The following is a 119,914-nucleotide window of genomic DNA, read 5'->3' as shown; positions in this document are numbered from 1 at the left end:
TTTCAGCTTCCATCATTGGAATATCATTGGTGTATTTATCATGAGATGAAGGTAGCTCAGTAGACAGGATGCAACACGATCACTGGATTCGGACGTGCCAGAGGCAGCACTTTCCAGTTTTCGGACGTAGGCGAAGTGTGCTATTTGGGACAGAGCCAATGAATGGAGAAGTCTGTACGCATACTGTATGTCTTCAGAGTCTGTCGGTTTCAGTCCATCCAGCATATGTTGTGATATGGAAGCTGGTATGCTAGCGTCCCTATTGGCTTCATAACTTAACTAACAAGCCTCCATTCATCGACTAATTCCATCAGAATGATGGAACTAGTTGATAACCAGAATTTTTTTTCCATCATGGCTATGCTGGTCCCAGTGTGATGGTACCTAAAAAGATATTCAGCTGTTTTTTTTTGAGCAGGTATTTTTAGGCAGAGCACCATGGGAATTAGTTTGCTGGATCATTAGGTGAGAGAATAAGCTAAGTTAGCACTTTCAGTGTGAGATTGGTGTCACGTTTGGGATTGTTTGGAGATTGAAAACAGGCGCTCCCGGTTCTGCAGCTTCACCCATGCAGTGTTTGTCAAATGTGGTTGCCAAGACTGATCCTGCTAATTTAGACGGCTTACCTTAAACCATAGATTTTAGTCTACACTACCTAGGGTACCTTGAATTAATGGAGCCCAATTATTCTTCTAACAGCTCACTATTGTACCAGTGAAGCTGATAGTCAACTACGATCATCCACTTCCTCATCCTTGACGAGTGAAAGCTTACTGTAGACTCGAGCTATCCAGACATCACTCACAATGTATAAATCCTAGTAATTTTACTGCAGGTAGTGCTCAGAAAAAAATAAAATAAAATAAAATAAATAAATATATATATATATATATGTGTGTGTGTGTGTGTGTGTAATTTACTGAAAGCTTTAGCCATTATATTTCTACTAAAGATGTTATTCTGGATTCTCTTATTAAAAAGTTGGTCAAGACAAATTTTAGGTTGGCTTGAGAAAGCCTAGCCTGAGAGTTTAAAGCAGTTGTAAAAGCCTGAAGTTTGAACATTTAGATAGATTAAATAGATGTTGATAACATGTTTCTAACATGATTAGCCTGTTACTAGCATATTGCTGGCATGATTAGCATTTTACTAGCATGTTGCAAAGCATGATTAACAAGTAACTTGTTAACCTCTGCAGAGAAGCTTTCAGCAAACACCAAAATGGTTACACTGATTTTACATTTACATTTAGTTATTTAGCAGACGCTTTTATCCAAAGCGACTTACAAATGAGGAATGATTGATTACAATAAATGAATGTTGCGGCTGGAGAAAACTAGGGCCCGATGTAATGTGTTAAAGGAATTTTCTGTACTTATTTTTCAGTTGTTATACCCAAATTTTGAATTATGTATTGCATTGTGAGGAATTGTCCATAAACAGAAGTCCTGGCAGAAATTTACTAGGACTTCTTCCGTTTTTCCACTGATTTATTATTTATTTATTTATTTTTTGTGCAGTCATCCATTAGACCAGATGTTTTCAAAATGTTTGATGCCAATTAGACCCCCAAATATTTAATAGTCTCATTTATACAGTGTAAAAATAAAGACGTCATATAAGACAGCATGTTTGCAAAATTAAATAATTGCCGTTTATATTGTTACTGAAGCCAAAGCAAAAATATAAAAATTAATAAAAAAATTAAAATAAATAAAAATTAAAATACTGACTTTGTATCAAGTGTGTATTTATTAGTTAACTAAATTATTAGTTCATTAGTTAAAACCATTAAAAACATTGTTACCTGAATTAAATATCTTTTTAACTGATTTATTTATTTTTTATGCACCGTTAACTCTGACAGCTCTAAAAATAATGTAAAAAAAAAAACCCTCAAAATTTCCACTGATTCCCTAAAACCCTTTCACACCCCGTGCCACACACGATCTGGAGTTATTTAATTTGCAACCACCTGCCTGCTCCTCGGGCCTGTCCCAAATGGCATCAGGATAATTGGTTATTGTCCCACCACACCCAGATGCCCTCTAGTCTTGCAATTAACCCGTCAGAGTGGCATCACAATTGTGTGTTCAATGGATTTTTATCTTGTTTAATAAAATGTAGACAAAAACTCATAAAACAGTTTTGAAATACGTGATGTGATGTGATTACATGCATCTGAAATCACCTATTTTCTGAGTAGGTACTTATTTTGAATAAGTAACTATTTTAGCGACCATAAAAAAACTATGTTCTAATCTATGAATGTGTGCATTATAAATGTAATCTGGATGTACTACATTTATCATGTTGTTATTGTCATATGACCGACGGCATTACGGTGTAAATCTGTGGTGAAAACGGTATTGCAGCGCTCCATAATTAAGAGTCGAGTAAAGCAGCGTAGCAAATTAGATGAAGTATAAATTATTTTGCTCATGCTTATTACAAGTTCTGGCTTTAGAGATCCTCATTTATTTAGTTATCCATCATTTATTTAAACACCATTTGTTTTCTTATTTGTATACATTTATTAAACTTTTTCAATTCTTTGCAAAGCACGTTAAGCTATTGTTTATATGCCAAGTATTCTTTAAATAAAGTTTATTTGTATTATTACAGACTTGAGGGGGACTGTGCAAGTTTTAAAACACTTCGGCAAGGCAAACATCAATTAAAAGTACAACCTACGCCATCAATGTCACAAAAGCTATTAATCAAAACAGTGCTTTAAAGAGTTGCGCTGATGTTTTACATACGTTTGTACAATATTACATGAAACACAACAATAAAATACACTGATAAGTAAATGCAGTTACATCCTTGAGACCAAATAGCGCTCATATACAATACTGCTGCAAAGGGATATTTTGCCAGGTGGTTCCATTCATTTGAAGAAAAAGCTGTGTTTAGATATACTAGACTTGCAGATTCCATCTAAAGAAAAGAGATCAACAAGCATACCCGTAAAAAACCATACTACTGCCATACTTGTGGCAAATGACTGATTTAAACTGAAAATACACTACTAATATCTAACAGGTAAGAATTTCATTGGCCCATAAGATAAAAATGTAGAAGATTCTGAGTTTTAGAAATAGAAAAGCTCTTGCTGATGATTGTCTGATAAATGGTTTGATAGTGTTACACAAAGTACAAAAAATATTTTAAATTTACAAAAGTTTTCCAACACAACATTTCAATGACTGCTTAAAATTACAACTGTAAATATACAGTTACTGTAAGTATCGAATCTTAATACCAGCTGCAAATCTGAACTGAACCTGTTTTTCTATCAACATATAAAGCAAATAACAAACTACAAATACCATTATTGAAAGATTTACGGTTTACAGTTGTGAATATCGTAATATCCGAGTCATTGCCGACACCATGTTAGAACACTATGGAAAACCTAGAAAAACCATTTTCTGCACTAAAACAAATTGAGCAATGAAAGTGAATTCAAGTAGTGTATAATATTTAAATCAAGCAGGAAACATAGTATGAAGATGATTCATTATTCTTCCTATCCGAGTTAAAAAAATAATGCCAAGGTGAAGTCACCCACTGATATCTCTTCCATGTGTTGACCCTGAAATCAACAGCAGGCTATATACATTGTTATCTATATCTATTGTGCAATAAACTGTAGTTTCTTTACTCACTGATTAAAAACAAATGCATCACACTCACAACAATACAAAAGGATAAATGGGTTTTGATTGTGACAAGCTCCGCCCCTTCTCTTCGAGACATTGAGCTACTCAAACGTCTCTACTGGCTTAACAGGCGAGCTGAGAAACGTTCACGCTCCACGGCGAATAAACCAGATCTCATTTCTGCGTTGGGGCACGCCGGGATTCTCATACGCGGCTACCATGTAGCGGTCTTGGAGAACATCCTCAGAGCTGCCCAGAAGCTCCCAAAGGATGCTGATCTGACGAGAGATGGTCTCCTCTGTTGTGGTGCCATAAAACACCCTAGAACGGAAGAAAAGTTCAACTTTAGTCATTCTAGAACATGCATACAGGTCTAAAGGTTGAGCTCCAAGGGTCTAGTTTGGAAGGGTGGTCGTGTACCTGGTTATGACCGGGATGGCGTCCCTGTGAACGATTCTGATATCAGGATCGGATGGTTCAGGTGGTCTGGCCTGGAACTCAGCGGGCAGATAATATGCAGTCAACACATCCTTCATGAAGTTAGTGCCGTTGTCTGCCATCCTAATCTCATTCACAACAGGTACTGACATGCCAAGGTACCGTCCTGGAGACACAGAGCCTAAACTGAGCACACTGGGAAACATTTTACCTGAATTTGATTCAACTAACTGTACAGCTTAAGGTGTGGTGACGTTAGCAAAATTACTGTGTGAATCCTGCTGTGTGAATGAGTTCAGACTGAAAAATACATCAGCGATGACCTACAGCCAATGAGAGATCAAGATACAGGGCAGCGGGAAGTTAGGGGAGGACTTCTTTTTTTTTTTTACAAAGCGATTAACGTTAGCCATTTACAAACAACGTGCCTAGAATATACAGAACAGGCTACATGAAGGTGAAGAAGGGGCTAGGGTTTTTCCTGTAAATAATATTCTTCTATAATGGACGAAAGATTTATTGCATTTTTTCTTTTTCATCACTTTGAGGGCTTTTATAGGCTATAAGAAATAAACTCATTATAAAATGCACATCACGTCGGTTTCACTTTCAAGTAGGCTACTTAGATTTGTGTATATAAAAATTTCCCAGCAGAAGTATGTTTGTGAACAAGTCATCTTTGTTAATTATTGTGTGTTCGGGGGGAGGACTTATAGACCATAATGATTCAACTAACTGTACAGCATAAGGTGTGATATTAGCAAAATGTATGCGAATCTGGACTCAAAGTGGTTTCAAATCTGTTTTTTGGTCCACTTTAGCACATTCATTTTAATTTACATTTTTTGTGTTCAGTTCACCTGATTTTGATTCAACTAACTGTACAGCGTAAGGTGTGGTGATATTAGCAAAATTTCTGCGAATCTGGACTCAAAGTGGTTTCAAATCTGTTTTTTGGTCCACTTTAGTCAGTTTTTTTAGCCCGTTCATTTAAATGTACATTTTTGTGTTCAGTTCACCTGATTTAGATTCAACTAACTGTACAGCGTGGTGTGGTGATATTAGTAAAATTTCTGCGAATCTGGACTCAAAGTGGTTTCAAATCTGTTTTTGGTCCACTTTAGTCAGTTTTTTTAGCCCGTTCATTTAAATGTACATTTTTTGTGTTCAGTTCACCTGATTTAGATTCAACTAACTGTACAGCGTAAGGTGTGGTGATATTAGTAAAATTTCTGCGAATCTGGACTCAAAGTGGTTTCAAATCTGTTTTTTGGTCCACTTTAGTCAGTTTTTAGCCCGTTCATTTAAATGTACATTTTTGTGTTCAGTTCACCTGATTTTGATTCAACTAACTGTACAGCGTAAGGTGTGGTGATATTAGTAAAATTTCTGCGAATCTGGACTCAAAGTGGTTTCAAATCTGTTTTTGGTCCACTTTAGTCAGTTTTTAGCCCGTTCATTTAAATGTACATTTTTGTGTTCAGTTCACCTGATTTAGATTCAACTAACTGTACAGCGTGGTGTGGTGATATTAGTAAAATTTCTGCGAATCTGGACTCAAAGTGGTTTCAAATCTGTTTTTGGTCCACTTTAGTCATAGTTTTTAGCCCGTTCATTTAAATGTACATTTTTGTGTTCAGTTCACCTGATTTAGATTCAACTAACTGTACAGCGTAAGGTGTGGTGATATTAGCAAAATTTCTGCGAATCTGGACTCAAAGTGGTTTCAAATCTGTTTTTGGTCCACTTTAGTCATAATTTTTAGCCCGTTCATTTAAATGTACATTTTTGTGTTCAGTTCACCTGATTTAGATTCAACTAACTGTACAGCGTAAGGTGTGGTGATATTAGCAAAATGTCTGCGAATCTGGACTCAAAGTGGTTTCAAATCTGTTTTTGGTCCACTTTAGTCAGTTTTTTAGCCCGTTCATTTAAATGTACATTTTTGTGTTCAGTTCACCTGATTTAGATTCAACTAACTGTACAGCGTAAGGTGTGGTGATATTAGTAAAATTTCTGAATCTGGACTCAAAGTGGTTTCAAATCTGTTTTTGGTCCACTTTAGTCAGTTTTTTAGCCCGTTCATTTAAATGTACATTTTTGTGTTCAGTTCACCTGATTTTGATTCAACTAACTGTACAGCGTAAGGTGTGGTGATATTAGTAAAATTTCTGCGAATCTGGACTCAAAGTGGTTTCAAATCTGTTTTTTGGTCCACTTTAGTCAGTTTTTTAGCCCGTTCATTTAAATGTACATTTTTGTGTTCAGTTCACCTGATTTTGATTCAACTAACTGTACAGCGTAAGGTGTGGTGATATTAGTAAAATTTCTGCGAATCTGGACTCAAAGTGGTTTCAAATCTGTTTTTTGGTCCACTTTAGTCAGTTTTTTTAGCCCGTTCATTTAAATGTACATTTTTTGTGTTCAGTTCACCTGATTTAGATTCAACTAACTGTACAGCGTAAGGTGTGGTGATATTAGTAAAATTTCTGCGAATCTGGACTCAAAGTGGTTTCAAATCTGTTTTTTGGTCCACTTTAGTCATAGTTTTTAGCCCGTTCATTTAAATGTACATTTTTTGTGTTCAGTTCACCTGATTTAGATTCAACTAACTGTACAGCGTAAGGTGTGGTGATATTAGTAAAATTTCTGAATCTGGACTCAAAGTGGTTTCAAATCTGTTTTTGGTCCACTTTAGTCATAATTTTTAGCCCGTTCATTTAAATGTACATTTTTTGTGTTCAGTTCACCTGATTTAGATTCAACTAACTGTACAGCGTAAGGTGTGGTGATATTAGCAAAATGTCTGCGAATCTGGACTCAAAGTGGTTTCAAATCTGTTTTTTGGTCCACTTTAGCACATTCATTTTAATGTACATTTTTTGTGTTCAGTTCACCTGATTTTGATTCAACTAACTGTACAGCGCAAGGTGTGATATTAGCAAAATTTCTGTGAATCTGGACTCAAAGTGGTTTCAAATCTGTTTTTTGGTCCACTTTAGCATGTTCAGTTCACCTGATTTTGATTCAACGAATTGTACAGCGTAAGAAACGTCTGTTCCATGACTGCGTAAGCTTGTTGGGTGGGTATGAAATTCCACAGAAAAAGCTAATTGTTTTATGGCTGCAACAAATGCACGTGTAGGCTATAGCTATCACTGTAATTATTATATATTTACAAGAGTGAACTGTAAGATACACTTTAAAGTTAAGACCAGTTTTCAACAAAAAAAACCCAGAAAACTAAATTGTAACAAACAATAAAAGGCAAGGGTTTCAAAGCACCGACTTGAAATAGTTTGGTGGTTAAAGATTACCTGTTGAATTCTCCTTGCAGATGAAGCGCATGAGTTTCATAAAAGCATTGGAGATGCTTTGCTCATAAAGCATGTCTGCTTTATTGACACATGCCCATTTTCCTGGAGGATACACTCTCTCCTCGTACAAGACCTCGCCAAGCTGCACAAACACAAACAGACGCTCATCAACACAATTACATTTAAACAAATCTTTTTTGTAAAAATCATTCAATAACAACTAAATATGTCAATGCTTCTTAAGTACTAGTCAAAATGCTAGAAGTACAAAAATAATGTGCACTGTTAGGTCAAATTCTGATTATACTTATTCAAAAAATCCGGCTTTTGTTTTAAAAAAAAAAAGAATTAATTAAGAAACTAGGATGGTTTGAAAATGATTTCAGCTCAACCAATTAAAAATCTGTCAGGGTTGACAACTGATGGTGTTGATAAAGTAACCATATTTTGCATATCACACATGTAAAAACTCTTTTTTTCAGAACAGAGTAATCTTTCCTTTTTAATGATATTTATATTTCTGTTTTCAAGTTGTGGCCTGATGGTTTAAGAGGTACAGTAGTAGCTGATAATGTCATAATTATGATAAAATACAGAAAAAATAAAATGAAATCGGAGTGCATATAGCCTGCCATGTTGGCAGAGGCATTTACACTAACTCTGGCCACCGACGTGTGATTAGGATAGTCAACATTACAAAATATGCTAGCTATATGCTTACAATATGCTTAAAACAGCACCAGTGGCGTAGCGGTTAAAGCGCGCGCAGCAGTCTTTTTAACGCAATCGATCCAAGTTGGAATCTGCCTTTTGCCCAACTTTTTTCTCCCTTTTAAAATTTCACATCACATTGGAAAAAGCATTTATTTTCCATAAAAATAAAGGAAATAATCAAAAAGTTCAAAATAAAGTATCGGGTAGGGTTAGGATAGGTGTAGGGAGGGCTTTAATGTCCCAATACGTTGGCATCCATTTAATAATTTGAATTAAAATGATCATTTACAATCAATATGTTATTATATCCTACTGTTTTATGATGTACTACAATAATGAGGTGCAGATCATTCCCAATATTTACAATAAGCAGTATAAATATAGAAAATCCTGCTATTTTAACAGTATAAATTGCATCTATCGTTATTTTCACTTAATAGCATCTATTGCTAAGAAAATACTGCTATTTTCACTTAGTGTAGCCTACATAGCATCTACTTGCTATTTACAATTAGTGCAAATAGCCAAATGAAAACTGTAAAGTTGTTCTAGTGAAATGATCAACTATGATTCATTTCAAAGTGGAAGTGTTGCCGTTTTCCTAATTGTAGACAAGTTTTGCCCCATGTTTCAAGATCCAGTGATTACAAATTAACAAAGCATCACAAATGGGCTGATTTTACCTTCTCGTGTCTGGAGATGGTGACAAAAGGCACTTGCTCTTGTTCTGAGGTCTGGTTCCTCCTCGTCATCTCCTCAATGGGTCCTCTCATCTCTACACAAAAACCAGAGTCACTTCACTGCTGATCTGAAAGCAGCTTGATCGATAAGGTTTACACTGAACTAGATCAGCCAGGGTCATTTCTTCTCCCACTCAGTTTCCATGGAGATGTCTCTCAGTCTTACCTCTGGGAACAGACACCTGGTGTGTCCTTCCCACCGCCTGCCAGTGGGCGTACATTCGGTCCTGCTCCTCCTCATCCATTGGCTCGGAGCTGTCGGTAATGTCATCGTCCACCTGCTCATCATCCAGTCCGTCCAGGTCCTCGATGGAGATCAGAGCCATTCTGACAAATGTCACAGCGAGGGACTGTGGAGCTGCAAGTCAATCAGGAAGCTCTTAAAACAGAACGCAAATGAGAAAATTAGCTCAATTATTTACTAGAGCAATGGTTTTTATTGTCTACTAACAGGGTATCGGCATTCACTATTAAATCATCAATCTGCTAGTCTTGATTTGCTCTCAGTGTCCAATTTATTGATGAAAGAGTCTGTCTGAATTACAAAATGCATTTTGTGAAAGTAATATGATTTTGTGCATTTAAATAAATATATACAATATTTCTTAAAAAAAAAAAAAAAAAAATATATATATATATATATATATTAGTCGTCCATGTAATTAGGTGGCTCCTAAAATAGATATAAAAAAAGTTTATATCTTTAAAAAAAAAAAATTCATACTTTCATACAATTTCAGAATTGTGATAAAATTATGATAGTGAAAAAAAAAAAAAAAAGCAATTACTTTTTTTTTAAAATTATTATTCTGTTGTGAAAACAGTATAATAAAAAAGCATTTCCAGGCTGTTGGTGTGGTCAAAATACAAAAACAAAAAAAATGTTTTTAAAAAATATCTTAAGTAAATATTATTTATATGAATTAAACAGTCTAACAAAACAACCTGCTTATTAATAATAACATATTAATATTTCCCCCCCCCTTTCCATCATCACTGGGGGAAACTAGCAGTCATAAAAGCTGGCATTGTAAAAGCACCAGCAGGGCACGAAGCTTGTGCATGATCAGTCTTAATTACTGATAGCACCACTAGGAAGTGCCAACAAGGTTTCTATCGTTTTGACCCATAACACATGCATATATACATACATACAGCTCCCTAAAACTTAAAATCCATTTCACAGGACCCACGCAGGTGTATTAGTGCATAAGCACAGCATGTTTTAATAATAAAAACGAGCAATCTCAAAGTTGAAACGATCAGCAATCATAGAAACAGGAAGCATAAATAAGAAATAGACAGAAGGCCTCATGGAAAGCTTCTCGATGTGACTGTGTTATTGCGCAAAGCCATCTCATCGTTACAAACTGCAGTGAGATTGTTGCATGTTCATAACATAAAACACGACTGATGTGAACGCATGAACTGAGACTGATGCTAATGCAAAAGCGCTTGACTGCAGATGGACGAAAGACTGAGAGATGCAGCAGTGGATTTGCAGACGAACCTCACTATATGATTTTTCAATGCACTTTATTATAAACATTTAGCGCCCAGTAAACGGAAATGCGGAAAACATGACTTTAATAACGCCCAGCGCAAATTTTACACACGCCAAACAATTCAGTTATGTAATATCGATGGTTTGGGCTGTGACTTAATATTTAAAACAACGTATTATTATGATAATTAATAATGACCTACTTACCAGCAGACACAACAAACGCACCACACAGCTTAAAGCGCTGGGGATCGCACAGTGTCGCACTGCGCATGCGCGGAGGAGTGCTCTAGCATGCGCTGCTCCGCATGTTTACAAACACCATTTTAGTATATGTTTTGCGGCGTCCATAAGATATATCTTCTGTTTTTGAGGAAACGCGCATACAATGTTACAACTCACTTGAAAACACTTTTAAATAGTTGTCGAGTCAAATCAAACTTATATGTGTGTCAACCATAGACTGTAAAAAAAAAGGTGTCAACACAAATGCCAAAAATGTTAAGAGCGGCCCACACCTGTTAGCCAATCGGAAGCATTCTCTGCTTGTCAAACACGCGCGTCCGTGAATACTGACATCGGATTGGCTGATATGTAGGCGGGATTTTAGAGAAAGGGGTGTGGCTAAAGTTAGCAATATGGTAGAAATAATTTAAAGCAACTTAAATGCTGATGTTGGTATTTTCTGCATTTAGTTTCTTCCTCAAAATAGGTTTAGATATAAATAAATTGACAGTATATATATATATATATATATATATATATATATATATTTAAATTAGGTAAATCATGTACAGGCTGTATTCCTATTATATAAAAGCTGTTTGATTCTGCATAGTGGGTTGATTAATGAGGCAGATATTAAGATCACAAGACCACCTGAATGAGGTAACCTGTATCGAATTATTGAATCACTTGAAATCTGATTACATTCGTAATATTTATAGTTTTTTTTTTTTATAAATGTATTTAATTGGTCCATTATAGTTTTAGTAAAGACTTTTTTTTACATTTCCGGGTTCCTCAGCAGGAAGTCGTCATGGTTGGGTAAAGGTTGAAAGCAGTGAATGGGAGAGTATCACAAATATATTTTTTGCATTCCCATTTGCTCAAATAGCAAAAGAAAAACTCCACGGTAGTGCTTTCACAACTTTAAAAAAATAAAATAAAATAAAATAAAGGAAAACAACTGAGAGAGACTTATAACGGCAGTCAGAAGAGAGAACGCCCTCCCAGCATTAGAAACATCCTCACATTAGCGCTAACTAGTTTTTTTGTAATTTGATGCAAAGGTGATATAATGCAAAGTATAGTATTATAAATGTGCATACATTTTCTAAATTAAACGTAAAATATAAAAACTTTCAAGGATTTACGATGCTGATGACCATTGAGATGCGTCATCACAGTCTTGTGGAAAGGGTCCATTCTGTCTCTGTCTCTAATGAGAGGGAAGATGCTTAAAACACAACACGACAAAGTGCTATCTCTTGTGTTCTTTTACACAACACCGTTTTTAACTGAAAACAGAAAACTTTTTTATGCGTTTTGGCTGTTTATTTACGTGTCAGCTGTGTTTTGCGGGTCTCAAAATGGCAACCTTTGAGAACGGGGTTTTCGAAATGCAAGTTTTTTTTGGTTTTTTTTTTAAACGATAGCATTGTTTTCTATGTGTAAACTACGAAAACATGAATTCATGAAAATTGTGACGTCACGCACATACATATTACGTGTTCAGACTATAGGTATGTGCACAGATGCATAGCGTTTCTTTACAAAATGAACTACTGGCCTGGCATTAATATTACAGCATTTTAAAGGCTGGAATACACTACACGACTTTTAAAATGTTTACAGATTTTTAAAACACTAGGCATCACACTTACCGACTTTGTAAATAGTCACAAAGTAAAACTGGGCATCATACACTATACACAATTGAGGATCTCACACTAGCAGACTTTAAATTCCTTCCGATCACAACAAACTCACGCAGAAATGTGCACCTTATTGCTAGGAGACGTGACAAATGAAAACAATATGTGTTCTAAAATCAGCTGTTAATATCAAACATGTCTGATCTCCTCCGACTGGATGGAATCAAAGTCTGAAGCTAAAAAATCAGAGTATTTGATCATCATACACTATGTGATTTTCTATGGAATCAGTCAACTCAAATCTTCTCCAGACTGTAAATCAGCTGAAAATTGGTGCAAAAATCACGTAGTGTATTCCAGGCTTTAGTCGTTTTCAGGGATTCAGGTAAGCGGGCTGATTGTTTTGACAGCGTTGTCATTTGTACACAAAAACATTCAAAAATCCAAAGGAAAAACCTTTCCGTATTTAGTATATTGTGGTCGTGTAAACGTACCCTTTGTCAAGCTCACATTTTAATGTTCATTCGTCTCTAGTCAGTATGTTGTTGTTCTGTGTTTTATTGGACCCGATCTCATGCACCGCGTGCCCGAATACGCTCACTTCCATAGTAGGGTGAAAAACAGTATGTAAGCAGTAATGTAAGTAGAATTTGAGTAGTATGACCGAATTCACAGTATTCATAAAACAGTAGACGAAAAGTTCCCAGATCACTTACTACTTCCAGCGAGATTCTGAAGTGCACATCTAATGGACACTTTACAATCCCATAAAGCCACAACTGATGCCGGTTGGTCACATGTCAGCGGAGATCAGGACAACTAGATGAGCCCCAGAGACAGATCCCCTCCGAAGACCACGTCACCTAAGACGGCCATCGGGACAAGACCACGGGAACCAGATGAGTCCTCTGCACAATCTGACTTTGCTGCAGCGTAGAATTAAACTGCTGTGTTTTATTGGACCCGATCTCATGCCTTGCATGCCCAAATATGCCCACTTCCATAGTAGGGTGAAAAACAGTATGTAAGCAGTAATGTAAGTAGAATGTAAGTAGTATGACTGAATTCACTGTATTCATAAAACAGTAGACGAAAAGTTCGGGACAAGACCACGGGAACCAGATGAGTCCTCTGCACAATCTGACTTTGCTGCAGCGTAGAATTAAACTGCTGTTTCATCTGGCCACAGGAGAGCGACACACTTTTTCGACACACTAATTCCCCGTTTAATACTGTAAACCTGCTTTGACACAATCTGCACTGTAAAAAGCGCTTTAAAAATAATGATGACTTGACATGACAGTGAAAACATGGTGGATGTAGTATGTCCGAATTTCATTCATACTATATAGAGCGTACTTTTTCGTAAAGCAAGTTTCAAACCAAATATAGCACCTATTAGTATGCAAATTTGGTAAGCGACTGCTCTCTCACCCTGTTTCCAATATCCCACCTTTTAAATCTGAAGCATTAAATATGAGGTTACACTTATTATTTACTTATAACTTATTATTGCCTTAGATAAAGTCATATGTAATAAAGGATACTTTCAAGGCTCTACCCTTGCCCTGACCAGAACATGAGCAAAATTAAGTATTGACATAAAAAAAAAAAAAAAAATTTAAATGGACATTGCATGATTTCACTAAAAGTTTTTATTTCAATCAAGCCAAATCAGACAGTGAAAGTTCATTCAAGCATCTAGTTTTTGCCCAGCAAATGACTCTCAAAAAAGTGCTTTCAAAACATACTTGGATACTTAGACAAACAAGTCTAACCAGCAGGAGCCTGAGAAGTCCATGGACACTGGAGCATGAAATGATTAGAAACCACAGACCTTAGGAGAACTAGATTTTTCTATATAAATCAACTCCTCTTTACTAATGAAACAGGCTGCTCAATAACACATGTGGACTGTAAAGCTTGGTTCGTGTTGTACAAATATCAAACTGATAAACGTAATTTCCATATATTCAAATTCCATATTTACAGATTACATATATATTCCAAATTTTAATTAGCAATGAAAAAAATGACAATATGGTTGCTTTAAAACTTGAACAGAGTAAATAAATACATCACACAAAGTTACAGAAACACATGGGGGCAGAACCTATAAATTAGGACATATTCATCACATAATGAAGGAGCGACTGGAATAAAACGACTGCCGTGCATGGCTGATGAATCAGGTCATGAGCAACACAACACCTCTCTTGAGCTCTGAGTGAACAATGCTCGTGCACCGGGTTTCTTGTGGGTTTTTGTCACCGGAGGTCAAATTTCACTGCTAAATATGTGTCAAAAGGATATTTAATACCTGAGAGAATGAGCCAGGTGGATTTCTGGTCTTTCCCACTGGGGTTAAAATCACTCATTACATAATTCAGATCTGTACTACACACAAAGCCTCCCACAGCAGCCATCACATTCCAGTGTTTTCAGCATATAAAATATTGTAGTTGTGCCATATTAGGTTTCAAAAAGTAATGTTAAGGCAGTTGCTATCGGTTTTAAGAAAGGTTAAAATAGTTTTAAATGATTAGTTCACCCAAAAATTCAAATTGTCATCATTTACATCATTTATTGTACCTGAATGCTACCTGAAAGACTTAAATGTTCATTTCATGCATGTTTGTTTTATTATATTTATATGCACTTCTTGGTTCTTATTTTTAATAACAAACATAAAATAAGCAACAAAAAGAACTGCACTGTGATATATAGAGTTATTGTTAAATAAAAAGATTTTGGTCATATAACCCACCCCTATCCGTTTTTCTAAACTTGTGTGACTTTATTTGCAAATGCAGATGTTTAGCAAAATGTCCAAGCTGCTCTTTTACATACAATGAAAGCATATGGTGAACAGGGCTGTCAAAAAGGCACCATAAAAGTCTTCTTCCACACAGCAATTCATTTCTTCACCCTTAGTAAAAACATACATTTTGGTATGTAAGCTTGTGTCTGTCACGAAAATCTTAAAATTTTGTATTAATATTTTAGGTTTATATCTCATAATTCTGACTTTTTCTCAAAATTGCAAACTATATATAATTCACAACAACTTTTTGTCTTGTAATAGAGTGTATATCTCTCATTCTTTCTCGGAATTCTGAATTTACATCTCACAATTCTGTTTAGTTTTTTTTTGCCAAGGTTAATTGCAACTTTTTATCTCGAAATTCTGGCTTTTTTCTTGGAATTTTAAATTTTCTTTTAATGGCGAATTTTATCTCTCAACTCTGACTTTTCTCACAATTCTGAATTTACAAAAGTTGCAAAACCTGCACGTTTAGGCTACATCTTAAATTTCAGAGGGGTTTTTCCCGCCATGCATAATTTTTTTTCTCAAAATTCTGAATTTTTTTTCTTGGAATTCTGAATTTACATCTTGCAATTCTGACTTTTTTTCTCATCATTGTGAGATATAACCTAAGATTTGTGAGAAAAAAAGTCGCAAAAGCTGCATATTTACATCTTGCAGTTCAGAGTTTTTTTGTTTGTTTTTTTCCCGCCATGGGTAATTATGAATTTTTTTATCTTACATTTCTGACTTTTTATTCTCAGAATTGTGAGATATAAACTCTGATTTGCAAGAAGACAGTTGCAAGTAGCCCTTTTTTTTTATCTACTGGTGGAAACAAGCTTCCATATTTTGGTCTGTACAGTATGACAGGAAGAATTTAGTGCACAAGTAGGTTAGTTTTATGGAGCTTTTTGTTGTTTTTGGAGTTTGACGGCACCCATTTCCATTCACTTTTTATTTAACGGAAAAAGAGCTGTTAGTTAAATTTGTCTTTTGTGGTCTACATGAGAATGATTAAAAGACGAGTTTTCATTTCTGGATGAACTATTCCTTGACGAAAAATAACCATGCATGATTTATATGTGTAAACTCAGACGAAAAGCCAAAAGTGTTCATGATTAAAAGCACATTAACCACAGCCTCCTACAAATCTAGTGAGAAATGAGTCAGAACATGGATGCATTTTCATTGGTCTGTGCTTTTGTACAGCTCCACTGTGCTTGAGCTCAGAGGCCTGCTGTTTCTCAACGTCCTCGCTGCTCCCGAACCCTGTGACGAGACGACCGACACATCAGCATTACTCCATTAATCTCCTTTAAAACAAATCAAATTAAACCCTGAGCTCACACAACAGTGTCCCTATATCATCTCACCTGAAAAGAGTAGTCCTCATCTCCATTACTGTTCAGATAACCGAGGGACGCGGCTCTCTTCATGCTGTGTGGGATAAAAAACAACTCATTTACAAGAAAGAACAACACTCTACTGTACCAGGCGGTAAACCTGCTAAAGCTGGGTTCAAAGTTCATGAATCGCTGTGCTTGTGTGTCTCACTTTGTGTTGCGAGGTTCTGGTGGCATGGTTCCCTGGATTTTCTTCACCAGCATCTCGCTGCTTCTGCGCAGGACTTCCCTGAGTTTCCCGAAAGAGCCGCTTCTCCTGAGAGATCCGTCCTGAACACAAACATAGTGAATTATTAAAACTGTTGCTGTATGTTTTTCAACTCATGCCATTGGTTATAGGGTTAGTTCACCCAACAATGAAAATTCTGTCATTAATTACTCATCTTCATGTCGTTCCAAACCCGTAAGACCTTCGTTCATCTTCTGAACACATATTAAGATATTTTTGATGAAAGCTTTCTGACCCTCCATAGACAGCAAGGATCCTTACACGATCAAGCTACAGAAACGCAGTAAGGACATCGTTTACGTTCAGATCAAAGCGTAAACAACGTAAACAACGAATCCGCATACATACGTTGCATACGTTGTTTACGTATGCGACACTCTCCAAAATGGCGCTATAGGGTGATGCGGAGGAGACGAATTGTTGAATAAAGCCATTATTTTTGTTTTCTTTGCGCACAAAAAGTATTCTCAAAGCTTTGTAAAATTACGGTTGAACCGCTGATGTCACGTGGACTATTAACGATGTCCTTACTGCGTTTGACCCTTGCTGTCTATGGAGGGTCAGAAAGCTCTCGGATTTCATCAAAAATATCTTAATTTGTGTTCTGAAGATGAACGAAGGTCTTACGGGTTTGGAACGACATGAAGATGAGTAATTAATGACAGAATTTTCATTTTGGGGTGAACTATCCCTTTAAGCCAACGTTGCTGTGTTTGGGCTGGTTAGGATTCTCAAACAAACATTATAGTGTCTACTTCTCAGGGTCAACCTATAAAGAACTTGCGTATAGTTGTCTCTTTAAATTACAAGAGTATTTGATCGTTTAAAAATTAATATATATTTGGTGCCTTGCAGTGAGTTAGCACTGGAGATTTCAGTTTTAGAGCAATCAATAAAAATTCCTTTGAAACAATAAACTTTGAATACATATGCTGAATAGAGCGCTGAAGGAATTAGCAAGAGTTAGCATTTTAGCACTTCCTGACGTCAGTGGGTTTTTAAAATGGGTTTTTTGGTTAAATGCCTGAAACAAGTTTTGTGGACAACAGAAGCTCAAGAAAATTGTATGTTTTATTCTACAACATAAAACACAATAGTAATACCCAATCTTAATTTTTTTACAAATTTTATGTGTCTTGAAACTAGCAATTGCTAACAGGTGACAATAAGCGTCATCCCGCCAGACAGGTAAACTCGAGCTGTGTCTCATTTAGAAGGCTGCGCCCTCCGGAGGTCGAATGCTCTGTAGGATGTGTACACGGAGTGTCCTCAACCTAGAATTAAACGAGACGGCCTTCGTAGGACGGGCGGAAAAGGAAACAGGAAGTATCACGTTGCTATGCCAACACATTTAGAGCATCGTTGCGTTCTCACACTACGTAAACAAAGGAAAATTATTTCTAAATTTGGAAAGTTATTTGAAAAAAAAAGTTTTTACTTGTTTTATTTTGCTCAGTGTTCGAGGAGCTACAGCGTACGTACAACAGACATCAGTTAGAGAAGAAAAGGAGGAGGATATTGAGAACATAGTTTATCCGGTTTATCTGCGCTTGTGTGTACATCTGCCGTCGCAGGCATTTTTCAAATTAACGACGGTTGTTTACGGCGACGCAAAGAATTGTGGGTTATCTGTAGCAGCGAAGGACACACCTCATGCATCCTCCGAATTCCTGTGAAACAAGGTCACATTCGGAGCGTCCTACTTGCTTTTCTGAAATGAGACAGTTTCGATGACGTGTGCAGCCTTCGAATGCGACCTCCGGAGGGCGCAGCCTTCTAAATGAGACACAGCTTCACTCTTCACACACACTCTCACACCGTTTCAACTCAAACTTTTCAAATTGTAAATTTTTAAATATAGAAATTAAAGATTTGTCAGAAATGTAGTGATGGTGATGTTGAATTAACGTGACTGTGGTGTAGTTTTCTTATAGTTTGCTTATTATTATTGCTTTTTACTTAATTTAGTCTAAAATTGTGTTCATTTGTGGTTATTTTGATGAACAAAAAAATGTATGAATCATAAACTTTTGCTGGCCACAGAGTATCTGCAACAATACATGCAGTGTTGTGGGTAACACATCACAAGTAACACGAGTTGCTTTTTACTTCAAGTAACTAGTAAAGTAATGAATTACTTTTAAATTGACAAGAAAATATCTCAATTATTATTTCAAATAAGTAACGCAAGTTTTCCCATTCTTTCGCTGACAGATATCTTGTTGAGAGAAACCGGGAGAGAAGTGCAGAGACAGAGGCACTTCCTTCAGCCGGAGGCTTATTAATTTCACTTTTGGTGTGAAAGGGTCTTTAGAGGCGCCAAAAATATAACTTTTTTGTTTATTGTTATTAAAAAATAAATAAGCAAGCCCAGCTCAAGTGACAAAAAAGTAATGCAAAAAGTAACGTAATAAATTACCAAAGAGTAGTGCTGTCAAACGATTAATCGCATCCAAAATAACAGTTTTTGTTTACATAATATATGTGTATACTGTGTATATTTATTATGCATATATAAATGCACACACATGCATGTATATATTTAAGAAAAAAATGTTGTGTTTATATATTAAATATATTTACATATAAATATATACACATAAGTACATGTAAATATTTTCAAAATATATACATGCATGTGTGTGTGTATTTATATATACATAATAAATGTACACAGCACACACACATATATTATGTAAACAAAAACTTATATTTTGGATGCAGTTAATCGCGATTAATCGTTTGACAGCACTAATAAAAAGTAACGTAATTAGTTACTTTTTTTAAGGAATAACAGAATATTGTAATGCATTACACTTAAAAGTACACTGAATACAAAAGTCAGTGAAAAACCACGGTGATGCTAACTTATGGGTCAGCCTACTCAAGTACAGGATCACCGCAGCACTGCTGTCGGTAGATCTTGGAACTGACACAAAGGAGAATTCATACATCTGTTAATCTGCCAATTTAGCATGATTATTGGCCAGCAGGGTAACTGAGCAGCTAATAATATCCAAATCCAGCCAGGCCAATATATTAGCTCTCATATCCAATGTACGGTGGTAAACGTTAAAATACCTCATACTGGAAAAGATCTGGAGCATTGCAGTGTATCTCTGAGCCCAGCAGATGGCAGGACGTGTTTGTATTTGCAGAAACACCACGTCATGCTCTCAGGTTATGCAACTAAGGTTTACTAGGGTAACTATAGCATTACTGCTTTATTGCCAATGTGGAAATCCAATCCATATGACTGAGTTGGCATTAAATCCAATCTGAGCTACACGCTGCCGTTTTGGAGCTGTTCAGCTATGCAAACAGTCTATGCTAAATCCAGCATCATGATAAAATCCAAAGGTTTAGATGTATAACAGCACATATGCTCTTGAGACCTGAAATAACCCTTCAGTTTTACTTTAATCCATGCTCTGTGCTGTCATGGTGAAGAAAACCGAAGCAAATACAAGCTGTGTGACCACTGCCAGTGACAGAAACTAGGTCACCGTGTGGCGGAGAGAGTGCCTCCAATAAAACATTCACTCATAATTCACATTCAAGCACACAGACAGAGGCCAGGCCACTAATTCCAAGCCTTTATTGGGTTAGATGTCATATGAGCTTAATGAAGACATACATCAGCGTGCAGAAAGAGCCACATATATATATTTACACACGCAGTACAAACATCCCATGAATCTGCAGTGTGGCCCTCAGTCAAACTACAGTGAAGAATTTGCTACAGCCGCACTAATTCACCAATCCTGAATCCTGAATAGTGAACAGTAATACATTGAAAGATGAAGTGTGTCATTTCTAAGCCATTAGCAAAACCACACGGAATTGCAAAAATAGCTTTAGTTTCTGAAGAAACTCACCGCCTCTACTATTGGCATAATGAGCAGATTTTGGCCTTTCTTATGTATTTGGCAACAAAAGCCAGTGAAGAATGGGTTTAGCCTATTTGACACATACCCAACAAAACACTTTTTTACCAAGCTAAACATGATTATGAGTAGAAAAAAATGCGAGTAGCAAATAATACACTTATTTCAAGTATTTTTTTAAATTTTAAGATGGGTATAAACATACATAAACTGTGCTGTAACATGAGTTATGTAACAAGGTCCGAAAGTTTGAGACCATAAAATCTGAAAATGAAGCTATAAATGTAAAACAAAGAAAATCTAGTAAATAAAATGAAGAAGAAATCTTTAAAATTCCGCACTACTTTTAAGTCACTAGCATGAATTTATGAGTAAAAAAAGAAAAGAAAAGATAATTCATTCTAAAATGAAAATTCAGCCATTATTTACTCAAAACTTTCTTTGTTGTGTAAATTTATGTTAATTTTCCAATTTATGCTTTCAATTGTTATGACGATTATATAATTGGGAAATGCAAGAAATGTATTAATTTGGTAAAGAATGCAAAATTATCAGCAGACTATTTCCATATACACTTTCCCTTTTGCTAGATTAAACGTTCATTTATCTGAGAGTTGGCCAGTACAATACCTGCTAAATAACAGGAATTAAATATAACGTAAGTTAATGTAACAGTATATTGAAGTATTTATATTATTTGTTCTGTAGTTATACTACCAGTCAAACGTTTAGGGTCAGTACAATTCTTTTATTTATTTATTTAATATAATTAGTATTTTTATTGAGCAAGAATACATTAATCAAAGCAACAGTAATTTATTTCTTTTGAACTTTGTATTCTTTAAGGGATCCTGAAAAAATATATATCATGATTCCCACAAAAATATTCAGCAACGCAACTGTTTTCAACATTGATGATAATCAGAAATGTTTCTTGAGCAGCAAATCAGCATATTATTATGATTTCTGAAGATCATGTGACACTGAAGACTGGCGTAATGATGCTGAAAATTCAGCTTTGATCACAGAAATAAATTACAGTTTAACAGATATTCACATAGAAAACAGTTAAATTAAATTGTAATAATATTTTTTACTGTATTTTTGATCAAATACATGCAGCCTTGGTGAGAATAAGAGACTTAAAAAAACATAAAAAAAATTGTACTGACCCAAACATTTGAACAGAATTTACCATTTAAACAACATATCATTTGTATTACATTACTGTAAAGATATCGGGAATTTTCATTACGGGGAGAAATGTGCCTAACTATCATGAAAATCTAATTTCTTATTTCTTTTGATTTGGCCTGTTCATAAGATTCACTCTGCTAGTCCGACACGTGTGTCTCACTGAGGTTGTATATTACAGATTATAAATCAGTGTAACACAGTTAACAATGCAGACACAAAAACAGACATCGCAGAGAACAAGGAGAAATGAGCAAACGAGCGAAATCAGTCAGTGTGGAAGAATCAGAGAAAGAGAGAGAGCAAGAACACACAGGAAATGTAAGATGATATCCCATCAGCCTTAGCAAGAGTTAAAGCTGTGCTGGGCTTCTCTCCACACACACTCCGCCCAATCCATTTACATCAGGCAGATCAGATCTGATTTGTTGTTAGAGCAGACAGAGGAAGATGAGGAGAGCTTAGGCCTAATGCAGAGAGAGAGAGAGAGAGAGAGAGAGACACAGAGACACAGAGAGAGAACAAAAGCACACATGAGACGAACACATCAAGAGCAGATCAATGAAAAACAAGTACAGGCAGTGAGTTTGTTCATAGTATCTCAAGATTTAATCTGATTTAACCTGTAAAGATTTGTTTTGTTAGAATAAATGAATGAATTTAGGTTGATTTAGTGATGACCAATATAATTACCCAATTAAACACACTTTAGATACGAAATTCAAGTCCCACTGGTTTCTCACTGAAAACAATGTTTATCATCATAGTTTCTACATTATACGTTAAAAACGGAGAAAATGAATAGACTTTTTACTTCTGGAATACGACTCTATTGCACTCTTGTTTTGGAGATTCTGTTTTATAATCACAGATGCTTAATTATATGGTTCAGAAAATAGCTGTGCAGTCATTGTTAATCATAGCAGTAGTAATGTAATGATAGTGTCAGTGATGAGGGTTTGTGGGTAAGGAGAGAATGAGTCACAGATCACTGATGTCACACAGGATATGACATCAGCAGGGGACTATGGGCACTTTGGCACACTGAAGCGGCTGCAATGCAGCACTGACCGCCGCAGGCTGTCCCGATCTCATTTTTTAAAGTGATATCAATCCCGCTGCCAGATAACACAGCATTATTACTGTATAACTGCAGTCTAAGTGTTAATCATTTTGTTTTGCAATTCAAGCTTCAGGATGGGCGTTTGATTAAGATCATTTAAAGTGATTAATATTTAATGTTAATACTTAATGTTTAATCAAATAATTTATACAGAACATAGCCTACATATAAGAAAAACATGCACTGAATGTATGGAGCTCCGCATATGACAAAAACAAGATATTGTGACCAAATATCGCCCCCTAAAGCGAGGGATCAAATAATGTGGCCATAATTTCATTCTTAACTTCTTGAATTCTTGACTTGGATCCCATAACGGGACTCTGTACTTTTGAATATTTTACAAAAGAACTAGGAACATGAATTAAGAAAGAAAATTAATTTCATGAAGCTTGATAATGTATTTTTAATGCAAGTATTGTGTAATGATGTTAGCAATTTAGCCATTTTGCTACTACTTACACTACTTTGCTAACTTTTGACATATGCCACTCTTCAAAACAAAGATATGTTAGCCAACCAGATGTTTGTATGCAAAACTGACAGGTTGACAAGGAGAGAGTATTTCTGATTGTCTAATAAGTGATATCTGTCAGTATTATTCCAAAAATCCCCTAAATGAGGAGGTGGAATGTAAAATTATATTTCAATGCTTTTGCGTTCTCTCGCAAAATGTTTGTGTTCACCACAAGCTCACAAAATATTCCCTCAAGAAAAATGTTTGATGTAATTTTGCAAAAGAACACAAATGTTTTGTGAGAAAACGCAAAGTTTCTCGTGGAAATGCAATAATTTGGAAAAGAACGCAAATGTTTTCTGAGAAAACGCAAAGTTTCTCGTGGAAATGCAATAATTTGGAAAAGAACGCAAGTGTTTTCTGAGAAAACGCAAAGTTTCTCGTGGAAATGCAATAATTTGGAAAAGAACACGAATGTTTTGTGAGAAAACGCAAAGTTTCTTGTGAAAATGCAATAATTTGAGAAAACGCAGTTTCTCGTGAAAATGCAATAATTTGGAAAAGAACGCAAATGTTTTCTGAGAAAACGCAAAGTTTCTCGTGGAAATGCAATAATTTGGAAAAGAACGCAAATGTTTTCTGAGAAAACGCAAAGTTTCTCGTGGAAATGCAATAATTTGGAAAAGAACGCGAATGTTTTGTGAGAAAACGCAAAGTTTCTTGTGAAAATGCAATCATTTGAGAAAACGCAAAGTTTCTCGTGGAAATGCAATAATTTGGAAAAGAATGCAAATGTTTTGCGAGAGAAAGCAAAGTTTCCCTCAGTAATGCAATACTTTTGCGAGGGAATATAAATGTTTTGCGAGAGAATGCAAATTTTCTCACAGGAATGCAATACTTTTGCAAGAGAATGCAATATTTTTGTTTTGCGAGAGAGAATGTTTTTCGAGAGATTACAAAGTTTCTTGGGGGAACGCAATACATTTTACGAGACAACACGATACTTTTATAAGAGAATATGAATATGAATATAAGAAAATGTGTTGCATGAGAATGTAAAGTTTCTTGGGGGAACACAATACATCTGCAAGAGCATGCAAAAGCACTGAAATATAATCATTTTTTTCCCCCCGTCTCATATTTTTTTCATAACCACATCCCCTTTGGGGCTCCATACACTTAAAGCAGCTTAACGTGACAAAGATATTACTAACTCACCCCATTCCACTCCACACTGCCCTCTTCCCCGGTATCATTGCTGCAGTCGTACTTCACGCTGGAGATGGATGCAGTGCTCCTCCGCCTCTCTCCATCTCTCTGAGGATCCACTGCCGCTCCCTGACACACACACACACACACACACACACGTTACAAAGACATCATGCTTCCCAGCATTCATCACTATGACTCTCTCAGATATTGCACCTGTCTGCGGGACCTCATGGCACACTCCTCCAGGGTCTCGGCCGCCTCTGTTTTCCCCTGCTTACGGTACAGAGCGCCCAGGTTCCTCAGTGTGGTGTTTACGGTGGGGCTGTGTATGAAAAAACACACAGATTCACTCTCAAATTTGTCTCTTTTAATTCCCAACACGTTTAATATTCAGACTAGGTTTGCATTTTCCGATGAAAATAGCAGCACTTGCAAAAAAGAAACTATTTAATCTTTTTTTTTTCCAAGCGAACACAGTATTTCTTGGGGAACGGAATACTTTTGTGAGAGAGAGTGCACGAGTTTTAGAGCGAAAGCAAAAGAATTATAATATAACTTTTTCTCCCATTTCATAACAAGGCTTATATTTTTCCATCATTATTTCCAGTAGTTTTTGCCTGACTGAGACGAGTAAATAGCGTCCAGTGTCTTATATAGTCTAACCAAAAATTATTCAGACACCAGATATAATATTTGATTTTTTTTTTTTTAACTCGTGGGTGCAGGAAACTATAGTTCATTTATGTAAGTGAGGATAGCAAAATAAAGTGAACTGTGACATATTATACCCAAAAATTCTTCATACAGTGGACCACCAGTAAAATTTCTAAATAATTTAGGACACTTTGACCTGATCATGTTTTGTGACATACCTTTCTATCAAAGTTATCTGACATTATCAAGATGAATTTGTTCTTGCCATATGTTATGAGTTTATGATATGTCATATTTAATGAGTTCTTGTCATATTTTATTTCCATTTTCTAAACTATAGCAAATAAACTATGATAATATGTTGGAAGGTGTCTGAATAAATTTTGGTTTGACTGTACGTATATGAACTGTATGTTTGTTTTACTTTAGTACATTATAGTCTAAACAAATAGTTGAGAACACTTTTTTTGTTTTGTCCCTATCTTAAGACCTATGTATACATCAAGTATATATTCTTACGGCTTTAAAACGGAACTGGAGGTGTAAACCACAGTATAATAACCATAAATCATGATTAAGATAAGAGCCTTTTCACATGTAAAATGCCTTTTATCCTTTTACTGGATTTACTGGATTTCCATGGTCATGACAGGAGTAGAAACATTTCTGCACAGGCGAGGTTAGTAAATGAATCTTTAGCCCCGTGTTAACATATCTCGTGGCCTTACATTTAAAACAGTGCATTTTAACACTTATTTTTAGCACCCTTATCTCATATTCAACTTTCCAGAACATTCCTTTAAGCTGAAGTTTCAGCTGAAGTAACTGCAGACAGCGGTTTTAGCTGTGGGGCAGGTTAGTTTGGGTAATTGTAGCTGCTTTTTCTCACCTGTTCACCTTGCAGGCTTTGTACCAGCCGCCGTATTCCCCATAATGATTCCCATCTGCCAACTTTCCCTGAGAGAAAGGAGGAGGAAAACACACAGAGACAGACAGTGAAGCTATTAAAATCTTCTCAGCTGTCAATCATCCAGACAGGTTTGCAGTCAGGGAAACTGTGTTTGCTGTAAATACATATATAGACTGGGTACAGACAGCCACAACCTCCCTTCAAAACATTCACAGTACAGGTTGTGGAAAAGCATGGGGAATTAATTTGTCCTTTACGGAGTCTATAGACAATGTGTCTGATAAAACACAGCCAAAGAACAAGAAACAGAGGCAGAAATATGTTGTTGAGGTGTTTCTCTTTAGCCAGGACTGAAAAATACAAAATACTGACAGACTGAGGAGAATCTGCAACCCTCTGCTGTTTCAATACGATAGTAACCCTAATCAGAGCAGCTAAACCGCCATAAAGAACAAGAAAGAGAAGGATCTCCAGTGGCCTGCTCAGGGCTCAACCTAAATCCCGTTGAGAATCTGTGGAATGACTGCAGTGCAATCCTTATTCAGAGTATTGTTACTGTGTTTGTAAAGCCAGAAAATGCTAGAATAGTGTTTTCAGTTTAGGCTCTGTGCAACAAAAGGTGAATATCTTGAAAAGCGGGTGTGGTGACTTTCTGTACCCACTATATCAGCTTCCCACATGAGCATCTCAGCATTTCACACACACACACACACACACACGTGCTGGCAGAAACCTACTTTGCTCTCTTGTCTTTCCTCAGCATGCATCCAGATGGGTTTATTTTCAGCTGCAGACACAGAGAAACAGTTCTGCTACTGTAGTCAGCCATTACAAAAACACAACATGGTAAAAACTGCCAAATACCGTAGTTACTAAAATCACATTTATTCATTTGTTTTTGATAAATCTTGCCATGGAATTGCTAAGCTGTTTCTAAGGCACTCTGAATGTTGGTTCTGTGATAGTCTAGTTTCTAGGTATGACTGAGTTCCTCCTTCAATTTTAGATTAAGGTTACAAAGGTTATAGGAGTTTCATAGTTAAGTTTAATACTTGATAAAATCACTATGTATGCTTGTTTCCACCACTGAATAAAAATAAAAAGGTAATTGCTACTTTTTTATCTTACAATTCTGACTTTTTTTTTCAAAATTGTGTGATACAAACTTGAAATTTTGACTTTTTTTTTTTTGTTGAAAATTGCAAGACATAAATTCGTAATTGCAAGTTATAAAGTCAGAATAGAACGATATAAACTCTAAATTGTACGAAAATAGCCTGCATTTTTTTTTCATTAGATTTGGACTTTACTACTCACAATTGCAACTTTTTTTCCTCACACTTTTTTTTTCCGCAATTGTGTGACATAAACTCGCAATTCAGATTTTTTTTTTTTTTTTTTGTGAAAATTGCAAGACATAAATTCGTAATTGCAAGTTATTAAATCAGAATAGCAAGATATTAACTCATAATTGTAAGAAAATGGCCAGTCTTTTTTTATTATTATTAGAATTGGACTTTATTACTCACAATTGTGACTTTTTATCTCACACTTCTGACTTTTTTTGCAATTGCGTGCAATTCTGACTTTTTTCACTATTTGTGTGACATAAACTCGAATTCTGACTCTTTTTCTGAAAATTGCAAGATATAAACTCAAGATAGTCAGATCAAGATATAAACTCAGAATAGCCAGTCCTTTTCTCCTCAAAATTGGATTTTATGACTCACAATTCTGAGAAAATTAGTCATAATTGCAAGAAAAAGGTCAGAATCGTGAGATATAAACTCACAATTGTAAGAAAAAAGTCTGAATTGCAAGTTTTGTGATAACTACGTGTATAATTCTGACTTTAGAACTTGTAATTGTGTGTTTATATCATGCAATTCTAAGAAAAAAAGTCAGTATTGTAAGATAAAAAGTCGCAATTACCCTTTTTTTTCAGTGGCGGAAACAGGCTTCCATACGTATGGGATCTAACAATAACTGTAGTAACTACATTCTTGAAGTTTTGTCATTTACCAACAGTCCACCAGGTGAACATGTATTAAAACTGTCAAGAGCACAAAATAAATTTGGCATGAACATACGAAACAGAAAATATAGAAAAATGAAGAAATCAATCAAGTTGATTTATTGAAATCAAGTGTGAAATCAACATTAAAATGATTAACAAAATCATATAAACAACACACAAATTGGCCTATTCTGAAGGGATAATCAATTTTCTGATATTAAAGAACACAAAATTAAATGACAAAAAAGGATGAGATTTTGAAAATAAAAGAAAGTCACAAATGACGTAACACAGAATTTCACCTGAAAGTTGTAAAACGTCCAAGAAGTAAAAGAGGAAAATCACAGATACAAACCATCTGTTCAGTTGTTCGTACACTAAAGCGCTTTGCACTTCTGCTTTCACATTTATTTTTGAGACATTCACATTGAGTATTTTGCCTGGCACAGGCAAGCAGTTCACTAATATAGCGTCCATATTTGAAAGTCAATTCATCTTCACGGCAAAACATATATACACATATATGGCAAGAACATGTAACATTTAGTCCCAAACCCTTCTGAATGTGAACTAATCCTATATTTTATGGTATTAAAAAGATGTTTTATCAGTTGTGTTTGCTCCTGGATTTCTGTGAAATCCACGGCTCACAGTGAAAGGTAGTAAACCAGAGGTCAGGTGTGCAGAAAGGTCACGATATCAAGAGTCGAGGGTCGGCTGGTGAAGTCATCAAAATGTATCATTCAGCAATGACAACAGTTCAGTTTTATAGCATTGCCAAAAAAAGAAGGAAAAATCCCTTTTGTGTGAAAGCATGCAGGCTGTCAGCTAATGAACAATGAAGAGCCATAATCAAGCAATGATCGTACCATCTACAGATCCAAACTCTTTCTCGTGGGCGCGCGTCAGGATCTCTTTGTAGAGGATCTCAGCTTCCTTGTACTTGCCCTGTTTCAGATAGCATGAAGCCTGCAGGAAAAATAATAAAGAAGCTATTTTAAAATGATGGCATACCCTTAAAAAAAGGGACGTGTACAATTATTTCTATTACAGCTTATAGATGAAGTACAATGAGTAAATAAGCGGAGTAAATTGGCTGTCCATTGATGTATGGTTTGTTAGGATCGGACAATATTTTGCTGAGATACAACTATTTGAAAATCTGGAATCTGAGGGTGCAAAAAAAATCTAAACACTGAGAAAATCACCTTTAAAGTTGTCCAAATGAATTCTTAGCAATGCATATTACTAATCAAAAATGAAGTTTTGATATATTTACAGCAGGAAATGTACAAAATATCTTCATGGAACATGATCTTTGCTTAATATCCTAATGATTTCTGGCATAAAAGAAAAATTGATAATTTTGACCCATACAATGTATTTTTGGTTATTTCTACAAATATATTCCCCAGCAAATTAAGACTGGTTTTGTGCTCCAGGGTCACATATAGTTTTAAAATAGATGTCTTAACAATGAAAGAGTCTGATTCGTTGTGCAAACATGAGTGCGGATTATATTCACCAGGTTGTTTTTGGTCTTGGCAACATTCGGGTCGTCAGGTCCCAGTTTTTTCTCGTAGATATCCAGAGCCCTGCAGTAATAATACTCCACCTCCTCATACTTCCCCTGATTCTGGCAGAGCAGAGCCAGATTATTCAGCTGCTTGGCCACGTCTGGGTGATCCCGCCCCAACACCTGAGCAATGAAAGAGAGAGATAATTACAATATGGCTGACTAGTCACAGAAGGTTATTCAAATATCATTTTAAGCAGTTGACACAACACAAACAGGCCAGTTTTTTTTTGTGAGAGTACCTTCTCTCTGATCTCCAAGGCTCTCTTGCACAGCGGTTCTGCTTCCTTGTATTTTCCTCTCTTTCCGTACAGGACCGCCAGGTTGTTGAGGGTGGCCGCCACCTGGATTAGTCATGAAATATGGACACTGATTACAGGGTACAGTGTGGATCCAGACAGAACGCCTTTGAACTGTTCATGGACCATTTGGCATAAATATAGCAAAATCATTTTCAGGAATCACAGACGCCAATCTTCTTTCCTGGCTTTACACAATTATGTGAAAAGTCCAGAGGTTTTAAAAGTCACCATCATTTCTATAGGTCTATACAACTATTTACTTGATTTGAAGTTTGCAAGGCATTCAAGCCACTGAATCTTGGAAGACGTTTAAGACATTTAGTAGCAAATATAATAGAAATCCCATGCACAACCTTACATTCTCCTTTTTTTAGAGTAATTTGTGTTTTTGTTGTACTTACAGCTGGGTGGTCATTGCCCAGGGTCTTTTCTCTGATTGACAGGGCATCATTAAGGAGATGAGCAGCTTCCTTGTATTTATTCTGGTCCCTGAGTGAAAAGAATTGCAATAAAGTCTTATTTTGAGATGCTTATTTCAGTAGGTCTAGTGGGCAATCTTTCTATGGAAGACAATTTCTGCCACTGAATTAAAAATTAAAAAAAGTAAGTGCGAGATATAAATTCGCAATTCTGACTTTTTTCTTAGAATTGCATGATATAAGCTCACAATTGTAAAAAATAGTCAATTTTTTCCTCAGACATTATAACTGGCAATTGCGAGGTTATATCTTACAATTCTGAGAAAAAAAGTCAGAATTGCGAGAAAAAAGTCAGAATTGTGAGATATCGACTTTTTTCCTCAGAATTGAATTTTTCAGAAATTACTTTTTTATTCAGTGGCGGAAACAGGCTTCCATATCTTTCACTTAAATATTATTCTAAATTCAATAAAGGAGAATTAGTTTTCCATGACAACATGACAAATTAGGCAAATCTGCAAACAGAATCGCCAGTTCTGACAGAGGATGCTGAAAACAATGAGGAATTAAATATATATATATACAAAATATGACATAATTTGATGAAATGTAAAGAATGATTAAGTACATCCCAACACCTAAACAGGCCCAGACAGAATCTGCGGACTTACTTTGTACTTTATTCAATCTTTTCTGGTAAAGCTGGTTGAAGGAAGTCTTGCTGGTTAAAGAAAGTAAGTTCTGTCCTCATTTACTCACAATCACATCACTCTAAACCCAACAAATTACTTTATTTCTTCAGTGGGACACAAAAGAAGAAATTTTGAAAAATGTACCGGTTGTTTTGTCAGTGCATTTACAAATAATGTAAACTGGAGCATCGAAGATGAAGCTAATGCACTATAAAAGTGACACAATAGAAGCCCAAATGACTTGTGCACTAAATTACATGCTTTCTGAAGTAATAAGCCATTATTTGTTCAATGAAAATCTGTCCTATATTTAAATATAGCCACATTGACCATTTTCATTATGCTTTTGTGTCTTTTATAATGCTTGAAAGCTACAAGGCCCATTTACTGTGATTTTTTAAAATGCCTTTTTTTTTTGTGTGTTTCATGTAACTAAGAACATACAGGTTTGTAATCAAGTCAGGTCAAGTCAGCATTATTTATATAGCGCTTTTTACAATGCAGATTGTGTCAAAGCAGCTTTACAGTATATTAAACAGGGAAATAGTGTGTCGAAATAGTGTGTAATGAGATGCGAGTGAGTAAATAATGACTCCACATGCATCTACACATAAGCAAACACACACCTGTAGACCAGAGCCAGGATGTTGAGCATGGTGGCTACATCGGGATGGTCGTGTCCAGAGGTTTTCTCCAGGTCCTCCAGAGCCTGTTTGCAGAGAGGCACGGCCACCTCGTAGCGGCCCTGAGCGGCGTACTGGATCACCAGGTTATGGAGGGTCCTGAGGCGGGCTGGGATCTCATACCCACCCTGTTGAGCGGCAGCGAGCGCACTGTTGTGCCGGTGTGGGACTGAAGGGGGCGACAGACAGTAACACTGTTACTATCAAAAATATGACTTGTATGGTTTCTCTAGCTCCGTTCCAAATGCCATTCTTGCCTCAAATCCACACTTTAGTAACGTCACAGTGACTAATGGGTAGTACACCAAAATGGCATCCACACAGCAATGCAGACTTTGCAAAAGGACTGAAAGGACATGCAAAAGTAATGAGACGGCCAAATTCACATCTAATGTGCCATACAGTGTCAGTAGTGCTAAATACTAACAAGCATTATGACCTGTTCACACCAAGAACAACTATAACGTTAACTATATTAAAGACAATAACGTTCTTTTGATTATAAGCAGACACTACCTTTATGCCATCTGGTGCTTTTAATGCTTGAGCTCTTTAAAATCTGTTAACTGTCGCCCTCCATAGATGTGAAAATGCACTGAACTTAAATGGTTGTAATTCTTAAATGTTTTGGTACCCAGACCAAAGCTTGGTCGCTTTTTACAGAAAATACTCAGCGGCTTAATGCCGAAGTGAAAATGTAAAAAGGTTTAAGAAGTGTAAGTCTGTTGTAAAGCAAATGCACTGCACCAAACATGTTTTTACATTTTATACAAAATATATATTTTACAAATGAAATCGAGCTCCAAAATTACTAGAGAATCAAAGCCATATGTGTGTTCCAAATTTGAAGTTGATATCAAAAAAATTTATTTTGTTTAGGGCTTTGATCTCCTGTCACAAATTATTACATACTGTATCTGTCACATTTCACTTTTATTACAAAATTGTTGTCAAATATGGAACCTTGAGTCTCAGACCTTTCCATGTTTTGTTAATATTAGAAAAATATGGTAAAGCAGCATCCAATTTGAACACAGTTTTCACAGGATGACTTTTGAGTGCATTGAAGCTTTTGAATTATACCTAATTTAAGATGCTAAAAATAAAATATATGTTAAGGAAAAAGGCAATAGATGTAGAGATGCCAAGTGTCCCACTAACAGTAAAGAAAAAACAGCTGGAAAAAAATCATTCTGAAATTGAATAGCAAAGTTCAGGCTACAAGTTGTAATGTGGATTTTGCTATTCTTATAGAGTAAGGGTGATTATTGTGTCATTTTTGTACTTCCTTACTCTGGTCATCTTCATCATTGGGAAACAAATCATCCAGGGCATCTCTGGGAGTCTCACCATTTTTCTCTTCCTAAAACAAAATCAAAGAAGATGAAAAAAAGATTGAAATATTCTTGTTTATATATAGTCTGTGCTGCTCTGTTACTATTAGTCTTATATATTAGATCATTTCTAGAGTCAGCTGCATCTCTGTCCATGCATGACTGTCTTTAGAGATTTTAATGGCTCCATTAATTCAGGATGTAACTGCATGAAACAGCCTTTCATGAAATATAAATGACAAGCTGCAGGCAACTGTCATTTTAACAGAGAGTGTCTTCAAATGCTTCCAATGCAGGAAGAGAAAAATGAAAAACATTGGACTGAAGTAAAGGAGAGGACCTTCTGTTTGCCAAGGAATACAATTTACTAATTCATCACACAGTAACAATGAAGATCTTCTTTGTAACATCTCCATCCAGCAAAACAGAGTCATTTGTTCAAACTGACAATAAATCAATGCTGGCTACACTTACAGGAAGAAGGACACGGCTCATTTCCCAAGAAAAGCCAGGCTATTGCTGCAGAGGAGATTTAAGCCTCTGAAAAAGTTCCCCTTTTATTCATTAATAAGTCCGCTTAGAATGCTGGACATGGATTCAACATGGATTATTGCACCAAAAATATTGTAATTTAGTTTTCTAGTTTGGGTAAATGACTTATAAATGTATTAAAATGAACTCAATATCAAAACAATTCAAGGGATAAACCAAATTTATTTTAGTTATCTAAAACTAAAACCATAAACTTTAAATAAAATAAAGTATTTTAAAACAATAACTAAACTGAAATGATAGTTATTAAAAACTATATAGATATATTGTAAAAGAAAACAAAAATACTAAAAACACAACAAAATGACTAAAAAAAACTAAACTAAATAAAAACAGAAAATGATAGATAGATAGATAGTCAATCAATCAAAATTTAATTGGGATACATATCTCAGCATATTTTCCAAATATATTCTAGAATATAAACAAAACATATTGTATACTTGGTATAATAGTAATACAATAATATTGGGGGAAAAAACAACAATAGTTAACCTTGTTTAAAAGGACAGACAAAATATGAATAATGAATAATGGCACCAGTGTTATTTATATATATATATACTGCTATAGTATTTATTAATATTTGATTTAGCTTTAATTTTATTATTTTTATTTTCTAATTGTAGTTTAAGTTTTAGAAATGTTGTTGTGATTTGTTATTTATACATACTTGTCATTTGTCATATATATATATGGATTTAATTTATTTTTGTTCCAGTTTTAGATCATTTTAGTACTTCAAATTAAACTTGGTTAATATCACTTAGTTGCCAGGGGAACATTTCTTATTTTGGCTTTTCATCTAATATTTATATTTTATTATATGTTTACTTTATTTCAGCTTTATTTCAATAAGTGAGAAATGTTTTTTTTTTATATTTAGTTTTAGGTTTAGTAAACAATAACAACACAGAATGACACTGGAGGTAGAATCCAGCACCACAAAGTTTCTTTCTGCAGTGTAAACTTTTCATATATTATTTCCTACAATATTTTAAATAATAAAAATAGAAATCAGGAGAAAAAGGGTGTTTTTTTGAGCCAGTATGACGCTCCAACCCACAGACACTCACCTCTGGTGAGATGCCATCATCATATTTCTTGAGCTGGTTCATGAACTCCAGATGTTTCTTCTCCTCCTCCAGCTGTGCGACGCTCTGTTCGCTCTTCTGGAGCTTCTGCTGGGTGTTGGCCAGCTCGTCCCTCAGCCACTGGTTCTCCTGACAGAGCCGTCGCACCTGAGCGCGCAGCTTCTGCTTCTCTGACTCCACTGCGTTCAGGTGGCTGGACAGGGCCATCATCACCTGATATGTAACATAGGTGATTTAATATTTTTACATTATTAACTAGTTCAGCAATGTATGCTAACAACAGACTTCCTACCACCGAGGTGGTATATCCATTCACTCCACCCCGTACTGTCATCGTCTCTCACCTGCGCTTCACCCAGGCCCAGCTCAATCATCTCCACAGACTTGCGCAGCAGGTTGGACTTCTCATGAACCGAACTGGCCTCCTCATCTTTCTTTAAGCACTGGATGGTCTCCACCAGACTCTGCAGGATGGAGTTGTGCTCGCTCTTGAGAGCTTCCAGACCCTGAATCACCAGTTTAGTGCTGGAGATGATCTCCTCCTGCGTCAGCTTCTCTAGTCTCTCCTCATGTGGGTAAACCATGGTGGACATGCTCTGTGAAGGAAAAGGCGCAGAATTGAGGGTTGGGAATGACGTATGAATTATTTCAGTTATATCTCATGGTTCTTCATTATTTGTGAACTTAAATTGGAATGTATTTCTAATTATATTAATCCTGTAGTAGAATTGGCAACAAATGTGCCTAAATGTCAAAAAATAAATAAATAAATAAAATAGCATAAATAAAAAAACCTTTATAGAGAATTTGACAAACAGTATTAATTGCTAAGAAAACATACATTACATATAAAAACGGCAGTCACCAATGTATACAAAAAGTGAAGGATATCATAAGCCAGACACTACAGAAATGTGATACCAATTATAATAAATGCCATATTTACCTGTGTCTTTCAGCAAGTAGGAAATATACAGAAATTGAATAAAGTTATCAACACTAAATTCTAAATTAAATATAGATGAATCCTTAAAGCAACAAAAGTTATTGATATCCTCTCTTTTCTTTTGTTCTTTGATTAACAGGCATCACAGCAGCTGGGTTATTAGGTTATTTGGCTGCTAAACGTGACGCAAATCTGACACGCATGCTCGTCATTTCATTCGTTAATATGAAATGATACAGGCTACAGTGGACACTGTGTGCTTGCAGTTGAAGAGCACGTGCTACGAGCACAGTATAATGGCAGACAGGAGAGGAAAATTCGTTTTTACTGACACATGGTCTGACAACATCTCATCTGACCACAGTTAATTTTTGTTATACTGAGCTTGTCACCTGCAGTGTTTCGAGGCAAAGTGGAGTGCACGTCTGAAAAATCTCCTGTTTGATCTGGTCGTAAAGATGTTCTGCGTCTAAATAAACGCAATTATTTTCAAGAAAAAAAGAGACAGAAGCAGCAGTTGTAAGTGGGGTGGCCAACCCTAGCTCCGCCCCTGCGTTAACTGTGTTAAATATTTTTAACACCGTTAAACTGGAAAAATTAATTGCCTGCGTTAATGCTCTAATTCTAACAGCACTAATATAAATTTAAAATACGACTGGGTAATGTAGGCATTACAACATTATAATATGCATCATGAAAAATGAATATTACATTTTAGATGTGCTAAAGATGACAATTCATTAACAGTGCTATTAAATTATTAGTGTTTTTATAGAAAGCATTTGTTATGTAATGTGGTTAATGTATTAACTCTCTTGATGAGGAATAGTAAGAAAATATACTTTTAATCACAAGTGCTCAGGAAACAGGAACAATTTAGGAGGAAAACACAATCTACAAATGAGAACGGACAGAGACTAAAGGAGAACTGAGGGCTTATAAACACAAAGAGAACTAATGAGATAATTAATCAGACCACAGGTGAACAGGATGATTAACTAAACAAGGGAATAAAATCATAAACACAGACAACATACTGAAACAAAACACAATGCAACAGAAAACTGAGCATACATGTTACAGCAGGAGGAGGAGCAGGAGGAGCCAGATGTTGAACCAGAGGTCAGCATGGACGAGGCCCAAGGAGGAGTCAAAGATGGGAGGAGCCATGGTGCCAACGACTTGAGAGAAGGAACCTTGGGGACGGATGATGGAGATGGAGCTGGAGACCCAGGTGGAGCTGAGCAGACATGGAGACAAGGCGACACCGCAGGTCTAGAGGCCCATGGTGGAGCTGATGGCTCATGAGAAAGAGGCGAAGGCGGGGACCCGGAAGACCACGGTGGAGCCGGAGGGAAAGAGAAGCCCGATGAAGCCAGAGGGATGAAGGGACAAGACAAAGCCAGGGGAGTGAAATCCTGTGGTGGAGGCAGGTCAATGATTGACCAAGGCAGAGCTGAAGGAACGAGGTACCCAGATAGAGCCATTGGGATGACGGGACACAGAGAAGATGAGGGCACATGGAGCCAAAGCCAATGGGTCAGAGGGATGAGGTGGAGTCCAGGGCTCAGTGGCTTGAGGTGGGAGGTGGAGGTGGGCTGGGCTGAACCAGCGGAGATTCAGAGATTCTGGGCTGGGCAGAACCAGCGGAGACACAGGAGATTTTGGGCTGAGCTGAACCAGCAGAGATTCAGGAGATTCTGGGCTGGGCGGAACCAGCGGAGACACAGGAGATTCTGGACTGGGCTGAACCAGCAGAGACTCAGGAGATTCTGGGCTGGGCTGAACAAGCAGACACTCAGGAGATTCTGGGCTGGGCTGAACCAGCAGAGACTCAGGAGATTCTGGGCTGGGCTGAACAAGCAGACACTCAGGAGATTCTGGGCTGGGCTGAACCAGCAGAGACTAAGGAGATTCTGGGTTGGGCAGAACCAGCAGAGATTCAGGAGATTTTGGGCTGAGCTGAACCAGCAGAGATTCAGGAGATTCTGGGCCGGGCGGAACCAGCTGAGACACAGGAGATTTTGGGCTGGGTGGAATCAGCAGAGACACAGGAGATTCAGGGCTGGGCTGAACAAGCAGAGACTCATGAGATTCAGGGCTGGGCTGAACAAGCTGAGACACAGGAGATTCTGGGCTGGGCAGAACCAGCGGAGACACAGGAGATTCTGGGCTGGGCTGAACCAGCAGAGACTCAGGAGATTCAGGGCAGGGCTGAACAAGCAGACACTCAGGAGATTCAGGGCTGGGCTGAACAAGCTAAGACACAGGAGATTCTGGGCTGGGCTGAACCAGCGGAGACACAGGAGATTTTGGGCTGAGCTGAACCAGCGGAGATTCAGGAGATTCTGGGCCGGGGCGGAACCAGTGGAGACACAGGAGATTTTGGGCTGGGTGGAATCAGCAGAGACTCAGGAGATTCAGGGCTGGGCTGAACAAGCCGAGACACAGGAGATTCTGGGCCAGGCGGAACCAGCGGAGACACAGAATATTTTGGGCTGGGTGGAATCATCAGAGACTCGTGAGATTCAGGGCTGGGCTGAACAAGCAGAGACTCATGAGATTCTGGGCTGGGCTGAACCAGCGGAGATTCAGGGATGGGCTGAACCATTAGAGACTCAGGAGACATAGAAGACTCAGGACTGGACAGAACCAGTGGAGACGGGAGAAATAGGGACACATCCTCTTCAGAAACATCTACTATTCCAGAGGCCAGCTACAGCTCACCCTCAGTGGCAGGAGTGTGGGTGGGGCTTCCCTCCATGCCCTCATACTCCACAAGTATTCCCTCAGGGATGGCCGATGTTGCCAGGCCGTGCAACTGGTCAGACGTAAGATCGGGCTCGGAACAGATTTGTTACTCTTTCTGGCTCTATCATCACAGCAGAATCAGTCTCTGTGTCTGCAGTGGGCTCTGGCATCAGCTCTGTGCAGCAGGGCGAAGGCGGCCAGCTGGGCTCTGGACTTGGAGTGCAGCTCGTGAAATCCTCCTACGCGAGGCAGATGGTGAACCATGAATTGTTGTTCACTAGCACCCACTCCACAAAAGCGGCAAAGTCCTCTCTGGGACCGTTCCCTGGAAGGTGTGCCTTTGACCAATCAGGATACTGTGTGAGGCACGCCAGATCTAAAAAGCTCTTGGTCTGGTCCCCCAGCGAACAGTCCTTCTGCTCCAGGAAGAGCAGCTGGATGGCAGGCAGGCCCGTTACTTTTAATCACAAGTGCTCAGGAAACAGGAACAACTTAAGAGAAAACCACAATCTACAAACAAGAACAGACAGAGACTAAGGGAGAACTGAGGGCTTAAAAGGGAAATAAAGAGATAATTATTCAAACAGGTGAACAGGATGATTGACTAAGTAAGGTAACTCATGAACACAGGCCAACTGACTGAAACAAAACATAATACAACAGAAAACGGAGCATGTTAAAGCATTTGTTGATGACAAAAACAATCTATAGGCTACTGACTGGTACGAATAAATTTACAAAATTTAAAAGGTACTGTAATTTTAATTTGTAATGTAACTGTTATGGTAAAAATATATTTGCATCTTGCATCTTTTCATGATTGTGTATATATCTTAAACAGATATTTAAATAAATGTAGGAAGGAAACAATTACAAATTATCAATCATGCTATAATTCAACCAAATTTCATGATTGTGGCAGCCCTATTTGATTAATTGATCAAACTTGTCAAAACAAGTAGCTTTGTGTTTTAAAATCAGCATTTACCCTTCACCCTGACAACATCAGTCTCATGCTGTAATACCCATCCATTCAGCCTCCAGTAGGTCATGTCATCTCACTCAATCAATAAAGCCTTGCATCCAAAACACTGACCAATCACATGACGGACAATAGTCCTTTCTGTCTTATAATAACCATTTATTAATATACAACAACGAATAAATGTTCTATAATGCATCAACAGGCTTCTCAGTGTGATGAAATCACCCACAAACATCCAAAGAATTACATTCATGTCATTGATTAATGTGACTATGCCTTTAACCTGTTAATTCCCACAATGAAAATAATTTACTTACAAGTTAAACCTTGCTCTGCTGCTAGTCATCTATTAATGATTAAACAGGAAGGAACAACTAAGAAAAGGCACAGCTGTTAGAAATAAAAATCCCCACTGTTGGGGCCTTTTATGTAAACTACAACATTAAAGAAACAGTTCACCCCAAAAATGTCAATTTGCTGAAAATGTGCTCATCTTCATTTCCTTCATCAGATTTGGAGAAATGTAGCATTACATCACTCGCTCACCAATGGATTATCTGCAGTGAATGGGTGCCGTCAGAATGAGAGTCCAAACAGCTGATAAAACAATTCACAATAATCCACAAGTCATTCCACCCTACTCCAGACCGTCAATTAATGTCTTGAGAAGACAAAAGCTGTGAGTTTGTAAGAAACAAAACCATCATTAAGATGTTTTCAACCATCACTTAAATCACAAAATATTCTTCTTCTGATTCAGGCGAGATGGCTTTTTCACTTTCACTTTTTCACTGGAGGAAGGCTTATTATGGACTTTTATTTTAGTCAAAAACAACTGTTTAAAGTTAAAACATCTTAATAATGGATTTGTTCCTTACAATCAAGCAGGTTTTTGCTTCACAAATGGATTATTGTGATGCTTTTATCAGATGTTTGGACTCTCATTCCGACGGCACCCATTCACTGCAGAGGAAGTGATGTAATGCTACATTTCTCCAAATCTGATGAAGAAACAAACTCATCTTGGATGACATGAGAGTTCATTTTTAGCAAATTTTATTTTTGGGTGAGCTTTTCCTTTAAGGTGAACAGTTTGGAAAATTTAAAGTGCCCCTATTATGGATTTTAGAAAATGAGCTTTCATGCAGTGTGTAACACAGCTCTAAGTGAATGAAAACATCCTGCAAAGTTTTAAATCTGAAAGTGCGCCGTGTATAAAGTTATTGTCTCTCAAAAGAAAGAATCGACATTAGCATATTGCCCGCCCACTTGTTGCGTGCGCAGAAGTGGGAAAACTTGATTTTCGTGTTGGTCTGAATGAAAATGCAAATTCATTCTTTGCCACTAGATGCCACTTTTGGAGCGTTAGAAGCTCACAAACACTGCTTTAAATGAAATCGGACCAATCACCGCAGATTAGCGTCACGCAAAGGAGGGGTTTGGAAAAATGAATCGTTGAGCGAATCGTTTGGGAGTCGTTGAGCAAATAAGGTAAAAATAAATGCATAATACAAGAAAATGAAAGTGTTTTTTTGACCTTGCATGCATGTCAACCTGTTGTTGGGGATCCCAAAACCAAAATATGAACCTTTCATAACCCATAATAGGGGCACTTTAAGGCTGAAAACACTTCACAAATTTTTTGCCCCAATATACAGTCAGGACAAGTCAACGCTACAGTTGCTAAAAGTCATAGTCAGTCAGGAAACTGCGTAGTGTATGGTCACAGTCTCACAGATATTTTAGCTTCAGAATATGAATCCATCCTGTCATCGGAGAGCAAATGTGTTTGATATTTTCAGTCGATTTTTTGTTACACACGTTGTTTTCATTTGTTTGTTGTGAGTTCGTCATTGAGTTTGTTGTGTTTGGAACAACTTAAAAGTCTATTAGTGTGTGATCCTCTGTCATTTAGTATATGATGCCCAGTTTTTCTCTTTAACCATTTTCTCTTGTAACCACCTCTACTGAACTAACCAGTCATCCCTCTCTAATATCCATGGCAACAATGAAACAGAAATAGAACACAAATATTGAGTCAGTGATGAAATCTGAGAGATGGAAAACACAAGGTGGATGTGCTATTAAAACTTACAGTACCGGTTCAGTATTATGTTTTTATGACTAAGGGTAAAGAAAAATGGCCCTTGTTTTCTGTAAACATTTCATGTTACATTAAAGAAAATTAAGATGCATTGTGACAATATTTTAATTTCACAGTCTTCATTATCATAATGCAGAAAAAATCCATTATTACTCTCTCAAAATATTTTTATAATTAGTATAAAAATTTTATAATTAGATGCATAATATCATTGGATCCTCTCCATTTATGCTGATTTAATGACAATCACGACTGACTCATCTTCTGCTATTTCCAGGTGTCTTTCCAGAATAACCCATCATCAAAAGCCCATGGAGATTCTTCTGTCAATCCCTGTGGATTCAGTCTTTAAACTGCTGCATGCCTTGAGACTGTTACTACACCGAATGAAGATTTCAATCAATGCAATTCTCTAGATGCTGAAACCTGATACAAAGGCAGCTACAGTACATGTTCAGTGTGTTGTTTTGTGAAAACCTACAGTCAGCTTTGTGATTCACCAATCATGAGTCAATGGGGAAGGGTTTGCTTCCTAAATATCTCATTATTCTGAATTCAATAACAGGCTAGAGCTAGATGTGATTTATGGCCTCTAATGCATATAACAGGCAAGTCCTTACCTGAACGCTTCAAATGTATCTGGGTCAATGACAAATAAGAATTTATAAAATTAAAAAGGAAAAAATCGAATGTAAAACACAAAGTGGTCATATTGGTCTTATACAGTTTGAAAATATTTTTTTAACTTAAATTCCCTACATCTTGAACATATGTGAGAGTGCACATCTTATTCATAAATCTCATTACATTTTAGGGAGTCGCACTACATGACATTTTATAATGTGAACTAACCTTGCTTTGTCATAAAAAGGTCACATTTTTAAGAGACCCGTTGACCTTGACACACAGTCATAAGTGTCATCTCTGTGATATTTTATGTTTTCTCTGTATGTTTCTGCATGTTGGTTGCACCACATTACTGTGAACAGGCAGACAGACACTTTTCAAATATTAATGCAGTATTGTTGGAATATTTATTTATTTGGAAGAGAAAATTTATTTTGTAAAATTCCCAAAAATGTATCAAAATGAATTTTAATTTAGAAAAAAGTGTTAGAAAACATGCTCACCATATAGAGGTATATTCAACTCATTCTACACTGAAAAATGGTGTAGCGTTTATTTTCGAACCATTTTGACTCAAAAATTACTAATAAATTTCACAAATAATTACAAAGAAAAGGCACGTAACCCATTGAATTAAATGTGAAATTTTAAGTAAGTTTACATTAGAGTGTGTGTATAAATGCATGTATGCATATGTATGAACTGCACTTTTAATGTAGTTTTTGCTAAATAAATACTGTTTATTTGTAGTTCAGTGTTTGATGGCTCAGTCTTGTTTATTATTAGTGATGTTGGCTAATTACGTTTGCTAATATTACTCAACTTTTGTGATTTGAATTATTAAACTGCTGCTGTGCTGTTACTTACAGTATTGAAAACACCACTAATAATGACTTCAGAATAATTAAAACTGAGTATCATCAGATCAACCAGACACCAAACGGCACATCTGATCATTAATTACTCATATTCTTTGCAAAATCCAGCAGTGACTTCCGTGAATGGCAGTGAGCGTGTCCTGTAAGTCTCTTATCTAGACTGCGTTATTGACATGAACTGTTTGCTGAAGCGAGGAGTGGCCGTGTCTACAGACAAATGCTCTAAACCTCTCCCTCCAGATGTATAAACGTGCCGTGAGATACAAGACAGTCTGAGATTAACTCAAAATATAGGTTTATGTTAAATCCTAATCTTTAATCCATAGAATTATATACTCTGTGTGTGTGTGTATATATATATATATAGTGTATCCTGTTTATAATATATACCTAATACATAAAGAATTATATAAATTGTTGTTTATAGTCTTTACTCTTTCAAATTTTGTTGAATTTAATATATATGGTATTTCTTGTAGTTTGTGGGTGTGTTTTGTTTTCTCCGTATGTTTCTGCATGTTTGTTGCACCACATTACTGTCAATAGACAAACATTTTTAAATATTAATAAGCGGTTTGGTTGATATATTTTATAGAAGAAAATAAATATTATGCCAAATTACTTTTTTTTTTTTTTATATATATAGAATTTTTGCAACAAGGCGTTTTCTTCATTATGATATCAATCCATTTTTGAATTTATATCTTCCAAAAACAATATCAAACTGAATTTTAATTCAGAAATAAGTATTGCAGTGCTGTTCATTACAGCATATCACTGTATAATGCTCAAAGAATGATGTAAATAGTGTTTACTCTTTACTCAAATTTTGTACTTGTATTTATTGTATTTATTATTTGTATTTATTTTACTTGTATATATCTGTAAAATTGATTTGTGTTTATATTTAGGAGTATTTACATTATAATGTATTCTGTGTATCTTGTTTAGAATGTGTCAATTTCTAATTACCTAATTATTTATTGTAATAATAATAATAATAACTGTATTACTGTTGTAACCAGTCCTGAGTCAGGTCATAATCCTTATATTTTTGAGAATCTTTGAATAACACTAATTAATATAGCTGTTACCACGTGAAGCAGAGTTTAAGAGCATGTCAGAACATTACAAGCAGCAGAAATGAAGTGTTTGTGATGATCTAACAGTGTCCAGGGTGTAGTCAGAGACAGTAAACATCACATCTGCTGCACTGTCCTGAGTGTTTATGTGTGTTGTTATTAGATCTGCGGTAATACTGTATTCCAGGTGTTTATGTGTATGGGATGAGTGTGAGGATGGGGTGTTGTCCTGATGCATAACTGCTGATGCATGTGAGACACAGTCCATAGGTCACTGTACAATCATATCAGTTTATGACAAAAAGCACAACCACACATTCGATATTATAACAGAAAACCGCGGTTAAGAGCCTTTTCCCCTATATAACACACCCTTTTAACTGTGAACTGAACATTACAGTATAAATGCAACGATTACCTCAGAGAACAAACACTGTATGTATTATTCCAGACACCTCTGATGCTCATTAACATATCATAACATACCTGTTACGATCACCGCTGCGTCCGCTGCACTAATGTCCGACACCGTGTTAAATCAAGGCCGGACTACGAGAAAACACGTCCCATATCCAGAACCGGACTAGGAGAGGTCAGCAGCACCGAGAGATGGACCGGCACTGCGCACTTTCTGCGGCTGCGCTCAGCCAATCCTACTACGGTGAAGGCTTAGCTCATTAATATTAATTAGGTAACGTGACGGCTTTACCGATTGGCTGGAAGGCAGTAAGTGGGCGGGGCTTCGGCTGATAGAGGCGGTAGGACGCTGGAGAAGTGACCTACAGACTCGGTTATGAATATTAATGAGATTGTGTGACTGGACATTTCAGAAAATTACCAAGCAACGTCAAACGTCACATAATAAATATTCATAAGCTAGGCCTTGAGAGGAAAAATTCAGATAATTTACAGATACATTTTATTTAAGGCAAATGTCTCAATAAATCATGTCCGCATGGGGCTGGAATTACACTTAGTCTTCAATCAGTGTGTTTATATTTGATTAAAACATAAATGAGATTCACACATGTAACGCTCACATTGCTTTTGTCTTTTCTGCCCCTGCTACTGTTACTTCACACTGCTAATACCTTTCTGTTTATAAATTCGAATTGATTGATAATAATGATTTAATAATTAATTCATAAACAGAAAGGTATTTAAATATTCCTGAAAAGAATAAAACACAGTTTACTTGGATTTTACTGCCATCTGCGGGCAGAACACAGAAGTGCACGTGACCTAAAAGCTGGTTTGACAAATATGAAAGTTGACATGTGGCAGTTTTGTGCATCAGCTTTGAAATGGAATTTCAGCGATTCGTTTTCATTATTGGCCATTTTTTAAATCAAATACATAACTTCAGTTAGTTATTTAATTATTCGAAATTGTTTAATAAGATGCAGCTGTATGCATACAGTAGGCCTAACACAGGTATAATTGATCATTCATCACACAAGGCTATGTTCTGTGTAGGAAGACTAAAACATCAGTCCCATTTTAGCTTTAACAGTGAGGATGAGCTCTGCTTTAATTGCAATGCAGTGCAAAATACATGATAAAGATAAGAAAAGGACCTATACCTATTTTAGATGAAAATGTCAGATGGCACTGAGAGGCTTTTGCATCTGAACTCTTCATATATATATATATATATATATATATATCTATATATATATATATATATATATATATATTTATTTATTTTTTAATAATAATAATAAAAAACTTTTAAGAAAAACAAACATTTTTTAAGTAAACATTCCTTTTCTTTCACATTTTTTTTTTTTTCATTTTTTTCGTTTACTCTTTGGGTCTGTATTGTCAAAAACTTAATAGATGTTTAGTAGGTGCTAAGTTTCACACATTAAAAAATAAATTGTGTTTCGTGAAGAGTCATGTGAATAGTGAAGCACCTAAACATGAAATACACATGAAATACAGATATAATAGTTCAAAAATTAGGGAAAAAGTGTTGGTGTGGGTTGCTTTCATAATGTGTGCCATTTTTAAACAGGGACGTAAACGTTCATGGAACCGCCGTAGAAGGTTAAAAACTAGTTCAAATGTGGTCATTGTGGATATATTTTCAACATCATTTAAGGTCTCATTTAGACATACTGTTTCTGGACCAAATAAACACTCTCAGGATGCATTAAATTAAAACTCACATTTATTTCCATTTGTAATTGCAACGCAACTTACAGACAGTGTGTGTTTGTCCAAAAATCATGAAAATAAACAAATCTTCACTCGCACCTTTAGAAAACTTTGCATCTGTAATTCACACATCTTTGGATTATGAGAGAAACCAGATCTGAAGGAAAGACTTTTTGGTTCAGCTGGGATTCAAACCAGAGACCTTCTTGTTGAGACAGTTTCCAACTGAGCCACAAATTGTGTGACTTTTCCTCTCATGTACCAGATAGACTAACAGCAGCATTCTGCTTTGAGATGTTTTCCACATAATCAAACAATAAAATAAAAAAAGAAAACTCATTATACAGATATCCTTTCAGTCAAGGAGCTCCCAAACACATAACCAGAGTTGTTACGCAATTTGACATATATGCGGATTTAGTGCCAAATATAAATGTCAGGAATTCCATTAAAACACCATTATAAACCATTAGCTTTTTCCAGTAAAACCATTACAAAATTCCTTTTTGTAGTGTGTTTTGGGCATTTTTCCATAGGATTTAACATCCCACCAATAGAATCCATCACATACCAGCAGACACCATTATAGTTTCCATTTAAACCAATACATTTCCTATTGTGTTTTTGGCAGGGTTCTATTGTTTTTTTTTCAGCAGGGTATGATTGTAATGGATAGCATGTATTGTCTTTAGCATTACACACTTTAAAAAGTGATACACTATATTTACTCAAAAGTGTGTCAACAGATTACAAGCAATATTTTTCAACTGCCTGCTCGACCAAATGGTTGAGCACATTTTGAGTCACTATATTTTATTAAGAGGAGTACCTAGCTTAACTCAAACTGATTGAGCCATCTCTACCATCTGGTTGAGGTATGTTATGCCAACAAAATCCACTAGATGTCACAAAGTCAATCAACAGCACTTGTCACAACACTTCTTCTAACATGGATGTCAGAAACAAAGAAATCACTCTTGCCATGTGGACTGCTCTTGGTGAAATTTTGCAAGGTCAGTATATTTTGACATATTACACTGTAAGAGCCCTAACTTTACAAAATTATGTTACTTGGTTCCATGAAAAAACTTTAGTATGTTTTTATAAATTTTTCAAAAACGTGCTCAACCAAATTGTTGATTTGTCACTTTATGGTAAACGTAGAAAAGCTAAGCTAATGTTTTCAGATCATCCGCAGTCAGAATGGACTATTTGCTGAGAAATATAAACTTCTGATCATTCATAGCTATGAATATGACACAGCTATTGTTATTTCTTCATGAATATACTGAGATAATTTCTTAAGTATGTATTTTCTTGCCACTTTTGGATATTTTTTGAAGTAAATATAATGAATTCATAGAATTAATGTGTGGAAATCATAATTATCAGAGGCAATTACTTCTTAAATGACAAATGCTGGTGTACTAACATTACTAACATAATGTAAAATCACAAGATTAAACACTCAGCTTTCAGTTAAAGGCATTTCATTATTGAATTCAATGATGTTATCGTCCAGCTCAGTTTAGTTTAAATAGTATCTGTGCAACCAAGTAGAAGATATCGCTGGAAAATAAGTGTCCCCAACTGAGCAAGCCAGAGGTGACAGCGGCAAGGAACCAAAACTCCCTCTGTGACAGAATGGAGAAAAAAAACCTTGAGAGAAACCAGGCTCAGTCGGGGGGCCAGTTCTCCTCTGACCAGACGAAAAGCTTCCATGTAAAAGAAGAAAAGGATAACACAATCTAAAAACAGTTTCCTTGAAGGAGCCAGAGGATACCCCTGGCTCAAGTTCCCCCTCAGGCCCACACAATGGCACAAGAAGAATCTGGAAGCATGAAGACATTGAGGAATTCCAGGTCACAGAATGAAGGTTTGAACCCCCTGTGGTTGTACAGTCACAATACTTCAAAATGCTCTTCACTGATGAGATGATTCAGCATGTTGCTCATCATACCAACCTGTACTCTGCTCAGGAGCTGGAGGATCCAGTCAAGACCAGCCCAGAAGAGATTGAAGATTTTCTTTCCAATATGGGTGTTTTCAAATTTCCATTGCTGGAGGATTACTGGCACCATGAGTCATGCTTTAGTGTGATAGCTGATATCATGCCAAGGAAGAGATTCCAGCTGTTATGTTCATTTCAATGACAATCAGCGGTGCAGTGAGAATCCAGATCGATTTGGCCAATCCGTCCACTCTTTGAGATGCTTGGCAAACAGTGTCCCCTGATACCATCCACTTACCAGCACAGTGTGGATGCGGTCATGATAAGATATAAAGGCACAAGAGCTGGCACCCTCTGCCAATATATTGGCAATAAACCAGATAAGTGGGACTTTAAAGTCTTCTGCAGAGCCAGTTCATCTGGCATCATCCATGACTTGCTGCTGTATCAAGGGGCATTCGCATTCTTCAGTGTCGCCCTCAGTGAGGAGGAGCAGATGCTACCTTTAGGACCCAAAGTTTTCTTGAAACATAAAAGCCTAAAATGCCATTATATTACTATCTTTGCTTTCTTTTTTCTTTTTAGTTTTTGAATGCAGAAAAAATGTAATGTCTTTGGTTTTGTTACTTTTAGTTATTTATGTGTTATTTATTTTTGTTTATTGTTAAAAAACAAGAAAACATAATTTCCTTTGTTAAAATGAAAACCTGAAATATTTTATGGCATACTTCAATAAATAAAGAATATTCAATATACAAAAATATTTTATTTTGCTTATTTAAAAAAATACATTAGTATTATAGTTAATATTTTCAGATTTTCATAGTATTTGTATGAATTCCGGTACTTTTACCATTAAGTGACATTTGGTAGAGGCTGATATTTTAAAAATTATGGGATGTGTTGGAAAAAAAATACATTGAGTGTGGTAACTAGCGACATAAGGAGATAAGAAATGCAAACAAAAAAAAAATTCAGTTGCCTTTTTCTTGGTGGGGCAGCTAAAGGGTTAAATTCAGCACAATTGATAAAATTAGACACTTACAGATTAACCATTCAGAATCAGTAAAATAGCACAACAAATTAAGTAAACCTTAAACAAAAAATGTGGTTTCATTGGGGGAAACAAAATAAAACAAACAAACAAAAAAAACCCCACTATGCTAATGAATACTATGTTATGCAAGCCAGGCCAGTAGCTGGCGATGAAGAAACACCCCGCAAAAATGTGATATGCATATGACGTCACCTTTTTCTCAAATTCACGTTTTTGTTGTTTACATTGAGATGATACAGGCATCGCGTTCAAAAGCTTGTGTTTTCAGGTTCTCAAACAGAGTTACTGAAGAAACCTGATGTCAAGAAACATAACCAATGAAGGATAATTAAAAAAAAAAAAAAAAATTTATAAATAGTTACCACTATGGTGATCAGTGTAGTTCAGTTTAGTTGGGCTTTTGACCCTTGACTTTTAACATTAGAGGTTGTTTGGCTGCTGTAAATGAGCTATAACAGCTAGACAAACCAAGAGAAAAGGTGATTGGGTGGTGTTGGTTATGTTTTTACATAATCATCATTTGACCTGAACACATTTAGAGCCTAAGTTAGATTTACACCTTTTCTCTTGGCATGTAATCTGTTGATACAGTTTTATTGAGTAAATATAGTGTATCATTTTTTTTTTTTACAGTGCATATAAATTACATATAAATATATTTCTGCCTCATTCAGTATGAATATCTATATGATGTATTAAAAGTGATCAGAATAATCAGTCAGATGTTATTTCAAGCACTCACTGGTGAGTTTTGAGCTGATTTTACTATGTTGCTTCTTTATTAAATAACAGAAGTTGTTTAAAAAATTGTGGATTGCCATCAGTTTGAGCCAGTTGTACTCTTCATTTATCTGTAACTTTCATGCATCACATGCTCGAGTCTATGCAAATGAATCACAGGCTGCAAAAATTATGCAATTCTCAATTTTTTGGTAATGTAACTAGTACTAATTGCTGTTGGCTGGGAGTACTAGGTAAAGTAGTAATATTACGTTTGAAAGGAGTAACTAGTAATGAGTAACATATTACATTTGAGTAACGAGCCCAACACTGCTCCTTAAACAGCCTTAAATAATATATAGATGGACGAAGATCATCTTAATGTTTGGTGGTGTGAAGAGCGAAAAGTGAAGAGAATGGACTATATAGACAGTTATTATTGTGATTTAGGCCAAATAAGCTGAAAATGTCTGAAGATAGAAGTCAGAAAGAACTACAAAGAAAAAGGCGAGCGTAAACATTGGTAATCCATCCCAAGTTGCTTCTTTTGTTGTTGACCAGGTAAGGGAATTATTTATTGTGTGCACCACTCTTTAAAACTCATTAGTATCAGTGAAATTCACATTAAACTCAAGAAACAACTATGTTAATTCCCATGGATAGATGGCAGTGCAGCGTTTAACACCTTAAAGTAAGAACAGCGATGCTAACGCTAGGCTAGAATACTACTGAATGCACATTTAATGGGAAATTCTCAACAGTTAGCACAATACTTACCATAAAAGGTTAAATAATGTATTGGCAATATAAACTAGATAGATTTTCTACAATTAATAAAATACTTGAATCTAAATAGGATCATACTTTAACATTTACAACGTTTAATGTCTTCTGTTTCAGAACAAACAACACAAACATGTTTCTATTTTAATTATGTCATTTATTTGCACAATCCTCCAGTAAGTATTTATCAAATACTGAAAAGAAAAAAAGTTTTTGTCTGTGCACTCAACAAACAGAACACACCAGTTCACTTTCTTAGTTTCATTTACATTTTAATGTCTGAAAACAAAACAAAAAACTAAAAGTCTATAAAAGAGTTCAACTCCTTTAAAAAGGGAAATAGAAAAACAAATAGTAAATGTTAAAAAAATCACAATGCAGCCATGGTTAAAATCATTTTAGTATTTGTATGACAATTCAAACCAGTATAAAGGATATGAAATGGCAGTATACTGTACGTTTATGTACACACGTTACAGAGAATAGAAGAAGAAGAGAAGCTTTCCTCAGTGGTTCGTTCCAAATCAATACTGTCAAACTTAAAAATAAGGTTTGTGCAAATGTCTGCATTTCTATTTGAAACAGACAGATCAAATATTAGTGTTCTCTCAGTTTAAAAGAAGAAGAAGAAAAAAAAACATCTCATGTTGCCCTAAAAGTAGTGCTTAAAAACATCCAGAGGCCCAAAGTGGTTGAACAAACCTTAGCAGTCCACCTCAAAAAACAAAACCGGTACAAAAACTAGTTTAAAACACAGAATGAAAAGAACAGTTCTATTCATAAAAGACACAAAAACATCGATTTTATGCGCAGTGTAACTATAATCGCAGTTTGCACTTGGCTGTAAAGTAACGCCACAAGCCATAACAGCAAACTCAATGAAATTAATACTGAAAACCTCTTTCTCACACACACACACACACACACACACACACACACACATTCAAACACACCCTCCCTCAGTATTTACAAACAGGCCATTTTTGTAAAGGGATTTTTGATGAGTGAAAGAACATAAACAGATTCACCACAGAAGTTACAAAAAGTTGGACCGGACGTCATGTTATCATACCAACAATCTTTTAGTATGAGCCCTTATTAGCCGGCAGTAACTGGACCCTGTATTCAACACAAAGACACAGCCTTCCAAAAAACACTTGGCAACACGGTCACCGTGAAAGATCAGAGATGGCAGGTAGAAATGTTAAAAGAGTAAAAAGTTAAAATATCTGCTCGTCGCCCCACACAGAGGGAATAAAATGATTTAAAGGGCTTTTTAAAGCATTTTACAAACTGAGATCTCCCTTTAGATTGAACCCACACAAGCTGCCTTCTTCATACAAAATACCAAAGAACCACGCTAGTCCACGTCAACATGCCTTTGATATTCATTAAGGTAATGAAATTATAAAGTACTGTATTAAATAACCAAAGACACTTTTCTTAATCTAAAAGTGTTCACGTTATTAAAATTTAAAAGACGTGCACTTTAGAATTCACAGCTATGCTAAAATCATTCAACAAACATAAACAGTAACACAAACTCCTCCCACCGGTTCTGTGGCCCCTCCTACTTACATCTGAACTCCTCCCACTTGTCATTTAAAGGAACAGTTCACCCAAAATTTCATTGTTAACTTACAGACATCAAAACTGGCACAGAATGAGATTTAAGAGCTATGGAGAACTGTTGGCCACACAAAGATGGGCGAACTATTCCTTTAACCTCTCCCACTTGTTAATATTAACACGGCATTACCAAACTTTTTGAATGCAAATTCAATCAAGCTCACTTCATAAATCCCACCCGATAATATTGTACACAGAACAATTATCAACACGGAAAATTTCACAGAAATAATAACAAACTCTAACCCAACAAAGTGCAAACTGAAGCTGCCGTACGTGCCGGTACGATTCCTACCACAACATGTGCTGCTCATCTTGAAATAAAAGACAGCGTTTGTTTCAAACACGCCAATGTTCCTTCCACCGCCAAAGCAACAAAAATGACAAGTAACATCACGGACAACATTTCTGTCAATGACACAGGCTTTTAAATTGACCATTTCCACAGGAAAATCCATTTGTCTGTTTTATCCCACATCTGTAAATTTCCCTTGTGCTGAAGAAGCTTCTGGAAAGGCCGCAGCAGGTCACATGGGCTTGCTGTAGCCAAAGATTCCTACAGGGAAGTGTTTCACGTGAGTCGGCCACTGAGCGGCCAGCTGGAAAAACTTCACGTCGTGCCACTCTACGCCATCGATGGACACTGCACAGACAAAGACAATATAAAAATGACTGCTGTGAGAAGTCACACAATAATATATCTAATAGCAAATACAGATTCATCCTATAATCATGTCTTATCCAGATTTTCAGTTCACCAAATCTAGTAGTAGAATCTTACCAAAATAAGTTGAATCGTATTCCATAAATCAAATTTCCTGATTCCAGATTCCAAAAATGAAGTACTTGTAATTCGATTTTAAAATACTTGTAATCCAAATACAGTTACTTTTTTATTGATGACTTGATTATATTTATTCACACAATAGCAATAAATTATGCATAATTTATTGATTAATTTTTTAAAAATCATTTCAATTTTACTTTTCTAAAATGCCAACATGACATGCAGGTAAACAAAACATTTCATTTTTTAGTAAGTGTTTTATTTTGATTGATGTTATTTTAAAATTATTTATTTTAATTTTATATTTTTATGATTTAATTAATTATTAGCTTTTCATTAAACTCACAAACTCCCTGCAGTTCTTTCACGAAACCCAGTTTGGGAAACCTTGACATAATGTAATGCTTAATTCACTTTATGTTGTTCGAATGTAAAATATTTTCTTTGCATTTTAATATCAATATGGTACAATATTATTCTATTTAAATCAATGCGATAAACAAGTTATATTAAAAGTAATCTAAACGTAGTCTGATTATATTACTTTAAAATGTGTAATGCAATAGATTACGTTACTAACTACATTTTCTGTCATGTAATTTGGAGTCAGTAACAGACTACAAGTAATCTACCCAGCTCTGACTGTAATAAATATTGAAATACAGTATTTATGATATAGCCTACTGTTAAAGACTTTGGGGTCAGTAAGATTTTTTTTAAACAGTTTTTGAAGTCTCATGCCTATGGAGGCTGCATTTATTTGATCAAAAATACAGTAAAATAGTAATATTGTAAAACAATTTAAAATATCTATTTTTTATTTTATTTTAATATTTTATCTGAATTTTCAGCATCATTACTCCAGTCTTCAGTGTCACATGATCCTTCAGAAATCATTCTAAGATGCTGATTTGCTACTCAAGAAACATTTTTGATTATTATCAATGTTGAAAACAGTTGTAATTATTATTTTTTTTGGAAACTGTGATTTTGTTCAGTATGCTTTGATGAATAGAAAGTTCAAATGAACATCATTTTATTTTAAATAATTATTTGTAACATTATCAATGCCTTTACTGACACTATCGGTCAATTTAATGCATTCTTGGTGAATAAAAGTATTAATTTCTTATAAATCTCTTACTGACTCCAAACTTTAACTACTATTATAATAGAAACCCATTACATCCCACCATTTTAATAAGGACACATGCAATGCAAAATATCACATTTAGACAAGTGACCAGAGGGTGGCAGTAGAATACAACTAACATATAACACATTCGCTATGAACGTGCTCTACTGGGGGTTTGTACATTGAGTTGTGTAGGTTTGTGTCTGTGTGGGTTTACCCTTCAGCATGGTGTGCTGGTGTTTAGCGGTGCAGATGAGTCTGCTGATACTGTCTATCACCTGACTCTTAGAGTCCACATCCTTCTCTTTTGGCTTCTTGCTCAGGAAAATCACTGAGAGTAGAAGGAAACCAGATGTAAAGCAGCAGTAACAGCACACGGGAGACAAATTAACCACTTTTGCAGCTCATGTTAACACACCTTTCTTGTTTTTCTCCTTCATGACAACGGTCATGGCCATTCCAGGAGGAGGTGTAGGCTCCCCTCCGTTGGGGATTCGCGAAACCTGCAGCGAGCGGAAGTTGCTCTTCAGCGTGTACTTAATTCCCACGTCTCTCTTCTCACTTTCTTTCTTCTTCTCTGCACCCTGTAACGTCCAATAGTCCACTTGAAGACCCATCACCTCACCACCGGTTCCTGGAGAACTGCATGCACATATGTTTGAGATATAAGTGTGAAGTAGATGTACATTAAGATGTTATTTTTCACTGGAACCAATGGTCATGTTTAAAGTGCCCCTATTATGGATTTCTGAAAATGAGCTTTCATGCAGTGTGTAACACAGCTCTAAGTGAGTGAAAACATCCTGCAAAGTTTTCAATCTGAAAGTGCACCGTGTATAAAGTTATTGTCTCTCAAAAGAAAGAGTCAACTCTGAATCATTGAAACGAGTCGTTTTAAAAAGGAATCCCAAGCCGTTTCATGTTGAGGTCAACATGAAGCATTAGCATATTTCCCGCCCACTTGTTGGTCTTTTCGAGTTGAAAATGCAAATTTATTCTTTGCCACTAGGTGCCACTTTTGGAGCCGTAAAAATAGCGGTTTCTCCGGTAACGCTGTACACAAAGCAGCACTGCACTCACAAACACTGCTTTATCAGGCATTACATGCATGATGAAATGAAAATGTGACCTATCGACCAATCACCGCAGATTAGCTTCATGCAAAGGAGGGGTTTGGAAAGATTAATCGTTGAGCGAATCATTTGGGAGTCGTTGAGCAAGTAAGGTAAAAATAAATGCATATTATAAGACAATGAAAGTGTTTTTTGACCTTGCATGCATGTCAACCTGTTGTTGGGGATCCCAAAACCAAAATATGAACATTTCATTACCCATAATAGGTGCACTATTTCCATTTCCAACCTCATTTCCCATTGAAATGGTTTATATTATGTTGTGTCTTTGCACTGAAGTTGGTAACACTTCACATTTTCTTGCAATGACTTTGGTAACAGGGCTGAGTGGTCATGTTAGACTCATCCTCAGGCTCATTTCCAACCTCATTTATTTACGATTACGAAGCAACCAGGATTCTTTGGCATTTACGCTACATTTGCGCTACACATTTTCACAAGCGCATACACAGTTTCTCGTACCCTGCTCCAGAGAGACTGGCAGAAACGGAGGGGGATGACGGAGGGGTGGAGGTCATGTCTTTCCCGTACGGTGTTCCCGTCTGTGCTGGAGGTGAGGAGAGCATGTTCACACTGCCCACCATCACTACGTCATCAGAGTCCACTGCCAGACGACACGCACACAAAAACAAATCAATCATCTTTCACTGCTGTTATTGTTTTCATTGTGTTCTTGACTCAAGTAAATCCTACCTGATGTAGATAAGCTGTGCTCCACAATTCCCACTTTCACCAACTGCAAGAAAGCACATCCAAATCCTAAATTACATATGTCAGTTATGTTTTGAACGGCATACTATAGTTTGTACGGTTTTTGTAGTATTTTTTCATATGCACAGAATAACCCCAAAATGTGCAATATACATCCAGCACTGTGCACAATACTGTACCACCCAATGCAATGCTTCAGACTTAACATTTTTAACATGATGGAACCAACCGCTAGTCATATCAACTGTGATTTCTTAATGTCTTGTTCTTGATCAAAATGCCAGAAGTTAAGCAAATTTTTACAAAAAATTGGGTTAAAAACAATACATTTTTTTAGATGATTCTTGGAAATGTACACATGTAATGTAATCATGACAAAGTTTATCTTTACACAATTCTGTTTCAAATATTTCATTATACAGCATATACAATATACAGTAACCAGCACATAATTTGCTCAAGTTTGTTATAAAAATAGCCTTAAAAAAATTTTATTTAAAAAAAAGCAAAAGAAAGAAAAAGGAAGTAAAAATGTTGTTAATGTGGTCTGCAATTTTTGCAACCCTGTTGCCAAACTTTTAATCTCTGAATACAAATTTGACTGATTTCATTATTTTCCTGCAATAAACATTACATAAACAACATGTGTCATATAACTTTTAGTTACAATAGCTCTGGTAACAGGGTTGAATGGCTGAGCTTCATGAGATTGAACTAACACATTTTTGAGAAAATGGAGAGAGATTATGTATTTGGAATTTATCGTTTTGTGTAACAAGGGAAAATCAAGCAATAACAGGATGGTGCTAAATGTTGTTTTTGGGCAACTTAAATGAGATACCAATTTACATATTTAAGTTTCAGTGTTTATTTATAATTAAAATAATATAAGAAATATATATATAAACACATTCCTCACTATAACAAACATGGGATATATGCCTCTAATGCTTTTGTAATGGGACAACCAAGTATATCTGTGGAAAGTGCAGCTGACACTTTAGAACAACAACAGGGAGGAAATGAAAGAGAAAGCATTCTCACCCCAATGAATGGGACAAACTTCTGGCAGGAGTCTTCGTCAGGGCTGTAGAGGTCAAACAGGAGGGAATGGTTAGCGCAGGGCTGACAGGATGTGTAACGTTAAGCTGTCAGTGAGGGCGGATGGTCTGAGAGATGCGTGTGAAGTCATCAGGGTGTGGGGGGTGAGAATGGGGGTGTCAGATCAGATAGTGTGACACAGAGTGGTGCCCTCTAGTTGACAGAGTGCTGTGAGGCCACAGTGAGTGTGAGGGCTCATGCCATGAGAGGACGCTGGGATAGCTTCTTACATCCTCCACCAATCAGGGGGGTGTAAGGCCGCAGGCTATGAGGGAGCTTCATAATTGAACTCATTGTTATATAATCTTCTAATCTTTCATGTCTCTTCCCAAAAGTGGTCAACAACTGACAGAAGTTGCTCTCCAACACTAAAGAAACCAGAACACAAAGAACTTCCATGTTTAGTCGATTGTAATTGACAAAAACAGAGCTGGCACAAAGTCGTTGCCTGTAGCCAGACTTGACTATCAGCATAAAGTCTGATCCACATTGCAGCTATTTTAGGTCGAGAATCACCTACTTAGACGGGATGTCTGACCAGCATGTACAATGACCAATCACAACTGAGAAAGCTCTCTGCTTCCAGACATCTACTTGAGTTGTCTCAAATAAAACTTAAAAAATTTGAAACCTTGAACCCGCAAACTCCACCAACTAGGTTAATGTCTTTTAATGGTGTGAGCACATCAAAAGCGAATTAAATTATTCGTGCGAGTAGATTACATACAAAGTCATTTGACTTTGTTTGTAATCTACTCGCACAAATAATTAATTATGCAAATAATTCGCTCAATTCGCATGGCACGTTGTCACACAAGTCAATCTGCGAAGAGCACATTGACATGTCTGGTTGTATCAGAAAATGGAGGAGAGCGTTACGTGCACAAGTTACACGAAAAACATCCCGCGAGTAATCTAGAGCGATAACGCGATGCAAATATTCGCTTTGCTTTTGGTATGCACACACCATAAGAGTTTCCATGATAATAAAAAAAGGAAAACTATTTTAAAATACATGTGCCAGGTTCTTTGCCATTTTTAAGAAAAGTTGAAATTTAAGAATATTTAAGAACATTTTCCTTATACATTGAATACAACTTAATCATTACTTTTTTTTTGTGTTATTTTAAAATTATGAATTACTATTAAATATCAAATTAGTGTAGAGTCGCACCACATGACATCATATTTATTTAATTAATAATTATTTGGTATTTTAAGAGACTTATTGACCTATACAAAAAGTCAGTCTCTCTATAACATGATTTGCTGTTTTATTATTTTTTTCCTGCATGTTTTGTTCGTCACACCAAAGGACTGGGCAATTTTATCGATTAATTTGAATTTAATGTTTTGCCACGATTTTATTTTTTATAAATCGAGGAATCGCAATTTTGAATAGAAATATTACCAGATGTTAGAATTAGACACTTTGACAATATGGCAATGATAACAGAAAAAGCAAAAAGACTGATCCAACGCATGTCGGCGCACTCATATCGCTAGGTGCCATTCACACAAAATGCGCTTTTGTGTTGACAAAGATGCGACTCGGGCAGTAGAATAGGAAAAACATGCAAGAAAATGGGAATTAACTTTTTTTTAGACTGCCGTTTCATGCAAGAGATGCGAGCGCAACAGTCAAACGCGTCCATGTTTACATAGAAAAAACAATGGAAAAGCAGCGCAAGCGAATAAAAAACCTGTGAAGAACTTCTAGCCTACTGTATGTCTGATATTTCATGTTTGCATCATGGTTATAGGCTAAAAGCTGCTGTTGTTTTTACAGAACATTTATAGTTAATAATAATCTACTTTAAGTCATTTTGAATTTGAATTACCTAGACTTTTGATATTTTTTAAAAACATTTTCCTTGTATTATTTCTGAACATATAATATGTATAAGACAAGTTTGTACAAGATGTAGTTGTAGTTCATGCATATTTTCTGCAAAGATATTAATCAAGTGATATGTTTAACATCATGTCGCCAACTTCACATGTGGTGCGCTTGGAATAGAATTTTCTTCAACTAGATAAAAATAAATAAAAAGTTACTTGAATCATGTTGTAGTTACATTTTCAAGTTGACAAGTAAAAAATCGTAAACAATCGAATCGGTCAAACGTTCTGAAAAATCGAGATTTAAAGTTTTTTTGCCAAATCGCCCAGCCCTATCACACCACATGACTTTGAAATTTCCAAAAGTGACTGTTTAATGTTTGAGAAGTTTGCTGAAATCATTTTTTTTCTCCCCCCACTTTTTGTTAGAAACTTAGAGTTTTGAGTTTTTCAACAGAATTGTAAAATGTGACCTCAAGAACATCTAATCAATTATCAATGAGTGAAATCTAGTTCTGTCCTACATTTATTTTCCTCGCTGAATGTCCTATTTCACTCAGAACATGTAATGCACAACATTACAGAAATAAAATGGGTTCTGAACACTGTTTAATGTTTATTTTAGGCTCTGCTCTGATGCGTCAGCTAGTACGATTGTAAAATTATGTCGAGGAAGGGTTGGAGTTATTGTTAATATTTTAATGTGTTCTGATGACACACCTGCGGCATAACAATCTCTGCTGTCCATTCTCACTTCATTCATTTCTCTTTGTTGTCTCTCTATTGGTGTTTTATCACTTTCTGTACCCCCGGGTTTCTCTCTGTATATCTCCCTTCATCTTTCGCTATTTTGTTCTGCTTCAAAGTGATAATTGGATGTGTGACCTTTTGTATCTGTGCTTGTCCTTCAGCAGACTATCACAGATTTATGTTCCAGTCTGTGTGTGCGTGTACTTCATTATTCATCCAATATTTGGATGTCTGTTTTTCACAGGACTAATTTAGCACAGTCCCAAATCATTCCAAAACCTGTTCTAATAAGAAGGCATTTAGCCAACGCTTTGGACACAACTACCATGTGTGTTTTTATAGCAAGCAGTTAAAATCAAATGAATGTTTAATTTACTATTAATAAGTTGATCACAATAATGAAACTGAGAATTGAGAAAACTGATCATACAAAGTATTGACAAAAATTCTTCAGAAACACTCGTAAGTATGAACTTGCAACCTTTCAGTTACCACATTTTTAACCACTAAACCACCCTAATTCACTCGTCTCTTTTCAAAGTTTGTCACCATCTCTTATCTCCAAACCTGTTAAACTCAAACCAAACTAAATCAGTTAAACACACAAAGAGACTGAATTATGAACACAAAACACACAGTGAGCAAAAACTAGTAGTCACGCAGACAGGTGTGTGTGAGGTTAACATACTGAGAGCATGAGTGATTTAAACCACAGCAAACATTAAAACGTCAACCCAAACACACGATTAGGTACCTGATGTAAAAATCAAAATACAAGCTTCTCTTCCTTGAAGGCAAAAACAAAAGAAAAGGAGGGAAAAACCCAAAGCATAACAGTTACTGCGCCATCCTCAACACACGTCCACTTCTCAATGACAAAATAAAACCAGATCAAACAAAGGAGTGACATAATTAAAAAAAGAAAATGCAAGTGCAACTGATTGTTTGATCTACTGTATGGACCAACTGACGATAATGATTATGATACCCATAATAATTCATTGAGCGAATCTCATAAAACGTGTCCTTGCCACATTTCACCCCAAAAACAAACGCAATAAGAATTTATATTCTGCATTAAAAAAAAGATGGATTTGCATTTAAGGTCCATTGAGATTATTTTATTTATTGGCTGAATTCTCATTGCTGCAGTGTATCTGCACAACTGTGCTTTTTTGTTCTTGTCAGTGGTAATTTTTGTTAGATTCTTTACTGCAGGGTTGCCAGGTTTGCACAAAAAACCTGACCGTTTTGACGGGGGTCCCCTGGTAAAATGTGCATTGCAGGGGCTAAATATCATGTTATTGGGGTCGCTTCAACCCGCAGACATGAAAACACAGACATGAAAAACAACCAGTGGCAACAGTGTTAAAGTAGACCAATTCTGCGGGAAAACAGCGGACTTGGCAACACTGCTTTACTGTAATAAAGAATTTTGTAAATACAAAGGTAATTCATTGTGATTGTTCTAAAAAAAGCCTTAATGTTTTGAACTGAAATACAATTTAATTAATTTTCCCTTTGAATTTGGGGTAAAATATGGCTTGGACATTTGGTAAATTTTGTAGGATTAATGCCCCTTGCATTTAGACTTAGGACATACTTTGTACGACTTTATTTTGGCCAGATGGTGAACAAACATACACTACATTTAAGTATAACTGACACATGCCACATCATTAATTACATATTTCCACGCACACATATTACAAGACCATACCTTTTTTGTTTATAGGTGAGCATTGCTTCAGAAATAGGGAATTGGTGGGAGAAATTGGCTCCAGCCAGATACTGCGAGACACGTCCGGCCACATCAATATTATCTGTAGAAATTTTTAAACATCGCACGCATTAAGTACCAGCATCAGATAACAAAGGCATGAAATCATTTGAAGAGCCCATATTAGCAGACGCGCTAACCTGAATTAGGAGCTTCTAACCTCCCGAACACGTCCCTCCATCCGGCGTCCAAGAAGATGTTATTGAACTTACTGTCAAATGTTGAGATGTACTTAGCCAGTGGATGACAACCTGATCAAAAACAAAGTGCATTTAGCGCACATTGAAGAAATATCACAGAGTAATGTAGTTGTCTTTCACATCAGACCAAAGTCCAAAATAAACACTCACTAAACACCAAATATGACTACAAACTGGCATTGGCGCATAAATAATCCCACCAGCTGGGCGGCAACTCTATTAGGAACATAATACACGTTTTAATTGAATTGTGTGAATCCTCCCATTAAGCCGCCAAAACAGAAATATGAAAAATCTGTCACAAAATCTGTCTTTACGTTTTTCTGACACATACAGTTTTACTGAGGGAGGTGTATATGAAAAACAGCTATAAAACCCATTGTAATTAGCATATTATACAATATATATATATAAAAATTAGGGCTGTCAGTTGATGGAAATTTGTAATCTAATTAATTACAGGGTGCTGTGATTAATTAATCTATGATTAATTGTGAAAATACCCCCAAAAGATAACGTAAAGCTATTATTGTGTTAAATGTTTAGGCTACAACGGCCTAACATAAAGTATGCAACATAAAAGAAGATAATTTGAGAAACATATCAGTATTTTTTGTTCATGCAATGAAAGTCACTGGTAACCAAAAGAGCTTTTATACCAACAGTCTTCAAAATACCTTACTTTATGTTGTACAAAAGAAAGTAAGTCATTCAGGTTTGAAACAACATGAGGGTGAGTAAATGATGACAGAATTAATTAATTAATTTATTTATTTTTGGTGAACTATTCATTTAATGTTTTTTTTTTGTAATAAATGATATGATACTCTAAAGAAGAAACTATAACTACTAGCAGCTGGCGGTAAATGTCTGTATGAGTCGATTCGATTCAAATGGCTGATTCATTCAGGAATTCAGTAAACGGCTCTCTTTATGAATGGAGCTTTGAATCATTGATTCATACGATTCGTTTAAACCGCGGATTCATTCAGAAACTAAACACCGCTGTGTTGCTCGGAGATGCACAACAGTTCTGCTGTGACTTTATAGGTAATATTTTCGTTGGCAAAATTTAACAAAAACACACAATATTGTGTTTAAAATATAACACAATATTAACTTCTTATTTACTGAACTGTTGTTTAAAATCATATTTGCACTCATGTTCTTCGTGACAAAAACTGATATTGCTCTCGCTGCTGGTGTAATATCGCTTATCATATGATATAAATATGAGAATAAAACTCATACAGGGTAATTTTTTGCCCCAATATCTTGAATTTTAAGGCATAACTGCATTTATGGAGTTGTTGCCTTGCATCGTATTTGTCAATGGGCAACTGTATGAAATGTAAGATGATGTACAGGTTTGGGGACGGGGCCAATGTGTTAAAATATTTTAATCGCATTATTTTTTCATAACTAATTAATTAAACTAGCGCATTAAACTGACAGTCCTAATAATAAAAAAAAGTAAAATAAAAATAAATAAATGAATGTATTTTGACAGATAATTTTGGGAAGTGATTCAGATGCTTTATTCTGCTTACCGACTGGAATGACTAGAAACCGAATGTAGCTCAACCAATCAGGTGTCTTGTTGGCAAGCTGCTCCACAAAGCAGCGAAGAACCGTGCTGAGGTAACTCTGATCGCCCGCCACTGCCACTTTAATGGTGGGTGGTGTTTGTGCATTACAGTTGCAGCTGTCACAATGACAAACATGAGAGATACAAAAATTCATACTCAAGTTCTTACAAAAATACCCACTCAATTAATTTTCTCACTGATTAAGCGTGCTAGGGTTTATTTGTGTAGTGTGAGGGCACAGTGAGGAATTTCTGTGGCCAGTGAGGCTTACAATCGTTGAATCCTGGTGACGATGGTGTTGAAGGCGGCCTGAACATCTGCGGGGGAAACGGTGGACACAATAGGCTGCTTGTGCTCCTGAAGAATTTCATTCAGATACTGCCACAGAAACAGAGTTCACGGATCAAAAAGCAGCATGAGGGAATTAGTGCGACTGCTAAAGAGACAGTGTGAATGAAAACAAGCTATGAGGACTGTAATGTACGTAATGGCTATCCCTGCGGGACACATCAGCCTCAGGGAAGGACGAATGTCCAAATAAATCCAAACAGACAAGACAAGTGATAAAAACAGTTCGTATCCCCAGGTTAAAGTGTCAGTCCTGTTACAATCATAACCGCCTCTTATTAAAATATTGTACTATTCAATAAATAATAAGTGAACTCGGAGTAAATCAAGGACAAGTCTCATCTTTTCTTTTTATAATTAGAACTTTCTTATAACTCTGTTACTGTTTTGAAGGCATCACTGTATTCAAATTGTACAATACTAATAAATACTTGTGCTGTCAAGTATAGTAATTGCAATTAATCGCATCCAGAATAAAAATTTTTGTTTACATAATATATGTATGTGTACTGTGAATATTTATTATGTGTATATATAAATACAGACACATACAGTATACATTTTGAAAATATTTACATGTATATATTTATATTATATATAAATCTATTAAATATAGAAACATAAAATATTTTCCTGAAATATATACATGCATGTGTTTGTATTTATATATACATAATAAATTCACACAGTATACACACATATATTATGTAAGCAAAAACTTTTATTTTGAATGCGATTAATCGCGATTAATCGCTTGACAGCACTAATAAATACTAATAATCACTAACATCTAACACTAATCCACTAATGTATATATTAAATAATTTACTTGCTTGACTACAGAAGTTGCTAAAAATCTTTAAACTTGACTTTACAAAATCACCTTTTTATGGAATAACTCTAAAACACACACAAAAAACTTTTCTTAAGTGATCATTTTCTTTACTTTTCGTTTTTCTTAATTTTCTTTTTTTTTCTGTTTTACACTAAAAATATTGAAACGTACTTAAGAAACATCAAAATGATATGTTTTCTTGAGATGAAAAATTACAAAACATAATAGGAACATAATATACCAAATGTACCAAAATGTAGTAACGTTTACGGTTAAAACAAGAAGAAATGATTTGCCAATATGGTAAGAAAAAAGTAACTTAATACAAGATAAATTCTCTGAAAAGTGTTCTCATTACACAGTTTTGATTCTCAATTACATTTTATGTTGTTTTAGGATGTTTCAGTACTTTTATTGGAAAACTAGACAGTGTAACAAACACACCTGTCCCTGCCAGTCTGTAGTGTTAATGAGAACGATATTCTCTGGCAGATGTTCGTCAGAGTTCAGGATCTGGTTGAGTTGATCATAAACTGATTTCCTTGGGACCTGCAACAGGAAGGACATCAGGTCAGAAAATGAGCACTTTGCATTCATAAATCAGTCTTCCAATATTTCCTTATTTTTATCCCAGCAGACACAAACACACACTTACACAAACCTGTGTGATGAGTCTGGAGTCTGGAGAGGTTTCGCTCTCGATGCTGCTGGTGCGATCGCTCTGAGCTTTAGAGTTCTGTCTGTCCTTCATGGATGTGCTTCGAGGACGTCGCTGCAGCTTACTGTCTGTTTTACTGGCCACCCAACAAGGAGAAGACATACTGTATTAGCATTGCTGGCTATTATCAGTTATTATAGCTCCTGCAAGACATTTTTGACACAAGCCCTCCAGGTGTGTTTTAAAACATTGTAGCTGGTCTCTAGATGGCGACTGACCAGCTGGATTGGATATAAATGTACAATATTCAACTCAGATGAAGAACACCTCAAGGTGGTTATTTCAGTCTGAACTAAGATCTGTAGCACTGTAATAGAGTAGATCGTGCATCACAGTTTGTGGCATCTTCTGCCTCCCAAGGCACCACAGAAAGAAGCTAAAAAGAGGCGAATCAGTGATGCGCTGCTGCGTTCCACATTCACTAAAGTGTCTGTGAGCCCATCGCTCGGGGACTGAGTCTTAATGAGCTCATTAGCCAATGCAAACACACACATATGCCGTCTAGCAGAGGCCTGTGAGAACAACCAACTAGAAAACTACATGGAAGAACAGATGATTTGATGTTATGATGGACCACAAGAGAAATATAACAGATGGGTGTTTCTTCAACTGAGCACTTTCGGTCCTGTGGAGTTTTAGAAAATAAACTCGCTTAAATCGTACTTTTCACACTTGCTGGTTTAAAGTCAGCATGAAATAAACATTTACCTTACTTGGTAAATGCATGATATTAATCTTATTGTCAATGCAACTGCATTCAATCTACAGACTTCTCTTTGGTGACGTATTCTATGCCAGACTTTAGTTTACTTAAAACCCATTTCTTTTTTACAATTGACTGCAATCTCGGATTTGGATCCATCTCCATTCAATCAACAACCAATGAATAGAACCAAGTCCCCACCCTGTTTTTTCAATATCCATTTCACTCTGATGTACGTCACAATATTGCAGAAAAAATGTATTACAACTTCAGTTTCATTGTGACTTTCCTATTTTTAGGGCAAAATTGTAGTTTTATGCAAGAGCACCAGCTCTGGGCATGCGACCAAAAGTGCTAATCTTATTGGATGGTCAGAGTTTTTCGCAAGGCGAAACAAAAAATGTCAACAACCCTGTTTGTAAATTGTTGGCATGCAAATATTGGTGTCAGTCTAAACAGACGAACTGCCACCAGTTCATTCAATATACAATTTTACTAGGGCAAAATTGTTGGTTGGCGTGACAAAACTGCAGTTCTAATTTGTGTAAAAAATTATCTAAATAATTTTTATAAAATAAATATTTAAATATTTTGTCTATTTCACGGTTTAGCTTTTTTATGATAGATTTTCATGTTTTACAGATTTTAAGGACAATGGTAAAACAATTAAATCTAAGTAAAAAATTATAATGGCATAGATAAAAAAAAAGAAGAAAAAACTTATTTTAGAAAAAGTTGTAATTGTTAATTTTACTGTCCACAAAAATTTGGTCAGATTTTCACATTTATGATGTGTCTGTTCAGACCAGTGCTTAAAAAAAGAGCAGACAGGCTGAATGAAAATGCAGTTCCACTCTCTGACAGTAGGTGGCGCTTACATTAAAGCGGAAACATCTCTGTGATGCAAAACATTGCACAACTTTCAGGGCCAGCTCCAAATTCTATTTACTGTCGCGTAGCAAAAGAGTGTGTTTCTGAGCGTCACCAAGTCAAAGTTTTATGCAACAGCTGTGGCTCTGGGCTTGTAGTGTTAAGTTTGTCAGCCATTTTTAATTTAGTCTTAGTCCTGTGTCAAATCTACTTTTTAGTTACATTTAGTTAATTATACTTAGTTTTTACTTGTCCTGTTTTTGTTCAGTCAAGTTTTAGTCGACTAAATGTCTAAGCATTTTAGTCTAGTTTTAGTCGATGAAGACTTTTTTCGTCATGCTGTATAATGGTTACACTGATTAAAAAATATATATATATTTTGCTTAAAGTTATAATCACAATGACTGTTGCCATTTGAGAAATATATATTTACATTTCCTTAGAAGTATTGCACTTCCACCAATAAGCACAAATCAATAGAATGTGGACACATATACATGGTTTATTTGACCCCATCTAGTGTATTGATTTATTATAAAATTAATATCAAAGACTTAGATATACACTACATTATGAAAACTTGTAAAACAAACAAAAAAACATTTTAACAGAGAAATTCCTAATTACAATATTTCCAAAACAACATGTTTCTCTATTAAAACATGTTTTTAATTATTATAGGTGTTTCTGTAATGTAGCGCTAGTGCATGTGCATGGTTTCCAAATTGCAAAAATTAAGTAAAACACTGGTCCGAAAAAGTATCCTTTTTACGGAGAAGTTGTGATTTGGGAATTTAAACTCTTGATATTTGGCAACAGCAAACATGAAAGCTCGTGTAGTAGAGGCACGTACAGCAGTCCGCAATATTTTGCCGCCTCGTTTTTTCGACAAAAAAAAAAAAAAAAAAATGTTTTATTATATTTTAGTCTCGTTTTTATCATCAATGATACTGCATGTTGATATTGTCACAGTTATCGTTTATTGACCCTATTGTCGTCTCATTTTCGTCATGAGAAAAAAGCTTGTCAATGAACATTTTTCGTCATAGTCTTCGCTGACGAAATTAACATGGGCATGTGACCAAAAGTGCAAATCTTATTGGTTGGCCAGAGTTTTTCGCAGTGCAATGCAAAAAAACATGTCAAAGAAAAAAATAAACTGTCCATAAATGGACGGCATGTGAATGTTTGCATCTGTCTGAACAGGTGCATTACCACCAGTTTATTCACATGTAAATTGTTATCGCACCGTGTTTTCGCACTTAACATTTGTCCTCTGTAGTTAAAGAAACACCCAGATGTGAGAACATCTGCTATGACTATTATTAAATTCAACAGTGAAAAAACGGCATCTAAGGGGATTGTTCAGACAGAAAAAAGGGAGTTTGAGAGAGAGTGAGAGAGGTTGCAACAGAAAACAGATGGAAAATAAAAACAGGAAGGCACGAATAGAAGGTCTCGTTTGTTACCTAGGCGACATGAGAGTCTGCGACTCAGCCTTGCAGAGTTTGCCCACCGTTCCTGCTAATTTCTCCGTGCTCACGTCCCAGCTCATGCTGGTGTCACATGGTGCCATGCCGCCACCCGCCTCGTCCTCCACCAGCTCCTGCATGGAGAGATAAACATCAGGCGGGAACATGTATCACTCTTTTCAACGGCTCGCGCGGCCGTGAAAATTGTCATGTTGCCGTGGCGACGGCCACTTAGCCACAAAGCAGAATTGCGGTGTGGAGGTGTGGATGTGTCTGAAAGAGTGTGTGTGTGTGTGTGTGTGTGTGACTTCAACACACTAGATACTGTTAGGACTGATTAAGTGTGCGACACAGACCACAGCCTTGAATTATCAGCAGTCAGCTCGCAAAAACAGAAAAACAGGACGGCCCTTATGAAAGAAGGACAGAGCATCTTTTTCTAAAGATAAAATTTATTTTTTTCTTGTTTGAAGAAAATGTGATGGGTGATTACTTGCGTGAACACCACAATGCTAGGGTGTTCTGAGTGGTTGCTAGGGTCTGCTAAATGGTTGCTAAGTGGTTGCTTAATGGCCCAAGTCTCTCAATATAATATTCCGGTCTGTAGATATTAGGGTTGTCACGATACCATAAAAATGTCTTACGATACTATACCAGCTGAAGTATCACAAAACCAAGTAGTATCACGATACTATGCAGTATTGTGTTAATTTAAAATTCAATTCTACAAAATGAATCAAAATTTAATAAATAAAGAGATGTAAGTGAAAACAGACAATATTATTCTCTGAATACTTAATGTGAATGAATGACTGGCTATTGTTTTCCATGAAATAATCTAAACAAAACTCATCTCAGCACTGCACAGAAGCTGCATGAAGTGACATTTAGATGTGGCATTTATACATAATTGCATAAATAATGTTATGAGATTAGTGTTTTAAATACTAAATTCTGAATATAGAAATATGTTGGAAAATAATGTAATATGCCTACTTTTAGATGGGAAACTTAAAAACGGCCAGCAGGTGGCAGAAGTTCGTGATTGAATCACTGAGTCATTCAAACGATTCTTTCAAAACGGCTGAATCCTTCAGGAGCGAATCAAATGACTGTTTTTATGAGTGGCTCAGTGAATCAGTGATTCGCCCAAACCAACGCGGATTTAGATTCGAACAAACGAAACAAAAACAGCACTCTTGCTCGTGTCGTATTGCCGAACTGTCAGGAGCATTTTTTTTGCTCGCGTATCTTGAAATTTCCGAGTTAGCAGCATGTAAATTAAAACATAACATTATAAATTAATTAAAAAAATATATATATAATGATTGATAAGAACCAAGTGCAAAGCCGCTATGCTGATGAATGGATTTGCGTTCGTGATCGCAAGATGCTTCCAGAAACGAACTATTACACATGTTCTAGAAGTGGTCAAATTAAACTGTGAGAATACTTTCTTGTAAGATATTATGATGTTGAATAAGTGATGCTTGAGCTGCTGTTGTTTAAAATGACATAAGATGGTCTGAATCAGACCCTTTCTTCTGATAAACTGCAGCATGAACAACGACGTGCAAGTGCGACTTCTCATTGCAAACTGAACTGAAGCATCGGGAAACACTCAATACCATATAATGCGTATACACAGAGCACAGCAGAAAGACATTTGGCAATCAACTTGTAATGTTTCTGCTGGCATGAATGTTCAAATGAACGTTTTAAACAGTGTTCTTGCCGTGCATACAACATATCTTACGGTACCGTATGGACGATACTACCGTTTAAAAAATGCAATGGCACCGCGGGTATTTTTAAGCTTTAGTATCGCGATACTATCGTAGTACCGGTGTATCGTGCAACCCTAGTAGATATGAATCTGAATTTTTTGGTGCAGGACGAGTTAGATGCAGAAGTTTAATATTTATTAGTAGTGTTGTTATTGCTAACCAGTGGACAGTGGATTTTTACTTTGTTACCTTAATTAAGTAAGTATCTGTACTGTTATTTTTATTTTGGGGAAACCTTTGCTTTACTACATTCCCAAGCATAATATTTTCTTCACTACATTTCATAAAAACATACCGTTCCTCATTATTTTAAACTGGAGAAATCACCACCCCTTCTGAGACGTTGATTCTTTCTGATTCTTTCCAATGAACCTGTTAAATTGGTTCAGAGATCGCACTGAGCGATTCGTTCACGTATCGAAGCTGTTCTTGAGTCGACAACTCATTGATTGGCCAAAATGGCCAAGAATCACTAATGACGAATTTTAGTCTTGATCATTGTAAATGAAAATCATATTTTGATCATGACTGTAAGTTATTTGTGAAGTAAAGGAGAACTGTTTAAGAGCACTGAAATCCTTGAATATAGATATGTATGTCTTTTTACTTTTTATACTTAAATACATTAAAATCAAGTACTTTTGTACTTAAGTGAAATTGAAGATGAGTTCTTATAATTTTATTGGAGTAATGATTTGTATACTAGGTCCACCACTGTTGTTGGTACAAGATTATCCTGTTTAAATCCTAAATCTTGTTTCGATGTGAGAAAAAAGAATTTGAAAATAGTCTGATTATATTACCTAAAATGGATTACATTACTAACTACAATTTTTGTCATGTAATTTGGAATCTGTAACAAATTATCATTATGAAAAATGTACATAAAGACAAACAGGCCTATAATTCTATCCCAATTACACAGAATAATATAGCGTGTACCCTACTGCACAACATTTTAAAGTCCCACATGGATGCACTGTATCTGTTGGCTCTATCTTTCCTTGTCTCTCTCTCCTCCCATCTGTCTAAAAGTGCCTCATTAGGGCTGTTATTGTGGTGATGCTGGGTAGTAAACACATTTAAACACTCTTCACTTTAAACAGATGTGAACTGATACGCACGGAGAGAACCAATAGTAATCAACAAAAGAAAAGAAAGAAAAGTAAATAAACTAAATCAACTATATTTCTACACAGAAATCAATATTCCACAGTATTCCAGAGAGCCGTGTAAAAATTGCTGTATGTTAAATGTATAGAAATGCAGAAATTGCCACTGACCCCAGCTGCCGAGTCCACCGCTGTAGGGTCATCTGGATATCTGCCACCCACTGCCCTGTTCTTATCCACTGTTAACAGATCGCCACCCTGCAAACACACACACACACACAGAAACAAAGCACAATATTGAGCATGGGGTGCACGCTTTGGTTCTTCAAGTAGTTTCCATTTCCTTCAGACCCTACTGAAAGAGAAGTACACTAGCAAATGTTTTTAAAAAATTACTTATTTTAGAAGCAATATATTTAAAAGAACTTAAGTGTGAACCGAATGTAATGTTTTCTGGCACTACATGTTAATTGCAATTAAATGAAAATGTATTAAAATGTATGTACACTTAAGTGGCCTTTTATATCATTAATATGACATGCGAAAATATATACTTTGAAGATTTGAAGTACATTACAAGTGCGCATTCAATACAATTAAATGCACTTCTTTTCTACAAGGGTAGGGGATGCAACAGATCTTCAATGAAGAGTTGCAAGAAATGAACCAAACAAAGCAGCTCTGAGATCAATCAAAACACTACAAGCTTAGATTTGATGCCAAAAGTACTTGAAAATTATAGAAAAAAAACAAAAACAAGACTGTGTACTTTATTTTACAAGGGGTTGAATTTCTCATCCCATGAAGCATTGTGAATGACGTCATGGAATCAAAAAGCACCATATATTAATTAGGTATAAAATACCACATATTTGAAGTTATGCATATTTACATATTTACAAATAAGAAGTTTGAGAATGTACAGAATCAGTATCATTTGCAATATTGGTAACACTTTACAATAAGGTTCATAAGTTAACAACATTAGTAAACATGAACTAAAAATGAATAATACTTCTACAGCATTTATTAATCTTAGTTAATGTTCATTTCAGCATTTACTAATGCATTATTAAAATCACAAGTTGCATTTGTTAACATTAGTTAATGCACTGTGAACTAACATGAATAAACAACGAACAACTGTATTTTTATTAACTAACATTTACAAAAATTAATAAAGAGTGTAATAAATGTAGTGTTCATTGTTCGTTCATGTTAATTAATACATTAACTAATATTAACAAATGACACCTTATTGCAAAGTGTGCAATATTTTATGGGGAAAGGTGGTCACTCCTGAACTCTTCAGGTTTGGTTCCGCTTCGATGGTAATAGTGACTTAAACACATTTTTTAATGAATTTGAATTCGTACTGACTTGTGGCTTCTACAAAAGCATATATCATCAGTTAACAACCTTGGATTCTAGGTCTATATTTAAAAGTTTATACACTATCATAAAAAAATATATTTCTCCTGGAGAGACAATGAATGCGATTACAATATTTTCAGACAAAGGCAAAACTGATTTATGAGATAAACTGGGTCTATTAGATTTTGATCTGTCCTGTGACAGATGAGTTTGACTTGACTTTGCTTAGATTTATAAAGAAAAATGGTGAAAATTGATATTAAATATATAACATATAACTAACATTGGCATGTTTTGTGTTTGCCTTTGTTTAGGCAGAATAATACTGATAACACAAGCATACATAATAATGCTGATAACAGACGTACAGTGGAGGTCGGCTCTCTCGGTTGGCTCTTCTGACTGTGCAAACTGCCGATCTCCGTCTGTGAGCTGGAGTGAGACATTCCCTCAAAGAACGGCCTTGAGTGGAAAACATACACACGTTAAGAATATAAAAACAGTCTTAGTGCCAGGAGTTGGATTTCATGGTCAGCGATCTAGTATCAGTTAAGTTTTCCTCAGTGTTCTTTAAGAGGCGTTTACACTGGCGGCGATTTGCAAAGACAAAGCAACTGGAAGTCATTCACTTTGACCGAGAGTCAACGAGACAGTGGGTGATATTGGTGAGGTTCAAGCATTAAAAATTCTTCCTCGTGTACGTGATTCCTATACAAACACTTTCTCCTCCAGATCTGGAAACAAAGTGAAATATATATCCACAAGGATATCTAGTTGGTTTGCTAGTAATTGTCTGCAACTAAATTCTAAATATATGTCAAAGATTTAATAACATGAAAGTTGCAATTTTGTCAAATGCACCAGTTCTTCCTTAGAAGTCTTCTTTATAACAGCCAGGGAATTTTGCATGACTTTATTTCCACATGGACTGACAAAAAGCAAGCAAATTGCTTTAAGCCAGCCAATCAGATGTGATTTTGAAAATGGCTTGCCATTTTTGTGTGTAATATGCATCAAACTAGTGCTATGACTCACGGCTCTTACTTTAATTTGGGTTTGGGAGTGCTGAGAAGACTCTCGTTGTCCTCCATCTCTGGGCCACTGTCGCTCTGGTTATAAACCTCTAGACTGTCATACAGAAGATCCAAATCTTCAACCTCCTGCGTCTGATCAACTGGGTCTGAGTCCAAGACCTTTTTGAGCCAGCAAAATATAAATAAAATGCATATATGTATGAAATGTAAATCTCAAAAGAACATGACCAGGTCACATTTCAAACCAAAATGACTTCATGGCAATTTAAACAAATTTGCCCCCAGTAATTATCATTGCCATAATTAATATATATATATTTTTTTTTAAATCGTAGTATGTCATGTACTGCCTTTAATTTATGGCGGAAAGAAATACAGTATTTTATGTTATAGTTAATGACAAATTACTATAATACCTTAATAAGATGTTTTTTTTTTTTTTTTTAGTAAAATGTGACTTGAGCATGATTTGCCCGTTTTAAAAAGCCAGCATGTGCTGAAAAACCAGGCATTCAGTGCAATCTTTTTCAGGCAGAATTTTCACAGGACAGTACAATCACCAGTAATGACCCATTCATACTATAAAGTGCATCTCCTCAGGCAGCTGAGACTAAAAGACAGAAAGAAGTTCATTGTGTAAAAGTAAACAAAAGACAGAAAGAGGATAAGAGATGGTCTGAAAGTAAAGGGGGCATATGAATGATCATCTTAATAATGAGAATTTATACAAATTTACACTATTGTACTTCTTTTCCAAGATGATAAAATATACAAATTTCAGTCTTTTTACATCTTAAGCGCTGCATTGTGTTCACAGCTGGATCCATCCTTTATAAGTGGACACTGATTTAAAATGTGTCAGCACACAAACAGACTTTGTTAGCATTGTTTTGCTCCACTATTCCCGCTTAAAAACGCATTACTAGCTTGGCCAGGACAGAAGACCAGCTAAACTTTATAGAAGCAAAACACCATAGAGAGATTTTACTCAGTTGTACATCAAATTAATGTTATAGTATGTTTTGAATTGCTACGAAAGGTGGTCAATGTTTTCTCTATTAAAAAAAAAAAAAAAAAAGTAACTGGAAAGCCGTGATTTAACTGCTGTTGGAAATTCCCAAAAGTCATTTTTTCAAATGTCAATCACAGGTTTATGTCACAGGTGTTTTGAAATACGCTACATATTTGAGACACACCCAAAGTGAGCTATTGCATTGACAAGCCCATATTGGCAATGCTACTCATGGGAACAGCCTGCCAATGCAACAAAGCTGTGTCATCACCCTGAATCAGGAAGTCGCTGGACTGATTGCCAAATAAATCTGGACCATTTCCTGTAGGGTTTGGATAACGGAATGTGGCAGCCAAGGCAAGAGGACGAGGAAGTCAAAGAGTCAAACAGCTATCTACTAACAAGCTTAGACTCTAACAATGAGACAACAAAGCTACTTAAATCTTGCCTGTAGGCTCTAGAAACATTTATGGCCTAAGTCATGACCCTATAACTTGTCCTCTCAGAGCAAAGCAGTAAGTTTAGTTTTAGAAGAGATATACATCATATCATACACTGCATAAATCAAAGCTCCTCTCACATTTCAGCTACTAGATCAATCATTGCCAAGTCCCAGGCTGTTTTTATAAAGGTTGAATTTCATGGCTGAAGCGATTTTGTGATTACAAAGCACAGGACCGCAAAGTGGAGAGTGTAGAACTTCAGGCTAACATGTATTTCTCTCTGTTGTAACTTATGAAAGCCAAAGAAAATTCTCACCTCATCAGATACTTTAAATCTCTTCAGAAGAGCGACAAACTTCTGCTTGAAATTGGGTTGCTATAAAGAAATTGAGAGAATATGTCATCGAAGTCTTCCGAGCCACTGCTGTTCAATGCGATACATGTTACAATAGCAGTAAAATGATGATACTTTTTGGTATGGTGTTTTAGTTAATACAGTAAAATAGGTAAAAGCAAAAGACTAAAAACTGCATTTACCATTCTGGTCCAAATAAAAGTAGAGCGTAATAACGTATGTACACAATTAGTGCACTGTATCATATAATTAACTTTAAATGCTAGTACATAGTAGTTAGACTTTATAAATGTGCTTCAGAAAAGTGTAAGGAAATCTATATTAGTGTCGCTCTAGTTTACACATTGATCCTGGGTTTGTGTTCCTGATGGTGAGCTTAGCTTAAGAGGATTAGAACATCACCTTCTATAACCTTCTGTGAACTAGATAACACTGAACCAAACACCACCTTTAGGACACAAAGCCAATTTATCTATGTTTCTATCAGGTAGCTGCCTGAAGTGACTTGTATCAATTAATCTATGATAACAGACAGGGTCATCTAACTGTACTGCGGTGACAACATGCCTGCATGCAGAAACAAATAGAGAACAGGGTGGATTATATTACAGTGATATATAGTATAATACAATTTAATCAAATCAGCTATTGGCAGTGTTATCATGTCAGTTAGCAAAACTGTGTTCTCTGGTATACAAAGATATTTTACAAATGGTGTTCCCCAGGGCTCGATTATGGGTCCTATCACTTTCTGAAAGTACTCAGATCTTTATTACTGGCCCCCCAGGATAAATGCAGAGGGAGTATATCTGTACATACCCGGGTCATAGATGTGGTTCTAATCATTTTCCTCCTAGATTTTTTCGGCTTCCGCTGAACATCATCATCCTCATCATAAAGGTCCTAAAACAGAATTTCAAGAAATTTGATGCTTTTGATAGGTAGAGATCCTTTTCTAAAGAAACATTAAATAAATAATATTAAATTAATATTAAAAGGAAATATTAAATTAACCACACAGTGCAAAAAAACTACTTCTTAATCACTAACTACCCAAAATACAGTATAATCAGCCATTAAACAATGCTATCAGTGGATGTAATTCTTTTTTAGGTAAATTCTCTCAATACAGTATTGTTTTAAAGTTAATGTATGTGCCGAAAACTAACATCAATAAGACCAATGATATTGAAAGACTACATTCATAGCAGAAATCAGGGAATTATATTAAAATTTACTTTTAGAGCAAGATATATAAAAGACATGTTGGCGAGAACTCCTGACCTGGCCTTGAACAGCGTCATCACTCGCCTCTTGCTCTGACGAATAACTATCATCATCATCTTCAGAATAGTTATCCAAATCTGGAGAACGGTCTAAAAGAGAAAGAGACATTTAATGACCCCATGGTACTTGACATTTTAATGCAGCAAAAGCCTCAGGCATACAGTACCATCTGACATCCAAGAGAAAAAACCCAAAGCATTAAAATGATTCATTCAAAACATGTAGCAATTTTATTGCTCCAATTTGAGAACACTTGAGCTGCTGAAGCTACTTTCCCTTTTAATGTACCGCAGCATCAGTCACTTTTTCTTTGTGTGTGCTCTGAGATGATGGATGGGAGGATGTTTTGTGGTAGAGAGTGTATCCGGGGGACTTTTTATCTTTATTGCAGCTTAATGCACTCAAACTGCCCATTAGCATCTTTAAGTCAATGTAATGACTGTACATAAACAAACCCAATCACTGATGGAATATTGTGGTTTGTACAGTCATGCAATTGCAAGGACAACTGGGTAAATGGGGTGGTTTGGTGTAGTGGTTAAAGATTTACCCCTCCTTGCCATTTAGATGTTGTTACATTTGTGAAATTTCTATTGTCAATACTGTAATGATGTATGAAGCACAGCCGTGATTTGCAATTGTGTGGATTCCTACGGAAATGACTGGACTGCCCACAGAAATTCACCCAACAATAGTTCTGTCAAGACAACTCTCTGAGAGTTTAGTATGGTAATATACATGGCAATGTTAATGTGTTTGGTCTTGGAATAAATTTGCTATGTGCTGCGGGAGAGCAAGTTCTGAGACTCAGACATGCTGCTGTCTTGCACATATTAACATATAAAATAATCCCCATATATAACATACATTAAATTATCCCACAGGTGGAGCTGGGGAAGGTGGAGTATATCTGAAACACATTGTGACTGCTACAACAAGCAGTATTTGAATAGCTGAGTATTTGAATATTGAGCAGCAAGCTCATTGGTTGCTGATGCGAAAGAAACCAATCAGCTGTGCCATGTGAATAATGATGTGATTATATCAGATTTGAGTTAGAACCTATCGGCCTGCGCCAACTAGAGTTTCATGACAGCACTTTGCATTAAATGTGAACACACTTTTCTATTTTAATATATTGACACATTTGTGTGAATTACCTGAAGCTTTGGCCTTTGTCTCTGGCTGACCACTGCCGTCCTCTGGGTCAATAGGTTGACTGGACAGTGAATAAACACTCAGTTCTGCTGCACGTACCTGTGCTTCCTTCACGTTACTATGGAGACCTAAAATCTGGCCTCCATCTGTTGGGTGCTGCATCACCTTTAAACATAAACACTCAGAAATAAGTAACACGTGGACAAAAGAGTCAGAATTCTTCAGACGCCTTCTTGTCCTATCAGCTTAACTCTAGCTCATGACCTCCATCTGAAAGCCTCAGTTCTTTTGTCATTCAAGGTTGCATTCCCCATCGACCTCTTGGACAGATGAATTGTCCCCTATGTTCAGTGTATTCTGCATTTGAGTCTCTATTGAATATGATTATCACTGGAATCTCAGCAGAGAGGAATTTGGATTTTGCGGGGGTGAAACTACCGAGATTAATTGCAGGCATTTTCAGAAAGCTAAATAGCTGCATAAAATGTACCAGTAGGTCCACGCTCACACAAAGGCCCCCAACACTCCTAAACATTAGAACTTTTTAAGAATAATTGTCTTGAAACAAAAGAACAAGGCATATTAGTCATTAAGTATTCTAACATTCTAATTATTATTAACATGAGTGACCTCAAATGGAGAAACTCTTACAAATGCAAAAGAAAATCAAAGTTTTGCACTCATTCCATACTTTTAGCAACGGATATCCACCTAATACTTCAGAAAACTCAATCATATTTGCACTCTAATGAGTTTTAGAACGGCTACTTTCTCAAACTTCGCAATCACTGCTTTGTAGTTACATTTTTTAATTGCATTTGTAATGACGAAGTTGCTATTTAGTACCTTCAAAATGTATTAACTTTAAAGTACTATTGAATAAGTTCAATAATTTGAATAAGTCAAATTATAATCAAGAATATATATATATATATATATATATATGGCAAACCTGTGGCAACCAGTGTTGGAAGTAACACATTACAAGTAACGCCAGTTATTTTGTTTTCCCATTTATTGACTGACAGCTTTCCTGTCCCCATGTTGAGAAAAATCGGGAATAAGTGTAGAGGCGTTGTGTGTGCTCTGTGAACATGATGGCTACTGTAGTTCTAGACTAAATGTGAAAATGCATTTACTCATTTCACTTGCACAAAAACAGATTCAGTTTTCCTCAAAATGACTGCTGAACAGTTTGCTGAAAGGTTTGTTTGAGGGAGCAACACAATATTGTAATGCATTACTTTTAAAAATAACTTTCCCCAACTCTGGTGGCAACAATAGCCAGTCCATCACTATGATATCAATGCATATGGCTCCTTTAATGTGTGACGTGAGAGAACAAGTATTGACATATTGACTTTACATGAAAGCTGTGAGTATGAGCTGCTTTGCTACTGGAGAAGGGTGAAATAAAGAGGTCACAGTCAGTCTGGCAGAAGCTTCAATGAACTGGACATCAGGGTTGTGTGATTGATTTGCCCGTACCTCAGCCATATTAATAACACCAACGGCCAGCGTCTTGTAGCCCAGAATAGTTCTGTTTTTATAGCGTTTCCTCCTTTGAAGCATGATCTGCAGCCGGTTGGCATCTCTCTTCAGGAAATGTGGGTACTAAAGAAAGGAAGTACAACAGTACAGTGATTTAAGCGTATTGTTGCTTGAGATTACATCATTTTTATCAGCAACATTGTGACAACGCTAGCACAAACACTTTATTTGATGAAATCTTCCCTTCATACTTCCTGTCAAAGCAACTCTTAAAGTGTCGGCTATAAATACCGGATATCTGACCCAAACCAAGGAAAAACATAGAGGGTTCTCGGAAGAAACAAAGGGTAATGAAGTAAACACTCCATGCAAAGAGTACTAAAACCCTGAAACATGAAAGCTTTCAGAGTAAATTCAATTTTAGGCAGTTTTAAGTTACTGATATATTCTCACACACTTTCTCAGTTAAATATGCAACTAGATAGGGATGGGTAGTAACAAAAAGAAATCACAATATTTAGAAATGTTGTTCAAAATGCAATATTAAAACATTTGTTTTATCTTACAGTGTACAACACATAAATAAATAAATAAATGAATAAATAAATAAAAATCTGAAAATACCATTTCCAAAGTAAAAGTAATCGTACCACGCATTTGATTAGATTTTTTTATTTTTATTTAATTTATTCATGTTATTGCAATGACACATTTTATTTATTTTTTTCCCCTAAATGTAACCGATTTTAATTTTTTCTGTTTTATTTTTGTAGGGAATTACAGGGAAAAAAACTCTAGTAAATAATGACAGATTTGACATTTTTGGGTGAACTATTCCTTCTAAAACCTATTTGGATGGGACTACACTGAAAAAATGTTGTATGCTTTCCTTTGAAACAACTTGCTAGTAAATTTCACAAAGAATTTTAAAGAAAGGGCAAGTAACGCTTTGAATTTAATGTGAAATTTTCAAAAAAATCTTTTTTTACATTGCAGTTTTTCCTAAGCTGGTTAGAGAAAGAAGTAAAGAATTTAAGAATTTAATCGTTATTAAGTATATTAATATTTAATCTTATTTCAATGGATGTATTATTCATATCATATTCATAGACTGAAGTCTGTTTTATTACCTAAAATATTCAAATCACATGACCTACCATAATGCCAAGATTCACACAATAGACATTCTCACCTAAGTAACACCTAGTCCCATCCAAATTGGCACATGAAATCACAAACGTCTTCTGTTAATAAATGAAACCGTACAATGCTTAACAGCATATGTTCAGTTACACACATATAAGACGACAGATGTACCTGTAGAGAAAAGGTGAGTTCCAGGTCTGTTTCCATCAGGCCGCTGGGTGGGAGCATGTACTCATTCGACCTCAGGATGCGCTTTGACCCCTGAAAGCATGGAAAGACATCTGTCTGATCTCTGTCTCTTACAAACACTTGTATTCATTAATTATCACAGAAGAAACTTCTGATGCACCCTCAAGCAAATCAAGTCAAATGCTGAAGCAAAGTTTGAAAATAAACCCACGCAGTCTCAAAACCGAAAGGGATGTGATGTTATTGAATACTGACTTATACTTGCAAATTGAAATGTTGTCCGTATGGTTTGACAGCGAAAGCATAAAACAAGACAGAAAATGACTCAGTCACACTGAATGTGTTGAATAATTTGTGTTCCTTGTTACTGTCCGTTTCGCTTCGCTGCAAACCACTTGAAGGCACATCTGAGAGGCAAGTCACGGATATGAGCTGTCATACTAACTAGACAACAGAGACCCCTGCTTTAACATTCATCTGCCTGCTAATGTGGCGATCCGTCACGGTCCAGCTCATGTGAAATGCATACACACACAAACATATAATCACTACTGGTTGACCGATAAGGGGTTTTAATGGCAAATGGCAAATGCACATATCTAAAAACATATCTAAACATTGGCAGGGTGGCCAATAGCTACAGTATATTCACGCGTGGAGTCTCTTTGCTCACCAAGGCTGCATTTATTATATCAATAGTAATATTTTTAAAAATTAAAATAGCTGTTTTCTATGTGAATATATGTCAAGGGGTAATTTATTTCTGTGATCAAAGCTGAATTTACAGCATCGTTACTCCAGTCTTTAGTGTCACATGATCTTCAGAAATCATTCTAATATGCTGATTTGCTGCTCAAGAAACATTTCTGTTTTTTTTCGATATTGTTTAATGGGATGGGGGAAAAATAGATTCACATATGAATCGTGATTAAGTCTTCTAGCGATTCTCATCAATTCATAAATGTCAAAAATAGACTTTCTAGTTAATATAATAATAATAATAATAATAATAATATGATGTTGTCAGAACAAAACAGCAAGAGCAATGGATGAGGAAAAACAAATACATCCTCTGCCCAATTTTCAGAGAGGGCAGGTGTTTGGAAAAATAATATATTGATTATTGATCTTTTGTTATCTGGGAAGTGTAAAATATTTTTGATTTATTAGGAAGTTTATAGTTAATAGGAAACACTGATTTCTTGAGTCAGGACTAACCATAATATAGACTGTGCATGTTTTCGTATCAAAATAGTGGTGCATTTGATGTCCAGTGTGCACAAAACAATTGATGAAAAATCGTGAATCGTTTTTTAAATCAAACAGTGACCCCAAGAATTGATATGAATCGAATCGTGAGGTACAGAAAGATTCCCACCCCTATTGTTTAATACAATTTAATGGTAGCAAATAAAATGTATACAAAAACGTACACTTAATTTAAAATGTACTCAATATTACATTATATATGTGTGCGTGTGTATATATGTATATTGGTATCTTGGTGGCTAATAGATCTAAATGTAAAAAAAAATAAATAAATAGGGGCTCTAAAGACTCTAAAATGGAAAAGAGGTTCTAAAATTCTTTGAACTCAATTCATAATTACAGACACAGTCAGTCAAGATCAATGGTTCTCAACCTTTTTGATTCCAAGGCACCGCTTTGTCCGAGACATGTTTTTATACTCAAACATGTCAGTTTAATGCTGTACATCTTTAGTGATTTTATTTTTAGTGTTTTCATTTAGCATTTTTGGCATTTTAATCAAGATGTTATGTTCATATTACTAAACGTAAATCATTTTAAGACTTATTGGGGCCCCCTAGTGGACCCCGGTCCACTTGGTTGAAAACCACTGGTCTAGATACTGTTTGTTGTTGTTGTCAATACTTTCTGTATATGACCAAATACCAGTGAGCAATTAATAAGTTACTACAGTAGGTAGTACATGTAAAGTTCAGCAAACTACTTCTCGCTGTTGTGTCTTTCTGGTTCTTTCTCCGCCAGTTGTTTTGGAAAATAATACAGTTGAATGCACAAAAATTAAATACAGAAGATGTGCAAATGAACAAATACTGGTAGTAATTTTTCAGTAGTGTCATTTTGGTAGGCTACTGTCCAAACCCAAATCTATGCTCATGCGCAGAACTAACATGATGTGAAGAAGCTCTCTGGAAACCACAGAATACATCCATCAAGGTTTTTCTGCAAAAGCACATTCAAGCCTTCAGTTTCCTGAGTTCCGAACAAAGAGACAGAATGCTCTGCAAGCTCTGAATGAAAGTAAATGCATGCTCAGTCTGCTTGTGTCCGGCCTGCAGACTAGCTGTGAATGGTTCGGCCTTCAAAGTGTTGATTCAGGCGGACACTTCAGTGCGCAGAAGAGGCGAAATAATGAGATATCTGTCAGAAACCTATCTTTTGTCCTTTTGAAGAACAGCCATTATTTTAATCGCTGAGGCGCCGCTTTGGGAGTATAACACAACCTTTATTTTCAGTGTCTGATGAGCACACTGTAAACCTGTTTAAAACCTTCAATGATCCATCTGGAAGAGATGAGTGGGCGAAACAAGTGCACTTCATGTTCCCTAAGAGAATGTGCTCTAATCCTCACAGAATGAGTGACAGAATCATTTCCTGTTGGGAAGGTGTAAGAAAATGACTGTCTAAGACTGATCTTTAAATATCACCGACACTCAGTGACATTATTTCCATGACAATTAAGCACATTCCCTCCCTAAACTCTCATTACTGTATTGCAAATGTTTTTTTACTCTTGGTTTTTATTCTCAAAAGTGATTCTCATTATATTCTGTAATTACTGTATTATGTGACACAATGCAGCAATACAGTGATTTTTATTAAACTTTGCATAAATTAAAAGCAGTGCAACAAATACTACCTTGATATATAAGTAACAGTTAAAGTTAATGTTCAAATACATGCAATTATTATATCTCTGGACATGTAAGATCATATCCACGCTGTGGGGAAAGATCTAAAATGTATTATCATGCTTAATTGTGAATGAACATTTCATAACCATTATAATATACATACTTTACAATAATATCAAAATTGAAAATGACCCTAAAAACCCTCTTAATTTTCTTGACTGTTCAAGTTTGTTGATCATTTTTTCATGGCAGGTTTGGACATGTGACCAAAAACAAACTTATTGGTTGGCCAGTCTTTTTTTTTTTTTCCCCAATGTGATGGAAAAAGATTGGAACACCAGATTAGAAATCTGTTGCAGATACGGCATGCAAATGCTAATGTCAGTCTGAACAGATGCATTAACAGGCATTCATTCAAATTAAAATGTTTATCACACAGAATGCATTTTTCCATTCCAATGCACTACTTTTCCATTGTTTTTATATATAAACACGCTAGACGGACATGTATGACCGTGTTTTTAAGATGCTGTGTCAAGTTAAAATAATTTCAACTTTTACACGCAGCACTGCTCATCGATGTCAGTTCCAGTGGACCAATCAGAAGACCCCGTAGGTGGGACAAGCATTGCGAGCTTTTGTTTACACTGGCAAGTTGGTTTTGACGCCAATATGGCGGAGGATGCGTTCTGTGTTGCGATTTTTAAAAAAAACAAAGCAAAGACACGTTCTGTGGGAACAGCCCCTAAAACATAATTTTTTCGTTTTTTGCTATTTCCCTAAGAAAATGAATGTTTAGTAATCATCTGAAAGCTGAATGAATAAGCTGTCCATTGATGTATGGTTTGTTAGGATCGGACAATATTTGGCTGAGATACAACTATTTGAAAATCTGGAATCTGAGGGTGCAAAAAAATCAAAATATTGAGAAAATCGCCTTTAAAGTTGTCCAAATGAATTCTTAGCAATGCATATTACTCATCAAAAATTACATTTTGATATATTTACAGTAGTACATTTACAAAATATATTCATGGAATATGATCTTTACCTAATATACTAATGATTTTTGGCATAAAAGAAAAATCGGTAACACTTTACAATAAGGTGTCATTTGTTAACATTAGTTAATGTATTAACTAACATGAACAATGCATTTATTACAATATTTATTAATCTTTGTTAATGTTAGTGAATGAAAATACAGTTGTTCGTTGTTTATTCATGTTAGTTCACAGTGCATTAACTAATGTTAACAAATGCAACTTGTGATTTTAATAATGCATTAGTAAATGCTGAAATTAACATTAACTAAGATGAATAAATGCTGTAGAAGTATTGTTCATTCTTAGTTCATGTTAACTAATGTAGTTAACTAATGAACCTTATTGTAAAGTGTTACCGAAAAATCTATAATTTTGACCCATACAGTGTATTTTTGGCTATTGCTACAAATATACCCCAGCGACTTAAGACTGGTTTTGTGGTCCAGGGTCACATAGAAGTAAAAATATTTCTCTTTTTAAACAGTTAAAGCTTTACAAAAATACCAAACACAAACAGTGTGAACAAAGCGACCTATGTGGAATGCTAAGGGCCTCCAAGTGCTCTGAAATTACCCCCTCAGTATATCCCACAATGCACCTCTTCAGCCCCCACATGCCATCTTATTGCGTTCAATCCTATCTTCCCACTGAGCAAGCTGTCGCCTTGGCAACAGCTCACAGTTACCAGAGTGTCTTGTGTAAAGCTCTGAGCACTTGTGATATCAAACACCGAGCGACACAGCAACAGTCCACCTTCGACAGACCAGAACATACACAGAAGTAACACAGTAACGGTGTCATTTTACCTGTATCTTGACAGCGATTACAACAGAACTGAGTTCGCGGTCCAGCTCTTTCAGAACGATCAGCTTCTTCAGCGTCAGACTGCACAACCTTAGAGACAGAGACAAATAGAGAGAGGCAGGATTATTCGCTGCCATTCACAAGTCCTCATGGGTAAATTCGTACCCAGTTATGATTTTTTGCTTCAATCTGATTTATTTTTTAGGTTGCTCACATAACCTTTTTAAATGTAGAAGCTCCAAATTGTGTAAAAGCACCGTAAATAAACAATGTTCATGTTCAGAGGTCAGCATCAAATTGCATTTTGATTGATTGTGAGGCAAAAAGAGTGCAAAATAATAATCTTTTAATAAACTATACATAAAGAAATAAAAGGCGGATCTAGTTTATAGTTTGCCAGTTGAAAATTGTAAGCTTTGAATATACTTAGTTTTTTGACACGTATGTATTTTTCTTGGTTTTTCTATCTGCGCCTTGATTTTTTCTTTAAGTAGTTTGTCCACAAGGTGGCAGCACTGATTTCACAATTGAAAAAAGGAATAGATGGAACAACAACAATAACAAACACAAAAATAGACGCCTGAACTGATGAGCATTTGTGCAAATGGATTCAGAGATTCACTCTAGCTTGAACATTTTATCGCTCATAAATTCTGGAGAGAAATAGCGCAGACACTTGACAAAGATAAAACTTTCTAATTGTCTTGTTTTGAGCACCTGTGTTCACACAAACTATCAAATACGTTATACTTTGAAAGGCTATATTCGGACACATACATTAAGAATTTGTGTCAAAACTTATGTATATTTTTACATTAAACATCCTTGATTTTCTTTGTGATAATTAGTTTGTCCACAAGGTGGCAACACGTACCAATGCGCAATGTTTCACAGTTGAAATAGAACAAAGAGATAAAACAGCAAAAAAATTACTTGCGACAGCAACAGATGTCCACATTGACGAACCCGCTTGTCAGGAGTTCAGAGTTTCACGCAACTCTTAGACATTTCTATCATTCGGAACTTCTGGAGAAATAGCACAGACACTGGACAAAGATGAAAGTGTTTTGATTGTTGTATTGGTGTTGATGTCACGTTGACATTCTGAAGAATATGGACTCTGTGATGCTTTCAAAACATGGCTCTGTTTGTTTGACAGTGACATGTCAACTAGCTCAACCAATGACATGAGTTTGGGGCAGGACTTCCTGTTTGTCTGACCAATGGTAGACAGGCAGATTGTTTGGGGAAACCTGTTTGGAAACAGGTTTGGATTTTTTAACTCCACTGCTAGTGTCATAGAAGCTACACACTTGACCTCAAAGGTGTGTTTCTAGCTGCCAAACACTGGCTGACCTGTCTGTGTGGTGGATTCAGGAGTTAAGCAGCTATGAACTCATTCTATGGTCTTCTGGGAGCTAATTACTCTGCCGTCCTGAGTGTTTATCTGGATCAATAATGCCTTTGGCTAGACAGGAAGCTGTGCCCTACACATCATTATGTAGTAACCAACAAAACGTAGTTGGTTTAGACTGAAATTCATGTTAATCTGTTTAATTACTCCTTGCACTTTGCAAAATATCAAAATGTGTTTGGATGCTACACTTCAATTTTCTGTTAAATCTTAAATTAACATTTTCGGAAATGAAAATGCAAGGGACATGTATTTGAAAGGAGCCTTTGAACTTCAAATACCACCCAGCCGACACTTTCATCCTGGAGATTTCTTCACATTCCAGTAACTGAGAATGAGTCTGTCAGGAGCTTATCCTGAGATTCACACCCACACACACACACACACCTCGATTTCTCTGTCCTGTATGACTCAATCTCTCTGAGGACTGAAATACCTCACTCTTGATTTTTTTTTCTCAGTATTTTCACTCCTTCCCTCTCTGTAAACCCCGCTCTGGTCTCTAACTCTACAACAAAGACACAACCACATACACTAATGACACTCGAGTTCTACATTACAGACACACACTACAAGCCACACTTTATGTACTGTGCATGGTAATGACATTAAAGATGCCATTCACCCTATAATTTCACTTTTGGTCCATTATCCACTTACATCTAGAACAAACAGCCATAGTTTTAGTTTTTTTTTTTTTCTCTCTTTTTTTTCATTAGCATTTTCCATGCCCTTTAGAATTAAAACAAGTTGTTTTTGCTACTGCACCTTTAAGACCTTTATACGTAAATTAAGTCTGTTATGATTGGCTAACCCCTTCATCTGTGAAATGAGAAGTAAATCATGATATGTATAAATTGTGAAGTTTTAACAATAAAGTTATCCTTTTTTAGCACTAAATCGCAAATATAAAATAAAAATATTGGGGCATTCACTATAAAGAACAATTATTTTAAACATCAAGCCTATACGAATTTATTTGAAGTGACAGTGAAACTAGCAGCCTGTATGAAATGCATTGGTTTTGGACTCGCTCTGGAAAAAGTGGTACATCCCTAGTATTTATATTTTTAAACTGAAGAGTTAGCTTTGAGGTATGAAACTTGTAGGGGTGGGTGATATGACCAAAATCTTATCACAATGTACTGTATTTATTTTTGCTTTTTTGATTTTTGATACCATAGAAATTTCATAATTCTTGCCACCAGTGTCAATATCACACAAAAAACTAATACTAGCCTAAAAATCAGCAATTAAGTAAGAATAAGAAACTAATTACAAGCAATCAGACAAAAACTACAGTAGAACAACTGTGACCCTGGACCACAAAACCAGTCATAAGTGTTATTTTTTTTTTTTAATTGAGATTTTAATTACCATTTATGTATGGTTTGTTAGGATCGGACGATATTTGGCCGAGATATAACTATTTGAAAATCTGGAATCTGAGGGTGCAAAAAAATCTAAATACTGAGAAAATCACCTTTTAAAGTTGTCTAAATTAAGTTCTTAGCTATGCATATTACTAATCAAAAATTAAGTTTTTATATATTTACGGTAGGGAATTCACTAAATATCTTCATGGAACATGATCTTTACTTAATATCCTAATGATTTTTGGCATAAAATAAAAATGGATAATTTTGACCCATACAGTGTATTTTTGGCTATTGCTACAAATATACCCCAGCGACTTAAGACTGGTTTTGTGGTCCAGCGTCACAAATAAATAAGAAATGCTACATATATTGTATAAACTAAACAAATGTATAAAACACTGCATATTCTTCATGGTTTAAATATATATTTCTTCTTTTTAAAATACAAAAGTTATTCAGTCAAGAGCAGTAAGAGATTTTTTTCTCTTTTGTTGTTTAATTAGTATGAATGACAGACGGCAGGAATATTAGACTGCTGTCACTTTAAGAGCTGCCCGCATCCAATATACTGTTACAAGACTTAAGACTTAAATTACTGCACTTACGAGGATACTTTCAAAAATGGGCATTTTGACACATACAAGTGTATGTATTTAAACATTCAAGGCCTATAAAGCAGCAAAAATAACTCCGTCTTCACGTGCGCTCATCTCACATCTCTCAGACAGTGCGCGCATATAGAAAAATGAGTTCTCTTTCGCTGCTGATTGCGTTTTAATGGCTTAAGATTACTTGTTTTTAAACCACAATGCTTAAAAGCGTGTGCAAACGCTAACTTTTTGTGACCACGTTGCACAACAACTGTGAAATTTACTAGCAATTTCTCAGTGAAAATTGTTTCAAAGTAAATCATAAATTTTTTTTCCAGTGTATAGTCACCTCTGTGAATTTGTGTAAATATCAAGGACATCATCAAGATTTTCTATAAAGTGACCCCTTTAACTGGATGTGCAAATCTATTTGTAGTCCCATCAACTTCTCCTGCTCTTCATTCATGGCTCTGATGGAGAGCAGGCAGAGAAACGTTTATGCTGGGTCAGCTCAAAACACAACCACCCGACTGAAGCTATTCAGCGCTGGCCATTGAAAGGCCCTGTGGCATGAAAAGCCCCTGGAATGGCCCAAACATTCCATGCCAGAGATCATGAGAAAAAGCACAAACAGAGGCGCATTCACTGTTCTGGCTCAGTCTCTCAGGATCCAGTGTCAGTCTTACATAAGATCCTGACCGCGGCTGCTGATCCAGCATCTCCTCAGGACAACATCCCAGTCAGAACTCTGGCCAGTCACACCAGCCGCAAAAACAATGCGAGTCATCACCTCTGACCCCAAACAAGACGATAAATTATGATTGCACAACATGTCAGAGCATGTGAACTACCAGCCAAGCCACATCTCCGGCCTCCTTCATTTCATTAAAGGCACTGATATACTTACGGCAAACTTTTTAGAGCAAGGTTGTCCAATCCTGGTCTTGGAGGGCAGACATCTTGCAGATTTTAGCTCCAACACACTTCACTAGAAGTTTCTAGTAAGTCTAAAGACCTTGATTAGCTGGATTAGGGCTGGAGCTAAACTCTGCAGGACAGTGACCCTCCAGGAGCAGGTTTGGACACCTCTGTTTTAGGGATAGAAAGAAGTTGGAAATACCTGAGCAGTGGTTTACTGTTAGCGAACGCCACCCACAATGCTGGAATTATCTAGATGAATATGTAAATATGTGCTGTGTACTTTCCTCTCAACAACAAAATAAACACACAACTATAATAACAGTGGTGAGAAAGCATTAGTTAAGACAGCATCTGATCACAGTGATGTAGATATGCTCTGCAATTAGCCACTCCAGTCAAATCAAGTCAAGACATGTCATTTTTTTATATAGCACTTTATACAGTAGATTAGCAGTTTACAGTATTAAACACAGTAAAAAATACAAAGGCATTCTAAAAAAATTGGCTCAGAGTCACATGATCCTTCAGAAATCCTTCTAATATGCTGATTTGGTGCTCAAGAAACATTTCTGATTTTTATCAGTGTTGAAAACAGTTGATTAATAGAAATAGAATATTTCATTTATTTGAAGTAGTAATTTATATTTAACATTATACATTTCTCGACTGTCGTTTTTGGTTAATTTAATGTGCCCTTGTTGAATTACATGATTAATTTCTTTCCAAAAAAATAAAATAAAATAAAAAATAAAATGTACTGACCCCAAACTTGAATGGCATTGTGTATTATGAAAGTACTTGTTGTGTTGCCTTTCATTTATTATTATTAAAAATAAATAAATAAATAAATTCATTATGGCATATACTACAATATACTAGTTTTTATTAATGGTTAGAATTAGTTCTTATCTTTATATTTTGTTTTTATTTAAATTTTTGGTTATAAAAATATTGTTCTGTGCTTGTGTCATTTTATTAGTTTTAGTTTTTATGTCTACATTATTACTTTTAGTTTTAGTTATTTTAGTACATCAAATTAAAATAAATGAAAATAAGAATTGTTTCGTAGGGAACTAGCTGTTTATTATAAATTTATTTTATTTCAAGTAACAAAAGTTAGATGACTTAACTTAAAAAATTTAGTAAACCCGTTGCCTTAAAATTATTAAGTAAATAAGAATTAAAAAAAATAATTTAAGTGAATTGTCAAGTTCACTTAACTTTTTTTTTTTACTATTATTATTTACTTAATAATTTTTTTAAGTTAAGTCAACTTATCACTTTTTACTGTGCATAATAACCCTGATTAAAATACAATAAAATATATAATCTTGGTATAATGGCAAAATAATGGAAATTACAGAACAATACAAATATGTTTTTGTGGTAATGGGACCTGTGGAACCTTGTCCTAAAAATACAGAAAATCTTAATGGACCTATAGGCCTAAACAAACTTAGATTTCTTTATGCAAATATAGTCATTCATCTTTGTAACTTCACAGTAATATCATTCACAAAATGTACAATATACACTTGATTGGTCAAATGTGACCTGCACATGTCCTCATATACTCTGGGTCACGAAGGGTCAAAGCAACCCAATTTAGAGGCGCTGCAGAGCCACATTAGCCAGTGTGAAGACGCCTTCAGCCTTCGGTCAGGGTTTCATTTTCTGTGTTCAGAGAGGATGTGCTAATCTCAGCGCAGACTCTTGGCATGAACGGAAACAGGTTGCTCCCTAATGATTCCCGACTGTAAGAAGCTTAACAGAGATGGTGTTGCCCATGGCACTCAGGGCCAGACAGCACACACTGCCTTCAATCACCATCACACACACACAGCAGCCATGATAGTATTATGAAATACTCTGACATATTCCCACAGCGAACAGAGGATTGTGGGGAGGTTGTTATGATTGTAAATCTGTCATGATAAATAGCCCGCTAAGTCTTAAAACACGGTCCGCCGACAGATGATTGAGTATTAGTCTGTACCTGCCCTAAACAACAAACCCGTTTCCAGAGGGAGGAGTGTGTGTGTTTTGATCTGTTCTGTCTAAGACCCTGATTATGAACGTAATCTCGGCACACCTTAAGGTCACGCATGTGAAAATACAGATTGAAGCATATACAGCTACAAACACAAATCTGTATCTGCCGTCAAAACACCTTGTTCCTCTGTTTGTGTGTGTTATGCCACAGGATATGAATTATGCAATCGTAAAGTGTGGGCAGAAGGTTATGTGTATTGCAGGGAGGCGCAAGTTCCTTGAAAGGTATTATTTTAAACGATCCAGAGCCTCATTTATAAAGCATGAGAAAATGAATTTCAGTGTAAATCCTTTGTAAACCATTCTTATAAAAACTGCCAAAGCAACCAATTGCAGGGTTAGCAAAATGTAGCCAAATGAAAAAAAAAAAAAAAATCCACAAACAAGATTATTGCAATAAGCTTATCATCAAAGTGTGATATGTAATGCAGTGTGACTTTATGCCCAGAACCACTGCTTTGACATGAAATTATGGCTTGGCGATGTTTACGAACAGATTATTTTGCTACATTCTTAAAAATAAAAGTTCTTTATTGGGATTGATGGTTCCATGAAGAACATATAATATCCATGGAACCTTTCCATTCCACAAAAGGTTCTCTAAAGTGGAAAATGGTTCTTTAGATTATTAAAATTCCATTTCAGGTTCCGCAAAGAAATTTTCAGTGAACAGAACCGAAACACACACACACACACACACACACAAAAAAACTGCATCACTGATCTAAAGATTTAATGATCTAAAGAACTGCATTACTGCAAATACGGCCTTTTGGAACCATTAATTTAAGGAGTGTAAACTACTATTTACCTTAAAATGTGTGACATTTTTGTGGAACTCACAACTGCAAACTGGAATTTAATCAAATTTCTGACTTCTCCAACTTGACCAACATAACGTCATCTAAAAACATTTGGTTTTCAAAGTAAAATCCCATTATTTTTTCCATAGGGGAAGTGATTTTTAATCATAACTTATAAATCGTTAACGACAAGACCAACTGTAAACTATGAGGTTGCTTATAGACAGTTTGTTCTTCTACTAAAGCCATCAGTGGAATTCCTGGAGGAAAAACTACATTACCCATGATTCTGCAGAGAATCTTTCCAAATCAGAGCCGAAACAAGCAAATCATGCCAAAACAACACTCTATTACGCACAAACTATTCAGCATCTTTGAATCAATAATTTTGTATTTATTAATAATATTTTTATGTAATTCACAGTGATTTATGGGATTGTAGTTAATTAATTAAATTATTAATTAAAACCATTAAAACTAAGTCTTGTAGCTTTGCCTTACTGTTCAATTTTCAAATACTATTTTGTTTCAAATCAAAGTTTGTGGTGTTTTGATTTAAATCATAGTTGGCTTTGGTTTGTTACTTATAACTCTTCAACTAAGACCTTTTTAAAATCCGTATGAGAAAAAATAATGGGAAATAAATGTCAGGAACTAAGGCCGCTGAAATGCAATCTATGACACCAGGACTGACCTTTAAACAGCAACTCAAGGTTGTGTCTTTTCACAAAATGAGTGAATGGCTGTAATTAGCAGTGATTTTTCAGTGGCGCCTCGGGCTGTAACACTAAAGGAAATCACATTAGCAGGACAGAAGACCAACACCCATAATGACCAATCAATGAGCTCCATTAGAACCTGAAGCTGGGACGTCCTGAACCTAAATCATCCTATTCACAGACAAAACCAACTCAATTTCTGTTGTTTATATTCTAATAATGAAATTATATACGAAAGAAATCTGACATGTTTTGTTTGTTTGTTTATATAACAAAGCTATCACGCAACTGTAGAAGACCTGAAATACAGTTCACAAATTAATCTGTTTTTATACTTTGAATACATAAATCCGAATGGCTGTTTGAAAACACTGTTTGATTTTCTTTCTTGTCCATGTCAAGTGTGTGAAAAAGGAAAACTTCACACCGTTTTGTGTACACTGAAAAAACTTTAGGGTTTACTTTGAAACAATTTTTACTCATAAACTACTAGAAAATTTCACAAATAATTACAAAGAAATGACAACTAACACACTGAATTAAACATGAAAAAGTAATCCAATAGTAATCCAAATAGTAAAATGTAATCCAGTAATCTTTGTTTTATTTACAATATCAAGTGTACCAGGGTAACAGGGGTATTCTGCTTTTCCATAAGCGCCACCTACAGGGAATTTGCATTTTCATTCCTATCGTCTGCTGTTTTTTACACACTGGTCTGTTTGCGAAATTGAACCGAATTTTCATGGGAACATTTGTGTTGGTGTGAACAAACCTTCAGTTGCCATTCACTTTCATTACATGCAAAAGAGTGGCCAGGAAAACTCTCCTTTTGATTTCCACAATGGAAAAAGTCTGGAATGGCATGATGGCGAGTAAATGCTGACAGACTTTTTATTCTTCTGTTCCTATTATTACACAAACAGCACCCATATATGCTTCTCCTGCATGGAAAGCACGCTTCTGAGCACAGCCATGCCAATGATGTGCACTTTGGCACGTAAACACCTCTTCTGTTCTCCATTGAGAGGTGGAGATCAAAGCCTCGTGTTTGTCCCGTGACTGCAGCATCTCAAGCATAATGAACAACAACCTGCAGCATTTGCATAATGAACACCCTGCCGGAAAACCCGCTCATTCAGAAGTCAGGCTCCAACATTTTTATGCAACATTTGCAAGACAAATACCATGTTGCTCTTCCAGCTTTTCCCTCTATACGATGAGGAAGTGTTTCAGTAATCTTTGCTGCATCACGTAGAGATATGTAAACTCACGGTCACCAGCAGAGCACCAGAGACCGGCTGCCCTGCTCTACTTTTCTGAAACGAATACACGTCACTTGACTCAGCAGACAGACTATTTTGTGATCACTCTGAGGGCAAGTTTATGCCCCGTTCTCTGCTGACTCACAGGCCACAGGTTCGCCACCCTGCAGGCAGGATCTGAGTCAAACAGGAAATAACTAGCATTGCAAGACAATCTCTTGCCTGTGTGTGCAGTCAGTGCAGCTCTCTCTGCTCATGGGAAAAGGAACAAACACTCCATATAAACAAAACACTGTTTCCAAATATATTTCTGACCTATATTAGAAGAAATGATAAACAAAACAAATGCTGGGCGATATTAACAATGTATGTTTGCAGTAAAATTCTTCATGAATACGGAGCCTCAGTGCTTTTGGTGTTCACAATGGTAGTGCATTTAAAAGGGACATCACACAAGCCCTCGTTACACTGAATGGTGATCTTATCCAGTCATATTGTTCTGGAGCTCATTCCTCTGGGAAATACCTGTTAAAGTGTTCCAGGAGGGCTTGAAGGTGGGTAGTGATAGACTAGTGTCATTAATCGAAAGGCTGATGGCTTTTTTATTTGCATGTTTTTTTGTTTTTTAAAGGGATAGTTCACCCAAAAATGAAAATGTGATGTTTATCTGCTTACCCCCAGGGCATCTAAGATGTAGGTGACTTTGCTTCTTCAGTAGAACACAAACAAAGATTTTTAACTCAAACCGTTGCAGTCTGTCAGTCATATAATGGCAGTCAATGGGCTCCACGGCTTTGAGTAAAAAAAAAACATACACAGACAAAATCAAATTAAACTCTGCGGCTCGTGACGATACATTGGGGTCTAAAGACACAAAACAATCAGTCTGTCCAAGAAACTGAACAGTATTTATATAGTTTTTAGCTCTGATCCACTGCAATGTCCAACTGTCCTGAGCGCGTTCACAACAGTCGGCGCGGAAGCAATCTGTCACGCGTATAAGTCACTCATTGTTTAGATCGTCTCCACGCATGCATCTACTATGCCAGAGTATAGATATGTATAGATACCCCATTCGACCGCTCCAGGCACGTAGATGCGGCCGCCATCTTGAAACGGTCAACTTGACGTCATTCACCATACTGTAGGTTCTCACAGAGCCACTGAGCCGTTCTGTCCAGGATTGTGGCATCTTTCAAAAATTCAGTGATTACTAAGGTGAATGACGTCAAATTGACCACTAACAATATGGCGGACGGCTTACATATAGCGGCCCATAGAAACAGTCGCTAATGAATTATGTACGTATATCTATGTGCCAGAGCATGTTGACGTGTCACGTTCTGGCTGTTGTGAACGTGCTCAGGACAGTTGGACATTGCAGTGGATCAGAGGTAAAAAAATGATATAAATACTGTTTAGTTTCTTGCACAGACTGATCGTTTCGTGTCTTTAGACCTCAATGTATCGTCACGAGCCGCAGGGTTTCATTTGGTTTTGTCTGTGTATGTTTTTTTGACTCTCAAAGCTGTGAGTCCCATTGACTGCCATTATATGACTGACAGACTGCAACGGTTTGAGTTAAAAATCTTTGTTTGTGTTCTACTGAAGAAACAAAGTCACCTACATCTTGGATGCCCTGGGGGTAAGCAGATAAACATCAAATTTTCATTTTTGGGTGAACTATCCCTTTAATGTAACTATCAATGACTATTTTCTATGTTTGTTAGTTATAGATAAAATATGCTATTTCTAATAGTTTAAAAAGTTTATTTGATTTCTGGAAATCATCTCGCGACCCCCCCCAGAGGGTCCCGACCCCTACTTTGGGAACCACTGATCTAAAGAACCATTTTCAACCATGGAACCTTTTTTGCATCGATGAGGATGTTAAAAGTTCTTCATGGAACCATCGATGCCAATAAAGAACCTTTATTTTTAAGAATGTAGCAAAAGTCTCTGATTATGAACGTTCACATGCACACAATTTCAGTTGAAGACTGCTTGGATTCCTCAAACTGACTATTTGTGAATGTTTCCTATGCATCAATAGACTAATTTTATTATTCTTCCTTCCTCCGTGACTTGCAGATACTAGAGTTTTAATAGCCTGTGATTTAGCAAACATGGCATTAAAGGTGAAATCACTTTTACGGCTCTGCAGAATACAGCAGGTGAAATTCAGTCATTCTGATAGGAATCTACACAAATGAGAATTTTTTCCAAAAGGTGAAAGTTTATCCATGGACAATGGACATTTTTTGCCTGTAACATTTGAGAGAAATTTCCAGACTGCATCTGGAATCATTTCTGTGAATCACTTCAAACTGTTTGCTTCAGCAAATCGATTCTTGGTTTAAATTATTCAGAGTCTTAAAAGTAGATCACCCCCCCCGCCACAAATAATTGAAATAAAGCTAAAATAAAAAATAATAAATGGAAAAAAGAGAAATATTTAAATAAAAAAAACTAATGACAGAAGTGCATAACATAATTACTAAAACTTGAACTAAAATGAAAAAAATAAAAACAATAAAACTAAAAGCTGATTCAAAATAGTAATAAATACTATAATAGTATATAAAAAGTGCTACAATAAAACTGTTCTTGTCATTTTTATAAAGGGTTAGTGACCAAACTGTCATCTAGCATAGATTTACTTATGATGCTTTTGAAACTTATTATGTGAACCCTTAATTTTAAATAAAACAGGGTCAATAATAACTCTAATTGCACTTATAATAACAATAATTTAATACATCTTAATTTAATTTTTCTATTCCAAAACCTAAAAACTACCTAGACATCCACACCACTAAAGATGCTAAAATGAAATGAAATCAGTCTCATTCTTAGTTGAAAGACACCTGATACTTAAACAGTCCAATCAGTGTAAACCGTGTAGCTACGCATGATGCAACACACTGTACATGACAGTCCCGGGGTGTTATTTTTTAATATATTCATAATGGTCACTAGAGGAACATCAACAATCTGCTGGAATGAACAAGGGGGAGATAATGCAGTGAAAGCATCCTGTTAATCTCCTGTTGATCAGTGCATTGTGTTTAATGCACATCACTCACACTCGGCCGGCTCAGAACAATGAACGTCTGCTCTTACACACTTTATCCCAGTGCCACAGACATACAGCTTCCTCTTTCAGCTCAGCTCAATCACTCTGTAGTGTGAGGTGCTGTGTGATGGCTGTCTCTCTCTCTCACACACACACACACACACACACGTATCTGTATGCTGTGACACAGATGGTGATGGTGACTCATGGATCTCACGGATCGGTGTGTTTCAGTGCGTCTGATGGTATTTGGAGCATTGCTCTTTGTCATTTTCAAAACACTTGTAATTGCTTCTGTATTACTATACTGTATATTAGCTTGTTTTCTCATGGAAAAAAACATTCCCCCACAAGGTCAAAATTTACTAGTATTACTATATTTGTGGTGACATTTGGTCCCCTAAAGTAGGGAATACCAGTACACACACACACATATGTATGTGTTTGTTTGATGATTTAAATGCCAGAATTCATTTTGTTGTTTAATACAAGGAATACAAGGAAAGTTTTATGAGTGTTGATACTGTTAACTAAAACTAAATCTATTTAAAACATTGTTGGTAGTTGAAACCAAGATATATTAGATGAAATATGTTTAAAAAATTTAAAAAATAAAAATAAAAAAACGTTGCTTTGGCAACTAACTAAAATAAGGTAACACTGACATATTAAAATTACTGAAACTAAAAATGAAATAAATTCAAGGTAAATTTAAAATAAACTAATTAAAAAATTACTAACATGTAAACAAAAATTAAATATAAACTGAAAATATATAAAAAAGTAAATTCAAAATATTAACAAATACTATAATATTATATCAATAATACCAAAATAATGTATTGTAATTAAAATAATGTATATTATTGTTATTGTTGTTATTATTATTATAACATACAATTTGAGTACATCTTCATAAATTGAATAACCTCAATGTGTTGTCATACTATTATTAAAAGTAACAGTAATAATTATCATTGTATAATAATAATACGAACATAAACACTAGTTTTGTTATTTATTATTATTATACATTTGCCTTATGCATTTAGTCAATCCAAATTTCATCCAAATTGAACTTTTAAGTGCAGAGTACCACCTTCATTAGATGTGTATTATTATTAACAACATTATACACATTATTATTATTTATTATACATTTACATTATGCATAGTATTATTAACAACATGAATATTATACACAGTTATTTTTATCATCATTATTTATATGATGCATTTTGAGGCTTTATTCCAGAGTGACTCGTCTTGCATTCAAACACGTTCTACTCGTTGAGTCACTGTGTGCTCCTCGTTTGTTACTGCCGGTGCTTTCTAAAGGAAACATCATTCATACTCCTAAACCTGACTTCAGCGTGTAACTCTTCCAGCGTTGGTGCCTCAGACCATCAGACATTAGTCTCTACTCTTATCTCAGCTCTCTGTCACATTACTGCAGTGACTCCACTGTCACTTTTAACTGTCCATTCAGATAAGCTCCTATATTATCTATCTGCAGATACACCATGATGCTCTAAAGTAGTGTATTTGACTTCAGCAGAACACTTGAGCAACATTTCAGCGAGGGTTTTCAATTCTGTTTTTCATTGTTCAGATGTGTTGTTTTTGAATATAATCGTCTGTTAAGTGCTAAATCTCACACGTTTATACCACTGACTTAATTATCATGTATTAATAAATATATAAACTACGGCTGGGATGGCTTGAACAGTCACAGGAAGTGGCTGCATGGAGCTCCTTCCTGAAGAGGAAACACTTCTTATGGAAAACCGAATGCCTGTTCACACACACACACACACACACAAATTCTCACAATGTGAGTCAATAATGAAGGAAACCAGTTAAAAATACTCCACAAAGTGTTAATAAAAGCGCTCATATGGAAGAATGCTCAAATTAAGAAGTTCATAAAACACACCATCTGTCTTCCCCACGACTATTTGACAAGAATTATGTATTCAGTGTAGGACTATGAAGAATCGCTATAATATTGTGTATTTTTAGAGGTGTTTGCTGAGGCAAGCATCACTACTGCTCCTCATACTTCAGATTTAATCAGCCCTATAATTATAAAGTATTTCATTTGTTTTTTTGTTTTTCACAGCATGTGTAAGTGATCTGTAACTTTACTGCAAATTATCAAAGTTCAGGACTCTCACGCTTGCTGCACTGCTAATTGGTCGCCTCAGCTCTCAGCGATGCCCCGGGGGCTCATGGGTAATTTTCCACTTGCGGAGGAGTAGATTCAGAGAGAAACCTGTGCTATATCTTCCTGAGTGACTCTGATAGATAAAGGGAGGAAGAGAGAGAAGCAGATGAAAGGAGAGAAGGTGGGAGAGATGAAAGTCGTGGTAATTTCTTCCTGAAGGAAATGTCTTCCCTGATGGGACAAATCCTGCTTCGGCTGGTAACTCTGATCTGGACCTTGCTAGCCCTTGTGAAGAAGAAGTGCACTTATAGTGTACTTCAAATCTTATAAGCATATTCTAAAAAACTGTATTTGCATATCATATTAATGAAATAAAACGGCACTTAAGTGAGAGAGAGACACTTCTTATGACTGTTTTTTAATACACGTCAAATGAAAAGTTCTTTCATAATGTTTGATGTGTCGGCTAACATACTGTATTGTGTTTTTCAATATTACTTTTAAAGTTAATATATTTATGCAAGTGCTAAATTGCAACTTCATCGTTACAAATGTGTAATTACAAATGTACAATTTAATTGGAAATTATAAAGTATATTTTAGTTTATATTTGGCAGTACACTTTAACCATAATTCAATTATTATTGTCTGATATCATAATGAAGGAAATACTTAATTAAAAGAATGAAATTCTTTAAAAGGAGCAGGTTGGCGTAATCTTTTATTATTTTTTCTTCGAAAAAAAAAAACTGCTTCACTGCCAAACCAAACCAAAGAAATGTGGTGTGACCAACAACCAACAATATCATGCGGTCGAACTAACATGCAGAAACATGCACACACACAAAAAAACCCTCTTAAAATATTAAATCATTTGATATTACTCCAGTCTTCAGTGTCACATGATCCTTCAGAAATCATTCTAATGTGACGATTTGCTGCTTAAGAAACATTTCTGATTATTATCAATGTTGAAAACAGTTGTGCTGCCTCATATTTTTGTGAAAAGCATCAAACCTTTTTTTTCCAAGTGTTTTTTTTTCACCAGAATTTGTATTATTTAAAGCTGCAGTCCGTAAGTTTTGCCTCTTTGTCGCCATCTCTGTTTGAAAACCTGGAATTGCAGCTGCTTGCATATCTTGGTTGCGTGGGTTGTGAGTCGGCACGGCTGCAGCGCGGATGAATCTAATGTTTGGAGATGAATGTGTGGCAGTCAGTCACCGCACCGGTGTGGATGTTTACTGTAATTCGCAATCACAGATTCTATATGTCTTGAAGATATGACCCAAATAAGCATTTTCACCGTATATTGCATTCTGAACAAGTAAGTAACAAGTCTGCCACGTTTTTTCTGACCAACTGAGGAAAAAAAAATATTACAATAAATCACGCTAACAATTGTGATTTAATCTAACTATCGATTAGCTCATATCCCATCAAACCGTGCTAATTATTATTATTGTTATACTTTATTCTCAAATTATTAATGTTAACAACATCAGCATTGTGTGACTATGAGTATAGTGTGTGTTAGCGTGTAGATTTCAATTTCTGTACAGTCTAATCTCTAATTGTCATACCATTCGAAATTCATATTAAGAAATTCTTCAAAAAGAAAAAAGCAAACTATGCTCTCTTCGAACTGGTTTTCTTTAAAATACAAATCTTGAGTAATCCCAGGCTATCTGTAATCAGAAGCACATTTAAAACTGAAATATCATTTAATTTCATTCACATGTGTTTCATAAACACATAATCCTTTCTGGATTACAATCCGCCATCAAAATTATAAATTTAATTATTCTAGCTGCTGTGAGAAAAGGCTATAAATGATCCGCCGCCTGCAGGATCCTCACATGTGATAGCCTCGTAGCCGGGAAAACTTCTTTATGTTTACAGACATGACGTAATGATGCAGTGCCATGCTCGAATTTCCCGCAAAAACCTACCCGTACCACTCAAATTAGAAACCATTATTATAAGCTAACCGTTGTGAATCGGGCTAAAGTAAGGTGATAGTTTTGAACACTGGCTGGTTATGTACTTACTCAAATATTGATTTCGGATCATTTTTAACCAAAAAAAAAGCTTTAACAAAGTAACTAATTTTCTTAATTTAAACATTTTCTTGTAAATTAAAATATAATATGTTACTTTACTAGTTACTTGAAAAAGGTAATCCAATTACTTCACTCAAGTTACTTGAAAAGCATTAAACATTTTTTTCAGGATTCTTTGATAAATATAAAGTTTTAAATTCTTAGATGAATAATAATTTTTAATTTTTGTCTTGTCGTTTTCATAACAATTAAAAAAATCAATAAAAAATCTACTAACCCCAAGCTTTTGAACAGTATGTACATACATACTATGCCTTCATGCATACAGACACAGGAAGAACAAAAGGAGGAAGAGAACAAACTCACTTTATTCTCACCACATCAGCCACAATCTCTGCGGCTCGATGCATGCTGCATGAAAACAGCAGACCCTACAAAACACATACTGTATGCACATTTGCTGCCCCCAGAGATACACTGTCTCTTTTTGATTTGCTCAGTAAGTAATCATATGCAAGGACATGGTTGTAAAACCTTTGGCCTTTTTTGCACTGTTTATCTGAACTTTGACGTTTTCACATCTCAGTCTCTCATAATTACTTTGATCACCCTAGCAATGTCAATGGCCTAACAACCACTCAAAACCACTTAGGAACAGCCTTGTTAAGTTACTGTCACCAATAATACACCACAAACTACCTAGAAATGCCCTAGCAACCACTCACAGCACCCTAGCAACTGCTCAGTAATGTATTAAAACACTCATAATCTACTTAAACAACCAAAACACTTAAAATGTATGTAACTTCTAACCAGTACTCATACAAAGTCATACACACATTTACAAAACACCATCATGGTAACACACGATACTAAAATAATGCAACATGAACTAAATAATTTAAAAAACGCAACACAAAACACCCCATGTACATTACTGATAACATTTACGTAAAATAGGCTATATGATATGATACAGGGCCTTCTGGGAATGTCCTTTTGCTGTTTTTCGCTGTAAATTATATTGTAATTCATATTTTTTCACTTGAGAAAACCATACATTTGACAGAATTTTATAGTAGAACTACAAATAATGCAAATTTAAAGCACTAAACAGGTTTTCACCATATGTGAAAAGGTTTTTACAGGTAACCAATAACAGGTAGTTAATGTATACAGTATGACTCTATTGGCTTATCAGAGGTGTTATTCTGCCTTAATACATAGTCTGTATGATTTTGACACTAGAAACGAATGCCGCTTTGTATCTCAATTCTAGGGCAGAACATGCCAAAATTCATCAAAAGCATGCACCGACATATCAGCGTTATCCAGTGATAGCTGCTCTACCGCTGTCTGAGCTCGACGAGGGGGAGAGAAGCGCAAAACGACACGGCCGGGGTCCTGAGGCGTTCCAAAATTAATTAAAATGCCTCCCGTCGAGCCAACAGATACCGAAGATGACCTCTTAAAAAAGAGTACCATGAAAAAGACATCAAACCATCCAATAGCGGAAAAACAGTTAATCACAGATCCGATGCTAAACAGCTTTGAAACAAATAAGTTCCTTCAAGTCTGCGATAAAAGGAGTAAAAACTGACCTATTGCTTCTTATTTATGAGGTATATGTTTAGTAAGGATGGGAATCACAAAGAATTGTGCAATTCTGGTTCCTTTATAGTTCTATCAATGACTAATAAAAATCTATAGAGCAATCAACAGAAAACAATTATGGTTAGTAGCAGCCCAAGATAATTCACCCAAAAATGAACATTTTCTCATCATTTACCATCATGTTCCAAACCTGTATGACTTTATTTATTCTGCAGAACACAAAAGAAGATATTTTCATATTTCAACAGCTTACGGACATTCATGTATGGATGAAATAAACACTGAGACATTTCCGCTGCCATTTACTGATGCCCCAAAGTCCTTTTAGTGTGTATCAGTGGTTTAAAACAGAAAATGAGCCTGAACTGTGCAGCTAATTTCCTGAGGGACCCTTGAGAAACAGAAACCAATGGTTTTCAAGAAGTACAGTGATGCATGCATTTCCACCGCATGGATCTCTGGGAAAGGACAACATCACGTACCTTGCCGACATCAGCTGGCGTTTCATCAGAAATAATGACCCTACACGGAGTCCCACACCAATTAGGGCCCACTGAACGAGCTTGAATAATTGACATGCTACTGGCTGCATAAACGGATTGGAGCCGCATGTTTAATTACGGCAGCCTGATCTATGCCTGGTTGGGTTTACACTCATTTGTCTTTGCAGGGACAAGAGGAAGGAGGGGAGGAATCTATAAATCACTTCCAGCGGCCCTCGTTATTTGTACACCTATAGTGTCCTTCTAGAGACTGGGTACTGCCGGCTATTTTATGAAACACTAAACATCATGATACAAGACGCGATTAGAAACACTGCACTGCAATGACAATAGCATTAGATTGTGCCTGAAGCAACTCTGACCGCACAGGTTTCAGGGTTTAGCTTATTTAAATAAACTGTTGTTCATTAACCCGATTCAATTCTGGGCATGATTGTTATGTTTCACTTCAAAAAATCATACTATGAATAAAATCAGGTTAACTTTTAACATTAAAACTTCTCACAGATTGCAAAAAAAGTAAAAAGGAGGATGCATTTTTTAAAGCTGCATTTAACAACCCAACGCTAACTCACGACCAATTCGTACGTATTTTACAAGATGGCTAATTTGTACGACCTCACTCGTACGATTTAGTACGATTTGTCTAAACCCCAGTGACGGGTAGGTTTAGGGGCGGGGTTAGGTTTAGGTCATTCGTACAAATTCACACGAATTGGCAACTCGTAAAATATGTGCGATTTAGCAAAAATTGTTTTTATTTATTTGTATTTTTATTTTAAACTTTTATTATTAAAATTTGTATTTATTTATTATTATTAACACCAAGATAATGGGTTCGATTCCCAGCAAAATTCACATGCAAGAATTATTAAAAATGTGTGCCAAAATGCAGTGTACATTTCTTCCAATAAACACAACCACTAAATAGATAAATATCCTTATAAAATAGTTGAGAAACTGACATGACTAAGTACTTTTTTTGGGGGGGGGAGCATGTACCTGCATTTTACGATAAAATGCTAACCTGCTAATTCACAATCGCTAAAGAAATTTCGTACACACATTCCACAACACCTCAAAGTGCTGAAATATGCAGGCAATTTTACAACCCTAAAGGAAAAAGTCACACAATTTCAAAGAAAACATCTAGCTTAATGAGTATTTCCGATAACTCAATTGTGTTAAGGTTAAAATTGACCCTGTACATAATGTAATTGGATTTTAGGAAATGACTGGAATTTTAAAATATTAATACAATGATCTAAAGGTTTAATGAAATATTGTGGGGAAAAAATAATAATTTATATATAATTGTACTGACATTAATGATTATCTAATTCAACAAACCAGTAAACCAGTTTCGTAACAATTCTTATAGCAGCTTTGAGAAAGCTGAGGAGATGAGAACAGCTCAAACCGATTCAGGGAAAAACGATATTGTGGCCACAAATTAACATGGCTGCACTTTATTTTAAGGTGACGTTGTTACAGTGTAATTACACAATTAAATATATTAATTAATAGGATTAGGGTTTGGTTTAGGGTTAGCATAACTTGTAATTATGCATGATGTACTGTTATTACTATAGTAAATACACGTAATATGTAACTACGTCACCTTAAAATAATGTTACCGCATCTCTAAAAAGATGGGATGTCAACTTATTGTCTTTGTATTTAGTGTCTTTTTACTTTATTAACTGATTCTTTAATTAAATTGAAGGTCATGAACATATGTTCTAGTTCTTGATTCACAACCGCGATCGGTCCCGAGACTCAGCTGTAGTTCCTCAGAACAAATGAAGCAAACAGCTTTGGCATTTGAGCATAATTCACATTTGCCCTTTCTTTGGAGAGGACTCGGGGGCGGCCCGCAGCATCAGATATGGAGCTGTGAACCGCCGAGGTCCAGATACTTGAAGGACGCCCTGAGTCTCAGGAAGCATCCTGTTCTTATTACCAAAGCCATCGAGACACATCTGGGCCGAGCTGATTAATCTGGTCCCACGAGTTCTCTCAGCTCTCTGTGGAGCTTAATGTGCCACCAGGTTTGCTTTTAGTAAGACAATTACTCGCTGTACTGAACCATCGTCCAAAATAACAGAAAAACAACAGAGAGGTGGCACACATCCACACTTGCTACATTAATAAATAAAAAAAAACGTTGTGATACATTGCAAATATAGTAACAACCAAAGGACGTTTTTAGGCAAAATGCACATTTACAACATAAATATTAGACACAAATTATAATTAAGCAAATTCATTAGCTTAATTCATTTTAGCACGAATGAAACACTGTATTGACAAATGAGCGTCCATGGCCAGATTTTTGTATAAACTAGGGCTGTGCAATTAATTGCATGTGATTGTCATGCGCATCTCGTCAGTAAAGCCTGTTCCGTGATTAGTAGTAAATCGCCATCACCTGCTTTCAGAAGGAGCGGCATTAACTACATAGAGCCGTAGTTCACTGACAAGCTACGCAATATCGCATTTATTATCGCAGGTGATTCGTCCTGCAGTTAAAGCAGTTAATGCCGCTCCATCTGAAAGAAGGTGATGGAGATTTACTACTAATCACAAGACCAGCTTTACTGACGAGATGCGCATGACAATCGCATGCGATTAATTGCACTGCCCTAGTATAAACTGCCATATTTAGTGATACTGATGTAACAATTACATCAATGTATTATGTTTTAGATTCACAGATTGTGAACTTTAATATTCATGACTGTTTGTTTTATCTTGCTGTCTTTAAGATCTTTTATTGTGCTAAGACTGCATCTGAAGATTGCAGAAAACATCCTGCCCTTTAAAACAACACACCGGACATGTGCTTGCTTTAACTTTATAATGATTGACTACTACAAAATCCAATCTGGCATCGAAGAGGACACACTAGATTTTGCTCTGCGTTCACTTCCATTCATAAGCATGTAAATGCTGGAGCTTGAGTACTGATCCTATTCATCAACCTGCTATACACAAACTTACCTATTTTATGAGTTGGGGATTTTGTATGAATTTGAACAAAGTTAATTAGTACAAAAATGTATGATTCTTTGAAGAAAATAAAAATAAAAATACAAATTCGCAACCAATTTGCCGATTTTTTTTTTTTTTTTTTTTTCAGTATGCAATACCCTGATGGCAATTTAAGAGAATGGAGCAAATACTTTAGTTCAGGAAGGTATTAATGGAAATCACTTACTAGCCTTGAATCTGTAAAGCGTCTCAACAATCTTTTAACTTCACTCTCATGGCAACGATCCATGAAGAACTGGGTTTTAAATTCATAATACAGGATGTGGTTTGGGTCATTTGGACAAAATGCATCATGTGCAACACATGAATTGTTTGGGCAGAGGAAAGGGAATAACATACTGATATTCTAAATATTGGGATGATGCTTTCTCTTACAAACAAGTCAAGCATGTCAAAAGTGATTTTATCAAACACTAAAAGATACGCTGGTTTTCTATACAGTCAAGAACAGCTATAATCATGTAATGCAGCATTAGTTAAAACTGTTAATAACTGATAATAACAGAATCATACTTGAAAACTGAATAACTGAAAACTGATAATAGCAGACAATAACTGTGACTAACTTCATTCAAAATCCTGAATATGCATCTTTTTTTATAAACAAATGACACTCGATGGTCATTACAACAAGCTCAAATTTGCATTGATTTGACTGTAATGAATACAAAAGGGCTTTTGAGACCACTGATTGCTTCAGACTTAAAAAGCTTCCATGCAATTAACACAGGCTTTTTAAAAACATGCTCCATCCTCATTTTGAAATCAAAACAAGACAAATTTTCAGTAAATATATGCAAAGTTGCACTTAAATGATATTAATGCACTATGATGAGACAAAATGGCATGTCAGAAGAAAGATATTGAAATGAGTCACTAAAACAACCCTTCCTAAATATAAAGTTGTTGATCACAGGCTCTGAAAGTCAATTTGTCCATTTTCAGGTCATCTAAACTAAGCATGATCCAAACACACTGCCCTGTCTTTGCAATGCTTTAACTTTAGTGGGTGTGTTTATATGACACCCAAAACACGTTGACTAATTGTGATTTTCTGTGTATATAAACCAAACTAAACACACAAGAAATGCACCTATATAAAGCACTCTGATATATGTCATTATGTTTCCACATATTTCGTTTTTCAGCATCACAACATTGCATGAATCTGATTTGTTGTGACCCGCTTTACGAAACATGCACATTAATCCGGTCAACTATTGATGTTTTCTGTGTTCATCTAGACACTTGCCAACATAAGTGTCCATAAAATGAACATATATTAATGTTTCTATGTGTCATAACACAGCACCATCGCAACACTGAATGCACGAGTTTTGTTTTGACCTCCTTCTGCATAACATGCGCAAGTTAAAGCCCATGTTGCATGCACAGAAAAGCATGCAAGCAACGAAATGCATTAGTGTCCTGAAGCTTTATTTTACACACATGAACAATAGCATTAGGTTTGCTGTACCTCGGAACACAGCTCGGAGATGAGCGGTCAATCTCCCACGTTGCGAATAAATTCATAGGCACAGGCATGATGGGACCCAAACCCGCCGCACCCGAGCTCGAGCCCCCAGCTCCGGCCATGGCTGATCCTCCGGGCGCAGCGGCGACAGCGGGTGCGGGAGCGGGTGCACCGACCCCCGGGTTCATGAAGGCGGCCCGGACCCCTCCTCTCTCCACAGCCGCGGCCATCACCGAACCGAAGCTCAAGCTGGACTGCGATGGTCGAGGACCTCACTGCTCATGCACACGGTCCGGACGGCTTTCTGCTGCTGCTCATCTCTCACAGACACAGATTTGCGATGGTCAGAGGCGGAGCTTCGCTTCAGAAGAGAATGTGGAGCAGATGCGATCTGCGGTCGGCCGACAGGCGGCGCTGAATCACGGGTTCAGTAGGCCACTTGCTAACGAGTCGTTCTTTTGAGTGATTCAGTCGAACCGATTCGCGAACCGTTCGTACATAACTGATGATAAGAGAGAACATCTGTTTGGGAATAAACCTGTAAGTCCAGACACATGCTTGAACTTATTACCGTGTACAAACGCAACATTTGACAATATAATATCAATTAAATATGGACGCTGTAACATTTAGGAAAACACAATTAGACACAGACAATTATGTGCAAACATACAGTATTGTTCAAAATAATAGCAGTACAATGTGACTAACCAGAATAATCAAGGTTTTTAGTATATTTTTTATTGCTACGTGGCAAACAAGTTACCAGTAGGTGCAGTAGATTCTCAGAAAACAAACAAGACCCAGCATTCATGATATGCACGCTCTTAAGGCTGTGCAATTGGGCAATTAGTTGAAAGGGGTGTGTTCAAAAAAATAGCAGTGTCTGCCTTTGACTGTACAAACTCAAAACTATTTTGTACAAACGTTTTTGTTTCTAGGATTTAGCAATCCTGTGAATCACTAAACTAATATTTAGTTGTATGACCACAGTTTTTTAAAACTGCTTCACATCTGTGTGGCATGGAGTCAACCAACTTGTGGCACCTCTCAGCTGTTATTCCACTCCATGATTCTTTAACAACATTCCACAATTCATTCACATTTCTTGGTTTTGCTTCAGAAACAGCATTTTGATATCACCCCACAAGTTCTCGATTGGATTAAGGTCCGGAGATTGGGCTGGCCACTCCATAACATTAATTTTGTTGGTTTGGAACCAAGACTTTGCTCGTTTACTAGTGTGTTTGGGGTCATTGTCTTGTTGAAACAACCATTTCAAGGGCATGTCCTCTTCAGCATAGGGCAACATGACCTCTTCAAGTATTTTAACATATGCAAACTGATCCATGATCCCTGGTATGCGATAAATAGGCCCAACACCATAGTAGGAGAAACATGCCCATATCATGATGCTTGCACCACCATGCTTCACTGTCTTTACTGTGGCTTGAATTCAGAGTTTGGGGGTCGTCTCACAAACTGCCTGTGGCCCTTGGACCCAAAAAGAACAATTTTACTCTCATCAGTCCACAAAATGTTCCTCCATTTCTCTTTAGGCCAGTTGATGTGTTCTTTGGCAAATTGTAACCTCTTCTGCACATGCCTCTTTTTTAACAGAGGGACTTTGCGGGGGATTCTTGAAAATAGATTAGCTTCACACAGACGTCTTCTAACTGTCACAGTACTTACAGGTAACTCCAGACTGTCTTTGATCATCCTGGAGGTGATCATTGGCTGAGCCTTTGCCATTCTGGTTATTCTTCGATCCATTTTGATGGTTGTCTTCTGTTTTCTTCCACGTTTCTCTGGTTTTGCTCTCCATTTTAAGGCATTGGAGATCATTTTAGCTGAACAGCCTATAAGTTTTGCACCTCTTTATAGGTTTTCCCTCTCCAATCAACTTTTTAATCAAAGTACGCTGTTCTTCTGAACAATGTCTTGAACGACCCATTTTCCTCAGGCTTTCAAATGCATGTTTAGCAAGTGCTGGCTTCATCCTTAAATAGGGGCCACCTGATTCACACCTTTTTCTTCACAAAATTGATGACCTCAGTGATTGAATGCCACACTGCTATTTTTTTGAACACACCCCTTTCAACTAATTCAACTAATTGCCCAACTGCACAGCCTTAAGAGGGTCCATATCATGAATGCTGGGTCTTGTTTGTTTTCTGGAATTTTACCCGGGGGGGGTATTCTTACAAAGAACAATCCTAAAAAAGGACAAGTTATGGTATTATCCACACAGAGAAAAAAAGAAAAGCACAAAGATAAAATTACAACATCTTTTAAGAAAGGTAAAAAAGAAATACATAAAAAATTGTCACTCTTTGTGTTATTTGTACTACCCGAATTCCGGAAATGTTGGGACATTTTTAAAATTTGAATAAAATGAAAACTAAAAGACTTTCAAATCACCTGAGCCAATATTGTATTCACAATAGAACATAGATAACACAGCAAATGTTTAAACAATTTTGCAATTTTTACTACTGAAATTGTACAATTTTATGCACAAAATGAGCTCATTTCAAATTTGATGCCTGCTACAGGTCTCAAAATAGTTGGGAAGGGGGCATGTTTACCATGGTGTCGCATCTCCTCTTCTTTTCAAAACAGTTTGAAGACGTCTGGGCATCGAGGTTATGAGTTTCTGGAGTTTTGGTGTTGGAATTTGGTCCCATTCTTGCCTGATATAGGTTTCCAGCTGCTGAAGAGTTTGTGGTCGTCTTTGACATATTTTTAGTTTAATGATGAGCCAAATGTTCTCTATAGGTGAAAGATCTGGACTGCAGGCAGGCCAATTCAGCAGCCGGACTCTTCTGCTACGAAGCCATGCTGTTGTAATAGCTGCAGTATGTGGTTTTGCATTGTCCTGCTGAAATACACTTCGTCTGGATGGGAGCTTAAGTTGCTCTAAAACCTTTATATACCTTTCAGCATTCATAGTGCCTTCCAAAACATGCAAGCTGCCCATACCGTATGCACTTACAGTATGCACCACCATACCATCAGAGATGCTGCTTTTGAACTGAACGCTGATAACACGCTGGAAGGTCTCCCTCCTCTTTAGCCTGGAGGACACGGCGTCTGTGATTTCTAACAATATCAAATTTGGACTCGTCTGACCATAGAACACTTTTCCACTTTGAAACAGTCCATTTTAAATGAGCCTTGGCCCACAGAACATGACGGCGCTTCTGGACCATGTTCACACATGGCTTCCTTTTTGCATGATAGCACTTTAGTTGGCATCTGCAGATGGCACGGCGGATTGTGTTCACCGACAGTGGTTTCTGGAAGTATTCCTGGGCTCATTTAGTAATGTCAATGACAGAATCTCTGGAGAAATCTGGAGACTGGAGAAATCTCTGTGTGTAAGGGACAAGGCCGAAGACCTTTGTTGGATGCCAGTGGTCTTCAGCCTTGTCCCTTACGCACAGAGATTTCTCCAGTTTCTCTGAATCTTTTGATGATGTTATGCACTGTAGATGACGAGATTTGCAAAGCCTTTGCAATTTGACGTCAAGGAATGTTGTTTTTAAAGTATTCCCCACACTTTTTACGCACTCTTTCACAGATTGGAGAGCCTCTGCCCATCTTTACTTCTGAGAGACTCTGCCTCTCTAAGTGTAACGGGGCTGACGAGACATGAGACATGCGGATTCATGTGCAAGCTTTTATTTAAAGGCATGGTCATAAATACAGGTGAACGCTTGGCTTCAGTCTGTTGTGCTGCTGTGAGGTTTGTGTTCGTAGCTCCGTGTACCTTCGCGTTTTATTGAATCTCTACCTTACTTTCAATCCCTTTTGTCTAAAGTGATAATATATAACTTAATTCCCACCATATTTCTGGTGTTATCTTTCAAACTAATCTGATCGTTCGCCTTTGAAAACCGTTTGCATTTCTATTCGCGCCTATTATTATTTAATTTTTTCCTCGCTCCGTTTTTCACGAGCTCATCAAACAACAGTGGTAAGTGGTAAGTTAAGTTGGTATCATTCATCAATCACGGTGAGTAATGGCTTCTTCTCCTGCTATTGTTGTTTGCACTGTTTGCCACATGTATAGTTTATCTGTCTCTGTCAGCAGCGAGGGATTCACATGTGATAAATGCAGGGAAATAGTTAGGCTGACAGAGAAGGTTTTAGAACTAGAGACACGCATCCAAACTTTAGTTGAGGACAGTAAGAATGTGAGGGCTGTAGATACTGCTTTGGATGCGACTAGTTCAGGAGTCCTGTACATTGTTCGGTTTCGGTTGAGCCCGTGCAGCAGGGCAACTGGGTGACAGTGAGGCGGCATAGTCGCGGGTCAAAACACCACTCTTCCGTTCCGATCAGAACATCAAACAGGTTCTCCCACTCAGTGATGCACCCACTGAGAAACCTGATGAAAGTGCTCTAGTTATTGGCGATTCTATTGTACGGAACGTGAAAATAGAGACACCAGCCACCATAGTCCATTGTTTACCAGGAGCCAGAGCGCCTGACATCTTGGCAAATTTAAAAGTGCTGACTAATGCTAAACGTAAATTCAGTAAGATTGTTATCCACGTCGGCGCTAATGATGTTCGACTTCGCCAGTCGGAGATCACCAAAAATAATGTTAAAGAGGTGTGTGAACTTGCAAGTACGATGTCAGACACTGTAATATGCTCTGGTCCGCTCCTGCTTACCGTGGTGATGAGATTCATAGCAGACTGTCGTCACTTAATGGCTGGATGTCTAAGTGGTGCCCGCAAAATAACATAGGCTTTATAGACAATTGGAAGAATTTTTGGGGCAGACCTGACCTGTTGAAAAGAGATGGTGTTCATCCCTCCTGGGGTGGTGCTGCTCTTCTCTCTAGAAATATGGCACATAGTCTTAGAGTTTGTACTTGACTAACTGGAGCCCAGGTCAGGAAGCAGACAGACTGGCTAAACCGATCGTCTGCTAGCCGCCTCACGTCACCAAAGTCAGTTAACTCTCAGCACATAGAATCTTTTCATCTAGATATCACGCTATAGAGACTGTGTCTGTTCCCGAACTAGAAAATACAGAAAACATCCAAACCAAAGTAATAGTAACAATTTAATTGATGTTCAACAAATAAAAACCGATATAATACAGATAAACACATGATAAAGCTTGGCTTATTGAATATTAGATCCCTTTCTTCAAAAGCACTTTTGTAAATGATATGTTCACTGACCATAAACTAGATGTGCTTTGTCTGACAGAAACCTGGCTAAAACAAGATGATTACATTACTTTAAACGAGTCTACACCCCAAGATTACTGTTACAAACATGAACCGCGTCCAAAAGGTAAAGGGGGAGGTGTTGCTACAATTAATAGGAATATTTTCAGTATCTCTCAGAGGTCGGGTTTCAAGTATAATTCGTTCGAAGTAATGGTGCTTCATATAACGTTATCCAAAGAAACAAGTGTTAATGATAAATCCCCTGTGATGTTTGTACTGGCTACTGTATACAGGCCACCAGGGCACCATACAGACTTTATTAAAGAATTTTCTGATCTTCTATCGGAGTTAGTGCTGACTGCAGATAAAGTCCTAATCGTTGGTGATTTTAATATCCATGTTGATAATGAAAGAGATTCGTTGGGATCAGCATTTATAGACATTCTAAACTCAATTGGTGTTAAACAACACGTGTCAGGACCTACTCATTGTCGAAATCATACTAGATTTAATACTGTCACATGGAATTGATGTCAGTGGCGTTGAAATTTTACAGCAGAGCGATGATATTTCAGATCATTATCTAGTCTCCTGTATATTCCATATAGCTAAAGCTGTAAAGCCAACTTCTTGTTACAAATATGGTAGAACCATCACTTGTACCACAAAAGACTGCTTTATAAATAATCTTCCTGACTTATCTCAGTTCCTCAGTATATCCAATAGCTCAGAACAACTTGATGATGTAACAGGAACTATGGACTCTCTCTTTTCTAGCACTCTAGATGCGGTTGCTCCTTTACGCTTAAGGAAGATTAAGGATAAGAGTCCAACACCGTGGTATAATGAGCACACCGCGCCCTAAAGAGAGCAGCCCGGAAAATGGAGCGCAGCTGGAGGAAAACTAAATTAGAGGTATTTCGTTTAGCTTGGCGGAAAGTACCCTATCCTACAGAAAAGCATTAAAACTGCTAGATCTGATTACTTTTCGTCTCTTCTAGAAGAAAACAAACATAACCCTCGGTATTTATTCAATACATTAACTAAATTAACGAAAAATCAAGCATCAACAGGTGTTGGCATTTCCCAAGAGCATAGCAGTAATGACTTTATGAACTACTTCACTTCCAAGATCGATACTATCAGAGATAAAATTGTATCCTTGCAGCCGTCAGCTACAGTATCGCATCAGATAGCGCACTATAGATCCCCTGAGGAACAATTTCATTCATTCTCTACTGTGGGAGAGGAAGAATTGTATAAACTTGTTAAATCATCTAAACCAACAACATGTATGTTAGACCCGATTCCATCTAAACTACTAAAAGAGCTGCTTCCAGAAGTCATAGATCCTCTTTTGGCTATTATTAATTCATCATTGTCATTAGGATATGTCCCCAAAACCTTCAAATTGGCTGTTATTAAGCCTCTCATTAAAAAACCACAACTTGACCCCAAATATCTAGTTAATTACAGACCGATCTCAAATCTCCCTTTTCTGTCAAAGATACTAGAAAGGTAGTATCCTCACAATTATATTCCTTCCTAGAGAAAAATGATATCTGTGAGGAATTCCAGTCAGGATTTAGATCGTATCATAGTACTGAGACTGCTCTCATTAGAGTTACAAATGACCTGCTTCTATCATCTGATCGTGGTTGTATCTCTTTATTAGTTCTACTGGATCTTAGCGCTGTGTTCGACACTATCGACCACAACATTCTTTTGAATAGACTAGAAAACTTTGTTGGCATTAGTGGAAGTGCCTTAGCATGGTTCAAATCGTACTTATCTGACCGCCATCAGTTCGTAGCAGTGAATGAAGAGGTATCATATCGATCACAAGTGCAGTATGGAGTACCTCAAGGCTCAGTACTAGGGCCGTTACTTTTCACGCTTTATATGTTACCCTTGGGAGATATTATCAGGAGACATGGTGTTAGCTTTCACTGTTATGCTGATGATACTCAGCTCTATATTTCTTCGCGGCCCGGTGAAACACACCAAATTGAGAAACTAACGGAATGCATAGTCGATATAAAAAACTGGATGACGAATAATTTTTTACTGCTAAATTCTGAAAAACAGAGGTGTTAATTATCGGACCTAAAAACCCCACATGTAATAACCTAGAACATTATCTAACACTTGATGGCTGCTCTGTCAATTCTTCTTCATCAGTCAGGAACCTAGGTGTGCTGTTCGATAGCAATCTGTCATTTGAAAGCCATGTTTCTAGCATCTGTAAAACTGCATTTTTCATCTCAAAAGCATATCTAAATTGCGACCAATGCTCTCAACGTCAAATGCAGAAATGTTAATTCATGCGTTTATGACCTCAAGGTTAGACTATTGTAATGCTTTATTAGGTGGTTGTTCTGCACGCTTGATCAACAAACTACAGTTAGTCCAAAATGCAGCAGCTAGAGTCCTTACTAGAACCAGGAAATATGACCATATTAGCCCGGTTCTGTCAACACTGCACTGGCTCCCTATCAAGCATCGGATAGATTTTAAAATCTTGTTAATTACTTATAAAGCCCTGAATGGTTTAGCTCCTCAGTACGTGAGCAAGCTCTTATCGCATTATAGTCCTCCACGTCCGCTGCGTTCTCAAAACTCCGGCCGTTTGATAATACCTAGAATATCAAAATCGACTGCGGGCGGCAGATCCTATTCCTATTTAGCACCCAAACTCTGGAACAATCTACCTAACACTGTTCGGGAGGCAGACACACTCTTCAGTTTAAATCTAGATTAAAGACCCATCTCTTTAGCCTGGCTTACACATAACACATTAATACGCTTCTATTATTCAAATCCGTTAAAGGATTGTTAGGCTGCATTAATTAGATCAACCGGAACCAGGAACACTCCCCATAACACACGATGTACTCGTTACATCGTAAGATGAATGGCATCTACGCTAATATTTGTCTGTTTCTTTCCTAGTCTGTTTCTCAGTCCGTATCTGATCAGATGGTGGATCAGCACCAAGAGATGATGTCTACAGCCCTGATCGTCAGCGGAGACCAGGACACCCAGATGACCCCCAGAGATATATCCCCAGATATATCAACCAAAAATAACAAAATAATTAAAATATAATAAAATACCTAACTACATAATACTACTATTGTTAGAAATTGCAACAAAATTAAAATAGAAATATAAACTTTTGAACTGCGGGTTTCGTTTGGTCAGAGGAGAACTGGCCCCCCCGACTGAGCCTGGTTTCTCCCAAGGTTTTTTTTTTTTCTCCATTCTGTCACAGAGGGAGTTTTGGTTCCTTGCCGCTGTCGCCTCTGGCTTGCTCAGTTGGGGACACTTAATTCCTAGCGATTATCACCGATTTGATTGCACAGATACTATTTAAACTAAACTGAGCTAGACAATGACATCTCTGAATTCAATAATGAAACGCCTTTAACTGAAAATTGAAAATTGAGTGTTTAATCTTATCATTATACATTACTGACACTCTAGCCTCCAATTTGATACTGTTAAGTGCTTTGACACAATCTGTATTGTAAAAGCGCTATATAAATAAAGGTGACTTGACTTGACAGGTGGGGTCGAAACAATGGCAAACAGGTATGGCAGGGACAAGACAAAGAGTAATCCTAGGACAAGCGTGGGTTGACGATCGGCAAACAGTATCCAATGGGGCAAGGCAGAGAGAATAATCCAGGTACACAAGCTAGAATCCAAGAGAGGTGCAAACAGTGTCCAAACGGCAAGGCAAGGGTTAATCCAGGGAACACGGGCTAGAAACAAACACAGGAAAACGGGCAAGACAAGACTAGGAAAACTAACAGGGCTCTGTAGAGTAGCTAACAACTAGAACAGTGATAAATGCATACAATACTCAGCAGTGGGGGAAAGAAAGTCCAGGGTTTAAATAAGGCATGTAATCAGTGTGTGCGTGGGATCAGGTGTGCGTGGGATTAGTGCAATCAGCTGTGTGCAATCAGTGCAATGGATGATGGGAAATTGAGTCCAGTGTGATGTGTGCTGTGAGATTCAATGTGGTGAGCGAGTGACCTCTGGTGGTGAGTGAACGGAAGTTCATAGACCGGATTCGTGACAGTTTACATGTTAAGTCAATGCAAAGACGCGAATAGACATCCTGCAGCGCGATTCGCGCGAATGAGGCGCCGCGAATTGAGCGTTTCGGGCGTTTGACGCGCGTAACGCGCGTTAACCAATCAGGAGCTTGCTCTAGTAGTGACGTGATTACGACGTAGCGAGCGGAGGGAATCCCAAACAACAATGGAGGACAAAATAATCATCACTGTTTGTGGATACCCAGAGCTGTATGATAGCCTACATTTTCGTACTTTTACAGAAACAGTAATAAAAAGGATTTTGCTTGGAAGCAAGTGAGTGAGGAGGTCGGACAATCTGGTAAGTTGTAAAAAACGCTCTTTATACAATTTGAGCTACATATTGAGACTACAAGCTAGCTAAATGGAGCTTATTCGCGGTATTTTATCCATGTCAGCTATTTCGCAACGAGACAGGAGCCGTTCGCCTGGCAGAAGCCCCTCCCATGACGCGAATTCGCGTCTGTTGTGAAGTGAATAGGCTTGTTTGAGATGAGCAAAATCTGCGCAGAACCGATCACCGTGATCACCGCGAGATGCATGCCGGTTAGAAAAGTGTCCGAGTTACTTCCGCCTTGCTCTGATGTCATGCTGACGTGTGCCAAAAAGCTGATGTCAATTAACCGAATTAGATGCTAGATGTTCTCAAAATTTCTTGGTTTTTCAGCCCTTTGTTGCCCCCGTGCCAACTTTTTTGAGACCTGTAACAGGCATCAAATTTGAAATGGGCTCATTTAGTGGATAAAAGTGTAAAATTTCTCCGTTTAAACATTTGTTATGTTATCTATGTTCTAATGTGAATAAAATATTGGCTCATGTGATTTGAAAGTGTTTTAGTTTTTATTTTATTCAAATTAAAAAAAAAGTCCCAACATTTCCGGAATTCGGGTTGTAAGTGTTACAATCGAAGCTCCCGCACCACTCCCTCTCCGCCACCAGAGGGAACCATCCCCTGAATATTAACTCCCATTCGGACTCAGTTTCCCATCATCTCTCATACCTGGGCCTGATTACCTTGCCACACCTGCACCTCATTCACACACCCATACTTAAGCAGCACACTTCCATACACTCATTGTGAAGTCTTGATTTGCCCTGGCTGTCACTTTTGAGTGTTTCTACCCGTGTTTGAGTTACTGTTATTATCTCTGCATTGATTCTTGACTCCGTGATTCCTTTCTGGTTGCCCTGATTTGGACTGTTTCTCTGGACTCTGATTGTAAGCTGCCTGCCTTGATTATTCTGCCTGTTCTCCCGACCACGTCTCTGCCTTGCCTACTCTGTTCCCATTGCTGGTCAATTGCCCTGTTCTGTCTGACTATTCTAATGGATCCCGATCTGTCTGATGCTTCACAACAGTAAGTAAGAGATTAAACGAGAGTCAAATTCAGGAAAAACACAATTAGACTCCCAGACAATTACACCAGTGATAGAATCAAATGGGAAAACATACATTAGTATACCTTCTGAAAAAACATACAACATACTAATTTCTAAAAGTTGAAACATAATGCTAAAATTTGTGTAGTGTAACCAGATAAATATAAATACAAAAGAATGAAATAATATTTTTTTTGTATATATATCCGACTCCAGTGAATCACAGAATTGTTCTTACAAACAAATTTGACCGAGAACATGTGAATACAATGTCAAATTCTCACCTCATGAATATTACTTTGTTCTGTTCCAATGGTAACTTGTCTTTTTCTTAAAAACCAGTGGTTATTCCTTTTCAGGATATAAACATTTAATTATAAGCAAAATGTTCCTGACGTTGAAGTCTTAATCATGAATTTTCTCTCTGCCTTCTCTGTGGTCTAATGGGTCCAGGCTCAAACCTGGCCTTCATCTGTTGTGCTGTAGGTTTGGTTAAATTGTACTTGTGCGCAGTGTCTGGATAAAATAATCAGAGAGGGCAGTTAGCCTTTATCCTTCA

At 36.3% G+C, this 119,914-nt stretch overlaps 3 protein-coding genes across 8 annotated transcripts; all 3 read right to left on the bottom strand.

The window, feature by feature from the left end:
* Nucleotides 1-2,590: 2,590 nt before the first annotated feature.
* On the bottom strand, nucleotides 2,591-10,855 carry soul4 (heme-binding protein soul4). 2 transcript variants are annotated; one of them, XM_058759369.1, is made up of 6 exons: nucleotides 10,586-10,855; nucleotides 9,041-9,232; nucleotides 8,818-8,909; nucleotides 7,421-7,562; nucleotides 4,086-4,269; nucleotides 2,591-3,986 (listed from the first exon to the last, which is right to left on the bottom strand). In XM_058759369.1, exons 1-6 carry the CDS (start codon nucleotides 10,650-10,652, stop codon nucleotides 3,812-3,814), a joined length of 852 nt encoding a protein of 283 aa, XP_058615352.1. In that variant the 5' UTR covers nucleotides 10,653-10,855; the 3' UTR covers nucleotides 2,591-3,811. The 2 variants fall into 2 exon arrangements, with proteins under 2 accessions (XP_058615352.1, XP_058615353.1); XM_058759370.1 differs by having other exon boundaries at nucleotides 9,041-9,253; nucleotides 10,586-10,849.
* A 3,037-nt stretch (nucleotides 10,856-13,892) lies between these two features.
* Nucleotides 13,893-44,821, bottom strand: klc4 (kinesin light chain 4). 2 transcript variants are annotated; one of them, XM_058760858.1, is made up of 16 exons: nucleotides 44,662-44,821; nucleotides 35,147-35,398; nucleotides 34,785-35,015; nucleotides 33,116-33,185; nucleotides 31,766-31,991; nucleotides 30,430-30,517; nucleotides 29,969-30,070; nucleotides 29,676-29,849; nucleotides 29,020-29,119; nucleotides 26,871-26,920; nucleotides 26,113-26,180; nucleotides 24,783-24,891; nucleotides 24,576-24,695; nucleotides 16,619-16,737; nucleotides 16,438-16,501; nucleotides 13,893-16,333 (listed from the first exon to the last, which is right to left on the bottom strand). In XM_058760858.1, the coding sequence occupies exons 2-16, from the start codon at nucleotides 35,393-35,395 to the stop codon at nucleotides 16,250-16,252; spliced, it is 1,854 nt and encodes a 617-aa protein (XP_058616841.1). In that variant the 5' UTR covers nucleotides 35,396-35,398; nucleotides 44,662-44,821; the 3' UTR covers nucleotides 13,893-16,249. The 2 variants fall into 2 exon arrangements, with proteins under 2 accessions (XP_058616841.1, XP_058616842.1); XM_058760859.1 differs by lacking the exons at nucleotides 13,893-16,333; nucleotides 16,438-16,501; nucleotides 16,619-16,737 and adding an exon at nucleotides 20,278-22,244.
* A 6,168-nt stretch (nucleotides 44,822-50,989) lies between these two features.
* On the bottom strand, nucleotides 50,990-109,051 carry si:ch211-126j24.1 (phosphofurin acidic cluster sorting protein 2). 4 transcript variants are annotated; one of them, XM_058761038.1, is made up of 25 exons: nucleotides 108,682-109,051; nucleotides 85,590-85,677; nucleotides 80,820-80,909; nucleotides 79,500-79,625; nucleotides 78,014-78,176; nucleotides 76,851-76,942; nucleotides 76,386-76,469; nucleotides 75,528-75,587; nucleotides 73,767-73,915; nucleotides 73,091-73,184; nucleotides 71,520-71,606; nucleotides 68,447-68,583; nucleotides 65,342-65,480; nucleotides 65,131-65,235; nucleotides 63,775-63,881; nucleotides 63,465-63,619; nucleotides 61,855-61,965; nucleotides 61,655-61,757; nucleotides 60,689-60,721; nucleotides 57,286-57,328; nucleotides 56,224-56,266; nucleotides 55,993-56,134; nucleotides 54,816-55,039; nucleotides 54,615-54,728; nucleotides 50,990-53,118 (listed from the first exon to the last, which is right to left on the bottom strand). In XM_058761038.1, the coding sequence occupies exons 1-25, from the start codon at nucleotides 108,906-108,908 to the stop codon at nucleotides 53,003-53,005; spliced, it is 2,832 nt and encodes a 943-aa protein (XP_058617021.1). In that variant the 5' UTR covers nucleotides 108,909-109,051; the 3' UTR covers nucleotides 50,990-53,002. The 4 variants fall into 4 exon arrangements, with proteins under 4 accessions (XP_058617021.1, XP_058617022.1, XP_058617023.1 ...); XM_058761039.1 differs by having other exon boundaries at nucleotides 65,348-65,480; XM_058761040.1 differs by lacking the exon at nucleotides 60,689-60,721.
* Nucleotides 109,052-119,914: the final 10,863 nt, after the last annotated feature.

This window comes from Onychostoma macrolepis, chromosome 22 (assembly GCF_012432095.1).
Source record: "Onychostoma macrolepis isolate SWU-2019 chromosome 22, ASM1243209v1, whole genome shotgun sequence".
Taxonomy (NCBI): Eukaryota; Metazoa; Chordata; class Actinopteri; order Cypriniformes; family Cyprinidae; genus Onychostoma; species Onychostoma macrolepis.
This window is presented reverse-complemented; position numbering and strand designations above follow the sequence as displayed.

Coding starts and splice junctions, on each gene's coding strand:
- klc4 (XM_058760858.1), bottom strand. CDS start 35,395: ATGTCCACCATGGTTTACCCACATGAGGAGAGACTAGAGAAGCTGACG. Junction 33,186..34,784: donor ATGATGGCATCTCACCAGAG/GTGAGTGTCTGT, acceptor ATTTTGTTTTAG/GAAGAGAAAAATGGTGAGAC. Junction 24,892..26,112: donor AAAGCCTGCAAGGTGAACAG/GTGAGAAAAAGC, acceptor TTTCATACACAG/CCCCACCGTAAACACCACAC.
- soul4 (XM_058759369.1), bottom strand. CDS start 10,652: ATGCGCAGTGCGACACTGTGCGATCCCCAGCGCTTTAAGCTGTGTGGT. Junction 8,910..9,040: donor CCAGGTGTCTGTTCCCAGAG/GTAAGACTGAGA, acceptor GTTTTTGTGTAG/AGATGAGAGGACCCATTGAG. Junction 3,987..4,085: donor GCCATCCCGGTCATAACCAG/GTACACGACCAC, acceptor CTTCCGTTCTAG/GGTGTTTTATGGCACCACAA.
- si:ch211-126j24.1 (XM_058761038.1), bottom strand. CDS start 108,908: ATGGCCGCGGCTGTGGAGAGAGGAGGGGTCCGGGCCGCCTTCATGAAC. Junction 79,626..80,819: donor AACTCACCTTTTCTCTACAG/GTACATCTGTCG, acceptor TCCTTTCTTTAG/TACCCACATTTCCTGAAGAG. Junction 60,722..61,654: donor CTCACCTATAAACAAAAAAG/GTATGGTCTTGT, acceptor TTTGCCTTCAAG/GAAGAGAAGCTTGTATTTTG.